The sequence below is a fragment of the Carcharodon carcharias genome, chromosome 7 (assembly GCF_017639515.1).
Source record: "Carcharodon carcharias isolate sCarCar2 chromosome 7, sCarCar2.pri, whole genome shotgun sequence".
Taxonomy (NCBI): domain Eukaryota; kingdom Metazoa; phylum Chordata; class Chondrichthyes; order Lamniformes; family Lamnidae; genus Carcharodon; species Carcharodon carcharias.
In genome coordinates, this window is record NC_054473.1 from 175566177 (window position 1) to 175710355 (window position 144179).

The window sequence follows — 144179 nt, forward strand, 5'->3', positions numbered from 1 at the left end:
CCATTTCATTGGACAGCAGGCAGGTGTGCTCCTCTGACTCGTGTGCCACACTGTTGAGGGCTTCCAACATCTCTGCATGTTATTACCCCGCCTTGTGCTGACTCTCCAGGATGAGTTGGAAAGCTCAATCCAGAGGCTCATCATCTGACTCAGGCCTCACGGATACCTCTTCCCCAGCAGTCCTCTGAGTGCTGGAGAGCTTGGCTGCACCTGCCTCCTCCTGCGACCAGATTGTGAACCTGAGCCTGCTCTAGATCTAGGTCCCACTGAGGTGTGTGTCTTTGCTCTGGTGGAGGGTGTGGGTAAGCGCTGTGACTGGTATTCCAGGCTGCTTATTTCCAGCTCTTCCATAGAGGTGTCCTCTTGGCTGGAGGTGAGAACGTGGATGGAGCTGAGGGACTGGCTGGCTGAGGGTGTCAGTCACTTGGCAGAGCTCCCTGTGAACCAAAGTACAGATAATTAGTGCATGGCAGCAGAGTCAGAAGCAGGAGAGGGAACACACATTTGCCTTGAGAGAGAGATGATGTGGTGCAGGATCCTCGTGTGGGTGTTTGTTGCTGACCTCACTGTTGCCGCAGGCATGGTCCATGTCCTCAACAGCCAGCCTAATGGTGCGCTGCTCAGAGTGAGTGAGGGTCCTAATGTGGGCCATTACACCCCCCAGTCTGGGACCTCTCCCTGCTGCTGAGAGCCAGCTTCTCCTGCACGAAAGCAAATGGAGATAGTGTGAGTCAGATGCATGGAATATGTGGTGAGAGGAGCCATGGACTGGATGAGGGAGCAGGCTCGAAAGGATATGAGCCTGATGGAGGTGTGAGGGTGTGTGTAAGAGTTAGCGGTGTTGTCCCTTGAGGTGTGAGATCCCTGTGGACGTATGATGGGTTTGTGAGTGTGTGAGTTGAGAGTGATGAGAAGAGTGACTTATCCTGGCGGAATGGATGAGACCATTCATCCTCTTACGGTACTGCATGGTTCCTCTTTTGCAAGGCATTGGCGCTGACCACAGCTGCCACCGCCTCCCAAACCTTGCTTGCCAGCCTTCACCCAGAGCAGGGCTAGAGGACATCACGGTGAGCCCCCACGCCATCCAAAAGGCTCTCGGGGGACACGTCACCGAATTGGGGGTGGAGGGTGGGGGGGAGGGGCTGCAGTCTTCTTGCCTACCAGGACCATGTCTTCTATGCCGCAGTCCTGGGCTGGATGCACTGAAATGTGTGCACGCAGCTGCATTTTAAATATGGTGCCCAGCGTGAAGAAGCGGCGAGGTGACAGCGTGGTGGGCGAATGAGAACCTGTGCGCCATTGAAATTACGTGTTTCCTGGGATTAATAGGCAGGATTGGGATGATAAGGCATGAAAAGCCGCCATTGTGGCCGGTGGGTAAAATGTTCTTTCCCCCACTCGCTATTGCACTTAGTGCAAATCTGGGACAATTCTGTCCTGGCATACTGCCATGCTTTATTAACTGCACTCTCAATCTCTACTGCCACCATCAATGACTTATGCACATATACACCCAAGTCCCTCTACTCCTGCACCCCCTTTAGAGCTGTACCCTTTATTTGACATTGCCTCACCATGTCCTATACTGTCATGAACAAAAATCCTGGAACTCCCTCCCTGACAGCACTGTGGGTGTATCTACATAAGATGGACTCCAGTGGTTCAAGTAGGCAGCTCACCATCACCTTCTCAAGGGCAATTAGGGATGGGCAACAAATGCTGGCCGAGCCAGCAATGCTTACATCCCATGAAAGAATGGAAGAAAGATGGTCGGAAATGGACTGCCCGCAAGTGGTGGAGTGTGTTGCTTCAAAAGGAAACTGGATAAGCACATGAAGAGAAACTATTTGCAGGGATGTGGAGAAATGGGAGAGCAGTGGGACGAGCTGAGTTGCTCTGAGATGCATGTCAGGTGATTTCTTCAAGTGAGAACCAAGCCAAGTACAATAAGCTGAGAATGATATTGAAGAGAAAAATAAGGATTGGCAAAATAGAATATGAGAATAGGAACATATTCAAACAGCATAAAAACGAATCCAAAAATCTTTTACCGACATGTAAATAGTATGTGGCTTATTAGTGGTGGGGTGAGGCCTATTAGGGATAAAGAGAGTGATATATGCTTATTGGCATGGAGCAAGGCTAAAATATTTAATACTTTGAATCAGTGTTTACTAAGAGGATGACAAAATGCCAGTAGAAGTGGTGATGGTGGAAGTAATCTTGATTCTCTTCCCGTGCCTAAAGGCACATGAAGCATACCCTTACATCTGTTTACATAGCTACCATATTGGTTGCTGCAATAAGTGTGTACTGTCTAAGCACAGTACCTAATATACAATTCATTTTGACAACATTTTTATTCAGATGCAGATAGTTTATTGAAAATGTCAGTATAAATGGCACATGCAAGCAACTTTCCAATGTTATAGGCATAGGTTGCAGTGTCAAAACAGTGACCACACAAAATTATAAATGGTACATTTTTAATCCTACCAAAAGATTTGTCTCCTTGCCACTTGTCTTTCCTATTGTCTAAGCATAACTCTACACTGCTTTATTGTATAGTCAGCATAATCAGCCAAGTCATAATATGTGCTGCTCTCCATGTATCCTTTAAAATGACTGTTGCTCATGTTTTAAGGAACATGTGATGATGGCTTTGGCTTTTAGAAACTAGAGCATTAGTATTGTTAATTTCTTTCTCATTTAAGTACTAACCAATGGAAATGGTTGTTGCTTCTGTCACCTGCTGGGTAGGATCATTTGTGGAATTTTGTTTAATTTACTGGCAATCAGAACTGCCCTGCACCAACATTCATTTTCTGTCACTCAAGTGGCTATATAATCATTAACTAATCACATAATAGCCAAGGACATTAATCCAGCTCTGAGAAGCAGAGAACTGAAGGCAAATTAAGTGGAGTGACAAATTTGTGCACTTCTGTTCACTGAACTGGATATTTCTAAATTTTGAAGGATTGCTATATGGATCGATAGCATTGATCTGAGGTGTGTAATTACTTGGTGAGTTCCAACCTCTTATGTATTTGTAATGGTTTAATTCAACATCCAAATCTTGAAGTGGGGTGAAATGTATAGCTTAGCAACACATCACTGCTTACCTGTTGAAGTGCCCCCATGCTAAGTGTTGTTCACCTGAGTAAAGTGGTAGTGAACACAGAGCAGTATAATCACGGCTGATGTGGTGGTTGTTTTTATCTCCAGTGGAAGCTGTTCCATGCCGTCCCTCTCCCTTCACCAGAATGCACAAACGCTGAATATAACAGTCTTGTGGCAAAATTCATTTTGAGTAAAATTCATGCTTGGCAACAGCTCCTAAACTCACGGCCTCCTCCAGCTAGGAGGAGGAGGAGGGCATATGGTGCGTGGGAACATCATCACCTCCAAGTCGCACCGTCCCAACTCAGAGCAATGGATTTTCAAAGGTCCATGAAGCCAGGACCTGGTGGGGGCAGGATTTAACAATTCGGGTCCCAGAAGTCACCTCGGCATCCCGACACCTCCAGGGACACATTTGAATTTTCAAAGAGCTGGAGGGGAGGAGAGGGTTACTGCCAATTAATGACCTATGAAGGTCCATTAGGAGCTTGTTAAAGGGCCTGTGCGTCCACAATTGGAATCAACAGCACGTCTGCCAACAATTAAAAGGCCTGCTAAGGCCATTAAAGTCTTAATTAATGTACGTTTACGGTTGGTGGGCAGGCGAAAAGGCTGAGCGGCCTTTGTACTTTTTTAGGAAACCTCAACCACGGGCGGGATGAGGTTTCCAAAAGCAAATAAAAATAAAATTAAGATGTTAAAATTTAATTAATAACAGGTCCTTGCTCATGTGACAGAGTCACATGGGGGGGGACATGTTTTATAATATTTTTCAATTGTTTATTATTTTTCGGAAAAGTCTTCATCTTCCTGAGGCAACATTGCGCCTCAGGGAGATTCCCAAGCGCACCCTCGCATGTATGTGTGAAGTTCGGGCTCACCCCGCTTGCCCTCCTCCCCCGCCAGCACAGGCAGTGCTGGGCGCTGCCACTCATGTTTCACGCTGGGCAGGCCTTAATTGGCCCGTCAGCGTGAAATCGCCCCCTGGCCTCGATCACGGGCGACAGTCGGCTTCCCAACCTCCTCCTCCCACCCCTGCCAAGCCCGCCTGACAAGGGCTAAATTCTGACCTTAGAGACAGAAAATATAATAAAAAGTCAGCATGGATTCTAACTAGCTAATTCATTAGGTGAGCCAATAGAATTCTTTGAAGAAATAATGGAAAGAGTAGACGAGGGCAATATAGTTGATGTCATGTATTCAGAGTTTCAAAAGACCTTCAATAAGTAGGTAGGGCATGTGAAGTCAGGGAACAAATAGCTGAATTGACTACAAAATAGAAAGCAGAGAGTAGGGATAAAGGGAATTGTAGTAACTATGGTTTTATTTAGCGTGTAATGTACCTTTAAGAATAATATTTGTTAAGGAAGACCACATGATGTATAGTGACCAATTGGAGAGTAGCATGGGCTACCTCTGCAGTCAGTGCAGAGATGGAGTTGGAGTTGAAAGCACACGTGCGGTTGCTACTGAGTATATTGTAAATAAACTTAATGTTTCCACCCAAGAAGGGTCTGCAGATCAACTCTATCACTAATAGTACAACTCAGCCACCCTAGAACATTTATTAAGGCTGGAGGAAGATAGAAAGTGGTGTTCCACTAGCTTGGGTCCCTTGTTATTCATTATTTACATCAATGATTTAGATTTAGGTACAAGTAACTCAATTGCGAAATTTGCCAAATAGTGGGATATAGCTAACACCAAGGTGAATGCAACATAATACACAAAGACATTAGAAAATTTGCAGATTGAATATTTAGTGGGGCAAATGAATGTTAACAGAGATACCTGCAAGGCAATGGGCTTTGGTAGGAAAGTTATAAACATTACCCACACCTTAGAAAATAAGAAACTAAATGGGTAAAGAGCAAAGGTATCTAGGTGAACTGGTCATTAAGTGCAGCATCTCAAATCAACAAAGAAATTTAAAATGCTAACAATAAACTGGGACCTTTTTTCAGTATTATAACATTCAGAGGCAGTGAACTTGTGTTAAACAGGACCCTGGTCAGACTGCACTTAGAGATTGTGCTCAGTTCTAGTCTTCTTAGTATAAGAAGGTCATGCAAGCACTGAACAACATGCACAAAGGTTTTACAAGGATGGCAACAGAACTGAGAAATTACAGGTTCGGGTCAAATACCTTTTATCTGTACATCCAAAAACCGAACTTTTTTGAACAGCTATGCAGTTAATTTGTGTGTTAATAAAGCAATGTAATGTTATGTTACAGGTGTAATAAGTGTGAACAGGTAAGAAGTAGGATGTGTGAGAAATGGTAAATGGAGAAACCACCTAATATTTGTAGACTATAGCTAGCCTAAGCTTTGGCTATTGTAAGGTAAGTAGGCCGTGGCCGACCTGATATACAATAGATCCTAAAACCGACAATATTGGAATACTGAAAAATAATCAGTCCCAAGGATTTCAGATTAAGGATACTCGACCTGTATCGGGAAAGACTGAACAAGTTGGGCCTTTTTCCTATGGAAAAAAGAACATGTAGAGGAGACCTGATAGAGATCTTTAAAATTATGAATGTGTTTGTCAGATTAGATGTGGAGAAAATGTTTCCACTTATAGGAGAATCCAAAACCAGAGTCCATAAATACAAGATAGCTACTAACAAATCCAATAAGGAAATAAGGAGAGAATTCCTGAGTTAGAGAGTGGTTAGAATGTGGAATTCGCTACCACAGGAAGAGGTTGAGAAGGAATGAGAGGAGACTTGCTTGGATATAAAAACTAGTACAGTCTTATTGGGCTTAATGACCTGTCTCTGTGCTTCTATGTAATATAGATATATAAATACTTGTGAGAGAGGCAACATGAATGGTTTTATAGATGTTAAAAGCACAGAAGCTGCCATGATTGTAATAATATATATACTTTAATAGTTTTAGCTTAATTATCTGTTATTCATTGAGGTAGCTTTTCAATCTTACACTGAATACTTTGTTATGACACAGCTGATGGTAAATGCTGAGCCACTCAAATCCCAAAGGGAACCTTGAGACAACTGCCACAACTGTTTTGCAATTTGTATATAATTTGAAATGTGTACTTTGAATTCAGAAGTAATAAGATCACCCAGTCTTATAGGTTTCTTACAAAACTAAACTAAACCTTTGTTAAGTAGGCAAAAAGTGATTTTAAGCACATACCTAGGTTTACAAATTACTACCATAACTCCTAGCTCCCCTAGTTAATCTAACTCCCATTTACACTTCTGTTAAGTAAAAAAACATAGATTTAAAAGACCAGGCAAATTAACACGAAATCTTGAACAGTCAAATTTAAAGTGAGTGTTCTTAATTTAAGTTCTTGCAGACAGCAGTTTGATACTTTGGGATTAGGGCTTTTCTCACTTATTAGATCTTAGAATGCCCTCCCTTGCACTCAACCTTCTCTCCTTTATACATATTACCCTCTTTGAATGCAAATTCCCATTGTTTCACAATGTCTTTGGACTTTACCTCTCTAATAATAAAAATCTATTGTGGTACCAATTTTATCAGTAATCTTTGAAAAAATAAACACACTGAGCAGAATTTTGCACTTGGTGGGCGTATGGGCATCATCGACTCATCGGCGGGTGGGCAGCCGATCACCACCACCAAAATGGGCCCCACCGCCATTTTGAGTGGGCAGGCCAATTAAGGCCCACCCAGCGGGCTGCCCAATGGGAAACGCTATGCGTTTCCTGCGCGGGGGGAGGGATTCCCCAACTGTCAAAGTGCGCTCTTGCGCGCATGCATACGAAAGAGCACACATCTCTCTGAGACTAAGTCCTGTCTCAAGGAGATCGGTGAAAGGTTTATTAACTTCAATAATAGAAAAATAAAAAAATTATTAACATGTCCCCCTCATGTGACAATGTCACATGAAATGGATCATGTTAATAAATATGACAAAAACTTTATTAAAGATTTTTTAAACAGACATGAAACTTCATCCTGCCAGTGGATGAGGTTTCATGTATTATCAGAAGCCCGCTGGGGCTCCTGGCCCGCCCACCAGCCTTAAGGTTGGACGGGCAGGTCCTTTAATTGGCTTAATGATCCTGTCAATGGCCTCAATTGGCCATTGACAGGTCGGCAGGTGGACAGCTGATTTCGCTGTCCGCCCGCCTTCTTGAATATTTAAATGGGGCGAGATGACATTGGGGGTTCCCGCGTCATTTTCATGTCGGCGAGTGGGCCCCACCCCCAGCTCGCCGACAGAAAAATTCTGGCCACTGTTTCTTAAGTTCTCCTGGCTAGGTGAAACATTTCACCTTCTCTTTTGAATTCAAGCTAGTCTGGTTTATTTAAAAATGCAAATGTTCCCTTTATGCTTCACATTCTAAAACTTCACCCATGTTTACCTACTTAACATTTCAAACCTGTCGTATCTTCTGATACATCAAAGCCTTCAGACCAGCTACCTTTAATTCCATTAAGTCACACACACACAGGCCGATAGACACAGACCCCACTATTACTCTGTTGTTCTCTCAGGACAGGTCTGTATAATCCATGTAGGAATTTTCCAGAAAGTGGTCAATTTACATTATCAGCCATCTTTTTGCTCAGTGTCTTTGTTTGAATTTCTTTAAAAAAAAACACAGGTCCTCCTTTATAAGTTCAATATGCCCATAAGTAATTCATGGCTGTAATCTGCTTTCCATGATACTACCTGGGGACTCACTTTCACAAGCCAGCAGGAACACAGACTGCAGACGCATCCAACGAAGAGAAAAACCAAGTAATCATATTTCGGGTTCAGATTAACATAGAGTGAGATGAGAAAGGCAACCTATATGGTTAATTTCCAAAATAATTTTGCCAAGTAAATTAAAGTTTGAAGAAAGCACTCTTAGCTTTCTGTCAGTCAAGCTATCAGGTACTATCAAATGGGCATTTAAAATCATCTCCATTGGCAACCTGATTGACAAAGCACAGGTCTGACTCAAAGCTATCCTTTTTTTTCCTGGATTTATGTGTGATTCCAGAGTATATAATTTCCAACAGTAGTGTTAGCAAACCTTGAGCGGCACTCTGGAAGATGCATAAAAATCACATACTACTGTCTTAACATTCACAAATGAGAGGCCAACCCATGGCTATCATCAATAGTTCAACTGCAAAAAGTAACTGGATTAAGAAAATGGAGCAGTTCTGTTGAGTTCTCCTACATGTTTTAAAGTGAGAGAAATACAAATTCTGATATAGGAAAGACAATTTGAATTTATTTGCCTGAAGCTAAAGTATCTATGGCAGTGTGTAGAAATACTGCTCTACACTGTGACAGACTTTCTCCAGGGAGTCATTGGCAGACATCCAGATCCTTTTGAAAAGTCAATGTTGTCCAATGCTTTGAGATATCAATACAAATCTGTTCCTCTTGAGGCCTAGCTGTACCCTTGCATACAGTAAGTGGAACTGTCTTTTCCAATAGCATGCCAATATTAACTGACGAGCTAGCTCCACTTTTGGCACATAACGGATAATACTAACATTTCTGGGTAATGACAAACTCAGCATCATATTCATACTCTCTTGCTGTCCAATCAAGAATTTAAAGCTCATTGACAAAAAAAACCGTACCAAATGACACCCTCTGCGGTTTTAAAATTAGTCTTAATCTCAATTCTGTCTAAGGCAAGAGAAAACTTACTCCTGGAAGACAACCTATTGGAAAGCTCAATCAGATTGGAACCAATACTTCACAACTGAGTAACTTGGCAGAATGTGAAAACAATTTTCAACTCAGCCAAGCACGCAATTTGAAAACTCTCAGTTCTCTGCCAACTTTGCCTCCTGCCAGGGGTAAAAGGGGTAAAGGTCTTTTACAGCAACTGGAAGACCTTTTTTTTGTCTTGTTTTTCATGGTTCTCACAAAGGCCATAAACAATATACTGAATTGCGTTGGCCTGAAAACCTTCAGCAATGCCAACAACATGCGTTTACTCTTCAACGTCATCTTGCATTTACATAGCGCCATTCAGGTGGTAAAATGTCACAAACAGGAGCGTTATCAAAAAGAAAAATTAGGAGCAAGGGTGCAAGAATGGAAATCATTCCTTGTGGATGAGGGATGGAGGATTGCATTTTCCACTGCAGAGATCCTTCAGGTTTGCTGCTCCCAATTTTCATTTTCACAGATAGCTTTTAAATTATTTCAATCAACTTTCAACCATCATACAAACTAATGATTTCATAGGCCTGGATTTTCGCAACGATAGAGTGCCTCTCTGTTGTTGCGAAAATGGCAGAGGAGGCCAACATCTGGATGTCCCAACCCTGAACACAGCACCTATCATTTTCACTGGGGTAGGATTGGGGTTGGGTAAGGATTGACACATGCGTGTTTCACGGAGGCAGCTGCCCATGTAAAACAGCAGCTGCCTCCGGTCATCCCTGATTTTCATTGCAAGGAGCAGGAAACACGATGTGTACAGATTAGAGCTGGAGAAGCAGGTCTAAACTTTGTGGGGTCCTTGGGGACATGGGGTACCCTTTTGGAGAGGTAAGGTACCCCTTTGGATATGGCCACGGGACACCTTTGGGAGAGATATGGTGATCTTTAGAATTGTTAAAAGAGGACATGAATCCAGGTAAAAAGTGCATAAACTCATTGGAACTGACAAGAGAGCTGCCAAAAGGAACTATCAAAAGCAACTATCAAGCTGGCAAGCATTTAAAACTCCTGCCCCTTAAATCTTTAAAAACACTGTGTGAAAAGTGTCAAAAACATCATTGCTTGCTATTTTATTCTGTCTGTTGACATAAGCCTTGGATTATTGGATTAGTGCTGCATGACTGATTTCACAACCTCCCTTTATCACAGTGGGTTCCTGCCATTTCACAGTTTGATTGTCAGCTACAAGTGGTTATAGACTCTTTGCAGTGGGACTATGAATTTGAATATTTGTTTTATAATGGATTAAGCACTTGAATGAAATGTTTATTTTTATAAAGGATTATGTAGTTGAAGGAATATAAATGTAGTGAATGGGTGTTTAATGAACGAGAGTGATTTTAAAAATACAGATTGCAATAGATACTTAGAACCTTGTTTAATTTAATCTCAGCATGGGTCCAGATGTCTGCTCATGGTAGATACTGGGTGAGTTGGCATGGAGGGTATGAGGGGCCATGGGAGTGGGTAGAGGCACATGCATTGGCATTGAGAATATGAGGGGCCATGGGGGTGGGTAAAAAGCATGAAGTGACATGGATTGGCATGCAAGGGGCATGAGAAGTGTAAGGGTGCGAGGGAATGTGAGGAGGGAGTGTGAGGGGTGAGAGCTGGAGGGATGATTTATGTATTGTATTGTTTTATTATTCTATGTATGTATTATGTATGTATTTTTAAAAATCTTGGACAAGATGCTGGTGCACCAAAGCAAGCCTTTCAGCTAGCCCGCCTCTGCACACACGGCAGCCCTCATACTGTTTCAGGATTCACCTGTCACAACTCCCATTTTCACCCAGGCCAACACCCCCCCCAGAAAATCCAATGTTCCGGACACTTTCTTCCGGGTGGGGATTGCAGAGCCAGGAGGTCTCCTAATCCTGATGAAAATTCAAGCCATAGTGTTTTTAACACAATAAAACATCTCAAGGCAATTTACAAGAGTGTTAGAAACAAAACAAAGCAGGTCATTATTTTTATTCATTCACGGGATGTGGGCTTCACTGGCTGGGCCAGCATTTATTGCCCATACCGAGTTGCCCTTGAGAAGGCGGTGGTGAGCTGCCTTCTTGAAATACTGGAGTCCACTGCACTCACAGTGCTGTTAGGAAGGGAGTTCCAGGATTTTGACCCAGTGACCATGAAGGAACGGCGATGTATTTCCAAGTCAGGATGTGAGTTACTTGGAGAGGAATCTCTAGGTGATGGTGTTCCCAACCATCTGTTGTCCTTGTCCTTCTAGGTGGTAGTGGTCATAGGTTTGGAAGGTGCCTAAGGAGCCTTGGTGAATTCCTGCAGTGCATCTTGTAGATGGTACACACTGCTGCTACTGTGCATCAGTGGTGGAGGGAGTGAATGTTTGTGGTGCCAATCAAGCAACCTGCTATGTCCTGGATGGTAACAAAAACAGAATTACCTGGAAAAACTCAGCAGGTCTGGCAGCATCGGCGGAGAAGAAAAGTGTTGACGTTTCGAGTCCTCGTGACCCTTCAACAGAACTGATTTTTCTTTACAATGAGAGGGGTGAAATATAAGCTGGTTTAAGGTTGCGGGGTGGGGGGGGGCTGTTGGGGAGAGAAGTGGAGGGGGGTGATGTTGTAGGGACAAGCAAGCAGTGATAGGAGCAGATCATCAAAAGATGTCACAGACAAAGGAACAAAAGAACACAGAGGTGTTGAAGTTGGTGATATTATCTAAACGAATGTGCTAATTAAGAATGGATGGTAGGGCACTCCAGGTGTAGCTCCAGTGGGGGTGGGGGGGCATAAAAGATTTAAAGATTTCTTCTCCGCTGATGCTGCCAGACCTGCTGAGTTTTTCCAGGTAATTCTGTTTTTGTTTTGGATTTCCAGCATCTGCAGTTTTTTTGTTTTTATCTCCGTGTTTAATTGACTGCCACTGCTCTTCAAGAAATGCCTACCTTGAAGAAGTTCTGTTCATTTCTGCGACAAGATTTCCATATTTCTCTTTTGACTTGTTCACCTCCATTGCTTTCCATTTCTCTCCTGGTGTTTGACAAGGTGTTTACTAAAACCCGCTTTCACAGCCATATCTCCTTTCTCAGTGACTGTCTCCGTCTCCGACTTACCCCACGTGGATTTCAACTGAAATTCCACCCCTCACGTTTCGAACCCACCCAGGATTACAGATGTCTCCGGGACATAAAACGTTTCTCGGACTGCTGTTCCTGTCACATTCTAAGATCCACACTCAGTGCCATGCGTCGCCATATGAACACACTCGACCTCTCCCTCCAGCAGCACCGCCGCACCCTTTCTCAAAGCTGCGCGTGCCCCCAGTTTCATTTTATTCTTCGACTCATCCGACGCCTCAACAAGAAAATTTTTCTCTTTCTCTCAAGGGCCAAGGAACGCAAGCTCCAACAACTCATCAACACCAACACCCATCTAGGACCCTCCACCCCTGCCTGTCCCTCCATCCCCACCCCATCTTCCAATCCCAGCCCCAGCCATGTATTCACTATACCCCCTGATCTTCCCCTCTCCGACGCTGAACGTTCAGTGCTTAGCAAAGGACTTAGTTTCATACCCTTACGCCCTCATCTCAATGAATTTCGGGCTTGGCACGATGCTGAACTCTTCTTCCGCCGTCTTTGTCTCTGGGCTCACTTCTTAGGGCAGGAGTCCTCTCCCCGTTCAACGGATCCTTTTACCCACTTCCAATATTCTCCCTCCACCTGGACCCCTCCCTCTGGATTCTTACCTTCTCTTGATCTTTTCATTGAGGACTTTCGGTGCGACATTAGTCGTCTCAATTTCTCTGCTCCTCTCACCCATTCTAATCTCTCTCTCTCTGAACTTACTGCACTCCGTTCTCTCAGGTCCAACCCTGACATTGTCATCAAACCCGCTGACAAGTGTGGTGCTGTTGTTGTCTGGTGTACTGACCTCTACCTCGCGGAGGCTGAGCATCAACTCGCAGACACTTCCTCCTACCTCTCCCTGGACCATGACCCCACCACTGAACATCAAGCCATTGTTTCCAGGACTGTCACTGACATCATCTCCTCTGGGGATCTTCCTCCCACAGCTTCCAACCTGATAGCCGCCCAACCTTGGACGGCCCACTTCTACTTCCTACGCAAAATCCACAAACAGAACTGTCCAGGTAGACCGATCATGTCAGCTTGTTCCTGCCCCACGGAACTCATTTCTCGTTATCTTGACTCCCTTCTCTCTCCCCTTGTCCAGTCCCTTCCCACCTACATCTGTGATTCCTCTGACACCTTACGTCACATCAACAATTTCCAGTTCCCTGGCCCCAACTGCTTCCTCTTCACCATGGACGTTCAATCCCTCTACACCTCCATCCCCCACCAGGATGGTCTGAGGGTCCTTAGCTTCTTCCTCGAACAGAGGCCCAAACAATCCCCATCCACCACTACTCTCCTCCGTCTGGCTGAACTTGTTCTCACACTAAACAATTTCTCCTTCAACTCCTCTCACTTCCTCCAAATAAAAGGTGTGGCTATGGGTACCTGCATGGACCCTAGCTATGCCTGTCTCTTTATGGGGTATGTGGAACATTCCTTGTTCCAGTCCTACTCCGGCCCCCTTCCACAACTCTTTTTCCGGTACTTCGATGATTACTTCGGTGCTGCTTCATGCTCTTGTCGGGGCTTGGAAAAATTTATTAATTTTGCTTCCAATCTCCACCCCTCCATCATTTTCAAGTGGTCAATCTCTGGCACTTCCCTTCCCTTCCTTGACCTCTCTGTCTCAATTTCTGGTGATAGACTGTCCACCAATATCCATTACAAACCCACCGACTCCCACAGCTACCTCGACTACAGCTCCTCACACCCCGCTTCCTGTAAGGACTCCATCCCATTCTCTCAGTTCCTCCACCTCCATCGCATCTGTTCCGATGATGCTACCTTCAAAAACAGTTCCTCTGACATGTCCTCCTTCTTCCTTAACCGAGGTTTTCCACCCACGGTCGTTGACAGGGCCCTCAACCGTGTCCGGCCCATCTCCCGCGCATCTGCCCTCACGCCTTCTCCTCCCTCCCAGAAACATGATAGGGTCCCCCTTGTCCTCACTTATCACGCCACCAGCCTCCGCATTCAAAGGATCATCCTCCACCGTTTCCGCCAACTCCAGCATGATGCCACCACCAAACACATCTTCCCTTCACCCCCCCTGTCGGCATTCCATAGGGATCGTTCCCTCCGGAACACTCTGGTCCACTCCTCCATCACCCCCTACTCCTCAACCCCCACCTATGGCACCTCCCCATGCCCACGCAAAAGATGTAACACCTGCCCCTTCACTTCCTCTCTCCTCACCGTCCAAGGACCCAAACACTCCTTTCAAGTGAAGCAGCATTTCACTAGCATTTCCCCCAACTTAGTCTACTGCATTCGTTGCTCCCAATGCGGTCTCCTCTACATTGGAGAGACCAAATGTAAACTGGGCTATCGCTTTGCAGAACACCTGCGGTCTGTCCGCAAGAATGACCCAAACCTCCTTGTCGCTTGCCATTTTAACACTCCACCCTGCTGTCTTGCCCACATTTCTGTCCTTGGCCTGCTGCATTGTTCCAGTGAAGCCCAACGCAACCTGGAGGAACAACACCTCATCTTCCGACTAGGCACTTTACAGCCTTCCGGACTGAATATTGAATTCAACAACTTTAGGTCTTGAGCTCCCTCCTCCATCCACCGCCCCTTTCTGTTTCTTCCCCCTTCCTTTTGTTTTTTTTTCCAATAATTTATATAGATTTTTCTTTTCCCAGCTATTTCCATTATTTTTAAATCTTTTATGCCCCCCTACCCCCACTAGAGCTATACCTTGAGTGCCCTACCATCCATTCTTAATTAGCACATTCGTTTAGATAATATCACCAACTTCAACACCTCTGTGTTCTTTTATTCCTTTGTCTGTGACATCTTTTGATGATCTGCTCCTATCACTGCTTGTTTGTTCCTACAACAACAACACCCCCTCCACTTCTCTCCCCCCCGCCTCCCCCACCCCCCCCCCACCCCCCCCTCCACCTTAAACCAACTTATATTTCACCCCTCTCATTGTAAAGAAAAATCAGTTCTGTTGAAGGGTCATGAGGATTCGAAACGTCAACTCCTTTCTTCTCTGCCGATGCTGCCAGACCTGCTGAGTTTTTCCAGGTAATTCTGTTTTTGTTTTGGATTTCCAGCATCCGCAGTTTTTTGTTTTTACTTTTATGTCCTGGACGGTGTCCAGCTTCTTAAGTGTTCCGGGAGCTGCACTCATCCAGGCAAGTAGGGAGTATTCCATCACACTCCTGACTTGTGCCTTGTAGGTGGTGGACAGGCTTTGGGGAGTCAGGAGGTGAGTTACTCGTTGTACGATTCCTAGCCTCTGAACTGCTCTTGTAACCACAGTATTTATATGGCTAGTCCAGTTCAGTTTCTGGTTAATGGAAACCCCCAGGATGTTGATAGTAGGGCATGCAATGATGGTAATACCATTGAACATTAAGCAGTGATGGTTGGATTCCTTCTTGTTGCAGATGGTCATTGCCTGACACTTGTGTGGTGTAAATCCTAGGTTTGCAGTCTGACACAATTGTAAAATGGCAGCCGTGTTTGCACCGATGAAATTTCTTGACATCAAAGATGTTGGACAGGCCTTCTATTTCTATCTGCAAGTATCCCTTTTCCGCTGTGGTGAGTGTTCTTGATAGATAACCTATTGGCCGTTCCATGCCATCATCTGTCCAATGAGTGAATGCTGCTCCCGCTCCATAGGGAACTGTGTCACATGTCAGCACCAATTCTTTCGCCTGATCATAATGCACTAATAGATTGGATGAGTGCAACAATTGTTTCACCTTTATGAAAGCTTCTTCCTGGGGCACCTCCTAAGGCCAATATTGGTTCTTTTTGAGTAGACAATGCAGGGGGCCAGCACTGTAGACAAATTGGGTAGGAACTGCCCATAATAGTTGATCATTCCTAGCAACGATTTAAGCTCTGAGGCGCTCATTGGCGCAAGTACCTCTCTTATGGTTCTCATTTTCTCCGCAGCCAGGTGGAGGCCCTGTGAATCTACCCGGTGACCCAGATAGACTACCTCCCTTGCTTGGAATGTGCACTTTTCTTTTTTTAAACACACTCCAGCTTGCAGGAAATGTTTTAAGGCATCTTCTAAGTTTGCCAAATGCTCTTTTTCAGTGAATGCTGTCACCAATACATCATTTAAATAGACTACAACCTGGGGCAATCCCTGCAGTAAGCTTTCCATTGTTCTCTAAAAGATGGCACAAACTGAGGAGACATTGAAAGGCAATAATGTATGTTGGTACAACCCTTTATGGGTATTAATTGTGACAAATTCCCGGGAGGCATTATCCGACTCTAGTTGTTGATAACCATGACTCATGTCAAGCTTTGTGTACGTTATCCCTCCTGCCAGCTTGGCATACAGGTCTTCGATTTTGGGAATGGGCTGCCTGTCTAGCTTAGCTACTTTATTAACTGTCAGTTTGTAGTCTCCACAAATTCGGACACTTTGATCAGATTTAAGGACGGGGTCTATGGGTACTGCCCATTCTGAAAACTGAACAGGTTGTATAACGCCCAGTTTCTCTAGTCTGTTCTGTTCAATGTTGACTTTTTCTCGCAGGGCACTGGCCTCGCCTTCATGAAGCGAGGGGTTGCTTCCGGATTGACATGAATCTTGGCCTGCAAGCTCTGGATTTTCCCCAGTTCATCCTTGAAGATGGTGGCGTACTTTCTAAGTAATTCTGGTAGCCCACTTGCTCTCAACTGGAAAATTTCAGCCCATTCTAACTTAATGAGGAGGAGGCAGTGGCATAGTGGTATTGTCACTGGACTGGTAATCCACGAGACCCAGGGAAATGCTCTGGGGCCCTGGGTTTGAATCGCACCACGACATATGGTAGAATTTGAATTCAATAAATATCTGGAATTAAGGTCTAATGATGACTATGAAACCATTGTTGATTGTCATAAAAAACCATCAGGTTCACTACTGTCCTTTAGGGAAGGAAATCTGCCATCCTTACCTGGCCTGGTCTACATGTGACTCCAGACTCACAGCAATGTGGTTGACTTTGAAAAATACCCTCTGAACAAGGGCAATTAGGGATGGGCAATAAATGCTGGCCCAGCGACACCCACATCCCACAAGTGAATAATAAAAAAAACTCCTTTAACCAATTCCTCCCAGGAGGCTTGGCCCTTTGCCTGCTACCACCACAAAGGGTAACTTTGCCAATTGACTTCCATAATGGACTCTCCTTATGCCTTTTACTTGAATATTTTTAGCTTTGCACTATTTCTTCTAAACTTAATTGACATTCATCATTATTCAAATATCTGAAAGTATGTTCCTCTAATTACTGTTGTGGAAGCCCCTGTGTCCACTTCCATTCTAACAGGTTTGCCATTTACTTTCACTGTGACAAATACTGGTTCTGTATTTCCAACTTTCAAATTAAACAAGTAAGTGTCTGAATTTGTTGATTCAGGCTCTTCTACATTCTACTTCATTGGGGTTCTTCTTATGTTTACAAGTCTGCCTGAATCTTTCCTAGCGCTGCCTCATCATCTGTCCATTTCTGTGACAATAGTAGCATTCGATTTTTTTTTTTAAACTGTCAATCGCTAAAAGACTGATTGTTTCCACCTATATTAAAATTATTCTGTGGTTTCGCTGCTAAGTTATTTTTCTTTATTCTTCGGCTAGTGGGGGCTGTTTCCCGCTTCTTGGCAGAGTCTTGTATTTTCGCATCACTTTCAGCTGGAGTTTCCTGCCCAATGTGGAGGATGGTGCCATTTTGTGCACCCTGCATTGCTTTTGAACCTCTTGCTGCGCTTTCCATGGCTGACGCTATCTCAGCGCCTTCTTGAAATCCAGATTTACTTCGGACAATAATCTTTTCTGAATAGTGTCCTCTTTCACACCACACACTAAACAATCTCTGGACATGTCATTCAGAGTTGCACTGAACTCATTATGTTCCATTAGCTGCTCCTAATTTGCCACATAACATGCAATTGTCTCACCCGGGGCTCTATTTCACGAATTAAACCTGAACCTCTGCATCGGGACTGAGGGCTTGGGTTGAAAGTGACCCTTCACGAGGTCCATTCTTCAAATCTGGGGCACTGGGTGCTGTCAAACTTCAAATCCAGACTGTAGGTTTTGCTCCCACAAATACTCAAGAGGATCACTCGACCATAATCTTGTTCGCTTGAAAAAAGAACGTGAGGCGTTCTATGTGTTGAGACCAATCATCTGTGGCTGCTTCAAAAGGGTCAATTCTCTCAAACTGAGGTATTTTGAGAGGAAGTAATGTCTTCAATTCTAACGGAGATTGCTACTTACAATCACTGGGCGAGGAACGGTACCGATTTCTTTTTAATCTGATTTCTTGTGTTCAGTAATGTTTTATCCCATTGTCAGTTTCTTCTGGCGTGGCCGAATTGTACTATTAGTGATTGAATTGATCTGCAGACACTTCTTGGGTGGAAACATTAAGTTCATTTACAATATACTCAGCATCAACTACACGTGTGCTTTCAACTCCAACTCTATCTCTACACTGACTGCTGAGGAAGGCCACACTATTCTCCTCTTGGTTACCACAGATCTTGTGATCTTGCTTAACAAGTATTATTCTTAAATGTACATTGCACACTAAATAAAACCATAATTACTACAAAAACAAATAAAGATTTGCATTTATATAGCAACTTTCACAACTGCAGGACATGCCAAAGCACTGTACAACCAATAAAGTACTTCTTTCTTGAAGTGTAGTTAGTGTTGTAATGTCAGAAATGCAGCAGTCAATTTGTGCACAGAAAGCTCCACCAAACAGCAATGACCAAGTAATCTACTTTAATAATATTGCTTGAGTGATAAATGTGGGCCAGAATTGAGGCCTCCCCTGCTCTTCTGCAAAGTAGTGACATTGAATCTTTAACATAGTGATTATTTTACTGAACTAATGACCTAGAGGCCTGGAGTAATGATCCAGTGTTATGGGCCGGTGCTCTAAAGCTCCAGCCAGTGCCTGGAAAGCAGACCATGGGGGGGCCTTAAAAACAGCCATGGCACCATGCCCTCTGACTACCCACCCTTGCTTGTCCCTGCTGTGGTAGAGAAGGTGTCAGGTGACCCACTTGCCCATGGATCAATAGTAGCCCTTCAATGAACAGTCCATGCTCATTTAGGGCCTCCTTCTGCTGCTGCTGGGATTTTAGCCCAAAGCTAGGGGAGGCCGGCACTATGTGTCCAGGTGAAACCAGGTGGACATGTGGCTGGGTAAAAGGGGGTTTGCCTCCTTTCTGGTCCCTGCGCAAGCTAATTCCTTCCCAATAGGTTTCCCCTACCCCACAGCCCTGGCGATCCCGGCACCCCCCCACCGCACCCCTCATCGAAGCCTGCCAACCTGGCCCTGGAAGACCCTGGATTTACCTTTAAGTCCAGGCTCCATCAACGTATCCTCTTCGGGACTGCCTGCAGTCCCAGCAGTGGCCACCGCTCCTGGTGGCATTACTGGGACAAGAGGGCTTCCAACCCTCTGATTCAGCACGAGTTCAAATCCACCACTGTAGCTGGGCATTTTAAATGCAATTAATTAATTAAAATAAATCTGCAATTAAAAATCTAGTATCATTAATGGGGATCATGAAACTACTGCATTGTCAAAGAAACCCATATGGTTCACTACGTCCTTTATGGAAGGAAATCTGACATCCTTACCTGGCCTAGCCTGTTTGTGACCCACAACAATGTGGTTGACTCTTAACTTGCCTCTGAAATGGCCCAGCAAGCACTCAAGCAGTCCCCATCCACAAACATTCACTCCCTCCGCCACCGACGAACAGTGGCAGCAGTGTGTACCATCTACATGATGAACTTCAGGAACTCATGAAGTCTCCTTGGACAGCACCTTCCAAACCCACAACCACTGCCATCTAGAAGGACAAGGGCATCAAGCCCATGGGAACACCAACACCTGGAAGTTCCCCTCCAAGCCGCACACCATCCTGACTTGGAAATGTATTGCTGGTCCCTCACTGTTGCTGGGTCAAATCCTGAAACTCCTTCCCTAACAGCATAGTGGCTGTACTTACACTGCAGCAGTTCAAGGAGGCAGCTCACCATCACGTTCTCAAGGGTAATTAGGGATGGGCTATAATTGCTGGTTTAGCCAGCGACGCCCACATCCCATGAATGAGTAGCAAAAAAAGAATTTGTACTCAAAAAGATGGTTCACCACCACCTTTTCAAGAGCAATTAGGCAAGCAGGTATGTTCACACCCGATGAATGAATTTCTTAAAAATCCAGCCAAGAAGGCAGATAGAGTTTGATTTAATATTTCACCCAACATAGAGATAGCACCTCTGACAATGCAGCCCTACCTCAGTACTGCACTGGGAATGCCAACCTAGATTTTATGCTCAAGTCTCTGGAGCAGGGCTCGAATCCACAACATTCTGACTCAGTGGCCAAATGCTACCCACTGAGCCATGGCTGACATTCATGAGGTAGCTGTGAAGGCTTCTCTCACTCAAGAATGTATTGTCTATCAAACCCCAGTTACTGCTGTGAACATTTGATTAATAAAAGACTGAGGTTATGACAGATGCAAAATAATCTGAACCCTAGCACTCTTGTGAAAATGATATGAAAATTGGCACAAGTCAAAGTTAAAAGAAATTTGGCAATGCTCCAGGGAAAAGGAAACTGGGATTCTTTACATAGGTCATATTGGATTGGATAAAGAGAAAGGGGGAGGCTTATGGCAGATACCGAGGGTCCAAAATAGCGGAAGGCCTAGAGGAGTATAGAATGTGTAGGGGGGGAACTTAAAAAGGAAATTAGGAGAGCAAAAAGGGTGCAGGGAAAAATATTGGCAGGTAAAATAAAGGAAAATCCAAAGTTATTTTGCAAGTACATTAAGAGTAAGAGGATAGCTAGGGAACAAGTAGGGCCCATTAAGGACCATAGTGGTAATTTGTGTGTGGAGCCAGAAAATGTAGGTAGGGTTCGAAATGAATACTTTGTGCCGGTGTTCACAAATGAGAGGCACAACGTGGGCATAGAAATCAGGCAGAAGGACTGTGATATAATTGAAGAAATTAGCATAGAAAGGGAGGAGGTTCTAAGTGGTCTGGCAGGCTTAAAAGTAGATAAATCTCTAGGCCCGGATGAAATGTATCCCAGACTGTTGAGTGAGGCAAGGGAGGAGATAGCAGGGGCACTGGCAATAATTTTCAATACCTCTCTGGCCACAGGAGAGGTGCCAGAGGACTGGAGGACAGCCAATGTGGTACTGGTATTCAAGAAGGGAGGAAGGGATAAACCAGGGAACTACAGGCCAGTCAGTCTAACCTCAGTAGTGGGGAACCTATTGGAAGCAATTCTGAGGGACAGAATTAATCTACACTTTGAGAGGCAGGGATTAATCATGGACATTCAGCATGGTTTTGTTAAGGAGAGGTCATGTCTCACCAATTCGATTGAATTTTTCAAAGAGGTGACCAGGGGTGTAGATGAGGGCAATGTATTTGATGTAGCCTACCTGGACTTCAGCAAGGCTTTTGATGAGGTCCCACATGGGAGACTGATAACAAAGGTAAGAGCCCATGGGATCCAAGGCAATTTGGCAAATTGGATCCAGAATTGGCTGAGTGGCAGGAAGCAGAGGGTGATGGTTAAGGGGTGTTTCTGTGACTGGATGCCTGTGTCCAGGGGCGTTCCACAGGGATCGGTGTTGGGTCCCTTGCTGTTTGTGGTATATATAAACGGGTTAGACTTGAATGTAGGAGGGTTGATCAGTAAGTTCGCAGATGACATGAAAATTGGTGGGGTGGTAAATAGTGAGGAGGATAACTTTAGATTACAGGAGGATATAAATGGGCTGATCAGTGGCAAATGGAATTTAATCCAGATAAGTGTGAGGTGATGCCCTTGGGCAGGAAAAACAAGGCATGGGAATACACAATGAATGGTAGGAACCTGGGAATTACCAAGGATCAGAGAGAACTTGGTGTGCATGTCCACTGGCCCCTTAAGGTAATGGGACAGGTAGAGAAGTAGTTAAGAAGACATGTGGGATACTTGCCTTTATTAGCTGAGGCATAGAATATAAGAGCAGGGAGGTTATGCTGGAACTGTATAAAACGCTGGTTAGGCCACAGCTAGAGTATTGCGTGCCATTCTGGAACCCGCTTTATAGGAAAGATGTGATTGCACTAGAGAGAGTGCAAAGGAGATTTACCAGGATGTTGCCTGGGCTAGAGAGTTTTAGTTATGAAGAGAGATTGGATAGACTGGGGTTATTCTGCCTGGAGCAGAGGAGATTGAAGGGGGACATGATTGAGGTGTGTAAAATTATGAGGGGCATAGATAGGGTGGACAGGAAGGAACTTTTTCCCTTGGTGGAGAGATCAATAACTAGGGGGCATGGATTTAAGGTAAGGAGCAGGGGGTTTAGAGGGAGTGTGAGGAAGAATTGTTTCACCAAGAGGGTGGTGGGAATCTGGAACTCACTGCCTGAAAGGGTGGTAGAGGCAGAAACCCTCCTAACACTTAAGAAGCCATTGCGATGCCATGGCATACGAGGCTATGGGCCTCGTGCTGGAAAATGGGATTAGAATAGTTAGGTACTTGTTTGACCAGTGCAGACTTGATGGGCCAAAGGGCCTTTTTCTGTGCTGTAGACCTCTATGACTCGATATTGGGGAGGCGGTGGCTTAGTGGCATTGTCACTAGACTAGCAATCCAGAGACCCAGGGTAATACTCTGGGGACCTGGGTTTGAATCCTACCATAGTAAGTGGTGAAATTTGAATTCAGTAAAAAAATCTGGAATTGAAGGTCTAATGATGACCATGAAACCATTGTCATAAAAACCCATCTGGTTCACTAGTGCCCTTTACCTGGTCTGGCCTACAAGTGACCCCAGACCCATAGCAATGCGGTTGACTCTTAAATGCCCTTGAAATGGCCTAGCAAGCCATTCAGTTCTCAATTAGGGCCTGGCAACAAATGCCAAGTGATTCCCCCAACCTATGAACAAATTTTAAAAAAGGCACAGAAATGGGCCATTCGGCCCAATCAGTTGCTGGTGTGTATGCTTCACTTCAGCATTCCCCCATCTATCATCATAACCCTCTATCCCATTCTCCCTAACATGCTTGTCTAGCTTCGCTTTACATGCTGTTCACTTCAACCACTCCACGTGATCGCGAGTTCCACATTCTCACCACTCTTTGGTAAAGAACTTGCTTCTTTAGTGAAGAGCTTCAACATTGTGATCTTCATAAAGAAACCTAATGTGTGAAGATTGCGAAATGGCATTAAATTACTGGATCGACTGAGGCAGATTAGTGGTTGGACACGGCCATCTCTGTCAGTAGTAGTTAGCGTTATTACAGATTTTACCCAAATCATCCAGCTTTCCCCAACCCAATCATGTTTCAGAAGCCGAATGGAATGAGTAACATTCAACTGTATCTGATGCTCAGAAGCAATGTTCAATAAAGGATTCATAAAAGGTGACCTGGTTCTGATATTCTAGTTGGAATTCTTACAAATGCAAAATATTAATAGTTAGTGCTGTCAAATCAGAATGTTTGTGCTTCTCTCTGTTTGAGAAGGTAGTTGATGAAGACCATAACAAAGAAGAAGATGAAATCATCTTTTACTACAGAAGGCTAATGTTTTGACAGTACATTCTCTCTACTCTATATGTCATTTTATTACAGTTCTAATTAATCCAAATTCTTACATGGTTTCCCTTTGTAAACTAAGGGATCGCTGTAAAGGTAACTCTACAAAAATTTATGCCCTTTCATGCATAACTGTCTCTGACCTTGTCCATATTATGGACTGATGAGGAAAAAGAAACATACACTGGACTAATGTTAGGATATACAATGGTTTGACCACAATACTGATTTAATATTGCTGCACAGAGCTTGTTGTCATAAGGTGTTATTTTTGAATAAATAAGAAGAGGTAAACTTTTAATACTTTAATGTTAAAGTTTATCTGCTTGAGAAATGGTTTCCTGCTTCAGATAACCTGATGAATAATTCTGAATTATTGGAAAAGGTAGTCTACTACTTCAACATTTTACACAGGTGCCAATTTGTCACTTAACTAGATTTTCAGGTAGGTCTGGATGCTGTTCTAACTCAAGAACATAGCAGACTATTTTCCGGCTTGAAAATCAGGGAAACAAAGACTGTGAGGACAGCTGATACAGACAAATGCAGCTTTATTCCGTTACAGAAAATGACTAATATACAGAGCCTCCCGAAGGCTGGGACCTCACCTTACTGGTGAAGTTAATTTGTCACTATATATATTTATATATAAAGAGAGGGCTAATATTTTGACAGACTAGAATAGGAATATGGGGAAGAGCTGCGGTCGAAGACACCGTGCACATTTCCTGGCAATCTGTTAAAAACTGTGTCAGTGGTCATTTCCTGGGTTGGGCTATTAAGCCCTGTAGCAGCTGTTGACACGGATATTTCCTTTGCAAAAATAACACTTTGTGATGAGGGGCCAGATTCTAATAACCATTGAGCAGGGTTGTAAGTGTTATACACTGATCTGCTGATTTACACCGAGTAGAGCAAGCTATTCATTGAGGCAAACTGATGTGCTGAAAATTAGTTCCAACAATGATTTAGATCACATACAAACCACACATGGTGCATAATTCAATGAGGTGTAGCAGGAAAATGATGGATGCCCTGATAAGAATCTGGTCTAAATTCTTTAGTTAGCAGAGGCATTTTCAGCCTGCAAAATACTCATGGCTTTTTACAACATAAACACTTAGCCTCAAACAGATGTCTTAGTGTAACTTTATACTAGTAGAAACTGGCTTTGGCTCATTTTCAGACCCAAAATAGGCGATGCACAATGAACACAAGCACCAGAATCCAGAAGCTATTCCAAAATTGGGTCTTGTGCTTCAAGTTTGAACCCGTTGCCTTGCCAACACTGCCTCTCAGGTATGCCCAGGAAGGGCAGTGGGGTGAGGGGTTGAGCGGGACAGCCTGCAGTAAGGTTCTGGAGTCAGAAGAAGCAATTTCCTCCCGGTTTCACAGGAGGGCAATTAAAAAAATCCTTTCCTCACCCGTTCACTACTTCAGGCGTCTGGAGAACAGGGAAAGCTACTTGGGGCAAACTTTGACTGGATTTTCACAGAATTTGCAGAGGGCTACTGAACCATTTGCATTTTTAAGTTGATCCATTGCTGCTGCCGGGGATGCCTAAAAACAATGCAATGCAATATGGTGGCAGCCAGCGCAGATCAGGCACAAGAACATACTCCCAAAATTCCTAAACATCGGACCTTTTTTATGCTGAGAAATGGATGAAATGCATACCATTTTTTTACCCCCATTTTTGAATTGGACTGTAAACCAAGTGTCAGCTCAATTCATAGCTGAAGGATCTCTTGTTAGCTCAGAGATAATTGACACTGTTTATCACTCACAGTTGTATATTTATTGGCTTGCAACAAGTCTCACAATGGGATAAGGTGATTGTTGAGTGTAGAATTAACGATGGTCTGGAGGAAAGTACAGGACGCAAAGCTGATAGGATGAATTGATCGGAGAAAGCCTGAATGCTTCATTCTCTTGCTCCAACAGGTAACACAATCATATGACAAAAAATCCTTTTTAAATATAGGTTCCAGACTTGCTTGATTCAAGTTCTGCGGAAAACACCAGTGTTCAATGAATTCTTTCATATTGCTGTCTGATACATCAAAATGTCTTCCATTATTTCCCAAGGAATTTGCTATCTTCTCCAGCTGATTTGTTGGGGTCAATCCCAATACCTTATCAAGTGCCTGTTTATTGAGTGTATTGTAAAAATGAACAGCTTGTTATGATTATATTTTTAGCCCCCCCCCCACTGCCCCCACTTAAAATTGGTCCTTTAGCTTCAAACAACAGACTGTCTTAGGAGACAAACATTACATATTATGAAGGACAGAAGGGAAGTGAAGTGTTGCACCTGCCTGTACTGAGCCATTTGCAATGAAGCATCTCAGAAACAGATGGAATAGGAATTGAAACAGTTACATTTGCACATGTGTTCAAAATCATGAGGGGCCTGGGCAGAGTAGATAGGGAGAAATTGTTCCCAATGGAAGATTGAGAACCAGAGGGCACCGATTTAGGGTAATTGGCAAAAGAAGCAACAGCAATATGAGAATTTTTTTTTGCACAGTGAGTGGTTAGGATCTGGAATTCATTGCCTGAGAGTGTGGTGGAGGCAGATTCAATTGTGGCTTTAAAAAGGGAATTAGATAATTATCCAAAGAGAAAAAAATTGCACGACTATGGGGGAAAGGCAAGGGCGTGGGACTAGGTGAGTTGCTCTTGCAGAGAGCCAGCAGAGACACATTGGGCTGAATAGCCTCCTTCTGCGCTGTAACCATTCTATGATTCCATGTTTGGGGGACACGTGTTGGGGCTGGCCGCTTGATTGGGTGCTTCTGGTGAGGAGTGATGATCAAGAAGGGAGACCATAGGCTACATGTCTACAGTTTCCTAAGAAGCCAAGACTGTCTGTTTGAGGAGTCGCTCTTACCACACACATTTTTTGATTAAAACAGGAAATAATAGTCTAATGCTTTTTTAATAAGCCTTTCTTTTCAAAATGTGAACTGATGGAATGGCGTCAACCTGAATCTCTGTTTACAAATGCTGCCTGGCCTGCTGAGCTTTTCCAGCATTTTCTGTTATTAAGTTATCATATAGTGGCCTGTATAATTGTCATAAAAATTATTTATTCTTATACGCCAACCCCTTTGGAACAAAAACTATCATACCATTCCTAATTGCTTGCTAACTGCTTGCTGAACCTGCATGTTAACATGCTGTGATCTTTCACATAATCTGATCTTTAAAATGATCAAAGGTATGATAGGCACAGAGAAAGTGTTTTCTCTTGTGGGGAGGAACAAAACTCCAGGCCATCAACATGAGATAGTGGCCAAGAAATCAAATAGGGAATTGCGAAGAAGTCTCTTTATCAGAGAAAGTGGTGAGAATGTGGAACTTGCTTGAGGAAGTGGCAAGCGGTTGAGGTGAATAGCAGATATGCATTTCAGTGGAAGCTGGATAATCACGAGGGAGAAGGGAATAAAGGGACATGCTGACAGAGTTAGATGGGGAAGGATAGGAGGAGGTTTGAGTGGAGCATGAACTTGGTTGGGCCAAATGGCCTATTTCTGTGGGGTATATTCTACGGAATCTTCTGTATGATTCTTGTTGGCACATAATTCTTAAATTTTTCCATTATCTTCTTGAAACTCCTTTGCACTGTTGCCCTTAGAATGCTAATTTCCTCTTTAACTGTTCAGCTTTTATGTTGCTTTAGCACCACATGACACTCAGCGTATTTCTTCTCTGCTGGGATATAAAGGTTGTGCAAAGGCATCTTCATGTAGACTCAACCTCTGAGGAGCCAACCTTCCTTCATTAATTCCTGCTTTCTTCATGCCAATAAGTGTTGAGACCCAGACCTGCTTCCAAAAGCCCGTTGGCTGGTTTTATGTTTTTGTCTATCTGGTTCGCTTTGTCCGGCGAACACTAGCTGCGCCCTTGAAATTAACACATTAGCTGGTGCTTGAAGCAATATAGGCAGAGAGACCGATTAGCTGTACAAACACTGGTGGTTTATTAGAACTAAGAACAGGGCGCTAACACCACGGCCAGGACTTTACCCTCATCGGGTGTGCTCGACGCGGGTGAGCGGGAGCGGTCGGGAAGCTGACCCCCGCCCGCTATCGGGTCCCATCCGTGATTTCACGCTGCGGACCAATTAAGCCCCGCCCCGCGTGAAACGTGAGCTGTAGCTCTCAGCGCTGCCTATGTTGGTTGGGGGGTGGTGGAGGAGGAGGTCGAGTGGGGAACATCATGCATGTGCACGGGTGCGCGCAGGAAAAGCTCCCTGAGGTACAGAGCTGCCTCAAGGAGATGAAGAATTTTGAAAATTAAAAATAAAGAATTTTAAAACGTTTAAAAAAACATGCCCCCTCATGTGACCCTGTCACATGAACAGGGACGTGTTATGAATGAAATTTAAACTTTGTTATTTAATTTTTATTTGATGTTGGAAACCTCATCCCGCCCGTGGATGAGGTTTCTTAAAAAATCCAAAGGCTGCTATGCCTTTTTGCCTGCCTGCCAACCGCAAGGGCAGCGCAAAATGGAACTTAATTATTACTCTAATGTCCTCAATAGGCCTTTTAATTGTCAGCACGCACACCCGCTGACCAAAGTATCGTGCGAGTACGAGGTGCTTGCCCGACGTCATCGTGCATCATTTGACCCCTCGCCTGGCGAGCAAAAAATTCTGGCCCATGTGTGCTTCTCCAATCACCTCCAGCTCTAGACTTACAGTCACCCAAGGAGCCCACGCTGTGTAGCCATTGGTCAATACAGTCACATGGTCAACTAACTACATTCTCTTAAAGGCACATAGCACTCCACTTTACCACAGGTGGCTGGGAATTTAGGGCTGCCAGCCTTCCAGAATTGGTCTGGAGACTCCAGGAGCTGAAGAGCAATTTCCATGACATGGTTGTGTGCAATCCTGGAGAAAAACACCGGGACATTAAAAAAGATTTTTTTTGTCATTTTCTTTGAACGTTTCTCTTTATCAGCTATACAAACACTGAAAGTGGGAAATAAAAGCTATTTAGCTGACAGACAAGCATCTTCCAATTGGGTAATGTCTTCTTGCTCTCCAATTGGTGTAGGAAGGCAGTGCATCGCAAGGATGAATGTGTTGGCCAACTAATGGCTGGAGCTTGGGAGGAAGTCATCTGATGAAACCTCCAGGAATACCTTTAATCACAGTTGGCAACCCTAACTACCATGTAGGTGAGAACCTGAAAAGAATGCATAACAACAACTTACATTTGTATAGAACCTTTAACGGAGTAAAACATCCAGTGCTGCTTCACAGGGGTTTGATAGGTCAAAGTTTGATACCAAGGCTGGGACTTTCTGGCCTCATCGTGGGCGGAACCCATCGGGAAATTCGGCGGACCAGCCAAAAGTCCATTGACTTTATTCTGGCATTGACTTTTGGTGGGACCAGACAATCCTGGTGGCAGGCGGGGGCCAGAAAATCCTGCCCCAAGCCACATAAGAAGACATTGGAACACGTGAACAAAAACGTAATGGAACTGGTAGGTAAAAAAATGTAATTTAAAGGAGGAGAGAAGCAGCAAGGTTTAAGTGTTATTGTTGCAATCATGTCACATTAATTGGGAATTTGGGCATTATTCTTAAGTTTATATAAAAATAGGTTTCCATCTGTAAGGGAGGAAGGAAAAGGAAGTCTGTGACTGTGTTTTGTCAAAAAGCACATGTTAAGGAAAGACTGAATCCAGCTTCCTCTTTTTCTCAATGAATGAGCAACGAGTTATTACGTAAGGAGGGCCTTCCAGAGCTTAGTGTCTAGAAAACTGAATGCAGGGCTGACAGTGGTAGGGGACAGAGAATTAGATATGTACAGGATGCCAGAACTGGAGGAACGCAGAGTTCTCGGAGGACTGCAGGGCAGGAGGAGGTTATAAAAATAGAAAAAGTGAGGCCATGGGGAAATTTGAACACAAGTGTTGAGAATTTTAAAACCAAGGCAATATTGGTCAGCGAGGGATGAAAGGGGAACTGGACTTGGTATGAGTTAGGGCATGGGCAGCAGAGGTTCGAATGTTCTCAAGTGGAGGGTGAAAGATGGGAGGACCAAGAGAACATGTGAATTGTCAATTCTGGAAATGGCAAAAATATGGTTCAGGTTTTCAGTAGCAGATAAGCTGAGGCAGGAATGAAACAGGCAATATTATGGAGGTGAGAGTGGGTAGTCCTGGTGATGCATGATACATATGTTTAATAAACAGCAAAAAGCAAGATCCTGCCATTTCCTTCAGCCTATGTCATGACTCATCAGCACCAATGCATTACTCAACAGCTGTTTCATCCCAAGTGAACACTCACGACCGATTAGAAGATCAAAGGTGGAGCCACTTCTGGACTGAGTCCCTCTGATTCCTTAAAACTGGGTGAGGGATGATTTAGTGGAGATCTTGGAGGAAGTTTGCCCAGGTGGTACCATAGCAACATGTGGCACAGGGAGCAGGAAATGAGGAGAGAAAATCAAGGAGGGGGAGGGAAAAAATAATTGATAAATTCCCCTCAAGAATTAATTAAAACAGGTCTATTGGACTTGTAGGAATAATCAAATATTTGAAATGCATGTCTTCATCTTCTGGAATATTCTGGCATTGATATTCTTCAGAGAAGAATAGATATTAAAATAAGTTCAATAGCTTTCAAAGAAAACTAATTATATATCTCATTTATCATTTTTACCATCTGTCATTTAGTTGCTCTACATAGCTCAAGAGATCCTAAATAATATTTCGTAAATAATATTTATAGAGGTTCCATTAGACATTTAATAATGGCCTCACTAATTGACTGCAATAACTCATTGGTACAAAGCATTTCCTCATAGTTAAGCCTGAGGAAAATAGCGCCTTTTATAGAATAAAACAGTGCTGGTGACATTTGAACCATGAAATAAACTGTGGAGAGAACAGTTTCAGTTGGACGCTGAATGGGCATGAAATCGCCAATATGCCAGCAATGCCCAGCCAATGTAGTTCAGGTCTCTTTCCTGTTTTGTTGGTGAGATGCGAGCAGCCAATGGGCACCCTGTGGTATAGCTCTCTAATTTCCTGTGGTGGTATATCACCCATTGCAACATATCACCAGCTAACAGGTAATGCCTGATGGGCTGGGTGGGTGATGGGGGTGGGGTCAGATACTGGTAGAGGTTGGGGCAGGGAGGGTGATGGGGAGAGGGGGTTAGTCTAGGATGGGTCAGAAGACTTCAATGAGAATCAGAAAAATATTCCTGCTCCTGCAGGCCTCAGAAAAATCTTTCAAAAAAACACCTAAAACCTTCTCTTTTTGGAGAGGCCTCCAACAATCCCATTAAGAATTAGTTCTTCAGCCTCTCAATACTTGGAAAAATGGGAATGGTATGTGCTGAGTAAGCAATTGGTGCTCACAACAGATATAGGGATCTAATTTGCATACCTCAGAAACCCATTTTAAAGGCTTATCCAACAGTTGATTCGAATGGGCCAATGGATGCATAAGATCATAAGAAATAGGAGCAGGAAAAGTCCATTCGACCCATTGCAACTGTTCCACCATTTGATAAGATCACGGCTGATTTGATGATGGCCTTAACACCAATTTCCTGCCTGTGCCCACAACCCTTGTCAATCAAAAATTTATCCACACTCCATATAAACATTCTGCCTTATCCTGCTTAAACCAAATATGTGGTGGCCTTTTTTGGATATTAAAAAATATGTTTAGTGATATACGGAGTTTTTAAGGTTGATAGACATCATTTGCCAAATCTGTCCCTCTCCATACTTTCCAGTTGTCATTTGTCAGATGAGAATCGGGTGGTCAGCAATTGAAAATCTCCCCAAGTTTTATTCTTTTTCTTTAGCTTTCTTCTTTAGGGAATGCAATAAGCAAAAAGCCTTTGAGCATTATCCTTTCATCTTCAGAGTTCGATTCCATCATGAACAAGATGTACAAAAAGCTTCCCTGTCTTCTCTTGTCAGCCTTGGCTCTTTTTTCTAAGCCAGGTGTTCAAGAGTTCAAGAGCCTCTCCAGAGACTTGAAACTAGGTCGAATTTTTAGGCTCCAGTGGACGCAGGCACAATGGCAGATGCAATGGAATTTTGAGCCATCGGTAGGTATTCTACTTGCTTTACTTGCTTCAACAAAAGCAATAGTTTTCATTCATGCAGTATATTTAATGTAGCACGTCGCGGGAGTATTATCAATCATTTGACCCGGAGCTACGAGGACATATTTGAAGACAGATGACCAAAATGTTGGTCAAAGAGCTAGATTTTAAAGAGCATCTTAAAGGAAAGGAGGTAAGAGATAGATGGAGAGGTTTAGGAAGGAAATTCCAGAGTTTAGAGCACCCACAGCTGAACTGGATCACCAATAGTGGAACGATTAAAATTGGGGATATGCAAGTTGCCAGAACTGAAGGAGCGCAGAGATCTTGGAGGGTTGTGGGGCTGGAGGTGGGTACAGAGCTAGGGTGGGTCGAGGTCAGGCAGGGATTTGGAAACAGGGACCTGGATTTTCACCGCAAGTTGGGATGACTCCCGAGCCCTTTTAAAACGTCGGACAGATCCCAGTTCTGGGATTCCCAACCCCATTCCTGGGCTGTCTGAATTTCAGGATTAAAGGATGTGGGCTGGTTCCTGTCAAAAGCCAGCACCAGGCAGTCCCAACCTAGTGGCTCCATTGCAGAGATAGGCATGTCCTACTGCTCCACAATTTCCATGGAGTCGGGCCAGGTTTTTAAAGAGTCATGATTCATGGTCCTCCAGAGGAGTTGTGAATGATAGTCTGCATGAGGGGACCTTTTAAAAGGTAGTTTCAAAAGGTTCTCCTCATGCCCCCTATGCTAAGGTAGCCCCCCACCCACACACCATGGCCTCTCATAATCCTATGCCAAGCTACACCCTTCCACCCACTCCCCATGGCCCCTCATACCCTAAATGCCAAGCTATGGTGCTTCCATGCCTATTGACCTACTATACGCTGTATAGAACCAATGAATCCTATAGTGACAGTCTCTCACTCTTCAGATACCAGGCTCTAAGAGGGCATTGGCGACCATGGACCTCCATATTAATCTTGCTCTGGAGGCGTGGATCATCTTCTTTGACAGTACATTCATTCAGTTTGTGAGGCTCTTTAAAAAAGATTGCTCTTTGTCTACCTCGATCTCATTTACCATTGATCTTTCCCAACAGCATCGGACTTTCTAAAATGTGATTTCTTATTACAGGTCCCAACAATTCATTTTGGTCAGCAGGGTTCTTTTGGCCTCAGATTTTGCTAGCATCTCTTCATTGGTAGTGACTTGTCCAAGATATCTTCATCATTCACCTCAAAAACCATAACTCTGCAGCCTTAATTGTTTTCATTGCTACACTGATCATCCAACACTCGCTTCTGTATGTCAAAATTGGTGTAACGTAGCATTTCAGGATTCTCAGCTTTGTTTTCATGGCTAATTTTGAGTTCACTATAATATCTTTCATTTTCTGAAATGCACCTTTGATCATTCCAATCCTTCATCTTATTTCTTGATCACACTTTCCTTTTGATGTTAACATACTTCCTAGGTAACAAAATTTATTTACCTGTGTGATCTTTTCATTCTTCACTGTGATCTTACATTCTGTATGGTTTTCCTTCCCGACATCCCTAGACATTGTTTTCTTACAATTTATGCTCAGTCATTTCCTCTCGCTTTCACTTAGCTACTCTATCCAAAACTTTTTGCAGTTTCTCTTCAGAGTCAAAAATAAGAATGGTGTGCTTGGTGTATCTGACATTATTAAAGTTGTAACCTCCAACTAATAATCCAGGGAAGTCTTCAATCTCTCTAATAATATTTTCACTATAAAAATTGAATAAATCTGGAGAGAAAACACACCCCTGTCTGACCCCTCTTTTAATCTTCACAAAATTGCTTAGATCATTCTCAACTTTTACAGCTGCAGTTTGTTCCCAATAAAGACTTCTTATCACTCTAACATCCTTGCCATCAAGGTCAAGCGACTCGGACATGCTCATCAGCTTTTCATGTTTTGCCTTATCAAATGCCTTACTATAGTCAATACATAAATACAACTATTTTCATCTCTATGGCTCTTTCTGACAACATGCATACCATAAAGACAGCATCTCTCCTTCCTCTATCTTCTACAAAACTACATTGAAGAGCTGAAATTTCTGGCTTTATCTTGCTCCTGGCCCTACTCATCAGCACTCAAAGAAGGATCTTGGTATTGACTCATCAGACTGATAGTGCAATGGAGATCACATTGAATTGCTCCGGGCTTTTTAGGGAGTGCAATAGTTATTGATCTATTTAAGTCTTCTGGGGTTTCTCCAATGTCATAGACTTCATTAAAGATGAGTCAGTTTGTCTATTCCAAAATCTTCTAAACTTTTAATTTTTGGTGACTATTTTATCTGGGACATTGGCTTTATTGTTTTTCATCTTGCTTTGCCTTTCATGATCTTTGGACCATCCTTGTTGGCTTTTCTTCTTGTCTGCTATCTTCAAATAAGCCTTGTGTGCATTCAGCCCATCTTGCGAGCACTTAGTCCCTTTCCTTGACAACTTGCCATGTTTTCCTTTGATGCATCAGCACACCCAACTTTCCCTGTGATTTCCCTCATGTCTTATTGCATTATTCTTGAGTGTCTATTTTTACATTTTTCAACTCCTTTTTTGTTCAGCCGTTTTTCCCTCTCTTCAACACATTTTTGTTTGATCCTTTCGTCCATTTCCTGATATCTCCATCGATCTATTTGCTTTACCTTCCTTTTCTGTTCCTTCAGGTCCAATATTTCATCTGCCATCTGTTTTTGTTTCCCTTATCTTTAATTGGAATGGTGCTTTTTGATGATTCCAACACTGATGCTTTGAACATTTCCCATGTTGAGTGGTTTCCTTGGTCTTGCAGCTGTCCAAAACGGTTTTGAACTTACACCTCAAATTTTTCTTTAATTGAGCTCTATGCATTGAGTAGTTCACAATCTAGTCTCTTTAATGCCACTGTTTCCTTTCAAGTTCCTCAGCTTTATTTTTACATGCCAAGACCTACCTGGGAACTAACTTCAGAAGCAACCATGCTCCTGTAGTTGGCATCTTCAAAATATAGCTGAGGAATTGGGAAAAAAACGACATTAAGGAGACTAGACCATGGACAGAATTTTTTGCTCCGTGAAATAGCGCGTGTTGACGTCAGCCAAGCATCCTGACATCAACACGCACCTCTCACGCTATTTCGCTTGGCGGGCACGCCTCCGTCTCCTCTGCACGCGCTTGCCATTAAGTAAGAGTCCTGTTAAGGCCTTTGACACACCAATTGCCGACGACCTTAATTAGCACATGCAATTTTTTGGCCGGCGCACAGACAAAAGGGTCAAGCCACAATTTGCAAAAGCTTATCCATGGGCAGGATAAGAAGAGTCAGCAGCATTGTCAATGTGAACAATGAGGAGTTTTGGAGACCGTGTGCTGCTGGTTGCTTATGTGAACTGGACAGCTTCATCTCACTTCAGAGCTTAATTCTGAGCATTTCTAGGCTTCATTTCAGGACTTATTGTTGTCTTCCAGGCCCCTGGAGGATTTAGACTGTGTGGACCCTTCCAGATATCAGACAGCCTTGCATAACCCTGGTGCAGATAGTGTGTGATCACAAGGTGCAGATTCAGCAAGTACTCTGGCAGCTCCCATGACGCTTTCAGCCTGAGACACTCCCAGGTGCCGAGGCTCTCCGGTGCTCCAGTCCGACTGGATGGATGGCTGCTGGGTGACAAGGGCTATCCCCTCAAAAGGTGGATCATGACACCTCTCCACCACCCAAGAACGGAGACCAAGCAGTGGTATAGCAGGAGCCATGCCTCCACAAGGGCAGTGGTAGGGAGGACCATTGGTCTTCTCAGGATGCTCTTCCGATGCCTGGTCAATTCAGGGGGGGCACTACAGTACCCCCCAGAGCAGGTACCACTCACAGTGGTGGCATGTTGTGCTCTCCACAATCAGGCACTGGCAAGGGGGGACCCAGTGGAGGAAAAGGATGTTGACACATCTGTACAGGCAACAGATGATGAGTCCAGTAGTGAGTCCGAGTATGAGCATGGTGAGGAGAATGCTGAGGGCGTGGAGGCTGACCTGGGTAACCTCCAGGGAGGCAGGGACAGCCGGGGCACATTGATCCAATGCTGTGTCAGCTAGGCTACCAAATAAGAACCACCAGCACATGCCAGGGCTGCGGCCTCCACACTCAATCCCAGAGAGGACCATTTCCTTGGCCACCAATATACACTCAGTGCCTGTGTAATAAAGTTTCAAGAGACACACATCCATCATGACATAATGGCCTAACTTGCACCAGAGAACAAATGAAGCAAAACAAAAATAAAAATACCTGGAAAACCTCAACAGGTCTGACAGCATCTGCGGAGAGGAGCACAGTTAACATTTCGAGTCCGTATGACTCTTCAGCAGAACTAAGGGAAAATAGAAAAGAAGTGAAATATAAGCTGGTTTAAGGGGGGGTTGGGAAAGGTAGAGCTGGATAGAGGGCCAGTGATAGGTGGAGATTGCCAAAAGATGTCATAGACAAAAGGACAAAGAGGTGTTGAAGGCCACGTTGCATGTGACAGATTGCTGAACGAAATATTAACTGGTGTTGTTTGCCATGCCTTTAAAACACTCAAAGCAAAATAGGGGAACAAAATATCAGCCGTGATAAGCCCGTGTTGTGCTTAACGTTCTTTAAATTTACATTTGTGGGTGCTACGTCTAGGTTCTCCTCCCTCTCTGGCACTGGCATTGGAGACAGCCTGCTGACTCTGCTGTCTTGTTGGCCTTGATGACCTTGGCGATCGTCCTCTGGCCTGTGGAACCTGTGCTGACCCCGCCTGGGAGGGAGCAGCCAGTTCCACAGCTGGCATCTCTCCAGTCACTGCAGCCTCATTAGATGCCACAGTCACTGGCAGAGGGGCGGAGGAGCTGCTGCCATCATCCGGAGCACCCTGAGAGGACCCCACAGAGATGAAAGGTAGCTCGTGCACCAATGTGAGGTTGTTCTGGACCTCCCTGCTCATCATTGATGGATGGGCACCTAGCTGGGACACTGGGCACCCCATCCATCTCCCACATGGACACTGACCACCTGAGCTCAGTGCCTGTGTGAGGGTTTGCAGGTCTAAGTGCATCCCCAGGGACCCCAGATTCTGTCCCTGGAGCAGCCTCTCCATGACAGTCGCCAATCTCTCAATGGAGGAGGCATTGTCCTCGGCCATGAGGGTCAATGCAGTGGTCATTCTCCGCAGGGACTCCTCCAAAATGGAGACCATGGCACGCATATCCTCATGTATCTCCATCAGATCCTCCTGCACACCACACTGGACTTCCAGCATCTGCTGCCTAATGGATGAATCCAGAGGCCCATCATCAGCCTTCGACTGAGCATTGTCCTGATCTCCAGCAGTCTCCCAATTGCCGACACCATGGGCACTCTCTGCCTCCGCCTACACCTCAAGCGAGCGTGAAGTGCCCTCACCAATGTGCACCGAGATACTAGACAGCAATCTAATGCCCACTGAGGTGTTGGTATCTGCGCTGGTGCCTGCATGACAGAGCGGGTGTGACGCAGGTACATGGGGAGCCTGGTGGTCTTCCAGGGTCAGGAGTGGCCCTTCAGGGTCCTCAGTGCGAATGCCTGCTGGTGAACCTAAAAGGGAGAAGAACATGTCATTAGCTAAAGTCATCACACTGTCTCTTTTGATTAACAATGAGGACTCCAGGTTCGAGGCTCACATCAATGAAAAGACTACAGTAGAGTCATAGAGTCATAGACATATACAGCACAAAAACAGACCCTTCATCCCATCATATCCATGCCAGCCATCAAGCACCTATCTATTCTAATCCCATTTTCCAGCACTTGACCCGTAGCACTGTATGCTATAGTGTTTCAAGTGCTCATCTAAATACTTCTTAAATGTTATGAGTGTTCCTGCCTCTACCACCCCCTCAGGCAGTGTGTTCCAGATTCCAACCATCCTCTGGCTGAAAAAACTTTTCCTCAAATACCCTCTAAACCTCCTGCCCCTTGTCTTAAATCTATGCCTCTTGGTTATTGACACCACCACTAAGAGGAAAAGTTTCTTCCTATCTACCCTCTCTATGCCCCTCATAATTTTGTATACCTTTATCAGGTTGCCCCCTCAGCCTTCTCTGCGCTAAGGAAAACAACCCTAGCCTATCCAGTTTCTCTTCATAGCTGAAATGCTCCAGCCCAGGCAACATCCTGGTGAATTTCCTCTACACCCTCTCCAGTGTTATCACATCCTTCCTATAGTGTGGTGACCAGAACTTCACACAGTGTACCAGCTGTGGCCTAACTAGCGTCTTATACAGCTCCAACATAACCTCCCTGCATTTGTATTCTATACCTCAGCTAATAAATGTAACCATCCCACGTGCCTTCTTAACCACCTTATCTACCTGTGCTGCTGCCTTCAGGGATCTAAGGACATATACAACAAAGTACCTCTGATCCTCTGTACTTCCTAGGGTCCTACCATTCATTCTGTATTCCCTTGCTGTGTTATTCATCCCAAAATGCATCACCTCACACTTCTCAGGATTAAATTCCATTTGTCACAGCTCTACCCATCTTACCAGCCCATCTATAACGCCCTGTAATCTAAGACTTTCCTCCTCACTATTTACGACACCACCAATTTTTGTATCATCTGCAAACTTACTGATCATACCTTCTACATTCACAACTAAATCATTAATATACACTACAAACAACAATGGGCCCAGCACTGATCCCTGCAGTACACCACTGGTCACAGGCTTCTAAGTGCAAAAACAACCTTTGACCATCACCCTCTGCCTCCTGCCACTAAGCCAATTTTGGATCCAATTTTGCCAAATTGCCCTGGATCCACCCACCAAAGGCAAAATTCTGCCCTATGAACTACTCAATAGTGACAGTAGGACATGTTTAAAAAAAGCAATTCATTCATAATTCTCTACTATGTCAAAAAAAAAATTTCATTGAAAAGTCAATGAAATTGTCAATCATCCAACCCTTCAAATTATCTATAACAGAAACCTCAAGTCCTTGAAACCACTTCACCTTTTGTAAGTAAACATTGTGAAATTGACCACAGGGATCAGAGAGCCTGAGCTGTCAATTAAGCAGTATAACCTCATTATGCTTGCTTGGCTGACAGCCAAGATAACCATTACTCTTGTTGAAACAGCTGAACCCAAGAAAAGATATTGCTTGATTGACAGTTCAGGCTGTCTGATCTCTGCCATCAATTTCTCAATGTTTATTTACAGAAGGTTAAGTGGCTTCATGAGATCCTGGTTTCTATTATTGATACTTTAAAGAGTCTGGACAATTGACACTTTTATTGCCTTCTAGTGAAATTACATTTTTTAACCTAGTAGGAAGTTATGAATGAATTAATTTTTAAAGGCTTTTATTTACATATGCTACAGTTACTATAGGGTTCTTGGGCTCCATACAGTACACAGTGGGTCAATGGGCATAGAAGAGCCATAGCTTGACATTGAGGGTATGAGGGATTGTGGAGTTGTAGATGGAAGTCCAGAGCTTGGCACTGATGGTATGAGGGTCAAAGGGGATGGGTGGAAGAGCAGAGCTTGGCACTGGGGATGTGAGGGCCCATAGGGGATGGGTGGGGAGCATGACGTGACAGGGAAGAGGTATGGGGAGTGTGCGGAGGGTGAGGGAATGTGAGGTATGAGGGTTGGAGGGCCTTTGTGTTTTTATTTTAACTGGCTCTGGTTATTCTATGCCCATTGACCCACTGTACACAGTACAGAGCCAATGAACCCTAAAGTCCCACAGCACTGAGGTGAGCCATTTAAACAAACCACCTCCTCACCTGGCAGCCCCTGTGGCTGCCTCCAAACTTCTTCCTTGGTCAGCTGGCCTGAGTCCAGCCCACACCTATCCCCTGGTAATGACTCCCGAGGCAGGCAGCTGAGCCAGGAATTTCCTTGACTCCTGCTACCTGCCTCAATGGTGAAAATTCAGGCCAAGGATGAAAATTTTAAAATTGAAGTGTTGCTCGTCCAGAAGCTAATATAGGTCAGCAAGCACAAGAGTGATGGGTGAATGGTACTCGGCGCGAGTTAGGATACAGGCAGCAGAGTTTTGGGTGTAGGGTGGAAGACTTACGGACGGCCAGGAGACCATTAGAATAGCCCTGTCTCGACGTGACAAAGGCTTGAATGAGCAGATGAACTGAGACAGGATTGGAGACGATGTTACGGAGATTAAAGTAGGCAGTACTCATGTTAGGAGTAGATATGTGGTTGAAAATTCACTTTGAGGTCAAACGCAACACCAAGGTAGTAAATATTCTGCTTCACTTCAGACAGCTGCCAGCTAGGAAGAGGGCTGGAATTGGTAGATTATGAATTCACCACATAACCAGAGAGAAAAGGATAAAATTCAGCTGCCCAGCTTTTATACAACAGTGGGGAGTAAAAGATACAACCTCCAAAGCTTGAAGCCTCTACATAATTTTCTTTATCAACGTCGCTATAAAAAGATACATGACTGAAAAACTTCGTTAAATTAAACCCGCAGAAATCACAGCAGGATTTTTAGAAGTCAATTTATTGCCTCATGGCTCTGAGATTATTCCTACCAATTTTAATATACTCTTTAATGCAAACAAAAAACTTATATTTGTTTATTCATTGCAAAACAAACCTATATATGCGACTATGCAATTCCTAATTATGCCAAGAATTATTAATGCCAATTCCATTTATTCCACCCTCTGACATATGTGACATGCGATAACCCAGTTCAAAATAAAATGGACTCCCAGTCTCAGGCTGAGCATACACTTGCTGATGATGCAATATTTAATAGTTTCACAAGTTTATAAAAGTCAAAGGCCTTGTGCTTGTTTGTCAATAAGCATTTGCGTGTAAAAAAAAGTTAGAGTCAGTGGTTGAAGAGGTGTAAATGTAAAACTAATCAGCAGGAACAATGGGAGTTATTTTTACTTAACTCTCCTGCTGGGAAGCAGATGGGGTTAGGTGGAATGCCAGTTTTACACCCCTCTAAATATGACTTTCCATTGATTGCAATGGAAAATAAAATCAGGTGGGGTTTAAAACCAAGGTTTCCCCAATCCAGTCAGCTTCCTGATGTGTAGGTTAAGTTAAACATGCCCTCAGTATTTCAGCGAGTGAATGGTCAATCTATGGAACAGGCTCTCCAGTGAGATGGTGGAAGTAGTTAATTTCTATTCATTTAAATGGAAAGATAGATTTCTTTCTATTTTGGGATATAGTATATGAGTAATTTTAGACATGACATGTGTAAGTATAGGGCGCTTGGCAGGAATTTGTGTTGTTCTGGGTCTGTTGTGGACTAACAGATAGGGATTGACTGGTACCTTAGTCAACAACTACATTATTGCTGTATCATTGCTGAACTGGTAGATGGTGAATGACATGGACCTTAAGGCCTGAATTTTCACTCCCAGGTTGAGTACACAGAGGTGAGACAATTGCTGGCTCTGCAAACCTGACCCGGAAGGAGATGGTGGTGAATCAGGTGAAAATGGGAATCGTGGCAGGTGACCCTGGAAAGAGGCTGGAAATCACTGCGTTCGGAGGCTGGCTGGGTGAAAGGCCAGTCTCGGTGCACTGGCTCTTTGTCAAGGCTATGAAAATAAAATATATTTTAAAAAGCAGTCCTGCACCCTCACATCACTCCATCCGCCCCCCCGCCCCCCTCCCCCCAACACACACTCCCCATGCCCTATCCATGCCAATACATGCCACCTCATGCCTCCCCACCCACATCCTGTTGACCCTCATAAACTCCATGCAAACTTATGCCCCTCCATCCACCGCCATGCCCTCTCATATCCTCCATACCAATTCATGTTCCCCCCACCCACCCTTACGGTCCTGTATTACTCCTGTGCCAACTTAGTGTGAACTCATGCCATCCCATGCCTGCCACTCTTTTCCCTTTCTCCTTCCATGCCAACTCACCCAGTTTCCACCATCAGCAAACCTCAGGACCATGCTGCGATTAAGTAAAGTTCTTAACTGTCTATTGATGAATTCCCTATTCCAAATATAAACATTCTCATTGATAAAAGAAACTATTCACTACATTTAAATTCCTTTCAACTCTTATGAGAACAAGCGTTTGTATTCATTGTCCCACTTCAAAGAGTATATAACCACTTGAAGCTGTCAACGAAACTGAACTGACAGGTGCTCTACTGTGATAATAAAAGGCTGTGAAGTCAGCCATGTAGCATTAATTCTGTAATGATATCTCTCAAGCTTATGTCAACAGACAGAGCGAAATAGCAAGCACTGATTTTTTTCAACATGGTAGACTTTTAAAAAAATTTAAGGGGCAGGAGATTTACAGCTTGATAGCTATCCTGGCAGTTCTTTTGACAGTTCTCTTAACAGTTCTCTTGACAGCTATCTTGACAGTTCTAAGGAGCTTGACAGTTCCAAAGAGTTTACGCACTTTGTACACACATTCATGTCTAATTTTAACAATCCCAATGGGCACCATACCTCTCCCAAAGGCTACCTTAGCACTTCCAAAGGCATCCTGGGACCACATCAACTCTCCAAAGGGGTACCTTTAACTCTCCAAAGAACTCTGGCAGCTTTAGTTCTCCTCTAAAGTGCACACATCATGTTCTGAACATACCACTAGCCAAAATCAGATCTGACTGAAGCAGCTGCACTTTAACATGTGCAGTTACCCCCGTGAACCATGGATGTGCTATTTAGAACTTGGCCCCATTACCCGCTGTCCTGCGAAAAATAGTGGGGGACAGGTTCGGGGTCGAGACTTTCAGATCTGGGTCTCTGTCACCATTTTCACAAAGATGAAGAGATTCTCCACTTGCACAAAAATTCAGACTGAAGTCTTTTTTTTGTCCCGCAATTCCTTTGTTCCAGTGAAAGTGTTACAACTGGGATGGGAGAAGTGCACAAATTATCAAGCCCTGCCATTCTGCAGCTGTACCATTAATTTAAATGTTTAATGTTCTCACCAAAATGGCCAGTTGTGTACCTATACCTTTAGTACCCAGAAGAAAAGAGACTCTGACCAGGCTTCTTTTAAAAACTCAATATGATTAATTTATTTTAAAACAAAACTTCTTTTAACAAGTTGCAAGTATTGGTTAACACACAACTGTAATTGGGAAATATAACTACCTATCTCTTCCTAAAGAATTGCCCCAACGCACACACAGACAAACAAAGGACAAACAGAGAGAGCCTCTCTGAAGAGATGGGCTTTGGAGGATGGGCATTATAAAATAAACGATAAAGTCTGCACGGTCTCGATGCTGTTGACCTGGAGTTCTCTCATGTGCAGACGGGTCACTGGTCCCAGTGGATGTCTGGAAGTTCTTACCACTGGTCTCAGCTTTGCAGGTCAAAATGCAGACTGGTTACACTCAGATGAGGGTTCTCTGGCTACAGGTTGATAGCCATACACAATTTTTGGCAAGGTAGAGAGAGGGAGCCAGTCAAGGTAGCCTTCTTTCCTCAGCTTTCCCTCCAACAAGACTACCTTCCAAACTCTGCCATGTGATTGCCTTTTTGTCTGCCAGCTTCACTAAGTAAAGAGCTTTGCAATGCAACACAAACAAACAACTCCTTCTCAAGTATCATATAGATCAGGTGATTTCTTGGAAGAGGCCTGTTTGTTTATGGTTCCAAGATGAGCTTATGACCTTTTAAAAGAAATCCCAGGCTACCATCCAGATGACCAGATCATGCCAGGTGCATCCATTTTGTAAAATAAACCTTCAGCCTTGAGAGGTATGATTCTAACAAAAGTAAAAACAGAAAGAGATCAAGATGAGACACCAGAATGATTTTTGGAAAGAAATCATCAATTCCATGCCCACCATGCAGGAATACTTGGAGGAGTGTGGAAAGTGTTATGATACAGCACTTTGTAAAGGCTGAGTTGTTTAAATCCTAGAGGGAAGCTTGAACAACTGTCATAACTTATATTTTCAATTGGTATGTTTAAGATGCAGCTCTGAATTCAGGAATAAAACCTTCAATCCTCAAGAAGTTTTTTTATATAAAACTAACTTAAGCATATATTGATTTAACAACTAATTAAGCATATACACATGTCTACAAATTACTACCATAATAACTTTTAAACAAATCCCCAAATTACTCACTCCCAGGTAAAATCTTCACCAAGGCAACAACGACCCATCGACTTTAAACAGACACCAGGCAAAGCACATTTGATCTTACAAATTCAAAATGAGGTTTCTTTCAGTTTGGTTCCTTTGCAGGCACAGTTGTAGGGTTTACAGGCTACTTAGATCTTACATGCCTCTGACTTGCACATACAAAAATATTTCCTGTTATACCTAGCCTTCCCATTGAATGTAAATTCTCATTGTATCATTAGGTCTTTGAACTCCACCTTTTCTAACAATAAAACCACTTTCATAGCACCAATTTTATTAGTAATATAAACACATTGCTTGGTGTCTCCCAGCTAGGTGCAAGATTTTAATCCCTTCTTTGAATGGTTCACTCAACAAATGCAAATCTACTCTTTACCTTAACTTCCTTACTGTTTAACATATCAAAACTACTATACATCAAAGCACCCAGACTATCTGGCTTTAATCCAATTAAGCCACACAGACCCTACTACAAGTCGAATTTAAAAATAATTTCCAGCAATATTATATACATTAATATCTTCATGACATAAGAAAATTAACAATCCACTGTTGGAGCCCTGCCTCCAATTGTAGAAACTAGGGTTTAACCTGGTTAAGGGATTTCTGCAGTTCCTGGGCTCAGGCAGCAGCAGTGGGTTTGAGATCCAGCAGAGGACGGGGACAGGAAAACTACTCTTGTATGCTTTTTAAAATGCACAGGTTTTATATCAGCAGACATGCAATAATTACCACATTGCTGGTTATTTAGTTTCATAGCCTTATGAGGAACTAAATTCATCTCATACTTCTCTTCATTATGAGCCTTGCGAAGTTTCCTTATGAAAGAGCGTTTTGCAGATAAGGACCAGTTGTAATGCTGAAAAACATCTGCAAGTCATGGCAAATTAACCAATTTTGTTATGGTTTGTTTATTCAGTTTTCTACTTCAATGAACCTTGCTGGCATAGTTAAGGAACAAAATAAAATTTACCTATTATAAATGATTTACCTAAATTGAGCTGAGAGTATTGTCACCAACAGCAGCTCCTTAATAAATCCATTTTCTGCAACTAAAAGCTGAGAGCAATGAACTGAAATTGAGGAAATACGGTGGAGGGAAAAGTACCTTTTGGACAGCTGTGAAATGAGGGCATGTCTGCCTCCATTACACGTCATTTAACACTTGCGGCACAACTATAGGTTATTGGTCACAAAATACTTTCAAAATAATTATTTTTGTTTTAATAGATTTTTGCTTGGTGATTTGGGGGCCTTTGATTATTCATTAATCTTTAGTTATATAATGTTCAGTATCAATATATCAAGCATGCATAGTTGGCAAAGGCCACCACTAAAATTACAAGCTGGATGGACTTTGACAACTCAGTGTTTGGAGTCCAACATCCCCAGAGAATTTAAACTGAGGCCGTGTCTGCCCTTTAATTTGGACATAAAAGATTCCATTGCGTTATTTTAAGAAGAGCAGGGGTGTTTTTCCCACTTTCCTGACCAATATTAATCCCCCAATAAACATCACTAAAACAGACTATCTGGTCATAATCACAATGTACGCAAGCCGGCTTGTTTCCCACATTACAACAGCGCTTGCTTTTGTGGAAACTGGGAGTCCTCTACAATGTTCGAACAGCCTGTCAGTTCTCCAGGTTGCCCCTGTGATGCCATTCTCGTTGTGATCATGTAGAGTGCTGACAGCACAGCTTCACCTCTGCAACACAGCCGTTACTGCAGCTGTGCCTCTGTATCCTGTGGCAAAGCTTTGCACAATGCTTCTCCGGCAAGGAGTGTCGCTGCTGGGAACCTGCAGAGTTAACGTCTGTTAGCTGATGAAGCGTGCAATGGGTTGCAGGAAGTTCTGAGTTAGTCCCTTGATACTTCAGCACAAATTCTCGACGCCTGTCTGAGCTCTTGGCAACATCAGGGTGCATTTCGTAAGACATTTGCCCCTGTAACAGCTGTGATCGGTTACACTACCTGATACGCAAAAAAACACATTCAGTTGAATACCTTGAAAGCAGTTGATCTGCTTCGTGTCCAACTCTAGTTCCCCCACATGCTTGACTTAACTGTAAAATATTGTTTGAAAAATAGTTCATCTTTTTCAAGGATCATATATATCTATTTGAATAGAATTATTTCAAACCATTTAAAATTTTGAGTGTAAGATCACAGACTAATCTGGTTAATGGTGTTGAGAACTTAGTATCATGAAGCACAGAGGGAAGTCATTTGACCCATTGTACCTGTGCCAGTTCTTTGAAAGAGCTACCCAATTAGTCCTGTTCATTCCCATTTGCCTTGTTCGTTTTTCCTTTCCGACTCCCTCTTTAAAGTTACTGTTGAATCTGCTTCTGGCAGCGCATTCCAGATCATAACAACTTGCTGTATAAAGAACTTCAGGTTCTTTTACCACTTGTTTTTCTGCTGATGATTCAGAGGAAGAATTGACATTCGTGCACTTGAGTTTTTGCAGTGTGTGAAAGAAAAAAGGCTAGAAGAGCGTTTTTCAGTTTGCTCTGAATAAAGATGTCACTGTGCTGTGTGACATATCCCTGCAGAAGCCCTGTCATTTGCAATTTTATATTAAGGATGTGAGTGCAGTCACCAAGCAAACAAACACTTTACATCAATCTTTATACTGGAAGATGATGCTTAACTCACAGATTTGTGTGGGGCTGTTAACAGAAAAAAATTGAAAATGCAGTCTTAAACAGCCCACATTTAAATCAGGCAAATAGCGGAATCCATCTTCCACTATCATTATTGTCAACTCCAAGGTCGCCACTTACAGCGGGTTAAGGATGCTAGCTTTTTCAGGAGGAAACTGATATCCAGAGAACAGTTCATACCTTAACATACAATTTTCTTATATGTTTAATTTCCTCTAACTGGTATCTGGTTACAGCTTAACACTGACTGCCATCACAAACGTGGCCATTGAGTAGCTTACACTTCGTTAAGGCACAATTACTTCATATACTTAATCCCTTCCAATTGAAGGCGGATTTATTGAAGCCCTCAAGCTTACTTTGGAGTAGAATTTGTAAGTACTATGGAATCTTCTTACATTTAATAGTTGAACACAACAAAATCATCCAACATGGGCAAAATGCATTGGCACAAATGGACCTGTGGCTTTGTTAAAATAGATGAAGAATATCATTTTGGACAGAATAAGGAACCTTAAAGTTGACCAGTGTGCCAACACAGATAATATCCACCCAAAAGTCATTATGGAAATGGGATGGTGCTATATACCTGTATCTCTAAAAGCTTTCCGGAGTCAAAGACTATTCCCCAAGATTGGAAGCATGCTTATGTAGTTCTCATTTTTATGAATGGTGATAAGAACCAGGGTGTTACAGGTTCAGTAACTTCAATAAATGATAGGATGCTTGAAGAAATCATTAGGGATGTCCTACATGTCACTTAGAGAAGAACCTATCAGGAACACCTGAAACAACTGGAAAAGAAGGTCCTGAACTATGAATTTGATTGAATTTTATTAAGTCACTAGGTTAAAGGATGAGGCATTGTTTACCTGGGCTTTCAGAAAGCTTTTGATAAAAGGTGAATCACAAGAGGCTTCTCCACAAAATGGAAAGTTGCAGACCTGCATGAATTTGCTTGAAGAGTGTTCACCGGCATGCTTCTGCATGGATCAATGTTAGTATTACAGTATTTCCATTAATGATTCAGACTTAGGTGTTGTGGGAATGAACAGCTTGCAGATGACACCAAACTATGTGCAATGTTAAGATTGTAGAAGATGCTTGACAGTTGCAAACACATCTTGACATGTTGGAAGAATGGGCCCATGTTTGGCCCCGAGTAAAATTTAACTTCAAAGATCATTGTGTTGTGTTCATGAACAGACTAACTATCACATAAACTTAGAACCTACAGGGAAGAGAATTAAAGCTAGTTTTACAATAGGTTTGGGTGTTTTCATGCATGGTTCTCCAGATTCATGACAAATCCCATAACACTTCAGCTAATGCAAGTGATTTAAGCTTTTATCTCCTTCACAACGAAACAGACCAAACAATTTTGTCCTAATACAAGGCCTTGATTAGAATGTTGGCTTCAGTTTTGGCTTCCTCACATAGTGGAGATATTGAGGCAGAGGAAGGTCATTAAATTAATAATTTAGTTACTCAGGTAGACTCAATAAACTGTCTTTTTTTTAACCTTAAATGACCTAAACTCTGGAATTCCCTCCCTACTCCTCTTGGCCTCTCTACCTCTGCTTTCTTCCATTAGGCACTCCTTAAAACCTACCTCTTTGAAAATCTTTTGGTCATCAGCCTTTGATTATGTCCTGTTGTGCACTACTTTTAGGCACTCGCTTAAAATAAACAGGGTAGCACACAAAGTAATGTAGTGCATTTGCTTGTACCTGAATTTTCTCAATCTAAAGTGTGCCCTTATGACAGAAGATAAGATAAAATGAGAAGTAGCTGTTAAGTAATGTAGAGTTTGAAAAGCTGGAGAATAGCTTTTAGCTGGAGAATAGCTGGAGAATAGAGCAAGTGAGATTGAGTAAAGAATCCCACTGCCTTAGGTTTCTGGAAGGAAATAAAAGTTTATGAAAAAAGCTTATAAACACATCTTCATCTATTTATTAGGATGCTTATACAGTATTCTGTTCTCCTTTAAGTGCTGATAATGTTTTTAAGAGTACAATCCAAACACAGATCCATCACCAAGATGAGACATTAAACTAAGACTGTCAGATATGGATGAGGTTAAAGATCACTTCTAAATAGTTGAATAAGAATCATGTTGTTACCAAAAGAGACAACTTCTCAAATCGCTTACAAATCTCATCCATGACTTAGACTTATTTAATTTCACTATATTGATGGGTGCTAATATTGCAACTCCTTTGGCATTCAATTGCAAATGATGTCTTCCCAACATAGGGCAGAAACTTCCAGTCCTGCCAGCAGGGGGGAAAGTTTAGTGGACGGCGGGACTTAATTTGGCGGGAGGCAAAAAAATTCAAATTCCTGATGGTGGGACAAACTTTAGGAAGTCTGTTCTCGGGACTTTAAAGGCGAGCTAAAGGCAGGTCGATGAACAATGAACAATGTCGAGAAGCCCTTTTACATGCATTGACATGTCATGTATGCTCATTAAATGGCCACCTCACTGGAATTAAGATCCTCCTCCAAATTAAGTTCCCCGCCAATCATAAATTAGACCGTTCACATTCTTGTCTGCATATAAGTGGCTTGCGCCTGGTAAGCTGCACTTCTTCCTGACTTTGAGGTTAGTAGATGCTGCTTTCAACTCCCTGGGGACTGCTTACAAATCTCAGCCTCTTGACTCATATCGGGTGTCGATAGGCCAAGCTGTGCGAAGGCTGGACTTGGGAGGCAGGCTAAGGAGGAAAGAGAGGGAGGCTATCTAGGAGAGGAAGACAGACTATCTGGGGCGGGGAGGGAAGCAGTGAGAGAATGCAAGTGTGCAGTGATATGGGATGGTGGGGAGGGCCTTGCTTTTGGGTCTGGGGTTCTGGAGCTGCGTACACAGAAACGGTTAAAACAATTGGTTCAGAAAACAGGAGGGGTAAGGGTGGGCATGAGAATGGTAATGGGTATCAGCTCAGAGGGGATGGAAGAAATGTGGAGGTGGATCAAAATTGGGCCAGGATAATGGAACGGGTGAGGCTCAAGGATGACAGAGGGGAGAGGTGTAGTTACATTGGGTGTGTCAAGAATGATGGGGTAAATTGGTGGGTGACAGGGGAAGGGTACAAGCCTGTGGAGCGAATCTCAAATGTCATGTGTTCCATCCTGATCGTCTCACCTATGTTACATGATCACTGTAAAACTGCAATACCTCAAAGTGGGAGGAGGGTCTTTTCAGATGGGTATGAAGTGAATTATAATCCTAGCCCATTTTTGGGACAATTCCAGATTATAACAACCCAGATATTTCAAGGGTCCAGGCATCTCTCCTTAACAATGTACCTCTCCACTGAAGAATGCATGGAGTTGGGTTCTTGAGTTTGGATACAGAAGACAATATGAGATAATATACTTTCTAAATGATATAAACATTTATTAAAGAACTGAACATGCAATTCACTTTTGATGGTAATTGCAACGTTGATAGCTCTAGGAAAAGTAAGTATAATCTTGTTTCTACTGGAGAATCCAAGTCTTATTAATGTTACAGGGAGATATTTAAGATATCCATCAATACTTAAAGTGGTATTTACCTTAAATTCCCAAGTAGAAAGCTACTGAGCATAGCTAGATACTTCTAGTCAAATTAAGGGGAGAACTATCCTCCCTGAACTATAGCAGCTATGCCTTTACTTTGAGAGACGCTGGTGTGAATCCAATAAATCTAAAAATCCTACTGTGTGGTTCCAATATTTATATCATAAAAGAACTGAGCAAGCAGGAAGCATGTTGAACACTTGTGCTGGACAATATCCTTTGTTTTCATCAACATCCTTTATTTTAGTCAACATCCTTCTAGCTAACAGGATACTGGGAGATGCAGGTAGTAGACATTACACTTAGATTCCAAGATTCAGTTGATAATTTATTTAGGGTCATACTTGAGGGTTATCCATTGTCAGATTGTTGTACCTTACAATTTATCAGTACCCTGCTGAGCTGATGTATAGGCCAGTTCCAGTTTCTTTCAGAACTGCCTTGTGTTAGAGAATATACCATATTCTATGCTGCAGGATGTTGTTGTCCTTGAGCACACAATTATGCCCAGGCATGTTCATAAACTTCTTGAACCTTTGTCCAGCAAAGGCACTCTGCTTTTAATTTTTAATCCTTATTTAATAGGAGAGTCACTATTTTAATCTCCTTATTTACAGCTGGATTCTCTTATAACTCTGTATTTATAGCTGCGTTCCTTCACAGGCGGAAATCAAAGTCAGCACAGCTGGAAAAGGGGCACCTTAATAATCACGAGGTAACTAGATAAGAACCATGCTCAGTTATGTCCTCCTCTCTATGGTGAAGCCCACACAGCATCTGGCTTGCTCCGACTCCTGGGTCTCATAATATCGAGATCCCAGCAAGGTGTGGGGCTGCCGTTCATTCTGTGCAGTTTGCCATCTGCTGCTGTCAGAGGTAGGGATGACAGGAGGGAGGGAGGGATGGAGGGAGGTGGATGCCTCAAAAGTGCATGGGTGGTGGATGGCAGCAAACTCTCAACTCCAAACCTCCATCCTCCTGGCTGAATGGTCATGGTCGACAAGAGCTCATGTGGCAAGTCTTTCTATGCTGCCTGGATACTCCCTTGAGGGTAATGGAGGCAAGTGGAATGGTGTCAGAGGGAGGCTTCTTGCACATGGCTGTCAGCACCCTGGTCAAAGAGCAATGTGTCCATGTGCAGTCATGTATAAATGGGAGAAACATGCATTCCTCTAGGATGTCCTTCACCTGGAAGGGATGGGGTGGGGGTCCCATGTCTAGCTAGAAGCCAAGCACAGGGCTTAGCACTGAATTGATGATTCTGAGGTGGAAGCAGACCTATAAAGAATATGCTCACTCGATTCATCCCTTCCATTCACTCACAGATCCGCTGAGGCCTAGATGATGCAGGCTCCAGGCAACCCCGCCTTTCTACTGGCTCTCATCCAGATGAGGAGGAGGAGGGCCCATCACAGGTTGGCCCAGGGCCAGGAGGAGCAATGGGCTGAGCCGCAAGAGGCAGCGGGCCTCAAGAAGGTCAGAATGCTGGCGACCAGGGGCCAGTGCAGCAGTCAGCACTGGCCTGCGGACATATCGCAGGCAGTGCAGCTATCAACAGATGACCAAAAGGCAATTCCGAAGCACCTCAGAATGTTCCGTAATGTCCACATTCCCACATCTGCTAGCTTCTCCACGATGACCTGCAGCCACAAGAACTAGGACGCAATCGCATGCCGGCGGCCTTAAAGGTCACTGCCGCCTTACACTTTTTTTTGCCAGAGGCTCCTTCCAGAGTTCCACTGAGGACCTGTGCAGCATCTCCCATGCCCTATTCAGAAGAGCGCACCGATTTGTACCAGTCCCGAAGCTCAGGCTGTAAGAATGCTGGGTTTTGCAGCAATCGCGGTTTTCCCACAAGTGCAAGGGACGATTGACTGCACACATGTGCCTTTGAGACCTTCCTGGCAATAGCCAGTCACATTCATCAATAGGTAAGGATTCCATTCTTTGAAGGTGCAGCTAATATGCGATCACAGAAGGCAAATCCTGCGTGCATCTGCCCAGTTCCCAGGAAGATCTACAGTCACCTACAACCTGACCCATTCCCAGTTGCCACAGGTTTTTGAAGGACCTCAGCGATTGCAGGGCTGGCTCCTTGGGGACAAGGGATACCCCCAAAAGACCTGGCTGAGGACACCAGTTCACTGACTGCACAGTGCTGCTGAGGAGAGTTACAATGCTGCACATGCCTCCTCAAGGTCTACGATTGAGCGGAAGATAGGCCTCCTAAAGATGAGGTTCAGATGTTTGTGCTGCTCAGGTGGGGCTCTCCAATACTCACCACAGAGAGTGTCCTGGATCATCATCGTCTGTTGTACCCTGCACGACCTCGCAGTACAAAGGAGGGATGTCTTGGCTGAGGGAGACGTGGAAGACTGAGATGTCTCGTCTGACAATGAGGACTGTGAAGGAGTTGGAGCTGATGAGGGCCAGGATGTCACTGAGCCACATACAGAGGACATTTCAGAGGTACGTGACAGCAAAGACACCTGTGACAATCTGAAAGCTAACAGATTCCAGGCAGAGTAAGCTGCCAAGACGTTTCCTTTACTATTTGGTTTCCTATCCTCTGCTGGCTGGCAGATCCCTGCTCCTTTTTGGTTACAGACATTATACTTTTCTCTAATGCACCTTGATTTTTTATAACTGAATTAAATTGCATTACTTAACATCTGCCCTGCTGGTGGTTTGATCCTTTGCATGCACCAAACTGCACTAATACATAGAGTCCTGGCACTAAATGTGCACATTAGAACTTGCACAGCACTCCATTCTCCCGTGACCTTGGGCACCTGTAAGTAAAATCAAGACTACCGATGCCTTCACAAAGTCCATGTGCATGGCAACTTAGAAGCAATATCAAAACTAATCTCGGCTGGGATGCACACCCCCTGCTCCAAAAGGGGGGCAGACCTTGCAGAGAGCTCTTTCAAACAGAACTCGATGGATAAATCCTCAGGGATGAGCAGCTTGAGAACATCATTTGGTTGCTCGAGATCACTTCTCCATGCAGATCATTCAGGGAAGATATGTGTCTGCCCCCACCCTCCCCCCAACTGATCCCTCTGATCACCACTCACCCATAGTAAACCCATATCCTTTAACATCTTTATCATGCCGGAAGGTTTCTTTGGAGTTTTTTTTTATTCATTCATAGGATGTGGGTGTCGCTGGCTGGGCCATCATTTATTGCCCATCCCTAATTGCCCTTGAGAATGCAGTGGTGAGCTGCCTTCTTCAACCGCTGCAGTCCATGCGGTGTAGATACATCCACAGTGCTATTAGGGAGAGAGTTCCAGGATTTTGACCCAGTGACAGTGAAGGAACGGCGATATAGTTCAAAGTCAGGATGGTGTGTGTCTTGGATGGGAACATCCGGGTGGTGGTGTTCCCATGTATCTGCTGCCCTTGTCCTTCTAGGTGGTAGTAGTCATTGATTTGGAAGGTGCAGTTTAAGGAGTCTTGGAGATCTTTTAGATGGTACACACTGCTGCTACTGTCTGTTGGTGTTAGAGGGACTAAATGTTTGTAGATGGGGTGCCAATCAGGTGGGCTACTTTGTCCTGGATGTTGTCATGCTTCTTGAGTGTTGTTGGAGCAGCACTGATCCAAGGAAGTGCAGAGTATTCCATCAGACTCCTGCCTTGTACCTTGTAGATGGTCGACAGGCTTTGGGGAGTCAGGAGGTGAGTTACTCACCACAGGATTCCTAGCCTCTGACCTGCTCTTGTAGCCACAGTATTTATATGACTATTCCAGTTCAGCTTCTGGTCAATAGTAGCCCATAGTAGTTGATAGTGGGGGATTCAGCGATGGCAATGCCATTGAATGTCAAGGGGCAACAGTTAGATTGTCTCTTGTTGGAGATGGCCATTGCCTGACTCTTGTGTGGTGTGAATGTTACTTGTCACTTGTCAACCCAATCCTGGGTATTGTTTTGCTACATTTGGACAAGGACTGCTTCAGTATCTGAGGAGTCATGAATGGCACTGAACATTGTGCAATCATCAGCGAACATCCCCACTCCTGACCTTATGATGGAAAGAAAGTCATTGATGAAGCAGCTGAAGTTGGTTGGGCCTAGGACACTACCCTGAGCAACACGGTGAGAATGCCTCACCTGAACTATGTGTCCTGGAGTAGCAACCACTCTGGACCCTCCAATCACAGAGGTTCCTAATCGGAGGCAGAGACTGAAAGTGATTGGTAGAAGGATTAGAGGGGAGATGAGGACATTTTTTTCATCCAGAGGGTGGTAGGAGTCAGGAACTCACAGCCTGAAAGGGCAGTCAAGGCAGAAACCCTCAATTCATTTAAAAGGTGTCTGGATATGCACCTGAAGTGCCGTAACCTCCAGGGCTATGGACCAAGTGCTGGAAAATGGGATCAATTGAGTGGCTCATGTTTCAGCCGGCACAGGCACAAAGGCAGAGTGGCCTCCTTCTGTGTAGTAAATTGTTCTACCTTTTCTAAATTTTCTGAATATCTGAAAAAGATGAATGTGCAGGGATGTGGGGAGAAGGCGAATGTGTGGCAGTGCACATATTCCTCCTTAGGAGAGCAGCACGGACACTATGGACCAAACAGCCTTCTTCTGTGCTGTAACAATCCTATGTTTCTATAATTCTAATTCTCATACCTAGATGGCCTGAGTATTATTGCGAGCCTGTGATCTGTCATTATGGACACCCCAGCCAAGGTAAATATCTTGCCTCTGTGGTCTCTGCTGGGCCGTGATGTTTCCCATGGACTGTCCTCGCCACGATCCAGTACACAGCCCCTTCTACTCTTTCTCTCTGTCTCATCTCATGGGCTAAGACCCTTGTCCTTCAATGATTCCGATGCACTTTGGTTGCAAACCCTTTATGCAAGGTCTACTGCCAACCCTGATAAGAAGACGAGCAGGCCAAACAAATCTCCAAGTGAGGGCTGACAAATGTTTCAGTCAACTGCACACATACCTCTTTAATCCTACACTCAAATCCCTTTTGCAGTCAAGACTAACTTACCTGTAGCCTCCTTATTTTCAGCCTTCACCTGCATGTTAGCTCAAAATGACAAATCACCAAGGAAGTCCATCAACAATTGGCCGTGCCCACCACAGATTTCTCCAGGCTTGTCAGGAAGCCTCTGGTTTTCTACTGTTAAGAAGATAGTGTAGAGCTTCAGTCTCTCAGCCCTGAAACTGCATCCACTGTGTTCCTTACCACTCACAATAGCAGGTTTAACTCCCCTTGAGTACTCGTGACATCCACCTACATCTCACATCAGGGCAACAGCAGCAGGAGCTGCAGTGACCTCGCCAAACACATTTTCAGAGGTCAGAACATGGTGAGCTGCAAGTAATGGCTTACATGATGCATGATCACACAGCGTACTCACAAGTGATGGCCAATGCTTAACCATGCACGTATGGGATTATTGGGTATTCACTACGTTGATAATGTGAGAGAAGTGAATCTGTAGGAGTTCATTATCGGACTCTGCTCGGGGCCCAAATTCCACACCCTTAAACATCTACAACCATTGAAGCAACTAGCAGCTAGATAGAATCCAGGAAACTCCCAAACAGTGCAAGTGAACAAGTAACAAAACCATAAACAATGGTTGTATACCAATGCTGCCTGTGTACCTTCAAAACTTCTTAATCTTCTTTTGCCTGCCACTACATCTAGGTGCAGCCTCTAACATTAGCACACACTGTTTACAGGCTGTGTGGGTTCTCTAACATTAACACGCAGTGATCACAGGGTGTGTGAACTCTATAACATTAACACACAGTGCTTACAGGGTGTGTGAGTTCTCTGACATGAACACAGTGTGTACAGCCTGCAGTGAATGAACGGCTGTCCAGGTGCCCTTTCGATATGGCGGCCGGACCTTCAACCCCATGAGGTAATGGTGGGCATGGCATCTTCTTGCCTGCCTCACCACGAGATTCAGCGAGCTCCTCGCGGATGCTTGGTAATGAGCTAACAACGCAAATCACACATGGTCAGCCCCCCAGCGGAATCACTCCGACTTCCTCACCTGCCAACCAACTTAGACTCCGCATCAGAAAGTTCCGTCCATAATAACTAATCCTCCGCCCCTCCAGCACATAATGAAAATAAAATGAATGGCATTAATTGGGTTTTCAATTAATCACATATAAAGAGACGCTCACTGATACTTTGAGTTAGGAGGTGTATGCTTGTAATGTTTCAATCTGTAAGTACATGGAGGACTGAGTAAAGATTGGCTCCCGTATCATACTTCAACAACTGGCTTTCTGGAATTAACACCTAACTCTGTAATCTCTTCCAGCCCTAGAATCCTCTGAAATACCTGTATGTCTCAAATTTTGACCTTTTAGTCATTCCACCAACTGCCCTGAGCCTAAACCCTGGAATTACCTCACTAACCTCCCCAAATTGTTGTTGTTATTGATATTCATCTGAAAATTGTTTCCACTCCAAAAAATATATTGCCCCAGAACTTCCTTTCCTAGTGGGGGGGTTGTACCCCACAGGTACCCCAGAAGATGTGCCAAGGTACCCCCCCTGGAAGTCCTCAAGCAAGGACTGCACTGAAATTGCCCGGAAAGGTTAAACTTCTGATGGATACTTCCCCCGCACCTGGAACCATACAATACTCTGATTTATATCGGAGACTTTGATGGTTCTGGATGTCTTAGCAGAATAGTTACCCAGGAAAAGTTAAGAGAATTAAAATCACATGGTACTGACCCAATGCCCAGCCCCCATGATTAACCCCTACCCCCTTGATTGCCCCATACCCCCCAACCACCCTCCCTACTCCCCCGAACACCGACCATTGCCCTGACTATACCCTACCCTGTAACTATCCTCCCAAATCCCCAATTAACACCCACCGCCAATACTACCCTCTGGACCCACCGAATATGCCCCCACCCTCTGACTAACTCCCCTGACCACCCTCCTCACTCCCCTCCAACTAATCCTCAGTGCCCCAACTACACTTCTGACTTCTCAACTACCCTCCCGAACCCCCAGCTATCCCCCACACGCCTTGAATTTCCTCCTGACGCCCCCACCACCACACTGGACAAATCCCCCACCCACTTGACCAGCACCTTCAACCCACAACTAGTCTCCCATCCCCTAAATTATCTTCCCGACCCCCGAATACCTTGACTAACCTCCGAAGCCCCCAACTACCCTCAACTACCCTCCAAAACCCCGACTAATCCTCTCCCAACTACCCACCTGACCTCCCCCTCAAACACCTCCCCACACCCAACTACCCTCCCAACCCCCCCCCGACTACCCCTCCACACCCCTGACTACCCCTCCAACTACCACCAAACCCCCCCAAATATCACATCACTTCTGACTAACCACCCAACCACCCCCTCTCCCTGACCACCTGACTCCCCCACACCTCCAACTACCCTCCCAATCCCCCACCTGACCCCACCCCCACGTCCCCACCCCCAACCACCCAACCCCAATGCCCTCCCCCTGACCACCCTACCCCACTCACCCACTTACCTCACACACTTACATTCTCCCTGGCTTCTCAAAGTGACAAAGACGTTTAAACCTACCTGCTTTTCAGCAGCTCGTGCCATAAAAAGGGGCCATGGCTTTACTTCCCCACTGCCCTGCAGTGGAAGGACTCCAGGAGCTCCGGGACTGCACATTTCTCTTTCATTTGGAAGTCCGGGCGAGAACTGTGCACCTCCACACTTGGATAAGTGAAAAGGAGCGGAGTGGCAATCTGACGGTGATTGATACTCCACAGAGGTTCTCGGCCAATGGGGGCCCATCTATCTGAAAATTGCTGGCTGTTTCCGTCTTTACACAATGAACAATACAAATTGTGTGTAAAGGAATGCTCTTGGGATAAAACAGTACAATGGCCTCATTGTTTTGTGTTAAGTCAGAAGTAGTCTGCTGTGTCATATGCTACTGATTAAAAAAAGCTAAACTGATTTTCTTTGGGGGAAATAATGTTCCTGTCTTTTTATTTTTTCCAAAGTTCTGATACGCTCGTTCCCAACTACCTTTCCATCAAAACCAATCAGAATTTAAAGTTCACTTGTTTGAAAATAGCATGAAAGTCAGATCAAGAAGCCAGATACAGCGCTGAAATTAAAAAAAAAATACACACATTTAAATTATGCTCAAAGTAGCAACTCACTGCAATGTTTTTGAAACAGTTCAAGAATTTTTGGTCATTTTTCAACAGAAAAAATTTGAAAATTGAATTGCTTCAAATATTTTTAGTCACATACCGTTGTAGTGTCTGTACATATCTGTAAAGAGCTAGGAACAAATTAGCTAGGAACTAATTGTCATGTGCCAGTGTTCCACTTTTCACGGCTGCGCTATAGAGTCATGTGATGTGTAACAGAACAAGTTCAAACCAGTCCTTCCTTCACCTTTCCGATGAAGAGTCATGAGGACTCAAAACGTTAACTGTGTTCCTCTCCACAGATGCTGTCAGACCTGCTGAGCTTTTCCAGCAGTTTTTGTTTTTGTTTCAGATTTCCAGCATCCGCAGTTTGTTGCTTTTATCTTCCTTTGTACAAGGCAGCACGGCAAATATTAAACATAAAGAGCTCTCACCTTTCCAAGCTCGAAGTGTGACTGTCACCAACATCAGGAATCCAAAAGACAACAAGAAGACGTAGCATGGTGGCAGCGAGGGTCTGTTAGTAAACCTAAACCACTTTAAACTAAGTCAGTGCTGATTTGGAAAATTGACCCACAATAGTGCCAGAGTGAATCATATGGAAACCAAAAGCAAAGGGCCTGAACTTCCTCAGAGTAGCAATCAGAGTCAGGTTGCCACTCCGCTCCCTAATTTTTTCGCCAAAATGTTTTTCAATCGTGTCTTTCCCGACCTTCCGACTCAGGCCAGGCGAGATCCAGGCAGTGCAGCACATCACCAGCTCCAAGCGTCGAGGGCGGCTCTGTCCAATGCAAGGCGGTTATGTCTCCTTTTTTACAGTACTAGCTGCCATAAACCAGGTCCATGAAGGTCCAGCCAATTTTAAAGGTCCTTGACAGGCCAGAGAGAAGGTAAATGCATAAGTTAAGTGGACAGGATTTGGCGGGGCAGGGGGAGGAGGGGGTGGATTTGGGAGGAGGGGATTTAAGGCAGGGGTTGGATCGGGTCAGGTCTCAGGTGGGGTGGGGGGGTTGGTGGTAGTGGTGATTGGGCCAGGCCTTGGGGGGGAGAGGCCAGGCCTTGTGGTGGTGGGGTGGGTTGGGGGGGGGGGGTGGGGTTTGGGTCGGGTCGGGTCTGGGGAGGAGGGGGGGATCTGGTTAGGTCAGGTCTTGGTTGGGGGGTTGGGTTAGCAATATCAAAGCAGCTTTGGTGAGTTGCTGCAGTGCAACTTGTTCATGGCACACACACTGCTGCCACCCTGCAAAAGGTGCTGGAAGGACTGAACATTGAATGCGGTGGATGGGGTGCCAGTCAAACAGCTGCCTTGACCTCGATGCTGTCCAACTTGTTCAGACGTTTTGGAGGTGCATTTATGCAGCTGACCGGAGAGTACTCCATCACACTCCTGACTTGTGCTTTGTACATGGTGGTCAGGCTTTGTGGAGCCAGGAGGACAGTAAGTAGGAGCCCACGACCTGCTCTTTCATCCAGCTTGCTCATAATCCAGCCATCTGTCTTTCTGCAGGAGAAGGCAGCCCACTATAGGAGGGAGACAGAGAAGACGGAAGGTGGGATGCCAGTGCTATGAACCCCAACTCACTTTGAGCAGCAGGCTGCAGAACCCACAGGGGGGGAGACAGAGATCGTCCCTGTGCTGAGGGCAAGATCGGCATCTCCCAACATCCCAATGAGGAGTCATGAATTATTCCACAAATTTCTGAAGGTGATTGATGCGTGCAATGTTTGAGACAGGCCAGGCAGCCACTCGTTCTCTCTTTTCTCCATTCCAAGTGCCAGCAGGAAGAGGGGGAGGCCAACATCTTCCTCAGACGAAAGCCCCAGGCCACCTCGGAGTAAGAGGATGACGTTGTAGAGCTGTAGAGCTGTCACAGCATTCACCCTCACTCTCCGCGAGGACAGAGAACACACACCTCAGTGGGTCATAATTATAGTGCAGGCTCAGGCTCACAATCTGGTGGTCACCTCACACATGCGTGTCTGCAGCAGGTGGAGGAATGAAAGCCAAGGTCCCTGACCCTTAGAGGACAGCTGGAGAAGAGGAGCCTGTTAAGTCTGAGTCTGATGACGAGCCTCTGGAATCAGCCATAGAAAATACACTGCAAGTGAATCATGGGAACATTAGTCAGAGGTGGCTGAAGCCCTCAACAGAGTGGCACGAGAAATGGGGGACAACGTCCATGTGCTCTCTGATGTCATGGCTTCAGCATGTGAGTGCATGGAAGCATCCCTGGGAGGATGTAGGATGCCATGGAAATCCAGGTCCAGGAGAACGCACAGTTTCTGGAGGATAAGCGCTCGGACCCGCACACCATTGCTAAGGCCATGGCTGCGTTCCAGCGGTGCCTAGGCTAGAGGGGTCAGGGCACCTCAACCTCCCTCCAGCTGCCCCCTCTCCTCGAAGAGTCAGGGAGGGGCCCTCGGCACCCAAAGGGAGGAGGAGTGTCACCCAGTCACCCTGGGGGTATCCGCCCAGGAAACTCCAAAGGTGTCCAGGCATTCCAAAACCCCTCTGTCTGTGACCTCATTAACTCCAGCTGGTCAGGCTGAGGAGGGAAATCCAAGTAGGCTAGAGCCCTCCAGGCCTCAGACTTACAGAGGATGCCTGCTAAAGTCTTCACAGACAAGAGGGCATAGTAGTCAACAGGTTGCCTCCAACTATGTTGCAGATGTTGGGAATGCACTGAGACAAAGTGGTAGAGTTAGAAAAGTTAACAAGTCCTGAATGCACACTGGTGGCGCAGGTGTACAATCATTGTGTATAATTTTGGCACTTGTAAATATACGTCCACTTGCACCATTTGGAAGTTTCCTAAGTTTTCTGTTGCTGCTAGTTGCTTTAGGGTGCACGTGCGCTCCACCCTGTCCAGACAAAGGGCTTCCTGGGGAACCAAGGATGGGTCTCCCTCCTCGTAATACACGCCAGCACATGGATTCTTGGGTTTTTGGCAAGGGTGGTGAGAGCCTTGTGTGAGAAGTCCACTCTCACGTTAGTCCGATTACCTTCACAACCCTGTAGAGTCTACAGACAGACCCTTTGCCTTGTTATAATGGAAAGACTATCCACATGAGGCCTTGTTTGGTCTGACATGTACCTGGGGAGGATGGAGGTTTGCAGCCCTGAGCTGGCAGCCATTCACTAGCATGCCGCTTGTGGCCATCCACCTCCCTCTCTCCCTTCAGCCTCAACTGACTGCATCTGAGGGCTTATGGCTCAACACCTTGCTGGGATCCCCTAGCTCTCAGAATTCCCTGGGCCAGACCTGCTGCCTTGTGGGCTTCACCATACTGTTAGGATTTCAAATGACCACCGCAATCATAGTTCTTATTATCAGTAGGGTGTTCCTTTAATTGTCCAGTTGTGCAGACCTTGAGCTTGACCCACCCAATACGACCCTCCTCCTACCTGGCTTTTTTGTTTTTGAACATCGAGAGGGTCACCTTTCTACCCAGCTGCCTTTGTGAGGATGGTGTGCATCAGGTTTCATACCCGCTCTACTACCTTTTACCCTCCCCTTGTCACCCACAAACTTCCCCCATTACCGGTGATTTCTCCCCAGTGTCACATTCAACCACCTCACTGTAACCCTTGAGACCCCCCCATCACCCTGGACCCAACAATAACCCTTCAGATGCCTTCCCTCCTCACACAGCCCACACCAATCACCATTTCTATGCTCACCTGACCTTTCCCATTCCCCTTACCTGTGCAACATTTCTTGTTCCCCTCTATGATCCTCCCGACCAATACTATACCCGAGACACCCAAACCTTCACCCTCCCATCCTACCACATACCGCTTCCTCCTGTAACCATGACTATCCCCTCTGAATATTTGCACCCTCAGTTTGCCCCCCAGGACTCCATTGTCGACACCATCCAACCCACTCTATAACCCAATATGTCCCCCTGCCCCCTACTTCCCCCCCAATCCCCTCCCCCAACTTTGCAGAATTGCCCCTACCTGGACCCCATCGCACCCCCCCTTGCAGAGTTGTCCTTCCCCAGACAAATGCCCCTTGCAGTGTTGCCCTTATTCAGACACACCCCACCCCCCACCCCTTGCGGAGTTTCCCTTACCCGGACAACCCCCATTGCAGAGTTTCTCTTACCCGGACAACCCCCATCGCAGAGTTTCCCTTACCCGGACAACCCCCATTGCAGAGTTTCCCTTACCCGGACAACCCCCATTGCAGAGTTTCCCTTACCCGGACAACCCCCATTGCAGAGTTTCCCTTACCCGGACAACCCCCATTGCAGAGTTTCTCTTACTCGAACAACCCCCATTGCAGAGTTTCCCTTACCCAGACAACGCCCATTTCAGAGGTTCCCTTACCCGGACAACCCCCGTTTCTGTTCTTACTATCAAAGTGAATAACCTCACACATATTTTACAGTTGCAGCTTCATAATGTTTTCATTGATATTAAGCCATATCACAATGCAATAGTCCCCTGCAATTAGTTACACTTTACTTAGAGTTCAAGGACAATCATTCTTTTAACTTTAAGCATAATTCATCCTCCATCCTGGGTCAGCAATATCCCATAAATAATAATCAGAAGCATGGCCAGTTAAACTGTTTGTGATGGCATTGGTTAAGAGTGGAATATTGATCAGGGCAACAGTAAGATTCCTATAAAAACAAAAAAACTGCGGATGCTGGAAATCCAAAACAAAAACAGAATTACCTGGAAAAACTCAGCAGGTCTGGCAGCATCGGCGGAGAAGAAAAGAGTTGACGTTTCGAGTCCTCATGACCCTTCGACAGAACTTGCGTTCGAGTCCAAGAAAGAGTTGAAATATAAGCTGGTTTAAGGTGTGTGTGTGGGGGGCGGAGAGATAGAGAGACAAAGAGGTGGGGGGGGGGTGTGGTTGTAGGGACAAACAAGCAGTGATAGAAGCAGATCATCAAAAGATGTCAACGACAATAGTACAATAGAACACATAGGTGTTAAAATTAAAGTTGGTGATATTATCTAAACGAATGTGCTAATTAAGAATGGATGGTAGGGCACTCAAGGTATAGCTCTAGTGGGGTTTTTTTTTAATATATAATGGAAATAGGTGGGAAAAGGAAAATCTTTATAATTTATTGGAAAAAAAAAAGGGAAGGGGGAAACAGAAAGGGGGTGGGGATGGGGTAGGGAGCTTACGACCTAAAGTTGTTGAATTCAATATTCAGTCCGGAAGGCTGTAAAGTCCCTAGTCGGAAGATGAGGTGTTGTTCCTCCAGTTTGCGTTGGGCTTCACTGGAACAATGCAGCAAGCCAAGGACAGACATGTGGGCAAGAGAGCAGGGTGGAGTGTTGAAATGGCAAGCGACAGGGAGGTTTGGGTCATTCTTGCGGACAGACCGCAGGTGTTCTGCAAAGCGGTCGCCCAGTTTACGTTTGGTCTCTCCAATGTAGAGGAGACCACATTGGGAGCAACGAATGCAGTAGACTAAGTTGGGGGAAATGCAAGTGAAATGCTGCTTCACTTGAAAGGAGTGTTTGGGTCCTTGGACGGTGAGGAGAGAGGAAGTGAAGGGGCAGGTGTTGCATCTTTTGCGTGGGCATGGCGTGGTGCCATAGGAGGGGGTTGAGGAGTAGGGGATGATGGAGGAGAGGACCAGGGTGTCCCGGAGGGAGCGATCCCTACGGAATGCCGATAAGGGGGGTGAAGGGAAGATGTGTTTGGTGGTGGCATCATGCTGGAGTTGGCGGAAATGACGGAGGATGATCCTTTGAATGCGGAGGCTGGTGGGGTGATAAGTGAGGACAAGGGGGACCCTATCATGTTTCTGGGAGGGAGGAGAAGGCGTGAGGGCGGATGCGCGGGAGATGGGCCGGACACGGTTGAGGGCCCTGTCAACGACCGTGGGTGGAAAACCTCGGTTAAGGAAGAAGGAGGACATGTCAGAGGAACTGTTTTTGAATGTAGCATCATCGGAACAGATGCGACGGAGGCGAAGGAACTGAGAGAATGGGATGGAGTCCTTACAGGAAGCGGGGTGTGAGGAGCTGTAGTCGAGATAGCTGTGGGAGTCGGTGGGTTTGTAATGGATATTGGTGGACAGTCTATCACCAGAGATTGAGACAGAGAGGTCAAGGAAGGGAAGGGAAGTGTCAGAGATGGACCACATGAAAACGATAGAGGGGTGGAGATTGGAAGCAAAATTAATAAATTTTTCCAAGTCCTGACGAGAGCATGAAGCGGCACTGAAGTAATCATCGATGTACCGGAGAAAGAGTTTTGGAAGGGGGCCGGAGTAGGACTGCAACAAGGAATGTTCCACATACCCCATAAAGAGACAGGCATAGCTGGGGCCCATGCGGGTACCCATAGCCACACCTTTTATTTGGAGGAAGTGAGAGGAGTTGAAGGAGAAATTGTTCAGTGTGAGAACAAGTTCAGCCAGACGGAGGAGAGTAGTGGTGGATGGGGATTGTTCGGGCCTCTGTTCGAGGAAGAAGCTAAGGGCCCTCAGACCATCCTGGTGGGGGATGGAGGTGTAGAGGGATTGGACGTCCATGGTGAAGAGTAAGCGGTTGGGGCCAGGGAACTGGAAATTGTTGATGTGACGTAAGGTGTCAGAGGAATCACGGTCCCCCTTGTCCTCACTTATCACCCCACCAGCCTCCGCATTCAAAGGGTCATCTTCCGCCAACTCCAGCATGATGCCACTACCAAACACATCTTCCCTTCACCCCCCTTATCGGCATTCCGTAGGGATCGCTCCCTCCGGGACACCCTGGTCCACTCCTCCATCACCCCCTACTCCTCAACCCCCTCCTATGGCACCACCCCATGCCCACGCAAAAGATGCAACACCTGCCCCGTCACTTCCTCTCTCCTCACCGTCCAAGGACCCAAACACTCCTTTCAAGTGAAGCTGCATTTCACTTGCATTTCCCCCAACTTAGTCTACTGCATTCGTTGCTCCCAATGTGGTCTCCTCTACATTGGAGAGACCAAACGTAAACTGGGCGGCCGCTTTGCAGAACACCTGCGGTCTGTCCGCAAGAATGACCCAAACCTCCCTGTCGCTTGCCATTTCAACACTCCACCCTGCTCTCTTGCCCACATGTCTGTCCTTGGCTTGCTGCATTGTTCCAGTGAAGCCCAACGCAAACTGGAGGAACAACACCTCATCTTCCGACTAGGGACTTTACAGCCTTCCGGACTGAATATTGAATTCAACAACTTTAGGTCGTAAGCTCCCTACCCCATCCCCACCCCCTTTCTGTTTTCCCCTTCCCTTTTTTTTTTCCAATAAATTATAAAGATTTTCCTTTTCCCACCTATTTCCATTATATAAAAAAAAAACCCCACTAGAGCTATACCTTGAGTGCCCTACCATCCATTCTTAATTAGCACATTCGTTTAGATAATATCACCAACTTTAATTTTAACACCTATGTGTTCTATTGTACTATTGTCGTTGACATCTTTTGATGATCTGCTTCTATCACTGCTTGTTTGTCCCTACAACCACACCCCCCCCCACCTCTTTGTCTCTCTATCTCTCCGCCCCCCACACACACACCTTAAACCAGCTTATATTTCAACTCTTTCTTGGACTCGAACGCAAGTTCTGTCGAAGGGTCATGAGGACTCGAAACGTCAACTCTTTTCTTCTCCGCCGATGCTGCCAGACCTGCTGAGTTTTTCCAGGTAATTCTGTTTTTGAGTAAGATTCCTACTTTGCTTTAAATATTGCCATGGGATCTTTATTATCTACTTGAATCGCAAGCAAATTAGAACTCCGATTTAGCATCACTTCCAGAGGATAGCACTACTACAGCTCAAGAACTCAGCCTATTACTACAACCCTCCCTTGTTCCCAATAAAAGGGAATATATCATTATGCATGCAATAATGTAGGATAAGGGTGACCCAGGTGAACAATGAACCACTGGAATTCTACTACCCCTCACATCACTTGAAGCACAATCATGCCCGACATGTTCCACAACAGGCTCAGCTGTTAAATGGCTTTATACATGTATAGAATTACTTGTAGCAGTTATCAATATAAGCACAATGAACTGGAGATCCAGTTCACAACCGGTTGATTAGACATATCAATCAAATTAGATTCCTTTGCGATTGACTTTTCAGCATCTTGAATGCAATCTTTCTCAGAAATCAACCGACAATCTTGTTCCCTCAACAAACAAATGCGTAATCATTTCTGCAGCATTTACGTTAATGCTTACTGTCTCCTGTGCCAGACAAAACCAACTTCTGGCAATTGAAAAGGCACTTGTTCTTTATATTCATAAAGTTCTTTGAAAAATAGGCCCTGCCTTCAAGATCAGTCTGTAAAACAAATACTCCATTTAAAGAATGTCAACAAACTGCACAACGTATAAACTTCTAACCCCTGATGATGATAACCTGTGTTGTTTGGTACGAACTGTTTGAGTTTGGGCAGTTTCAAATGTAAACTGCTCATGCTTGTTTAAAACCTATTTAAGTAAATTCACTCTCTTTGGATCAGGATAGGAGCCTCTGTCATTGGATCATAACAGTTATTTCTTTAGTATATTCACATTTAATAACTTTGGAGTCAAAATATTTATGAATTCAGAATACTTTGTTCACAGCAGTGGCTCATTTGGGAGCACTCTTGCCCCTGTGTCACAAGATTTAGGGTTCAAGTCCCACTCTCAGGGCTTAAGCACAAAGTTAGGGCTCGCACAGTGCTGATGGGAGGACAGCACTGTCAGAGGTGTCGCCTATCGGATGAGACCCAACCTGCCTGCTCAGGTTGATGTAAAAGACTGACACCATTTCAGTTATCCCAGTGTCTTGGTCAATGTATATCCCTCAATAAAGATCATAAAAACAGATCATCTGTTCATTATCACATTCCTATTCGTGGGAGGTTTTGTGCACAACTAGGCTGCCATGTTTCCTACGTAACAACAGTGACTACACTTCAAAAGTACTTCATCAGTGTAAAGGGCTTTGAGGTGTCCAGTGGTCATGAAAATGCTATATAAATGCAAATCTTTCTTTCTTTTCTCAGACTGTCATAGTCAGCTTATCTCAAATGTGTTAACTTTTGAATTAATCTTTCATTTTGTGTGTGATATTTTAAGACTAACTTAAACTTTAAGGCACACAGTAATGAAAAAGCATAAAAACATAGATGAACTATTCCATTTCTTGTCACATTCCTCTGATAATGCATCACTTCCTCAGGACAACATGTAAGTGTCAGCCTCAATGATGAGTCTAAAACTTCTGAACTGGTGGTGAAAGTGTTGTTGAACAAAACTGGCAACTTCTTTAACATGGAAATCAAATAGATTTATTGGTCACAGCTGTGTCTACAAAGGAAAAGAAAATACAACTTTAAGTTAGATTTTACAATAGATAAATATTCTTATTGAAAAACTATACTCAATAAGTAAAGGAAAATACATGTGGGCTCCTCAACAATTGAGCCCGGGTAAGACTCAATTCCTCAACTAGGTATTCTCATCTTCTTCACCAGGTCCCTTTCCCTTACTGAGGGTTGGATACAACGTTCTCCTGTAGGCAGCAGCATTTTTGCGACTAGGTGTCATTGCTAACCCTGGGATGGTATTCAGTAAGGTTCAAATCTTTTATGAGGTGATTTTTGACAAGACAGCCTTGTCAGGAGAGTGCCCTGGATGTGTCAATCATCTTGCTGGTATCGACCTTCAGGGCCATCTTCGTCTTGCTAGGATTAAAAATAAAATCTGGAATTAAAAATTAATCTCAGTAATGGTGGCCGTGCAACTATCATTGATCATCATAAAAACCCATCCGGTTCACTAATGTCATTTAGGGAAGGAAATCTGCCATCCTTCACTGATCTGGCCTACATGTGACTCCATACCCACAGCAATGTGGTTGACTCTTAGCTGCTCACTGAAATTGCCTAGCAAGCCACTCAGTTGTCAAGGGCAATTAGGAATAGGCAACAAATGTTGCCGTTGCCCACATCCCATGAAAGAATAAAACAAAATCATCTGCCTCTTCCATCATTCCAGACTTCATGTACTCAGAGGATTGATATCCCTTGCCTACACCAGGCAAAGCTGATGACCCTCACTTAGTTCAGCTTGTCAGCCAAGGTGAGGTACCAAGATAGTGTGAGCCTGCTGGTGTGCATGATCAACTGCTTGGAGGCAAAAGTGGGAACTGAGGACACGGTGGGACACTAATGACCCTTACCCACTTTCAAAACTGGAGTGTGCGGCTGGCAATGATTCAGAGGTACTAGTCCTGTCACAGAAATCCCCCCATATATCCCCATATATTCTCAATTAAGGCTGCTGCAGATAGAAAATGACTAGCCTCAGTGACCCTAGTATAGGGAGGAGGAGATCAACTGGGGAAACCAGGCAGCAATCTCAATGCAGTGTCTCATTCTGGAAATGTGGGCTTGTAGATATAAACTAAAATCAGGCCCAGCTGCAATTGCTTTTGTGACCAAATCTCTTACCAACACTCAACATCAAGGCTTATGCATTAATAAATGTTACTTCGATATGGGGACCAGAGGATATCTAATTCCAATGGAACCCTAACCCAGCAAGAAGATAACTCCTTCAAGTCCGGAGGAGCAAAGAAAATTATCAGAATAAAATAACAAGACTAATAGTTATTACAGCAATGATTTAAGATTTTTTTTAAAAATACTAAATGACCATCAGAATATTCTCTGAATAAAATATCGATAACCCCACATAAGAATTTGGCTTTTAATATAACACACACAGAAATGGAATAAGTAAATAAAGTGTTCAGATCGATGGATAATGATTTGTAAAGATACACTCTGCTGACTTGCACCAAACTTCAAAATCCATGAGCATGTAAGATTTTTCTCATCTCTTTGCCAGTGGGCTGCTGCACTTCACTGACTTCGTTACCAGAATGTTCAAGGTTCAATATCAGAGGCACTTCAGAACTCACTTGTCAGAAAAAGGGATCATTCCCTGCATTCCCATGCCCTACCCACCAACTAATTTTCCCTCCTATTTTTTTTCTCTAGGCCATGCTCTTATCATTGCACAAACCAGCAACATTGTCATTTTTGTAAACATCAGCATCCCTTCAGTCCAGGGCAATGTTCCAGCTTTTGATTTTCACAATGGAATTGAAGGCAAATTATTGACCTGGTTAAACAATTGACTGAGTGGTAGGAGACAGAGATTAGGGACAATGGGCAAGTAGTTTAATTGGCAGAATACGACTAGCGGTGTACCACAAGGATCTGTGTTGGCGCCTCATCTATCCAGCATTGTTATTAACGATTCAGATAATGGAATAGAAGGCCGCATATCCAATTTTGCTGATGACATGAAGATAGTCAGTGTTATAAGGAGCGTAGATGACAGTGTAAAATTACAAAGTGATATTGATAGATTAAGTGAATGGGCAAAACCGTAGCCAATGAATTTCATTGTCAGCAAATGTGAGGTCATCCATTTTGGACCTAAAAAGGAATAAAGCAGTGTACTTTCTAAATAGAGAAAGGCTAGAAACAGAGGAGGTCCAAAGAGACTTGGGAGTCCATGTACATACATCATTAAAATGTCATGAACAGTTACAGAAAATAATCAGCAAGGGTAATGGAATGCTGGCCTTTATATCTAAAGGAATAGAATACAGTGGGTTAGAAGTTGTGCCACAGCCATACTAAACCCTGGTTAGACCACACTGGGAGTACAATGAGCAGTTCTGTGCAGGGTGTCTTTTTTCATTCAATCATGGGATATGAGCTTCGCTGGCTAGGCCAGCATTTATTGCCAATCCGAAACTGCCCTTGAGAAGGAAGTCTTAGGAAGGATACAATGACCTTGGAGGGGCTGCAGTACAAATTTACTAGAATGGGCTTCAAGGAATAAATTACAAGGAGAGATAATACAAACGATGGTGTATTCCCTTCATTTTGGAAGATTAAAGGTAATTAGATTGATATTTTCAAGGCACTAAGGGAACAGATAAGGAACATAGAGAAAACATCTAAAAATCAGGAGTGAAATTAGGAAAAACCTCTCCGTACAAAGGGTGGCAGAAGTTTGAACTCTTTGTGCAAATGACAATTTATGCAACTGTTAATTTTAAATCTGAGTTTAATGCATATTTGTTAACCTAATAGGGGCAGAGCAAAGGTTATGAAGTTAGGTTGCATAATCTTATTGGATGGCAGCAGGGCCAGGGAGAGAAATCATGGCTCCCGATGCCTTTCCTGTCTCCGAGCCCTCAGGTGTCTCTGTACAACAGAACTTTTAAGGGGCCAGGGAACAAAGACTGAATGGTTCATAATTGTACCTGTCACGAAAGTATAATAATCCTCACGATATTATTGTGATTTATTGTAAAAGTAGGTTAACAGTGGAGTTTGGATAGTTTGTGTGTGTGTATGTGGGGAAATTAATTGAATGGGAGACAGCTGGTCTGGAGGCTTTGATTCATCAAAAGAAGCTAGGCTTGAAATGCTAAATACATAAATATGGCTTAAGTCTTAGAATGTGAGATTAGGAGAATTTACATTTTTAGATAAATCAGGGTAGTCTGAATTTCAATGAGATGGTAGGATGTTACACCTAGCCAGAGAAGCTAGGCCAAGCCAGCTTCTAGCTGGCTTCTAGCCATCGGTTATTTTTCCCAAAGGTTCCTGATAATATTAGCATCATGAAATTATTTATATTATGAGAAAGGTAAAGTTCCAAAGACATATGGGAACAATGGAATTTACATTAAAAGGGAGAAACATGTATAAAAGAGAATGAGGCTCCTAGGGAAGGCATTGTAAGATCTACCAGAAGAGTTAAAAACCTCCAGTATTTTGTGCATTAAGCCTACTATCTACAGAAACTGAAGCTGGGAAAGCCACTTTGAATTCTACTGCCAGGTTATTGTGTTAACTTGCTGGCATCTGTTTAAAATTGTTTAATTTTTTTCTTACCATTGCCTTAATAGGAGTGTAACTGGAAGCCAGATTAATTAGGGGTTTTAGGAGTTATTATAGTAGTAATTTGTAGACCTATGTATGTGCTTGAAATCTTTCCTTTTGTTAATAAATGTTTAATTTAGTTTTCCAAAAAATCTCTAAAGTCTTGGTGGACTTATTACTATTGAATTCTGGACACACATCTCAAAATGAAATGTTAATTGCAAAATCGTTGTGACTGTGTGATCAAGTTTCCCTCGTAGATTTGATCTGCCTGGCACACATGATCTGCCACATCATAACAAATTGGGGGCTTTTTGTAGGACGTTTGAAATTCCTTGATTGGTTTGGAGTTGGTAAATCTTAAGGTTATGAGTACGAGAAGCACTTTGAATTCGGGAGTTGGTGTGAGGGATTTTTTAAGTGGTGAGACTGCAAAAATGGCTGTATCCATGGCTAAAACCTTTATGGAAGTAGAAGATATAACTCTGATTGGGTTACAAAATGTATCTAAGGGTAAGTTCACAGAGTTTGCGGATAAGTTACAGTTGAGGTTTCCTGTCGGGGCAAAGAAAGCAGACATAATTGAAGTGATAGCACAGCATTTGAAGGTGGAAGTGATACCTGACATGCGTGAGTCACAGCTGGAGGTAGTGAGACTTCAGTTAGAAATGAAGAGGCTTGGATTTGAACAAGCCAACAAACTGAGAATTGGAGGTAAAAGAAAAAAAGAAATTATTCCAAAAAGAAATGGAAATGCCAAAACTTGATCTCCAGAGGGGAAAAGTTAGCAATGGAGGAAAGAGAGAAGGAAAGAGACAGAGAGTACCGACTTAAAAAGCTGGACTTTAAAAAAGAGACATCAGTTGCTGAGGAAAGTTCTGATGCTGAAAAAAACCATTAATTTAAAACCCAGTAGGGAGAAGCTTAAGTTTGTGCAAGCTCTTCTGAAGTTTGAAGAAAGAGATGTGGAAGCGTTCTTTATTTCATTTGAGAAGATAGCTAAACAGATGAAATGGCCACAAGAAAACTGGGCATTGTTGTTACACTCTAGGTTAGTGGGTAGAGCACATGAGATTTATGCTTCACCGTCAGAAGAAGTGTCAGTGGACTATGATGTGGTAAAAAAAAAAGGCTACTTCGAGTGCATATGAGTTGGTCCTTGAGGCATACAGGCAGAAATTTAGGAATATAAGAAAACAGCCTGGGCAAACTTATATTGAGTTTGAGAGAGTAAAACAAAGTAAATTTGACCGGTGGATACGCGCACTAAAGATAGAGACAACATATTCGAGAAGTAATCCTTTTGGAAGAATTTAAAGATTCAATTTCTTCGGTGGTGAGAGCTCAGGTGGAGGAAAAAGGGTTAAAACGGTAAGACAAGCAGCAGAGGTAGCTGATTGTTAATTGTTCTAAACTTTTTTTGACACCCTTTTAAATCAGAGAAGGATAGAAAGTGGGAAGGTGAAAGGGAGGTGGGTAGTCAGGGAAGAGAAGGAGTAGGTGGAAATTCCCAGGAAGCTTTTTCTCAAACTAAAAAGGAAGGTGCTGAGGGTAGGAGTGACACTCAAAAATTGATGTGTTGTCATTGTTATAAAGTTGGGCACGTGAAGTCAGTGTGTTGGAAATTACAGGGAAAATCTGCTGAAATTATTGGGAGGCAGAAAAGTTCTGGAAGTATAAGTACTGTGGGTTCTGAGGTTCAGGCACAGGAAAAACCTGTGGTTTGCGTACAGGTAAAACAAGAGGAATCGGTGATAAGTAAATAAGTGGGAATGTGTTCACAATTTACCCAAGGGTGTTCTGAGGAGCAGGTTGCAGAAATGTTTAAACATTTTGTATGTGAAGGGGAGGTTAACAGAGTGGAGTAGGTAAAGATATTAAAATTTTAAGAGACACAGGGTTGAGTCAATCCTTAATGATGAGGGATAGTGATATTTATTGATCAGAGGGAGTATTGTGGGAACAGGTGATAATAAGTGGGGTTCATGGAGATGTTAAACCTATTCCATTGTGGAAGGTAAATCTAAAGAATAAGCCGAAAACAGGTGAAGTGATTATTGGGGTTCTGGAAAAAGTGCCCTTTGCAGGGGTTCAATTTATTTTAGGTAATGATATAGCTGGGTCACAGATGTGGATGATGCCTATGGTAGTTGAGCAGCCTGTAGAGGTGCTTTCAGCAGAAAGGTTGCAGAAAGAGCACCCTGGATTGTTTCCAGATTGTGTGGCAACAAGGTCACAAGCTCACAGGTTGAAATAGGAATGAGAGGAAGTTAAAAAGCAGAGAAAAGGTGTTGAAGATCAATTAGCTGATACTGCCTTTAATAAGATTGTTTGATAGAAAGAATGGAGGAAAATGCAGCTGAGGTATTTAGCTTAAGGCAGTTGGTAGAGTTACAGAAAAGGTTTCCACAAATAAGACAGTTACATCAGATAGCTTATTAAGATACAGAGGCAGAATGTATTCCAGAATGTTATTCCCTTAAGGGTAATGTGTTAATGAGAAGGTGGTGGCCATATAAGGTTTCAGCAGATGAAAACTGGAGGGAAGTACATCAGATTGTTATACCATTTGGATTTAGAAACAAGATCCTGAGAATAACTCATGAAATTCCAATTTGGGGGGGCGGGTGGTGGGACATTTAGGAATTAGAAAGAGATAGGCAAAAATGCAAAAACATTGATATTGGCCTGGATCGCAAATAGATGTAATTAAATTCTATAGAACATGTCACACATGTCAGGTGATAGGGAAACCACAAGCAGTGATTAAGCCAGCACTTTAATTTCAATTCGAGCATTTGAAGAATCTTTAACTAGGGTTGTGTTGTACCCCTCACTAAGACTAAAAGTGGAAATCAGTACTTACTGAAAGTAATGGATGTGTCTACAAGGTATCCTGAAATATTGTAATATTGAGAAATATTACAATAAAGAGAACTGTGGAAGAGTTGACTAATATTTTTTACAAGCTATGGTTTACCAAAAGAAATACAATCAGATCAGGTTTCAAATTTCATGTCATAGCTATTTAAAGAAGTAATGAACAGTTTGGGGATAAAGCAGTTTAAGTCAACAGCTTACCATCCTGAATCACGAGGTATGGGAAAGATGGCATCAAACTTTAAAAAGTATGAAGATGGCATATAGTCAGAACTATCCACAGGATTGGGATCGGGGAATTCCATTCTTGTTATTTGCTATTAGGGATGGTTCTAATGCATCAGTTGGATTTAGTCCTTTTGAATTAGTCTATGATCATGAGGTAAGGGGAGCAATGAAATTGATTCATGAGAAATTGGTGGGTCAAAATTTGGAAACTACTATCCTGGATTATGTATCAAACTCCAGGGAAAGATTGGACAAACCATGCGAGTTAGCTAGGGAACATATAAAGATATCAAAACAAGTGATGAAAGTGAAGGCAGATAGGAAAGCTACAGCTTATGGTTTTGTTGCTGGGGAAAAAGTGTTAGTTTTGTTACCAGTACTGGGTGACTCGTTAAAGGCAAGGCTTAGTGGGCCTTACAGGATTGAAAAGAAACTGAGTGAAGTAAATTATTTAATATAAAATTCAGATTGAAGAAAGAAGCAGAGGGTGTGTCATGTAAATATGCTTAAAAAGCACTTTGACAAGGAAGACAAGCTAAAGGAGGTGGTAAGATAAGGAAACTGAGGTAGAAATGAAGGATTCTGAAATTAGTTTCCTCTAATCAAGCTGGATAATGAGGGGGTACTTGAAATTTTAAATGTAATATTGAGTTACCTTCCAGACAAGTGTCAAAGTGATTTGGAGAAGCTATTGCAGTCGCACAAACCTAGTTGTGGGAATAAGCCATGGAGGATTTAGCTACACATGATGTGAGTATAGAAGTTTCATCTTCGGTAAGACAACATCCTTATGGATTAAATCCAACAAAGTTATCACAAATACAGAAAGAAATTGAATTCATGCTTCAAAATGACATCATTGAGTCTAGTTGTAGTAACTGGAGTTCACCTATTATGATGGTACAGAAACCAAGTAGAACACAAAGACTGTGTGTGGACTATCGATAGGTGAACGCAATGACATAAGCTGATTAATATCCTACACCAGGGTTGGAAGATTGCATTCAGAAAGTGGTACAATCAAAGTTTATCACAAAGATTGACTTGCCGAGAGGATATTGGCAAGCACCATTATCAGAGAGAGCAAAGGAGATAACACCAAATGGACTATATCAGTTTAAAGTCATGCCATTTGGTATTGAAAATGCACCTGCAACATTTCAAAAACAGACAAATAAAGTAATTTCAGGACTGAGCAATTGTGCTGTTTATTTTGATGACTTGATAGTTTTCAGTCAAACGTGGGAGGAGAATTTACAACATCTGAGAGAATTATTTAGTCGAATACAAGGAGCTAATTTGGTGATGAACTTGGCTAAAAGTGAATTTGCAAATGCACAAGTTATATATATTTACATTGGACCTGATAAGGTGGCTCCGAGAGATGTGAAAGTCAAAGCCATCGTGGATTTCCCAGTGCGTACAACAAAATGAGAAGTTTTGAGATTTCTGGGCATGAGTGAGTTTTACAGGAAACTCGTACCAAATTTTAGCAGTACGGTTAATCCATTGACTGAATTATTAAAGAAAGAACAAGACTTTACAATGGAAACAGAGGCATCTGACAGCTTGAAAACTGTATTGACTACGACACCAGTTTTGGCAGTACCCAATTATGCCAAGAGATTTAAGTTAGCCATTGATGCAAGCAATATAGGCATTGGGGCCATACTGTTGCAAGAAGATTAAACTGGAATTGAGAAACCGATAGGGTATTTTTCATGTATCCACGTATTTAATGATTGAAAAGGAGGCTCTGGGTCTGGTGTTAATGTTGCAGCATTTCAAAATTTACACTGCAAACAATTCATCAGAAACAATTGTTTATACAGACCACAACGCTTTAAAGTTTCTGGATAAATTTCGAGACTGAAATGCAAGGCTGTTCAGATGGAATTGTTTTACAGCAACCATTTAATCTACAGATTTTACATGTGGCTGGATGAGAAAATCAAATTGCAGATGCATTGTCAAGAGTTTAAAGCTCAAAGGAAAATGGACATTTAAAACCTGGACACTGTTCTGGGTTGATTTCAGCTGATACCAAGGATTTGTATATATTGTTATGTTAATGCGTGCATCTGGTAATGTAATAGTGTGAGTTATGTATAGGAGGTAATGGTGTAAGATGGGTTAGGAAAATGAACAAATTATGACAGTTCATTTTCCCATAAGGAGGGGGAAGTCACAAAAGTATAATAATTATCAGAATATTATTGTGATTTATTGGTAAAAGTAGGTTAATAGTGGAGTTTGGATAATTTCTCTCTGTGTGGGAAGGGGGATTTAATTGAATGGGAGACAGCTAGTCTGGAGGCTTTGACTCAGCAAAAGAAGCCAGGTTTGAAATGCTAAATATGTAAACATGGCTGAAATCTTAGAATGTGAGATGAGGAGGATTTGCATTTTTAGATAAATCAGGGTAGCTTGAATTTCAAAGAGATGGTAGGATGTTACACCTAGCCAGAAAAGATAGGCCACTGACAATATTAGCACCATGAAATGATTTATATTATGAGAAAGGTAAAGTTCCAAAGATATTTGGGAACAATGGAATTTACTTTAAAAGGGAGAATCATGTACAAAGGAGAATGAGGCTATGTGTTTGTGAAGACATTGTAAGATCTACCAGAAGTGTGAAAAGCCTCCAGTATTTGTGCATTAAGCCTGCTGTCCATAGAAACTGAAGCTAGGGAAAGCCACTTTGAATTCTACTGTCCAGGGTATTGTGTTAACTTGTTGGCATCTGTTTAATATTTTTTACCGTTACCTTAACAGGGGTATAACTGGAAGCCAGATTAATTAGGGGTTTTAGGAGTTACTATAGTAGTAATTTGTAGACTTATGTATGTGCTTGAAATCTTTTCTTTTGTTAATAAATGTTTAATTTAGTTTTCTGAAAAATCTCTAAAGTCTTATTACTGCTGAATTCAGGGCATACATCTCGAAATAAAATACAAATTCCAAAATGGTTATGACCGTGTGATCCTCATGGATTTGATCTGCCTGGCACATATTATCTGCTGCATCATAACATAGCTGTTTCATATCTGAAGACTCTGCTGATGGCTGCTTCTTGCTGCAATATATTTTCAATATTACCATGAAACACAACTTTATCACGATACTTCAATACCTCAAAAAACTCATAAAAAGCATCCAAGATAGAGTTGGAGAATAGGTAAGCAGACAAAAGAACAAGAATGAAGTCAATAGAAAAAGACTCTTGTGAATCATGTGCAGAATAAAACAAGTTACTGAGTCACTATGAGCCCATTACGCACTACTGTCCTGGCAATCTCATCCCACAAAGCCTGCACACAGTAAACTTCTATTAGCAACAAAATAAACAGAACTCCAGCCTCTGTTGACATGATAATTTTGGATGGCAAAGGCCATTTAACCCAGCTCATCTCATCCATCCCAGGATGACATTCGCACATACGAATTATGAACAGACATAGGCAATGCGACCCTCTGAGCCTATTTGATAACATTGCCTACATTATACCGGTGACTACAACGTAGCAGTATTTAATTGGTTGTAAAGTGATTTGGGGCATAGTGAAAGTTGTTGTATAAAAGTAGGTTTTGTCTTTCTTTCATTACACCTGCATGCAGAAAGCAGAATGACTGCAGCAATGGTGAAATTAGAGGGCCCAATGCTGATTCTCTCAGGATAATTAATCACAGAGCAATCAACTGATGTTAGGAAAGTTGCTACAAAGAAATCACTACATTGATAAAGCAATTCAACTCTCTAGCCCAAAGGTCAGAAGCAGCAACAGCAACTAGTGAAAGTGACATGACACTGACAGACCCGCTTAAAAAATATTGGAACTCTCAGCCTGACGGATCCGCTTTTTTTAAGCCGGACTTTCAGGTCTGGAGCTCGGGTTGCTCAGTGTGGCAACGAGAAACTGTTTGAAATACCAAGTCCATGCTTCTCCCAGACCCCAGCCCCTGGTGTTTGGCACCATCTGCATCGGTCTCTACTAGGCCCTGGGTAGCAGAGCAAACTTGGGGGGTGGGGGGGGGAATAGGCTAAATGTCCTACTTGTGTTTCTATGTTCCTATAAGAGCCATTTTGTGAATGATAGATTTTATTTGCTTTAATTGGCATGTAAATTTACAGAGAAAGTAAATGTTGTAAAGCGGTTTATGTTTATGTGTATGTATCGTGTATATATAAAAAATATTATATATATATTTATGTATATTATTCTGAAAAAAGAGACATGTCAAACCTTTTCATCTTGCACTCATCAGGACACTTTGCAAGAATACCAATATAAGGGGAAAACAACAATTTATACTGTATGTGAAGAGACAGCTGATTGGTTGGCAAGTGAACTCTGATTGGTAGAGGCATTGCCATGGAGAATACACCAGTGATGGTGACTGTTGTTTGAAATTTAAACCAGACAGCTTGACTCTGATTGGCCAAGGCATTGCTCTGTGGAATGAGTCAGCGAATGGCTATCACTTATTTTGTTTTGCTGAAACAGGCACAATAGGTGTACATACAAACAAAAACAGAAAATGCTGGAAAAACCCAGCAGGTCTAGCAGCATCTGTGGAGAGAGGAACAGAATTAACATTTCAAGTCCTTATTACCCTTCTTCAGAACAATGTGTGTACATGATCTTTCTGTCTGCAAAGAACAGGGCCCTGTGTATTAATATATGTAGCTTCCAGTACATGCAAATGTGCCACACTGTGAGTCCAACTAACAATCTTAAATTGGTGGTCAGCATAATTCTTAGCACACTGAGGATTATTTAGCAAATGTTGTGGAATTGAGGAATCACATCTAATGTTGAACACTGTGTTTTGAGTTTTGCAAGCATGGGCTGGTTGGGGAGGCAGTGACATTGTAGTATTGTCACTGGGCTAGAGACCCAGCGTAATGCTCTGGGTACCCGGGTTTGAACTCCACCATGGCAGATGGCAAAATTTGAATTAAATAAAAATCTATAATTATAAGTCTGATGGTGACCGCCCATCACGACAAGGCTAGGAAGTCCTGACCATAATTACACTGACGGAAAAGAAACACAGCCAATGATCAGAAGTATATAGCCTGACTTACACAAGTTAAAATTTCTCAAAGATAACAGTCTACAAAAATTTTAAGCCCTTTTCAGAATCTTTTCAGTGAAACTTTGATGAATCTAATATGGGAACTCAATTACTCCATAATGTCTCATCACACTGCTGTACCACTTGGAATAAATGGCTGAGGCAAATGAACTGAAGAATAAAATAAGATAGTATTTATAGTATTCCAAGCAAACTCCTCGCACTCAAAGCATCCCTTTCATATAAACACATAAACATGTTATTATCAATTTCACCTTGCAGGCAGCTAGAGTGTGATTCCCAGGCTTCTAGATCATTCAATGGATTTTGAGTGTTTTTGACATCTGACTGACACTCTGGATAGCTCAGCTGTCGTTGACATCAATGTGGACTGCAAGCTTGAATGCACTAACATCTGAAAAACAGGAGAGAATTGGAGATGCAATTAACTTGTGAGCTTTAGCAATTGGCAGCACCATGGGGCACGAGCTGCCCCCTCCCTCCATCCCTCCCAATCTAATAACCATCACAAGGGAGTTTTGTGCATTGCCTCAATTTGTTTCAGAACACAATAAACTGAAATCATTCACTGCAGCCATGTGACCACCTGAGCAACATGCCCTCGCTCTTGCACCACCATCTGCTATTTCTCACTTGTGCTCCATGATTCACTTCTTACTACAATCTCAACAATGTGATTCAGTGTCAGCCGTGGCTCACTGAGTAGCACTCTTGCCCCCTCAATCAGAAGATTATGTGTTCAGGTTCTACTCCAGACACTTAAAAATCTAGGCTGGTGCCCAAGTGAAGTACTGAGAGAGTACTGCACTGTCAGGTTTTTGAATGAGACATTGAACTCAAGTCCTGTCTCAGGTGAATGTAAAAAGATCACATTTTGAAGAAGAGCAGTGGATTTGTAACTTGATGTCCTAGTTAATATTTATCCCCCAATCAACATCACAAAACAGATTGTCTGGCTACTGGTGCATTGTTATTTGTGGGAGCTTGTTGTGCTTAATTTGTTTGCTGCATTTCCTACATTACAACAATTTGAAAGTTGGTCCTCACTGGCAGTAAGCGCTCTGTGACATACTGAGATCATGAAAGGCACTATATGAATGCAAATGTTTCTTTCTCAAATGCAGGCATACAGCAGATAATCGTGAAACAGAGAAAATCCATTCTCCACAGAATGCAGGCCACCCCATAAGTTGTGGTTTGAAAAAAAAATCAAACGTCTAATATTAGTTTGCAATGCCTGCTGTCTAATTTTAATTCAAATGTTAAGACTTAAGCGTCCATTTCTTCCATTCCTCATGATTCAACTTCATTTTGTCCACTCATATATGAAATGGATGTGAACCACTTCTTACCATAGGACTGACTGCCATATCTCACTACTTATCTGTTCATGTGCATCTGTTGGTATAAGTGAAGGATTTACATTTTTTATGGTGGCTGCTAGATTTGGGTCTCTGTCTCTGCTGTGGTTTCACTGAGCGTTTGATATTAATCAAGCATCAGGCAGGCTTGGCTGCTGAGCTTTTGGCAGGCTTTGATAATGTGCAAACTTTGCAACAAGTCATGGTGCAAATTCAAGAAATGTGTACTGCTCAGAGTCTCAGATGAGGAACAGTACAGCGAGTAAAGTCAGCACTGATAAGCAAGCCTCATTTTTTTTTAACGTCTAGAAATGGCTGTTATCATCTCTATGTTGAAGGTTCCATTCCAACTGTGGTCATCACAGGCAGCACCTATGTTTGAATTTGCACCAGATTTGCACTGGGATGGGATGTTCTGACCTTATCCATTCCATGCCATTCAACATAATGAGGTCTCGAGTATCGCTGAAAAAAAAATTTTGTCTTGCACTGATCAGGACAATCGCAAGAATAACAATGTCAGGTGAAACAACTGGCGGATCATATCAAGCAGCATATCCCTTCCTCTGTTCACAATGGGGAAGGTACTGACCGTGCCCAAGCAGCCCATGCTTGCAAAACTCAAAACACAGCAGTGTCCAACATCAGATGCAATCCTGTGATTGGACAACATCTGCTAAATAATCCTCAGTGTGCTAAAAATTACGTTGATAACTAATTTAAGGTTATCATTCAGGCTTGCAATGTGGCACATTTGCGTGTACTGGAAGCTACATATATTAATACACAAAGCCCTGTTCTTTGCACAAACATTGCGCCAGTTTCAGCTAAACAAAATAAGTGATAGCCATTCACTGGTTCATTCCTCAGGATAATGCATTGGTCAATCAGAGTCAAGCTGCCTGGTTTAAATATAAAACAATGTTTGGCAGTTAACTGTCAGTCACAATTAACTGATGCATTCTCCATGGCAATGCCTCTAGCAATCAGAGCCTACTTGCCAACCAATCCGCACTCTCTTCTCAAACAGTATAACGCTGTTGCTTCCCCTGACATTGGTATTCTTGCGATTGTCCTGATGAGTGCAAGATGAAAAGCTTCGACAAAATGTATTTTTTCAGCAATACTCAAGTTCTGTGCTACCAAATGACTGAAATGAGATATTACTCCTTCTGCACACCATGACCTCCCTCTCACACTGTGCCCTCCCATTAATCACACAGTTCATGATGAGAAGGACTGCTTAAGGACAAGTTAGAAAAAATTCTGGGAAATTCCTTTCCAACAGTACACCAGTTGCTGCTCTTGACATAATCTTCATTAAACAAAGGTCTTTGCCTGGTTTGTTGGTAATGGCAGAGTGAGGGATATGTTGGGTCATAAGGTTACAGATTATTGTGGAATGGAATTTTTCTGCTGCTGATGGGCAACAATGCCTCATGGATGCCCAGTTTCGAGCTTCTAGATTTGTTCTGAATGTATCCCATCTAACATGGCTGTCCTATGGAACACAATAGACAATGACCTCAGTGTTGATGTGCAACTTCTTCTCCGCAAGTACTGTGTGGTGGTCACTCTTATCAATGTTGTCATGGAGAGATACATCTGAAGCATCTGAAAGTAGATTGGTGAGGTCAAGCTTGGGTAGGGTTTCCCTTCTGTTGGTTCTATCGCGGCCTTTTGCAGACCCCATCTAGCAACTAGACTCAACCAACTCAGTCATTCCATTTTTTAAATACTGATTAATATCTTTCACAATTGAAATTCTTTCTGTTCTCTAAAGGGCAAGTCCATAAATTACTGTTATCGATAATAAGGTATGGAGATGGCCACAGCAATCGCCTGAACTATAAGTTAAAAGAACATAAGAAATAGGAGCTGGAGTATTTGGTCCTTTGAGCCTGCTCTACTATTCTACAAAAGCATGGCTGATTTTCTGCTTGCACAATCCCCATGTCCCTCAATTCCCTTAGTTACCAAAAGACTATCAACTTCTGCCTTGAACATACTAAATGACTGAGCATTCACAGCTCCCTGTGGTAGAAAACTATAAAGATTCATAACTCTTTGAGTGAGAAATTTCACCTCATACCAGTCCTAAATAGTTTTAGTGTACAAGGTAGCGAGGGAGAAAAATTCTTAAGTTGCATCCAGGAGAACGTTTTCAGTCAGTAAGTAGAAAGCCCAACAAGGGAAGTGGCAGTTCTGGTCCTAATGAGCCCAGGCAGGTGGAAGGCGTATCAGTATGGGAGTATTTTGGAGATAGTGACCATAACTCAGGTAGATTTAGAATAGTTATGGGAAAAGATGAGGTTGGGCCAGGAATAAAAGTTCTAAACTGGGGAAAGGCTAATTTTACTAAGATGAGATGTGATTTGATCCAAGTGGACTGGGAGCAGCTACTCGCAGATAAAACTATGTGTCATGAAGTTATTAATGTATATAATATTATTGGAATTTTTTTTTAAACAGATGTTTAGTCTGTGGGTGTGTCTTAATTGGATTAAAGCCAGCTAGTCTGGGTGCTTTGATGTATATTAGTTTTGAAATGTAAGAGAGGTAGAGTTCATTAGCATTTTGTTGAATAGAGCATTCAATGAGGGGAGTGAATTCTGGCACTTAGCTAGCAAAGGCCAAACACTGTTTATATTACTAATAAAATTGGTACTATGAATGGGGTTTTATTGTTAGAAGAGGTGGAGTTCAAAGCAGCTGGTGATACAATGAGAATTTACATTCAGTGAGGTGTGCTGGGTACAACTGATAGCAGTTTTGTGTATGCAGAGCAAAGGCAATGTAAGATCAAAGCCTGTGTTTGCAAAGGAACCAAAGTGAAAGGAACCTCATTTTTAATTTGTAAGGTGAAAAAGCTTTGCCTGGTGCCTGCTTAAAGTCTCTGGGTTGCTGTTGCCTTAATGGAGGTTAGTCTGGGAATTTGTTAAAAGGTATGATAGTAGTAATTTGTAGCCAAGTGTGTGTGCTTAATGTGTTGTAACTTAATAAAACATTTCAATTAGTTTAATATAAAAGCATCTCAAAAACTGATGGTCTGATTTCTGAATTTAGAGCTTCATCTCAAACATACCACTTAAAAATATAGATTATGACAGTTGTTTAAAGTTTCCCTCTGGGATTTTTAAATAACTCAGCTTTATCAACTGCTGGGTCATAACACTGTGTCAGAGCAATGGGAGACATTCAAGGAAGAAATAGCAAGAGTACAGGGCAACTATGTTCCCGTAAAGACAAAGTGGGGGACCAAGTCTGGAGAACCCTGGATGTTCACGGACATAAAGGTTAGGATTAAGAGAAAAAAAAGAAGCTTATGGCAGATACCGAGGGCTCAATACGGCAGAGTCCCTAGAGGAGAATAAACAGTGCAGAGGGGAACTTAAAAAAGAAATTAGGAAAGCTAAGAGAGTGCATGAGAAAGCAATGGTGGGAAGAATAAAGGAAAACCCAAAGGGTTTTTTCAATATATAAAGAGTAAGAGAATAACTAGGGAAAGAGTAGGGCCAATTATGGACCATAGAGATAATCTGTGTGTGGACTCGGATTACGTGGGTGCAGTCCTCAATGAAAACTTTGCATCAGTCTTCACAATGGAAAAGGACCATGCAGGTATAGACATCAGGGTGGAGGATTATGAAACATTAGAGGAAGTTAAGAAAGAGAGAGAGGAGATACTAGCGGTTTAGCAGCCTTAAAAGTGGATAAATCCACAGGCCCAGATGAGATGTATCCCAGGCTGTTGAGGGAGGCAAGGGAAGAGATATCAGGGGCCCAGGCAGTAATTTTCAAATCCTCTCTGGCCACAGGTGAGGTGCCAGAGGATTGTGGGACTGCTAACGTTGTCCCATTATTAAAAAAGGGAGGAAGGGTTAGTCCAGGAAATTATAGGCCAGTCAGTCTAATCTCAGTGGTGGAGAAGTTACTAGAAAGAATTCTGAGGGACAGAATATTTGCACTTGGAGAGACACGGATTAATCAGCGATAGCATGGATTTGTTAAGAGAAGGTTGTGTTTGACAAACTTGATCGCATTTTTGGAGGAGGTGACCAGGAGTGTTGATGAGGATAATGCATTTGATGTGGTCTACATGGACTTTAGCAAGGCTTTTGATAAGGTCCCTCATAACTGGTCAAGACTGGCAGGCTGGTCAAGAAAGTAAGAGCCCATGGAATCCAAGGCAAAGTGGCACGTTGGATCCAAAATTGGCTGAGAGGTAGGAAGCAGAAGGTGATGGTAGATGGGTGTTTCTGTGACTGGAAGTCTGTTTCCAGTAGGGTTCCACAGGGCTCAGTGCTGAGGCCCTTGCTGTTTGTGGTGTACATAAATGATTTGGACTTAAGTGTAGGGGGTACGATCAAGAAGTTTGCAGATGACATGAAAATTGGTAGGGTGGTAAATAATGAGGAGTATAGCCGTAAACTGGAGGAGGATATCAATGGATTGGTCAGGTGGACAGAGCAGTGGCAAATGGAATTCAACCCAGAAGTGTGAGGTAATGCTCTTGGAGAGGGCTAACAAGGTAAGGGATTACACTATGAATGGTAGGACCCTGGAAAGTACTGAAGATCAAAAGGACCTTGGTGTGCATATCCACAGATCCCTGAAGGTAGCAGGGCATGTAGATAAGGTGGTCAAGAAGGCATATAGGATACTTGCCTTTATTAGCCGAGGCATAGAATACAAGAGCAGGGAGGTTATGCTGAAACTGTATAAAACACTGGCTAGCCCACAGCTGGAGTACTGCGTACAGTTCTGGTCACTACATTATAGGAAGGATGTGATTGCACTGGAGAGGGTGCAGAGGGGATTTACCAGGATGCTGCCTGGGCTGGAGGGTCTGAGCTATGAGATTGGATAGGCTGGGGTTGTTTTCCTTCGAGCAATGAAGGCTCAGAGGGGACCGGATATAGGTGTATAAGATTATGAGGGGCATAGATAGGGTGGATAGGAAGGCACTTTTTCCATCGGTAGAGGGGCCAATAACCAGGGAGCATAGATTTAAGGTAAAAGGTAGAAGGCTAAAAGGGGAATTGAGGAGAAATGTTTTCACCCAGAAGGTGGTGGGAGTCTGGAACTCACTGCCTGAAAGGCTGGTTGAGTCAGAAACTCTCATAAGAGCTGGCACAAACATGAATAGCCTCCTTCTCTACTGTAAACATCTTTTCATTCGACCATTCTAAAAACCAGCAGCCAGGAATGTTGCAGTGTGTTACAGGAGCAGAGGAGTAACATTAACTCATCACCAAGAGGATAGCAGAATGCAAAACCCAAACTGCGGGCCATCAGCTGAGTACACACAAGAGCACAAAGTTGATCTTACTGTCTGTGGCTCAGTGGTAGCTCTCTCAGCCCTCAGAGAGAAGGTTATGGATTCAAGTCCTACTCCAGAGGCTTGAGAACATAACCCAGGCTAAATCTCCAGTGGAGTACTGGGGAGTGCTGCACTGTCAGAGGTGCCGCATTTTGAATGAGAAATAAAACTGAAGCCCCATCTACCCTGATGGGTGAATGTAAAAGATCCCACATTCGAAGGAGAGTACAGAAGTTCTTCCTGGTGCCCTATCAAATATTTACCCCTCATTTAATGTCAGTAAACAGATTATCTGGTCATTATCTCATTGCTATTTGTGGGACTTTGCTGTACACAAATTGACTGGTTGCTTCCTGCATTGCAATAGTACTTCAAAAAGTACACCAAGGGCTGAATTTTCCCCCCGTCGGGGAGGAAGTTGATGGGTGGGCGCTTATGGGCGCACTTCCAATCGGCGCCCCCGATCGGAGGCGCGCCGCCATTTTACATGGGCGGGCCAATTAAGGCCCAGCATGATGTCCGCACATAAGCGCGGATGCGCTTGCTGTGCAGGTGGGGCGGGGGGGTATTCCAAAATCAAGAGTGAGCTCTTTAGCACATGCACATGAAAGAGCGCACTCATCTCCCCGAGGTTAAGTGCAGCCTCAGGGAGATCGGATGTACATGTAAAAAAAGACAAAAATAGAAAAATAACATTTCCCTTATATGTCCCCTCATGTGACAATGTCACATGAGTTGGGACATGTCCATAATTTTTAGCAAATCTTTATTAAAATTTTTTAAAGCCTACATGAAACCTCATCCCGCCCATGGAAGAGGTTTCATGTTTTTTCTAGTTCCCACTGGGGCTCCTGTCCTGCCCACTAACCTTAAGGTTAGATGGGCAGGTCCTTTAATTACTTAATTGACCCTGTCACTGGCCGCAAGTGGCCATTGACAGGTCGGCGGGCGCACAGCTGATTTGGCTGCACTCCTGCCTTCCTGAAAATTTAAATTGGGTGTGGTGATGTCGGGAGTTTCCCCCGACAACACCGCGCATCATTTTACACGTCGGTGAGCGGGCCCCATCCCCGCTTGCCGACTCGTAAAATTCTGCCTAAGATAAAAGCAAAATACTGCAGATGCTGAAAATATGAGTCAAAAACAGTAAATGCTGGAAAAACTCAGCAGGTCAACAGCATCTGTGGAGAGGGAACCAAAGTTAATGTTTTGAGTCCGTATGACTCATCCGCTCTGAAGAAGGGTCATACGGACTCGAAATGTTAACTCTGATTCTCTCTCCACAGATGCTGCTGGACCTGCTGAGTTTTTCCAGCATTTTCTGTTTTTGTTTCAAAAAATACACCTTTAGCTACAAAGGGCAGAATGTTCCCAGCCAGCTGGAGGCGAGTTCTGATGCATACAGGATGGGAAAGTGCTGGAAAATTACACGGAGTCAGGATCCCAAAGTCACCCTGCCCTCTTCCTGCTTCCCCTGGGGTGGGTTCCGAGTCCTGCAGGGATTCTCCTGTGAGTTTGTTGGGAAAGCAGTTGAGGTAATTGAAAATGGGACTAAGAGCTTTTTAACTATTGAATTTCTTCTTTGCCAACAGCACACAGGTTCCACAGTGTGACTGAGGCGAGTGCACAGCGGGAAAAGCTTCGTCAGTGTAACTGACAAGGTGGGAAGGCTTTGATCAGTTACATTGAAGAGCTCCAGTTATGGCCAGGTGACAGGCTGCTGTTCGAGGCATTTGTTCTCTCGGAGAGTGCAATCACTGCTGACAGGTGACTTGCAACTTCATGGAAGGCACCTCACCTGACTAGCACTTCACTCACCTTCAGCTGCACTTTCCTGCTGCCAGCTTTCATCAAAGCCTTGGAGCAGCTTATGCAGCTCCGCCTTCCATCTCTGCTGAGAGGCAGGAGAGGACATCACACCATCACCAACTGCTCCAGCAGCAACACCAGCAACAGCACCAGCTGCCCGCTCCTCAGCCACACACCCACTCCACAGGGCAGATGGGATGGACACTGAGATCCCGCAGGAAGGAGCCGAGACCAACCACACAGGGCCCATAGGTGGGGGATCGACTCTCTGATATGTCTGAACACCAGTGCCTCAGGAGGCTCAGGCTGTCATGGCAGGTAGCCTCCAGGAACTCGACATCCTTCCCAGTGGGCTATGTGGGTCTACACGCAGCCAATGTAACGCCTGTCACTGGAGGGCCACCTGCCCAGCCCCTCATTCTGGCCTGGGTCTCTGCCTCTCGCCAAGTAGTGTGCTCTCTTCTCTTGCATGGGGAGAAAGCAGAGAAGTGTGAGTGTTCATAATAACATGTGTGTGGAGGAGGGAAGGGCATCGTTTGTGGAGTGTGACTATGAGGCAAGAGTGCAAGAGGACAATAGTGTGTGTGAGCCTTGGCTTTTCAGATGGGGATGTATGGTGTCTGCAGGGAGAGGAATGGACAGGAGCTGCAAGGCGTGTTGTGCAGGTGAATGAAAATTATCAACATCAAAAACTGCCAAACTAATTGGGAAGTGGGATTAAAGCCTGTCAGAACTAATCAGAAAGAAATATTTATTAAATCGTATTGATATAGTACTTTTCATAACTTTCAGAATATGCTTCAGAAGGCTGGTAAAGTCAGGGTGTGAGGATTGGCACCTGAAAGTCTTATGCCACTTGCCTATCATGCCCAATCTCTTGGGGCACTGTCTCCAGGTTGGAGGGACCACACTTCTGCTGCCGACTTCCTAGGCTACTTCCATCCAGGTCTACTTGGTTGGAGAGTTTGTTCCTCCCACTCTTGGGAAAGCTGACTCTTTGCAGCCTCTCCGATTCCACAGCAGAACTTCCAGGTTAGAGTGAGGGATCCATGGGGCATGCTGCCTGTAGGTCTCATCCTTATTCCTGTGGTTGCTCCAGCCTCAAAAATCCCAGTGTTGGTGAGCCCTCGTAACCTATGTCAAAGTCCCTTTATGGGAAACTCTTCCTTTGGCAGGATGGACGTATCATCCCACACGCCGTCCCCGATTGGTCGAGGAAAGAGCAACCACAAGTTGTTGAAATCAGCTGGATTCCAGAAATTGTCCTGTCGATCTGGTAGGGGCTATGTGGACAGGATTCTGCCCAAAGTGTGCTGGGAATATTCCGAAGTTATGAAAGGTGCTATATAAATGTGATTAAATAAGCCTTTCTTTCTGCTTGGTCCTGACAGGCTTTAATCACACTTTCCAATTAGTTTGACAGTTTTTGACATTGATCATTTTCAGCCTGGTGGAAGTGTGATTAATCACTGACAGCTAGCTTTCAACACTTCACGTTTGGCATGTTCACTTTCAGCACAAACGACTGTGAAATAAACAAAGGTCAAATAGGTACATTCCAAAACCAAAATAATTGGTGCATGCAACATTTCAGCATGTAACCCAAAATAGAGAAAACAACCACTCAATTCTCAAGAGGCTATCCTACAATGAATAAAGAAGCCCAGGCATTGAATTTTTTGCAAGCAAATTATAGATTTCTCAAGGCACGAAAGTGGCACCAAAAACATATAGCGGAGGCAGCTATTGCGTTGTGAACTACAGAAATGTCATCCCATGTTTGAAATTAATTAGCAAAGTAAATCAAACCTATGTGTCATGATTTTGGAAACCTATCATGTTTCTCAAGTTTATATCAAAGTGTTACTAAAAGGCGTTGTGATAGAAGCAGTTGCCTTGAATTCAAGGTATAATGTCATGTTGAGCAGGATTGCATGCAGTCAATAGTTCCTTAAATTTATTGAATTTCGCGAAAATATGTTGAAGCTGTCCGAGTTTATTGAATCATCGCTAAAGAAACATTCATTTAATCAGAGACATCAGTCTTGGCTTTCAGCAAAGAGTCCTTTTTTGAATCACTTTGCCAAAAAATGACATTGAAGAATTGGGTAGTGCAATGGATTCACAGGGTGGCCTGTCGCCTCAGGGGGCCTGTGTTCGAATCCACACCAAGCTGGCGGGATGGAAGTCTCTCCACTGAGCTCAATGGTAAGAAGCAGAGGTGAAGTTTGTTTTGGAAAGTCTCTGTTCATGTCAAACAGATGTGCACCGTCACTCAGAACTGCCATCAGGATGGCTCATGGGAGAAAGACTTGGAAATATATCACCGTTCCTTCACTGCTGCTGGGTCAAAATCCTGGAACTCCCTCCCTAACAGCACAGGGACTGCAGTGGTTCAAGAAGGCAGCTCAGCACCACCTTCTCAAGGGCAATTAGGGATGGGCAATAAATGCTGACCTAGCCAGCGATACCCACATCCTGTAAATCAATAAAAAAATTCCTTGTTGAACAATCTTATTTTAGCATTGACTATATGATTCCTAGGGATTTAAGAGTGGCAGCCCTGTCACTGTCTCAAAGTTCACAACAAATTGTAATTGTTTTCCTTTGAAACTATTTTACAACTCATTGCAGCTGGTGACAACATTGAGATAGATCTTCCTCCTTTTTTGATGATGTCCTTAAATAGTTCAATAAAGCAGGTTTCCAAACATGTTTTCCTATAACATTAATAAATAGATGAAAATATACCTAATTATATTTAACTTCATCATCCTTTGGCATTGATTTTTTTGAAATATCTGTGTAAATGTAACATTCTTCTTGTGTTTGAGGCTGGATCTCATTACTAATTATCAAAGAAGGGCAATACCAGCATTCTGAAAGCACTATCCATTTAGTCCCATTCGCCTGCCTTTCCCAATAGTCTTTTGAACTAATCTTTCTCAAATATTTATCTAATTTCGTTTTAAAGGCTGTTATGGTTTCTTCTTCCATCACTGTTTCTGGTCAGGCATCCCATAACAATCCTTTGAGTATAAAAATCTCCTAAGCGCCCCTTTCATTCTTTTGATGTTGATCTCAGGTAAATTAGATTTTTTCTACTAATGCACAAAGTAATCAAATATATGGGAAGCCAGTCTCATATCAGAATCAGTTAAACACCTATCATCTTCACAATTTATTTTCAATGTGGTTCATTTTAATTATGTTTTTATTTTGCCTTTCTGGGAAGGTTGAATGGATTGCGCAAATGTTATAGCAGGTCAAATTGTTTATTTTCCCTTTGATTAAGCGGAACTATAAAAACTCTATATTTAATAGATTTTCTTTCAAATACATTTAAGAGTGGTCGAGAGTAAGTTAAAGCAGCACCATCTATATATATATAAAACTATATATCTATGTGAGGGCTAGTAATCATCATGGCCTGAATTTTACCTTTGGTGAGCATGCACGATAGGTGGGCCTGGGAGTGGCCAGGAAACGGACCACTGAACGCGATTGGCCCCAACCACAATTTTACACTGGCTGGCCAATTAACAGCCAGCCAGCGTGAAACGTGCACTGAAAAGCTCAGCGCTGCTGAGGTGGGGGCAGGAAGAGGACAGGTGATGATGTCACCGCAGGCAGGGGCGAGCGCTGCGAGAGAGAGCTCCCTGAAGGTAGTCGGTTGCCTCAGGGAGCTGCTGACCTTCAAATGATGGAATAAAGGTTTAAAAAGCTGCAACAAAAAAAAAATGTCCATGCATCACAATCCAGCACCTGAAAATGTACCTCATAAAAATGCTGTCCACAGATATTTATTTTTATTTTATTTCACAACGGAGGTTTCTTCCACCCTTAGAAGAGCTTTGATGAAAAATATAAAGGCCGCCCGGCCGATTCACCCATCCGCCTGCCTTAAGATTGGACAGGCCATGCAAAATTGGAGACAATTGCGCCATTAATGGGCTTAATTGCCCTCTTAATTGTCAGCAGGCGCGCTTCTTACTTAGGCGCGCACCCGCCGAGCGAAACATCACGCGAGTGAGCGATGACGTCTGGGCGCACGCCAGGCGTCATCTCACGCAATTTTCGGGTTGTAAAATTCTGCCCCATATCTCCCAAGGAGAGTCTGCTCTAATTGTACCAGGAATTCACCTCTGTCTTTGAAATGCTGTTTACATACAAAGCTTGAAGAAATATAACAATCAACATGAGGTGCTCCGAAGAACAGTTGTTTGACAGGCACTAGCTGATTATGGTACGTGACCCTTCCAAACATCAGAGATTGAAGGAGTCACAGGCTCCACATCTGCCTGAAACCTTAAAATTAACGAAATAATGTTTACATGCCTAAAGTGAAAGGAGTCCTTTGATCTAGAGTATTGAAGCCTGAGTGGCAAATACAAGTGTCCAAATTTCCTATTCTGCGGTTCCACATGTGGGGCATGGAGCTGTCAACTGGCACAAGATAAAATTGGGAATTGTGACGATTGACAGGGGAAAGGTTACCCGGGCCCAATAAACTTTTTTTCCATGTGTCAATTATTCTCCTATGTCCCCCATTGCAGTGACTACACTTCAACTGTATTTCACTGGCCCTAAAACATTTTAGGATGTCCTGAGTTTGTGAAAGATGCTGGCCAGAATTCTTCCGTCAGCGAGCTGGGGGCGGGGCCCGCTCGCCGACGCGAAAATGACGCGGGATGACATCGGGGGGGAACCCGTCACCATCCCGCCCCATTTAAATATTCAGGAAGGTGGGCGGACAATGAAATCAGCCCACCACCCGCCGACCTGTCAATGGCCAATTGAGGCCATTGACAAGGTAATTAAGCCAATTAAAGGCCCTGCCCGTCCAACCTTAAGGCTAGCGGGCAGGCCAGGAGCCCCAGCAGGCTTCTGAAAAAACATGAAACCTCATCCACTGGCGGGATGAGATTTTATATCAGATTTTAAAAAGCTTAATAAAGTTTCAGTCATATTTATTTACATGTCCCATCTTGTGTGACATTGTCACATGAGTGGGACATGCTAATAATTTTTTTGTTATTCTATTTTTGATGTTAAAAACAGTCAAGCCTCTTCCTGAGATAGCACTAAGTCTCAGCGAGCAGTGTGCACTTTGAAGGATGGGGAATTCCTATCACCACCCACCCCCCAACCCCGCAGAGGAAGCGCATAGTGCTTCCTGTTGGACAGGCCGCTGGGCGGGTCTTAATTGGCCCGCCTACTCAAAATTGCAGTAGGGCCCATTTCGGTGGCCGCAATCGGTTACCCACCCACCGGCGAGCAAGTGGGGCCTGCCTGCCCAACAAGGGCAAAACTCTGCCCGCTATATAAATGAAGTTAAAAAAGTGAAGGGTGACTTGATAGAGGTCTTTAAGTTTATGAGAGGGTTTGACATAGAGAAGATGTTCCACTTGTAGAGGAAACCAAAACTAGGAGTCATAGCTATAAGATAATTACTAATAATTACAATAATTACAAGAAGGAATATCTATACCCAGGGAGCTTTTAGAGTTGTCGCTGTTGGAGGTCAATCATCTCACTCCCAGGACATCGCTGCAGGAGTTCCTCAGATTAGTGTCGTAGGCTCAAACATGTTCAGCTGCTTCATCAATGACCTTCAGTCCAACATAAGGTCAGAAGTGGGGATGTTCCCAACTACTTTTAAATTTATTTCGATCTATCGTTTTATCTCCACCTTTTAGTCCATTTCGATCCCTTCCCCCCACCCCACCCCCAATAGGCCATCTGTCACTTGTTTGCCCTTGTCACTTGCTTTCTCCCCTAAATGTCACCATTAGCACATTCCTTAGCTAATATCACCACCGTCAACACCCCTTTGTCCTTTTGTCTATGACATCTTTGGCAATCTCTTCTTTGCCTCCACCTATCACTGGCCCTCTGTCCAGCTCTACCTGTCCCACCCCCCTCAACCAGCTTATATTTCACCACATTTCTATATTTCCTTAGTTCTGATGAAGAGTCATATGGACTCGAAACATTAACTGTATTCCTCTCTGCAGATGCTGTCAAGACCTGCTGAGTTTTTCCAGCTATTTTTGTCTTTGTTTCAGATTTCCAGCATCCACAGTATTTTGCTTTTATCAGAAGTGGGGATAATCGCTAATGATTGCACAATGTTCAGCACCATTTATGACTCCTCAGAAATTGAAACAGTCCATGTCCAAACGCAGCAAGACTGGATAATATCCAGTCTTGGGCTGACAAGTGGCAAGTAACATTCATGCCACAGAAGCGCCAGGCAATGACCATCTGCAACAAGAAAAAATCTAACCATTGCCCCTTGACATTCAATGGCATTACCATCGCTGAATCTCCCACTATTAACATCTTTGGATTACCATTGACCAGAAGCTGAACTGGACTAGCCATATAAATACTGTGGCTACAGGAGCAGGTTAGAGGCTAGAAATTCTGCGCCCAGTCACTCACCTCCCGACTCCCCAAAGCCTGTTCACCATCTACAAGGCAGGAGTCAGGAGTGCGATGGAATACTCCCTGCTTGCCTGGATGAGTGCAGCTCCAACAACACTCAAGAAGCTTGACATCAACCAGGACAAAGCAGCCCGTTGATTGGCACCCCTTCCACAAATATTCACTCCCTCCACCACCGACATACAGTAACAGCAGTGTGTACCATCTAAAAGATGCACTGCAGGAATTCACCAGGGCTCCCTAGGCAGCACCTCCAAATCCACAACTGCTAAAATCTAGAAGGACAAGGGCAGCAGATACATGGGAACACCACCACCTGGGTTCCCCTTCAAGCCACTCACCATCCTGACTTGGAACTATATCGCCGTTCCTTCACTGTTGCTGGGTCAAAATCCTGGAACATCCTCCCTAACAGCATTGTAGATGTACCTACACCACAGGGACTGCAGCGCTTCAAGAAGGCACCACCACCTTCTCAAAAGAAATTCGAGATGGGAAATAAATGCTGGCCTAGCCAGCAATGCCCACATCTCATAAATTAATAGAAATTATTCAACAAGGCCAAGACAACATTCAGGCTTGGGCTGATAAGTGACACCTGATATTCGCACCACACAGGTGCCAGGTGTCACGGACAGAATTTATATGTGTTCTTACTGCCGGCAATCAGTGTGTTTTGTATGTGAGGCGTATGTGTTTTCTTACCCTCAGAGCAATTGTCCCAATTTTAAAAATTCCAGCAGCAAGATTTTGTGAATATAAATAAGAAAGATTATTTATTAACACAATCTTACCCCAGAATTTGAAAAAAAGCAATGTCTCACTCATTCAGTTTACCCACACTATCACTGACAAAAAATTAGATGCAGGTGAGAACTAAAAACAATAAATTACAAATTATGATTGTCTCAGTCTCTTTTGTGGCAGGCCTGTAGGTTTTTTTTTAGATGGATTGATGCTTTGGTTGAAGCAAAGTCTTGTAAAGCAGAGGATCTTCAGTAAGCTACGAAGCATCTTGGAGGTTGGTTCTCAGGTGAACTTGAAGCTGAAAGAGATTGGGGGAAATCCTTCTCCACTTTCAAGGTATGGTTGATTATTGCCTTGGCTGTATAATTGACTTGCAGACGTCAGTCTGATGGATTTCTGTCTTTGAGCAGCTTCTTGCTGAATTTTAAAGTAGTCCACAAAATGCCTTCCTCACTATGTGACTTGCACAAGTCCAAAGTTCTTTCTTTCCAAAAATGGGTGGTGTGTTGATTAGAGTGTTATCGGTTGACACTTTTAGATTTGTCCTAGTTTGGATAAGACCATCATAATACAATGGAAGGTCAAAGGCAATCCATTCATATTCGCTAACACGTCTTGAGTTTCAATGCTTCTTCTGCCCATGGTAAAACAGAAGGATGAGCCGGCTGGAATGCTATAGCTCTTTTGTTGATGGTCCATCCTTAAACAAAGGGATGTGTGAATTCTCCAGATAGCTGTGAATGGCCATATTTAATTAAGTATTTACTCAAGACTCAGGGTTGTCTGTAACTGCCACATGAATTGCAGTAGCCATTTGAATGGGCTGTTTGTGTTCAAAAGTTTTAATGTATTGACTGAAAATTCATAAAATACTGGAACATGACACAGGCACTGACCACTTCCAGCAAGAAAGAATCTAACTATCTCCCCATGACATTCAATGGCTTTACCATCGCTGAATCCCCCACTGCCAACATTCTCAGGGATACCATTGACCTGGAACTGAACTGAACCAGCTATGTAAATACTGTGGCTACCAGAGCAGGTCAGAGGCTGGGAATTCTGATAAAAACAAAAAAACTGCGGATGCTGGAAATCCAAAACAAAAACAAAAACAGAATTACCTGGAAAAACTCAGCAGGTCTGGCAGCATCAGCGGAGAAGAAAAGAGTTGACGTTTCGAGTCCTCATGACCCTTCGACAGAACTGGGAATTCTGAGGTGAGTAACTCACTTTCTGACTCCCCAAAATCTGTACACCATCTATAAGCCACAAGTCAGGACTGTGATGGAATACTTTCCACATGCCTGGATGAGTGCAGCTCCAACAACACTTAAGAAATCAAATCCATCCAGGACAAAGCAGCCTCCTTGATAGGCAGCACCCCACCATCCTAACACTCATTCCCTCCACTAGCGACGCACAGTGGCAGCAATGTGCACTATATACAAGACGCAGTGCCGCAACTCACCAAGGCTCATTTGACAGCACCTTCAAAGCACTCTACCATCTAGAAGGACAAGGGCAGCAGGTGCATGGGAATACCACCACCTGCAAGTCCCCCTCCAAGCCACGTGCCATCCTGACTTGGAATTGTGTAGTCATTCCTTCACTGTCACTGCATCAAAATCCTGGAACTCCCTCCCTAACAGCACTGCCGGATGGGCAACAAATGCTGGCCTTGCCAGCAACGCCCCCATCCCATGAAAAAATATAAAGAAATATTGTGGAACTTGCCAGCACTAGGAGTGATTGGGGTGAATAGCATCTAAGGGGAATCTGGATATGCTCAAGAGGGAGAAAGGAATAGAAGGATATACTGTTGAAGGGGATTGGCTGAGACTCAAGAGCATAAATACCAGCATGGACCAGTTAGGCTAAATGGCCTGCTTCTCTGCTGTATATTTAATGTAGTGATTCATTTCTTTCTATTTGGTGAATACTGATGACTTCACCTGAGAAGCTCTCTCAGAGTTACTGATTTTTATAATAGATATGCCAGCTCTCAAAAAATTATTGAAAGATACAATTTGTAAATTAAATTAAGCCTCTTCCCCAATCTCATGATAGGACTCTGAAATCTCAGGACTTTTCACATATGTTCCAAAAATGGAGTGTTTTCTTATACCAGTGCTTCTGCACTTGCACCTCAGATTTTTAAAAAGCACCATTACAACAGAGAAGCCATTGGCAAACTTTGGGTGACTTGGATTGTATTACCAACTGTCAGAGAGTAGAACACAGCCATGTAATACATAAAATAAACCTCCCTCCCATTCTCCACCCCAACCCTGCAGCTGCCCCTCTCTCGGATCACTCTTTTGTGCCCAAGTTACTGCTCATCCCTTTATTCTCTATAAAGCCCAACTCCATTCTATATTTGATCATAGTCCTGCATTTTGAAAACCTTTCCAGCACCACTCTCGGGCACTGCTTACAGGGTACAAGACAAAGTTAGTTGTCTGATAGCCAATCACTCACCTCTGGTTTTCTGTTTTTATTTGTGGCCTGCTGTCTCTGTTCGTGTGTCTGTCTCTCTGCCTCTATCACTGAGCATGTGTCTCCATCTCTGATATAGTTGCTAGAGCTAACAAGATAACTCTTTCCCTTAACTGGGAGAAGGTCATCTCGCTAACCTTATAGTCTTTACTCAGTGTCTAAGATAAATGCTATTTTAATAATTGATGAATATGCTTAAAATATTTTACTGTAACAATAATTGAATTTAAAAACTAGATTCTCTGCTCGAAATAAGATTGTATACTCTATCTTGTCCTAGAACTATTTAACATTACATCTGACTGTTTTCATCAACTGTTAATTGCATGCTTGGTTCTTTAATAAACATCTATATATATTTTAGATTTTACATAGGCTTCTGTAGGGCTAACTCATGAACACGATCTTTGATTGGGCCTACATTACTGAGGCATTACACCCGGACCCTATTAATATCTGGGATATTATAATCTGGAAGAAACTTGTTAAAGGGGCTATCTAGAGGATGATAACAATCCCAGGGGGATCCTTTCCTTTGGGGAGAGCTAGATCAGTCCTTCAGACACATTTAGCACCTTCAGGATCTGTCTTTCTCAACCTAAAGTTGAGAGGAACTAACTGAGAGGTATGCTTAATTTGGGATTGTACCAAAAAGGGGCTAGGATTATAATCTACCACAATTTAATGTATCTTTCTTCATATCTACACTTCAAAAAATACTGGCACTATTAATATGATGTCCACAAGTAATCATAAAAGCATCCAGCACAAATAGAGACCTGTCTATGATTGCTGTTTGAATGAGTGATCAAATTAGTTCCATACCTCTGCTATTTACCCATAACCCTGCAATTTTGTTGCTTTCAAATGTATTTGGCACAAACACAATGGACTAAATGGCTTCTCTCTGTAATGTATTGTTCAACTCCTCAATTCAATTCCTATATTCAATTCCTTTTTGAGGATCTCTATTGAATCTGATTCCACCACCTTTTCAGGCAGAGCAATTCAAGTCAGGACAACTCGTTAGCTGTCACTTCTGAGCTTCCCAGCATCGGATTTGGTCGGGGGAGGGGGGGGGGCACCTCAAGGATGTGTTGGGCAGCCCCCCTCAGAACTTCAAAGGCCAGGGTTTGCAGAGCAATTGCCCAAAAGTGCAAACTTCCTTTGGGCAATGCCCTGCTCTGGGAACCATCTGAAAATGTGATTTAAATCGCAAATTTTGGATGATTCCAGCTGTGTTACATGCATAGTTATTCAGAGTAAGTTAGAAGAATTAAAATCTCTTCCAATTTCTGGGTAAATATTGTAATGACGCGGACTGGCTGCCCCCATGGGACTCCCCCACAACTCCGACCCAGGAGGGGACTATCCCCACCCCTGCACTGCCCACCCCACATAGTATTCCCCACCTCCCCTTCCAACTTCCCATGGGACTCCCCCAACCCGACTCAACTCGTTCCGCCCCCAACCCAACCCAATTACCTGCCCACCCCAACCTAACTCGCCCCCTGCTGCCCCAACAGCTCCCCCCACCCCCACCTCCACCAATCCAACCCGAACCCTACTCGCAGGACTGCAACCCCCTGCCCTCAGTTCTGACCCACCTAACCCCCGCCCCCAACGCCAGGCCCAACTGGACACCCACCTCCCCTGCCCACCCACAAGCACTACCTCGCTCCCGAGCCGACCAGACCTCCCTCCTGACTTCTGACACCCCTTCCCCGACGTCTGACCCCACCTCCCAAAACCCCGCACCCCACCGATGTCCGATCCACCCCCCAACTCCCATTGATGTCCGACATTCCCCCACTCCCCCAGTGTCCAACCCCTCCACACAGCTGATGTCGGCCCCGTCCCACCTGCTCCCATGTCAGAAACACCCCCCCCAACCCCTGCACCGATGTCCTATACCCCCATTCCCCTCCGATGCAGGCACCCCCACATAACACCCCCCCCTCAATGTCTGAGCCCCTCCAATGTCTGCCCCCCCCAGTGCCCAACCCCACTCCAGCACTCCCCAGATGTTTGACCCCCCCCACACCCTCACCCCCACCCCCACCCAACCTCCGATTTCCCCCACAGCCCAAAGCCTCTCCACTTACCTTAGGTACTTACCTGTTCTCTGGCCTTTCAACCTCCATCGGACCTTTAAACTTTGTTGGTTTCTGGTAACTAATGCTGTAAAAAAGGGGTTGTGTCCTTCTTCAATCCGACGGAGCTGGACTGCAGCGCTGGGCTTCGGAGATAGCTGCACTGGCCTGAGTCAGAAGGTTGGGCAAGACAGTCACGGAAGAAATCGTGTAAACGATTGGGCACGGAGCAGCAATCCGATGCTGATTGCCACTCCAAGGAAGTTATAGCCCATTGTGTTAAAAAAATCTCATCTTTTCTCTGGTTCTGTTGCCAATCAACACCTGGAGTATGGTCTCTGGTGCTTAAAGATCCACCGATGGTGAGTATAGAATAAAATAAACTGTTTGGTCATGCCTGAGTAGTAGCTTTTATGAATTGTCAATGCATAATGGCTGATTTTGCACAATCAATTGTAAAACTGAATTGGCAAAATGTTGTTTAGGTGCACTGGAAGGCGAATTAGGTTTGCCTAATGTCTTTTGACCTCTAGGTTTCTAGGTCCAAATCAAGAGTAAAAATGCCTCAAGCATCCTACTTCTCCCACCCCGATTAGCACAAGTCCAAAATTTGGCAGCAACTTAGTCACATCACTCAAAGCACCATGGCGATAGCTGGTGTAAAGATCAGAGCCAAAACAAATCACACTGGTGTATAAGATCTGTGTGAGGTTGGAATTAAGTCACAATATTAGAGGCAAATTTGGAGAGAGCATGTGGAACGCAAGGTCTTATTCTGGATGCCCCAAAATGGAAAAGGGACAATGATTAATATTGACATCACTTATTCGGATGAATGAAAGATTTTAACTCATCAAAGGGTGCAGGGGAGGGGGAGAGGAGGTGCGGAGAAGTAGATTAGAAATATATTGTATTTTTAAAATAGTTAGGCAAGCTTGGGCAAAAGTGGTGAATGGTTTACGATGCATCTGAAGGAGAGAAAATTAAATAGCAACAAAAAAGAAAGGAAACACAAAAATAATTATAATCCTGGAACAGTAATTCTTTTGTAATGGCACATTATTCTGCACTGCACTCTAGACCCACATATGCATTTCCCTTTAGAAAATTACAGGGTTGTTAGAAAAACTGAGTTATAACTATAAATTATGAAAACACTTTCCAATTACCCATGATTTTTTTAAAGGGAACCAGACCCCTAAGGAAAGTAAACTTGCACCAATTTTGTTTTTTTTTTAAAGTTATTCACTCCATTATTTTGAGCACGAGGCATAATTTTCAACTCATGTACCTTATTGTCAGGGATTAATTCACTACTTTAGCTAGGTTAAACAGAAACAACTTAAATAATATATATTCATCTGGCGACTTTAATGTTTTAAGGGAATAAAACGTCCCAAGGTGCTTCACAGGAGCATTATAAAACAAGATATGACACTGTGTTATATAATGAGGTATTGGGTCAAAAGACCAAAAGCCTGGTGAAATAGATAGTTTTTAAGAAGCATTTTAAAAGAAGAGATAGAGTCAGAGAGATTTAGGAATGGAAAGTCAGCTTTGGTGGGGGAGTCGTGGAGGTTGGGGTGGGAAGCATTTGTGTTTGGTCAGTCTGAATCTGCGCCCAGCAAACAGGGACCGTACCCCATAAAACCATCTTCAAGTCAGCACGAGAATGTTCATCCCATTCAAAGACCACAGAATGGCTGGTGCAAAACAGCAGAGTCACACTGGTGCAGGACCAAGTATTCTTCTGAGGTTAGGACAAAAGTCCAGTGAGGGTGCTTTACTCCTCCTCCAACCAAAGCTCCCTCTCAGCTGCAAATGCTTTGTGGTGACAGACAGGATGCCTGAAATAGAAAGCACACGGGTCTGAATTCAAAATTTATGCTTTGGATGTGGAACACACAACCCCCTACATCCTCCCCTATTGCAGGGAAATGAGATGTGGTGTAGAAATATTTGGGCATTCCCTTGAGGCATTTGTTAGTGGACAAGAACTTGTCCCTTGGATAGAGAATCTTCTTTAAACTTGGAAGGCACTACAAGGTCAGAGCTCTTTCTCTCTCTTGTGCTCTCCAAGTTCCCCAATAAAGGGTCAGCCAGCTGTACCTCCTGTAATCCCATTTGTTTTATACAGCCTGGGTTCCTTTGCAGCCAAACAGGCTAATTCTATCTCTCAGAGTTTTGTGAAAACCTTGTATTCATTTTGTAACACATTGCTCTTTGCTGCTATTCAATTTAAAATAATCCGATAAATAATCTAACAATAGCAATAATGCTTAATTTTTTGTCGCATGAAGTATTTTTGCTTTAAGTGCTTACCTCATAAAAAGAAAGAAGCCTTGCATTTATAAAAGACCTTTTACATCCTCAGGACAACCAGCACGCTTTACAATGAATTAAGTCCTTATGAAGTGTAGTCACTGTTGTAATACAGGCAAAACAGCACGCAATTTGGGCACAATAAACTGCCACAAGGAGTAAAATATTATCAGTGCTGGAAATCTAAAGTAAAGACAGAAAATGTTGGAACCACTCAGTAGGTGAAAGAGTAATTGATAAAAGTTAAGACATGTAAAATCTTAAACATTCATTCCCTCCACCACCGACACATAGTGGCAGCAGTGTTTATCATCTACAAGATGCACCACAGCAACTCACCAAGATTCTTTTGACAGCACCTTTCAGACCCTAGACCTCTACCACCTAGAAGGACAAGGACATGGGAACACAACCAACTGCAAGTTCCCCTCCAAGCCACACACCATCCTGATCTGGAATTGTATTGCGTTCCTTCATGGTCACTAGATCAAAATCTCTGGAACTCCTTTCCTAACAGCACTGGGTGTACCTACACCAGATAGACTGCAGCGGTTCAAGATGGCGGCTCACCCTTACCCTAACAAGGGCAATAGGGATGGGCAACAAATGGTGGTCCTTTAAATACTGGCCAGGTTCTTTCTTAGTTTCATAAATATTTTCCTGCATGCTTTAGGAATTAAATCATAAGCCTCGCGAATACAACATTTTACAACATTATGTTTTATACATTCTAATGGGCAGAAAATTATGAGCTGGGAAAGCACAGAAGCAGAAAACTCCGGTCTATTTCTCTCTGTGAGAAAAAGGAAAACAAAAGAAAGAAAATGAACAAATAAATTTTTTAAGCACCTTATCAAATCTTTCAAGCGCCAAAAATCGCTTCATGTAAATTGAACTGCTTTAAGAACAATGACGCTGGCTCTATCGTGTACTGGACAAAATCCAGCTTCGCTAAACCACTCCCACCATGATTGCTTTTAATTATTTCCTTCACACAGGTTCAAAGGGCATCCCTGTGAACTTAAAGCTGTCACAAAAAAATACCCATCAGTTGCAGCGGCCTGCACTCCCAGGACATGGTGTCCTGCAGCTTATTGTTGTTGGAATTGTTCTAGGAAACTGGGAGCTCATTTCTGTTTATTTTTCACCTCAATGCAGGATAAGTATTAACACCCATTAAAGAAATTCCCTTTTGGTTTTAATGACTAGTAAAAACCTGTTTTGTGACATAGCTAATTATAAAGGCTTCCTGTGTTGCCATTTAACCTGCCTCTTTGTGTTTTTTGCCTGCAGTAACACGCAGCATGGCATCATCTGGTAACAAAAGGTTGCTTAATGATCTCACCAGAGCAGTAAATAACTGCTCTTTAGCCAGTTGAAAGCAGTCAGTCCGAAGCTGGATTTTCCTGTTGAGATGACACAATGCAAAAACAAATTTGATGCTGTAGGGAGAGAGACTAGTGAATGCCAATGATTTAATTCTAGGGATCTGTTCCTCTTCCTCCCAAGACTCCATTTTTCCTTGGTTCTGATGAAGAGTCATTCGGATTTGAAACGTTAATTCTCCGCAGATGCTGTCAGACTTGCTGAATTTTTCCAGGTATTTTTGTTTTTGTTCCATTTCCTCACCTTTCCTTTTTGCCTCCTCTGAAAGTGCCAGCTGAGACTGTGGTTTGACTCCATGGGCACCAGTAGCCCTCAGTTATCTCAAACTAGTTTCATCTACAGGTACAGGCATAAACATGGCTTGTGCCTCCTTGTGCTACAAGATTGAGGAGTGATCTAATCAAGCGGTATAAAATGATAAGATAGGGTGGATACGCAGAAACAACGGTGGGGCAATCAAAAGCACATATTCATCAGAGGCCATCCAGAGGTGAAATCGAAAGACACTTTTTCACACAATCTAATAGTAGAATCCTGAAACCCTCTCTCCTCCAAATATTTGTGGCTGCTGTTACAATTGAAGCCATCAACATGGATAGGCTGGGAATGGATCAAGAGATATGGAGCAAAAGCAGTGGCATAGTGGTACTGTCACTGAACTAATATTCCAGAGACACAGGGGACCCAGGTTCAAATGGCACCATGAAATTTGAATTCAATAAAACCACTAAACCATTGTCGTAAAAACTCACTTGGTTCACTGCTGCTCTTTAGGAAGGAAATCTGATGTTTTTACCTGGTCTGGCCTACATTTGATTCCAGACCCACAGCAATGGAACTGACTCTTAAAATGCCCTTGGAACAAGGGCAATTAGGGATAGACAATGCTGGCATAGCATGAACGAATAAAAAAAATGGAGTTGAGGTGCAGATCGGCCATGATCTAATTGAATGGAGCTAACCTGAGGGACTGAATAGCCCCTAATGTTCATAGGACACCAAATATTGGCAGACTACACAGCTGTCTTTATCCAATGCTCACAGGTGCACTCTTTGCAGCTGGAATCACTGGATAGTGATCAGGGACTGCCATCAATTTGTTGGCTGATCTTATTTGTCCCCACCTACCCCAGCCCCCCCCCCCCCATTATCCCTGCCTCCCTCTGCCTAGCCTGTGGCACTGCAGCAATTGGTGCTGCCTCTATTGCTGCCCCAACTGAGGTCATTTTCCCTGGTGCAAACTGAGAATCAAAACAGGGGTCTTTCTGATTCGGTACTACAATGTGTGGTGTATTTACTCATTGAGCTATCAATCGGAGCACATTGGGGTTCAAATGATTTCATAAGCTGTAGAATCATAGGAAGTAATTTTCCCCAGATACTTTCGGTGCTAAAGCATTTAGGGTAGCCAGGGTGGGGTCTTAAGTTGAAACACTGGTTCAGTTCAAGTTTAGATCAAGGCATCAGCTTAGAAAATTTGAAATCTAGCAAAGAACGGCCACATGGAGGATCAGTAAGTGGCTGAAAGGCTCTTAAATTGTCTGTGAGCCCTCATTAATGAGGCTACATGGCATTTTGGTGGATGGGACTTGACCCAACACTCTCTCCTAACATCCACCAAATGATTAGGAGCAAACAAGTCATTGCTAAGGATTTTGAATGCTACTTAAAAGTTATATCACATTTTACTGTTCACTTGCTGCCGGGGAGGGTGGGGGGGTTGAAGAGGACTTTTGAAACACATCAGAGACTTTCTGGAACAGTTTGTAAAGATTTTGCCAACATTCTATCAGCATTTATTCTGGAAATTCTATGAAGACCTCACCTAAGAGAGTATGTGCTGTGTTAGTCTACTTGAAGGGGTCACCAGGAGAAAGGAAATGCTTGATCATCAGCATCTTGCTAAGCATCCCCTTTGTCTTTGCCAGAGGAATGGGAGGAGCATATGAGGCCAGGTAGAGCAGCATCAGCCCTTGCATGGGAAAGAGACAGGGAGCCAAGGTGGATTCCTTCCCCACAGGACTTCCCTCCTCCACAAGGGCTCTGTTTGAGAATCTGTGCTCCCTTTCCCTCAGTCCCTGAGCCACCCTAAAACATGCTGCTATGACTGAGTCAGCCCATTCCAAACCTTTTGGTAGCAGTGGTACATGGAACCCATATATGCTACTCTTTGAAAATTGTATCTGATTAGCATTAAAGGTGAATGCGCCTTCAGTTGCCTAAGCCCTAAGCTCTGGAATTCCCTCCCTACACCTCTCCTCTCTCTAGCTTGCTTTCCTCCTTTAAGACACTCCTTAAAAATCTACATTTCTGACCAAGTATTCAGTCATCTGACCAATGAAGATGTTACAAAGTTGACGGATTACTGCAGCACATGGCATCTCACGGTGAATCCCTCTAAAACCATGTCAAGTGTATTCCGCCTCCACAGTGCCAATGCCAAAAGAGAACTGCATATCCACATGGAGACTAAAGTATGATCCCAACCCAACATACTTGGGAGTCACTCTAGATAGGTCTCTGCCCTTCAGGGAACATCTGAAGAAAACAGCAGCTAAGTTCAAAACCAGAAACAATCTACTAAGCAAACTTGCTAGGTCTATGTGGGGTGCTACTGCCATAACACTCAGGACCTCAGCAGTTGCCCTATCATACTCCACAGCAGAGTATCATGCATTTTCTGACAAATCACACACATATTGTTGACACTCGATTGAATGCAACAATGCGCAATATATAACTGGAACCCTCCGCTTAACACCCTGCCTATGGTTTTCTGTCCTCACAAACATCACTCCCCCACACATCCACCAACTGATGAAAACCTACAAGCTGGTTGAAATCATCCATACTGTAACTCACTTACCACTCCACGATGACCTGTTCAACCCACCAATGCCCACCTTCCATCTCAGTGCCCCATATGGAGCACTGTTCCTGAGCAAGTTCTACCAGCAAACATCCTTTGGAACAAAGAATGGGAAACATGGGGAATCAACAATAAGTTTCTTGTGACAAACCCCACCTGTAAAAGGCCAGGCTTGGATCTACCATGGCGAAAGTTGTCCTTGCTAAACAGCGTCAGGACAGGCTAGAGCCCTGTGTAGTCAACCCCCACTACTGGGGCCTCAGTACATACCCCTTTGGATTTGTGAAAAGACACGAATAATGCACATAATTGAGGAATGTCTCCTCTACAGACTAAGTGGTGGTCTAATCGCCTTAAACTCAGCAGATAGGAGACTGGCATTTGGCTTTGGGGATTTTCATTCGCTAAATAATAATAATCTGACCTAATAACTCCTTAAGTGGTTCGGTGCTATGTTTTATGATTTAATGGTTCGATGAAATGACTTGGGACATAGTATTATGTCAAAGGTGCTATATAATAGTAAGTTGTTGTTGTTAAGTACCAAACCTGCAAGTGCGTCTGTTTTAGCACCTCTGGGCAAATTCACATTATTGGAATCAGCAATTAGGGTCAAAATTGCATGTTACAACCAGACTTACAAACTCGCAACTTATTGGCGCATCAACAATTTAGCACCTGTTTTCGCCCTTTCACCAAAATAATCCCCACAGAATCATTGCGGTGTTCATTTGTAACACAAGTGCATTTGGACCATGTTACTGACTGCCCCCCTTAGAGGACAAGATAAACCTAACAGTTTATAAAAGCAAAGGACTGCGGATGCTGGAAATCTGAATTATAAACAGAATATGTGGAAAGAAAAGAACAGAGTTAATGTCTCAGGTCTGTAATCTTTCATCAGAAACCTGGAATGTGTCATATGATCCTGTGTGCTGTGGAGAAATTCCTTGTTCTCTGCAATGTCTACTGTAATTTATTCCAGTCATTGTCAGACAGGCAAGTAGCTTCAGATCTCATAGTGCAGATGCGATTGAACAATATGGCTAAGGAAGGTAGAAGCCCTGTAAGAATGGTGAAAGGTTACAATGAACAAAGTGGAGCTTTAGTTAGCTTTGTGAAGACTTTCTGTTATCTAATGTTCTGCAAGTGTAATTATAGTTGTCCTTGGCTGGTAAAATAAAAGTATACCCTAATTAATGAGTTAGGTACTTCATTGGAGCTTTTCTTTTCCCTTCAGAAGTGATGAAAATTATTTAATTCAGAATGAAGGGATCAAAACCAAGGTTACATCTAAGGCAGAACCATCCATCGTAATAAGGAAAATAAGAATTGCAAGTATTCATTGGCCTCTGAACCTCACCAGTATGAAAGAAGTAGGAAACCAGTCAATAAATTAATGGGTAAGTGTGTGTGTGTGTATGTATGTGTGTCTCTTAGTGTTTGTGTGTGTGTGTTGTGTGTGTGGAGTGGGTGTGCATGTGCATGTGTTGGATGTGTGTGTGTGTACACATGGACATGAATGGGACTCATTTGCAGGATTATGGGGGGGGGAAAGCTGGGTTGTGGGATTGAATTGGACAGCTATTTGAAAGAGCTGGCATAGGTGTGATGGACTGAATGGCCTCTTGCCATGCTGTGAGATTCTATGGCCTGAATTTTTTTCGTTCATCGGGCACGCGCAATCGGTGGGCCCGGAAGCAGATGGGAAGCGGGCCCCTGACTGCGATCGGCTCTGACAATGATTTCACGCTGGCTGGTCAATTACCGGCTGGCCAGTGGGTAAGGCACACTGAGAATGGCTCAACACTGCTGGTGGGAGCGGGAAGAGGGCAGGTGCCAACGTCACCGCAGATGCTGGTGAGCACTTGCATTGAGGGAACCAAACGTAATATTTCCAAGTTTGATAATGACACAAAACTAGGTGGGAACATGAGTGGTGATGAGAATGTTAAGGCGATTTAGACAAGTTGAGTGGGAAAACACATGACAGACGGAGCATAACGTGGATAAGTGTGAAATTATCCACTTTGGTAGGAAAAACAGAATGGCTGATTATTATTTAAGTGGTGGTAGATTGGGAAATGTTGATGTACAAAAGGACCTGGGTGTCCTTGTACATCAATCACTGAAAGCAAGCATGCAGGTGCAGCAAGCAGTTAAGAAGGCAAATGGTATGTTTGCCTTCATTGCAAGAGGACTTGAGTACTGGAGCTATACAGGGTCTTGGTGAGACCACACCTGGAGCAGTCTGTACAGTTTTGGTCTCTTAACCTAAGAAAGGATATACTTGCCATAGAGGGAGTGCAGCGCAGGTTCACCAGGCTGATTCCTGGGATGGCAGGATTGTTGTATGAGGAGAGATTGAGCCAATTAGACCTGTATTCACTGGAGTTTAGAAGAATGAGAGGGGATCTCATTGAAACGTATAAAATTCTGATGGGGCTGGACAGAATGGATGCAGGAATGATGTTTCCTTTGGCTGGGAGGTCTAGAACAAGGGGTCACAATCTTAGGATACTGGGGAGGCCATTTAGGACTGAGATGAGAAAAGTCTTCACTCAGAGGGTGGTGAACCTGTGGAATTCTCTATCACAGACAGCTGTGGAGGCTAAGTTACTGAATATATTTAAGAAGGAAATAGATAGATTTCTAGACTTTTAAGCCATTAAGGGGTATGGGGAGGGAGTGGGAGTATGGCATTGAGATAGACGATCAGCCATGATCATATTGAATTGTGGAGCAGGCTCGAAAGGCAGAATGACCTACTCCTTCTATTTTCTATGTTTTCTTTGTAAGCAGACATTTTAAATCAGTTCAATAAAGACTTACAATGAGAAAGCACTACAGTTTTTAAGCACGAAACAGAGTCATTCAGCACAGCACAATTCCTTGCGTGGTCCTGGGGATTCATATAGCAACACCAGGTTGGATCCATTCTCACTCTGATGCCTTGCTGTCAGCTATGATCGACTGCCCTGTTCTCCCACTGTCTGGAGGGCATCTTCCTCAGCAGGGGTGAGGACCTTGAGATTGGGCACCCCATTACCCATCTTCGCCCTTTCCTTCATGTTATGGGTCCACTTGTTCTGCAAGAGGAAATGGAGTTTTATTGACTTGACAAATGCCAACTGACCCCCTTGCCTGCATATATCCCCATCACACAAAACAGACTGACGTTGTTAGTCTGTATTCAATCAGTCACTTAAGCCTACACACTTTGGCCTCAATTGCCATGCAGCCATCAGACTGATCACACATTCAACCTAGCCGAGCTGCACACTCGCACAAATACGCCCGATGCCAACATGAGAGACAATCCCATGCCCCCTTGAATATTACCCAGGCGGCTCGAAGGAGGTCACTGACCCTTTTCCAGCAATACATCCTTTGGTGGATCACATGGTTGCTAAACTCCTCTGTGACCTCAGTCCAGGATGCCTTGCTGAGGAGGGAGGGTCTCCTGTTACCATCACTCAGAAAGGGGACCTCCTGCCATTCCTTGACAACCCAGAGGAAAATCCGCAGGAAGGCATCGCTGAGTCATTGTACGTCTTTGCTCTGACATCTTCAAAGTAAGGGGCATAGACATGATTGGGAGGGGTGGTGGGACAATAAAGATTAATTTTTTTTTACTCGTTCACGGGATGTGGGCTTCACTGGCTGGGCCAGCATTTATTCCCTATTCCTAGTTGCCCTTGAGAAGGTGGTGGTGAGCTGCCTTCTTGAACCGCTGCAGTTCATGTGGTGTAGGTACACCCACAGTGCTGTTAGGGAGGGTGTTCCAGGATTTTGACCCAGCAACAGTGAAGGAACGGCAATATGTTTCCAAGTCAGGGTGGTGAGTGACTTGGAGGAGAACCTCCAGGTGGTGGTGTTCCCAACTATCTGCTGCCCTTATCCTTCTAGATGGTAGTGGTCATGGGTTTGGAAGGTGCTGTCTAAGGAGCCTTGGTGAATTCCTGCAGTGCATCTTGTAGATGGTACACACTGCTGCTACTGTGCATCGGCAGTGGAGGGAGTGAATGTTTGTAGATGTGGTGCCAATCAAGCAGACTGCTTTGTCCTGGATGGTGTCCAGCTTCTTCAGTGTTGTGGGAACTGCACTCATCCAGGCAAATGATGAGTATTCCATCACATTCCTGACTTGTGCCTTGTAAAAGGTGGACAGGCTTTGGGAGTCAGGAAGTGAGTTACTCGTCGCACGATCCCTAGCCTCTGACCTGGCTCTTATAGCCACAGTTTTTATATGGCTAGCCCAGTTCAATTTCTGGCCAATGGTTACCCACAGGATGTTGATAGTGGGGTATTCAGTGATGGTAATGCCATTGAACAACAAGGGGCAATAGTTGTATCCTCTCTTGTTGGAGATGGTCATTGCCTGGCACTTGTGTGGCACAAATGTTTCTTGCCCAAGCCTGGATATTGTCCAGGTCTTGCTGCCTTTGGACATGGACTGTTTCAGTACATGAGGAGTCATGAATCGTGCTGAACATTGTGCAATCATCAGCGAACATCCCCCACTTCTGACCTTATGATGGAAGGAAGGTCATTGATGAAGCAGCTGAAGATGGTTGGACCTAGGACAGTACCCTGAAGAACTCCTGCAGTGATATCCTGGAGCTGAGGTGACTGACCTCCAATATTCACAACTATCTTCCTTTGTCCTAGGTATGGCTCCAACCAGTGGAGAGTTTTCTCCCTGATTTCCATTCACTCCAATTTTGCTAGGGCTCCTTGATGCTACACTCGGTCAAATGTTGCCTTGATGTCAAGGGCAGTCACTCTCAGCTCACCTCGGGAGTTCAGCTCTTTTCTCCATGTTTAAACCAAGGCTGTAATGAGGTCAGGAGCTGAGTGGCCCTGGCGGAACCCAAACTGGGCACCAGTGAGCAGGTTACTGCTAAGCAAGTGCCGCTTGATAGCACTGTTGATGACCCCGTCCATTACTTTACTGATGATGGAGAGTGGACTGATGGGGCGGTAATTGGCCAAGTTGGATTTGTCCTGCTTTTTGTGTATAGGACATACTTAGGCAATTTTCCACATAGCCAGGTAGATGCCAGTGTTGTAGCTATACTAGGACAGCTTGGCTAGGGGCACGGCAAGTTCTGGAGCACAAGTCTCCAGTAATATTGCTGGAATATTGTCAGGGCCCATAGCCTTTGCAGTATCCAGTGCCTTCAGCCGTTTCTTGATATCACGCGGAGTGAATTGAATTGGCTGAAGACTAGCATCTGTGATGTTGGGGACTTCCAGAGGAGGCCGAGATGGATTATCCATTCAGAACTTCTGGCTAAAGATTGTTGTGAATGCTTCAGCCTTATCTTTTGCACTGATGTGCTGGGCTGCTCCATCATTGAGGATGGGGATATTTGTGGAGCCTCCTCCTCCAGTCAGTTGCTTAATTGTCCACCACCATTCACGACTGAACGTGGCTGGACTGCAGAGCTTAGATCTCATCCGTTGGTTGTGGGATTGCTTAGCTTTGACTATCACTTGCTGCGTATGCTGTTTGGCACACAAGTAGTCCTGTGTTATATCTTCACCAGGTTGACACCTCATTTTTAGGTATGCCTGGTGCTGTTCCTGGCATTCCCTCCTGCACTCTTCATTGATCCAGGATTGATCCCCAGGCTTGATGGTAATGGTAGAATGGGGGATATGCTGGGCCATGAAGTTACAGATTGTGTTCAAGTACAATTCTGCTGCTGATAAAGGTCCACAGCACCTCATAGATGCCCAGTCTTGAGTGGCTAGATCTGTTCAAAATCTAACCCATTTAGCATGGTGGTAGTGCACACAATAGTGTGTGTGAGGTTGTGGGGGGGGGCGGGGAGGAGCTGAGAGGGATGAAGGGGTGCACCAATAAAATGGCTCAGACTTCTGACAAAATGGAAGTGGACAAGAAAGTTGGGGCCTTGATGCAGAGCCTGCCTGCTTTCTCAGGCAGCTCTTTTATAGCCTGTCCAGACCTCCTGAGCTAGAACCTAATGGTGGGATCCTCCAATTGAAAACTTCCCTTTCCATGCAATTGCACGTTGTTCATGATCCTGCCACTGGCCTTTAAATTTTCCGACGAATCATGTAGGCACCAGCTCCCAACACAAAAGTGGAAGTGGTGCCCACTTCCGGTTCCACCATCAGGCACGGCGCGCCACAGAGTAAATTCCACCCAAGGTGACTGAACACAGTGAATATTTTCAACTGCTCAGACAGAGCCAGCCTGGATTTGTAACAAGTAGATCGTGCCTGAAGAATTTGGTGGAATATTTGAAGAGTTGACTGAAGTAATGAACAGGGAAATGTCTATGGATGTTATTTATGCGAACTTCCGGGGGCACTTGATCAAGGCCCTTGTAATGACCATGAGCAAAAGTTGAAGCTCGTGGAATTGAAGGCAATTTATTGACCAGGTTAGAAAACTGGTTGAGCAGCAAGAGACAGGGAGTAGGGATAATGGGCAGGGACTCTAATTGGCAGGATTTGTTAGTGGTGTGGGAAGCCACATATCCAAATTTGGTAATGACTCAAAGATAGACAGAATTGTAAACAATGAATATGGAAGCATAAATTTACAAAGAGAACAGGCTCGATGGGCTAAGTAGCCACATGGACTGCAACAGCTCAAGAAGAAAGCCCAACCATCACCTTTTTGAGGGAAGCTATGGATGGACAATAAATGCCGGCATTGCCATGCCAGTATTCTGAGAAAGAAGTTTTACAACAAAGATGATGTAATGCCAGTACAGGCACGAAGATATTACAAACTTTAAAAATCTGTATTCCATTTAATATGGCTGATGCACTGTTAAGATGGCTGCCAAGAAAGTCAGGTGACCTTTTGCAATTTTAGCAGACTAACAAGCTTCTAGAAATTTCCAAATTGAATTGTGTTGATGGGGTTCTGGTCCCTTGAATGAACATGTCTAGACAAGCACACCTCTGTAGAATTTCATACCTGCTGTCGTTGAAGCTTGCTCCAAAACACAGAGACAATAGACTCCTAGATGCTGTGACTCCAGATTTGCAATGTAAGAAAGGAAGGCTATCCAATCCTGTTATCCACAGGTGAAGTGCGAAAGACAACCATTTACCTTCTGTTGACTATCATTGGCCTTTGACCATGTTACTGAAACTAATTCTTTACTTCTGAAAGACTACAGTTTGCCTTCTATTGTGTATGAGAGGCCATTAATCATGTGATTGGAAGTGTTCTCTGATACTGAAAATCTGGTATACGAAAACCCAGAAGAGACCTGGGCAGTCTGCAGACCAACATCAACAATACCACATACTAAGAGATAGGCTGTACTGTTTTGCCTTTCAAGAATTGTAAGGCTTAGAAGTCTTTTTTAAAAGCCTCCTCCAGCCTGTTTCTGAAAAGCTGCATGTCGACCTGTAAAAGAAACTGGACTACTGGTTACAACAGCCACTAATGCCTGTCGACATGACCTGCTGAACAGTCTTCCCTTTGAAGGAACCCTAAATTAATCCGGACCTGACCCCAGCCATCTGAATTTACCTGAACCACAATTCCAGAGTAGGAAAAGCTCCCTCCTTCACTGGACTCTCGAAGATACACGAACTGCTACCTATTCTAATTCTTTAATTGTATCTTTCTTGGATGTGTGGTGTATGATTGATGAAGGATTAGACTTTCCAGGGTGTGTGTGAATAAACAATCCGCCTTGTTTAAATCCATGAAAGTCTGCTGTTGGTGACTTGAAAATTGATCATATACTAACGCGCGTTTGGGAACTCACCCGTTAGCCTTTTCAAAAATAAGCTACGTTGATTATACACAGAAGGGAAGAGGAACTAGGGGCTTCAGCTTAACTCTCCAACATGTCTGTAACAATGAACGTGCAACATGTATTTTCAGCAGTAGCAGTTCAAGGCGTGAAGGAAGTAATTAAAACAAACATGGTAGATATGACGATGAGAATCTTGTTAAAGTTGTTCCGTTATGGGTGTGAGGGGTCAGAGTGGGCATACTGAGAGATTGACACCCAGGATTCTCCATGCTAAAGTACTCACTAGAATTAGTAATAACAATCTGAGAATTTTTATCCAGTTTACATTTCATTTTATCAAATTATAGCACAAAGTGAACTGTCAGGAAGTGGCAGTGTACCATACAGAATTAAATTTTAATTGGCACTTGTTATGACACCACCTTGCCCATAATTTTGATGGAAACATTAAGAATTTTATTTTGAACAAAGATGAACACATCTAACACTAGTACGCTGCTCTTGCAGATTTCTCGATTTTATTCACGGCAATGTTAACACCTTTCAGAATCACCGGATATCCCAAAGCACTCCACAGCCGAAGAAATGCTTTTGAAATATAGTCATGGCTGTAATGTAAGATCCACAGCAGCCAATTTGCACATAGCAAACTCCCACAATCAGCAATGTGTTAATGATCAGATAATCTGATCAGATCTAATCAGATAATCTGGATTAATATTGTTGATTAAGAGATAAATATTGGCCTGGATACCAGGGAGAATGGGTGCTCTTCATCAAAATAGTACCACAGGGCAGGACTTTACCATTGGAGAGCGGGGGGGGGGGGTGGCAGGGTGGGGCCCACTCGCCGATGCGGAACTCCTGACGTCACCACACCCCCATTTAAATTTTCCGGTAGGCAGGGGGGGGTGTGCAGCAAAATCAGTTGTGCGCCCGCCAACCTGTCAATGGCCAATTGAGGCCATTGCCTGAGTCATTTAGCTAATTAATGGACCTGCCGGTCCAACCTTAAGGTTGGCGGGCAGGCCAGGAGCCCCGGCGGGAATTAGAAAAAGCATCAAACCTCATCCACCGGCAGGATGAGGTTTCTTGTAGGTTTTAAAAAATTTTATTAAAGCTTTCGGCCAGGGTTTTCCCCTCGGCGATCTGGGGGCGGGGCCTGCTCGCCGAGGGGAAAATGACGCAGGATGACGTCGGGAGGAGCCCCCGACATCATCCCGGTCCCTTTAAATATTCACGAAGGCGGGCGGACAGCGAAATCAACTGTCCACCCGCCGACCTGTCAATGGCCAATTAAGGCCATTGACAGGCTAATTAACGTTATTAAACACCCTGCCCGGCCAAGCTTAAGGCTGGCGGGCAGGCCAGGAGCCCCAACGGGCTCCAGATTATTAATGCAACTTCATCCACTGTCAGGAAGAAGTTTCATGTCAGTTTTTTAAAACTTTAATAAATTTGATGTCTTTATTATTAACATGTACCATCTCGTGTGACATCGTCACATGAGGGGGAACATGTTAATAATTTTAATATTTATCTATTTTTAGAGTTTACTTACCCCTCACGAATCTCCCTGAGACAGGACTTTGACTCAGGGAGCAGTGCGCTCTTTGGCACGCATGCGTGAAAGAGCTCACTTTGACAGATGGGGTATCCCCCCCCCCCCCCACAGGAAGTGCAAAGTGCTTCCCATCGGGCAGGCTCCTGGGCAGGCCTTAATTGGCCCGCCCACTCAAAATGGCGGCAGGCCCCGTTTCGGCAGCGGGGTTCACTTGCCTGCCCACCGCCTAGCCGGTGGGGCCCGCCCGCCCATCGAGGTAAGAATTCAGCTCTTTGTAAAAATTATGGACATGTCCCAACTCAGGTGATAGCGTCACATGAGGGGACATGTCAGGGAATTTTTTTTTTCTACACAGGGAGGACCCCTCGGTGTGTTATTTCCAAATCTTACTCAGAGTTTAACAACCGGCTTCGAGAAATATTTGTACAGTATACTGCAAATACTACCCTTACATCCTGAGGTGAAAATACATATGAATGCGTAGGCCTAAATTTTCCACTTGCCACAGGAATCATCGTGGGCAGGACAGAAAATCTGGTGGACCAGCAAAAAGGCCATTGACTTCAGGCAGGAACTTCCGGTCCCATGGAAGGGGGGCTGGAAAATCCTGACCTCGTAGTTCCTTTCATGACAAACAATAATGACCCAAAATTTTTCTTTGCCCTGATGTTTTTTTGAACATTTGTTGCAGATTAATTTCAGATTTGGATAAACGATGTGGTTGAACTTGTGCCCCCATGTTGACACTAGGTAATGTTCTCCCAGAAATGCACAAGCAGCCTCATTAATTAACAAAGGTATTTCTCTGCGAAAGCGTCATCCAAACTGATGAAAGTTCATGTCAGTAATCATATTTATTTCAGCAATGGATAAACTATGACAGCTTCACAAAAATGCAGTGAACATCTGAGGGTCTGAAAGGCAGAAGTATTGAAATACTGAAGGAGGACTTTGATGGCACAATGTGGACTTTGATGATGCAATGTTTCCTGTAAGAGTAATCTACATACAGGAACAGGATGTTAATTCACAAATTTCCTCAAAAATGAACATTCCATATATGTCATAAGTAATAAATATTCCACCAGATAAATTTGTTATTGATCCAGAGGCATCAGATAGCTCCATATATCTGTAACATAGATTAAAGAAAAAGGCCCGTATTATCTACAGGGAAACAATAATTTATGTTCTAATATGATTAGGGCATGCCGTTCCCCATCACTTGCATTGAAACAAAACCTGACGCTGCAGTTCAAATCATGTGGTAGAATATCATGTGATTTAGTCACAGAAGTTTGCCATCTGCTGCTGTCCACTTCCACAGCTGCCACTTAAAGCAAAAAAAAATGGAAAAGGGCAACTGGCTAAAGAAGGATCCTACCTGTAAACATGATTTAGAATGGTTGAACTCGGAGACTATTTCAAGGACTGAAAGTGATGAGGGCCGAGGAGACGCTAACCTTTTCCTTTCTGCTTTATGGTGCCATGACAACCCCTTTAATGTGTTACTGAACACATTGCAGCTTCTACATGGGATCTGTTCAGAAAGCAGCATTTTCAATGCCTCAGGGACTTTGTATACAAAATTACAGTGATTGGGCAGTGAACTGTGCCACACAAATTGTGCATAATAATCGACTGCATCAAATCACAGAATATATAGCACTTTATCATTTCTCTCTGATACACCCTACTGTGCAACATCCACAATGAATTATGAGTATTGCTGAAAAAATACATTTTGTCAAAGCTTTTCGTCTTGCACTCATCAGGACAATTGCAAGAATACCAATGTCAGGGGAAGCAGCAACCCTACACTGTATGAGAAGAGAGTGCTGATTGGTTGGCAAATGGACTCTGATTGGTAGAGGTGTTGCCATGGAAAATGCACCAGTTAATTGTGCCTCATTATTGTACAAATGTCTGCCACCACGCTAATCATTAGGAAAATTGCCCAGGTATGCCCTGTACACAAAAAGCAGGACAAATTCAACCTGGCCAATTACCACCCCATCAGTCTACTCTCGATCATCAGTAAAGTGATGGAAGGGGTCATCAACAGTGCTATCAAGGGGCACAAGCTTAGCAATAACCTGCTCACTGATGCCAAGTTTGAGATCCCGCAGGGCCACTCAGTTCCTGACTTCATTACAGCCTTGGTTCAAACATGGACAAAAGAGCTGAACTCCAGAGGTAAGGCGAGTGTGACTGCCCTTGACATCAAGGCAGCATTTGACCAAACGTAACAACAAGGAGCCCCAGCAAAACTGAAGTCAATGGGAATCAGGGAAAAACTCATACCTAGCACACATGAAGACAGTTGTAATTGTTGGAGGTCAGTCATCTCAGCTCCAGGACACCAGTGCAGGAGTTCCTCAGGGTAGTGTCCTCGGTCCAGCCATCATCAACTGCTTCATCAATGACCTTCCAGAGATCAGAAGTGGGGATGTTGGCTGATGATTGCACAATGTTCAGCACCATTCAGAAACTGAAGCAGTTCATGTCCAAATGCAGCAAGACTGGATAATATCCAGGCTTGGGTTGACAAGTAGCAAGTAACATTCATGCCACACAAGTGCCAGGCAATGACCATCTCCAACAAGAGAGTATCTAACCATCTCCCCTTGACATTCAATGGTATTACCATCACTGAATCCCCCATGATCAACATCCTGGGATTACCATTGACCAGAAACTGAACTGGATTAGCCATATAAATATTGTGTTTACAAGAGCAAGTCAGAGGCTAGGAATCGTGCAGTGAGTAACTCACCTCCTGACTCCCCAAAGCCCCTCCACCAACTACAGGGCACAATTCAGGAGTGTGATGGAATATTCTGCACTTGCCTGGATCCCACAACACTCAAGGAACTTGACAACGTCTAGGACAAAGCAGCACGCTTGATTGGCACCCCATCCACAAACATTCACTCCCTCCACCACCGACGCACAATGACAGCAGTGTGCACCATCTCCAAGATGCACTTCAGGAACTCATCAAGGCTCCTTAGACAGCACCTTCCAAACCCACAGCCACTACCACCTAGAAGGACAATAGCAGCAGATACATGGGAACATCACCACCTGGAAGCTCCCCCCACAAGCCACTCATCAACCTGACTTGGAAATATGTTACCATTCCTTTACTGTCACTGGGTTAAAATCCTGGAACTCCCTCCCCAACAGCACTGTGGGAGTACTTACACCATATGGACTGCAGTGGTTCAAGAAGGCAGCTCACCACCAGCTTCTCAAGGGCAATTAGAGATGGGCAATAAATACTGGCCTAGCCAACAATGCCCTCATCCCATGAATTAATTTTTTTTAAAAAACCTCATTTTTAGGTGTGTTTGGTGCTGCTCCTGGCGTGCCCTCCTGCACTCTTCATTGAACGAGGGTCAATCTCTTGGCTTGGTGATAATGGTCCAGTGGTGTTATGCTGGTCCATGAAGTTCCAGGTTGTGGTTGAGTACAATTCTGCTGCTGCTGATGGCCCACAGCGCCTAATTGGTGCCCAGTCTTGAGTTGCTAGTTCTGTTCAAAATCTACCCCATTTAGCATGGTAGTAGTGCCACACAACACAATGGAGCATATTCTCAATGTGAAGACGGAACTTTGGCTTCACAAGGTGTATACGATGGTCACTCCTACTAATGCTGTCATGGACAGATGCATCTGCAGCAGGCAGGTTGGTAAGGATGAAGTCAAGTATGTTATTCTCTCTTGTTGGTTCCCTCACCACCTGCTGCAGATCCAGTCTAGCAGCTATGTCCTTTAGGTCTTGGCCAGCTTAGTCTGTAGTGATACTACCAAGCCACTCTTAGTGATGGACATTGAAGTCCCCCCTCAGAGTACATTCTGTGCCTTTGCCATCCTCAGTGCTTCCTCCAAGCAGTGTTCGACATGGAAGGGTACTGATTCATCAGCTGAGGGGTGGTGATGGGGGGTGGTGTGGGTTATGGGTGGGGTACATGGTAATCAGCAGGAGGTTTCCTTGCCCATGTTTGACCTGATGCCATGAGACTTCATGGGATCTGGAGTCAATGTTGAGGGCTGCCAGGGCAACTCCCTCCCAACTGTATACCACTGTGCCCCCATCTCTGCTGGGTCTGTCCTGCCAGTGGGACAGGACACACCCAGGGACAGTGATGGTGGTATCTGGGGCACTATCTGTAAGATATGATTCCGTGAGGATGGCTGTGCTGCTTAACTAGTCTGTGAGACAGCTCTCCCAATCTTGGCACTAGCCCCCAGACATTAGTAAGGAGGACTTTGCAGGGTCGACAGGGCTGTGACTGCTGTTGTCGCTATGCAGGGTTGACACAGCTGAGCTTGCCATTGTTGTTTCCGGTGCCTAGGTCGATGCCGGGTGGTCTGTCCAGTTTCATTCCTTATAGTTTCTAATGGTTTGATACAGCTGAGTAGCATTTCAAGCGGCATTTAAGAGTCAACCACATTGCTGTGGGTCTGGAGTCACATGTAGGCCAACTCCAGGTAAGATAAGGTCATCAGAATGCCCTAAAGGGCATTCGCGAACCAGATGGCTTCTTACAACAATTGATAACAGTTTCATGGTCGTCATTAGACTTATAATTCAAGATTTTTATTGGACCCTAACCCTTCTGCACTGTAAAGGTACTGTGATACTGTGAATTCAAATTCCACTATCTGCCATGATGGGATTTGAACTCAGGTACGATTACTAGTCCAGTGACAATACCACTATGCCATGGGGGAGGCGGTGGCATAATGGTATTGTGTTCTGGACTCATATTCCAGAGACCCAGAGTAACACTCTGGTAGACCCAGGTTCGAATCCCACCATGGCAGATGGTGAACTTTGAATTCAATAAAAAATATGGAGTTAAAAGTCTTGATGATGACACAAAACCATTGCTGATAGAAGTGAATAAGCCCCTTCAGTATAGGCAGGAGAAGAAAGCAAAGGAGAGCATTCCAGCCCAACAAATTGGCTAGCTGAATATCACTAACAATAATAACTCTACATTTACAGTTATTCAATCATTGCCAGTCAGTGCAATGAGTTGATTGAAACATTACAAAACACAAGAATGTCAATTCCTAATTCAAGAATAAGCAGAAGGTTACAGGGTTAGTGTTTGGAACAAATGCCCAGCTTCAGTTTAAAATGATTTTATTATATTCTGTATGCTGTCCAATCCATCAGTTTACCAATGCTTGTAATAGCTTGTCAGGTGAGCAGCTGGTGTTTAGGGGAAAAGGGGATGAAAAGACTTGTCCTCAAAGTAGAACTAAAAGCAAATGGTAGAATAAGCAATCTCTGGGCCCTGGCCAGGGAGTGTCTGATGATGAAGGCTTCCAAGACCCAAACAGCAAATTACTGTTCCATCAAGTAGATATTTTGATAATTTAATTAATAATTTATTTTAAATAGGAAACAGGATTATTTCAAAACATACTTTAAATCCAGGATTTAAAGGATTGGACTGCCTGCTCAGCCATGTCATTCAATGCTGGGTGGTAGGGTGAGGTTTAGATATGGGCAATGCCATCAAGGGTCATGAACCAGCAAGCCATGCACTGCAAAACTCTGCCGCAAACGGTCTATGGTGGCAGCCGACATGGACGACCGGACTTCATAGACGTCCAACCATTTGGCGTGGGAGTCAAACAGTAAAAGGAACATTGTGCCCAAGAAGGGTCCCATGTAATCGATATGGAGGCCGGGCATTCCCATGGGTGCAATGGAGCTAAGTGGGGGAGCTTTTGCACCTGCTGGCATTGAGGATGGATTTTAACCAGGGTTTCAATATCCAAGCCTATGCCTGGCCACCACAAATAGCTGCGTGCGAGCATCTTCATTCTGCTAATGCCAGAGTGAGCTCCATGTAGCTTGGCTAATAACAGCCTTCGCCCCCCCCCCCTCAGGGGTACGATAACCCTTGCTCCCCAAAGTAATATGCCACCCTGGCAGGAGAGTTCATATCTGAGATCAGAATAGGGCTTCATCTCCTCGGATTTAGATCCACCTGACCAACCATTCAAGACCTGCTCCTGGATGTTAGACAATAATGGGTCCCGGCTTGTCCACTCACAGATTTGTCTGGTCTGAACAGGGGAAGAATCCAGAAAATTTAGCACTAAGACCGGGGGAATTGGGGCCTTTCCGTTATTAGCTGGTAGAGGAAGGCAGCTTAGTGCGTCGGCATGTGCGATTTGAGTTCCTGAACGGTAAGAAAAGTGCGTTCGTAGGCGGCTAATGTTAGTGCCCATCTCTGGATGTGAGTCGATGCGATAGGTGGTATCACTTTATTTTCTCCATATCATCCCAGTAGCGGCTTGTGGTCAGTTATAATATGGAAATGGTGACCATGGAGATATTGATGAAACTTCCGGACACCGACCACAATAGATAAGCTCTCCTTTTCAATCTGGGAATATAGTCGCTCTGCGACACTGAGTGTGTGAGATGTGTAACCAATGGGTGGTTCAGAGCCATCCGCCATCTAATGTGAGAGGACAGCCCCTATTCCATAAAGAGACACATCACATGTTAAAATTGATTCCTTCTTGGGGTCAACGTGGACCAACAAGGCTGACGATCTTAACAATCACTTCACTTTCAGGAAGGCATCCTGGTGCGGGGCTTGCCAAACCCATTTCTGGTTCTTCTTAAGCAGGCTATACTTTGGGGCCAGCACAATCAAGAGATTTGAGAGGAATCGGCAGTAGTAGTTTACCATGCCTAAGGAGGCCTTAAACTCTGTGGTATTTCACGAGGCAATTGCCTCGCAAATGGCCTGGACTTTTTCTTCCACAGGATGAAGGCCCTGCTCATCAACCTTGTGGCCCAAATAAACTACCTCCTTAGCTTAGAACAGACACTTCTCTCATTTTAAACGTACCCCTGCTTGTGCGAAACATTTGCGCACCTCTCCTAGATTTGCTAAGTGTTCATCGTCTGTCAATCCCATGACTAATACATCATCCAAGTAAACAATAACATGGGGCAATCCTTGGAGCACATTTTTCATCGTTCTTTGGAAAATAACACACGCCGAGGAGATCCCAAAGGATAGACATATGTATTGATACAATCCTCGGTGCGTATTAATTAGTGACGAATTCCCTAGATTGGTTTTCCAACTCTACCTGCTGGTAGGCATGGCCCATGTCTAATTTCAAATATGTGGTGCAGTCTGCCAACTTCGAATACAATTCCTCAATCTTGGATATTGGATGTCCATCAGGTTTGGCCACCTTACTGACAGTTAGTTTATAGTCACCGCATAAACGCACGCCTTGGTCCGGCTTCAGTACAGGTACGACGACTGCCGCCCACTCAGAAAATTGCACTGGTTGTAGGATGCCCAATTTTTCAAGTCTGTCCAGTTCAGTTTCAGATTTCTCCCATAGAGCATAAGGGACTGGTCTGGCTCTTATAAATCCGGAGGTTGCGTTTGGGTCTACATGGATCCTGGCCTGTAGCCCTTGAATCCTTCCTAACTCATCATTGAAAACGGAAGCATACTTTTGCAACAATTCCTGTAAGCCTTTCGTTGTAATTTGAAAAATTATGGCCCATTTCAATTTAATCTTTTCGAGCCAGTTGCGGCCTATTAAGCTGGGATCCTCTCCAGCGACCACTAACAAGGGCAACCTATCAGATTGATCTCCATACGACACCAAGACTTGACATAACCCTTTCAGTCTTATTTCTTCACTCGTGTATGTCCTCAGCTTGGTGTCCGAAACTTCTAACTTCAGAGGATGGTTTCCTTTACTCAGATATCTAAATGCCCACCAATGACAGACAGTGATGCTCAGATATCAACTTCCATCTTAGTGGGTTGTCCATTAACTGTAATGACTACTTGGATTAGCTCGGTTCTACCACTTTGAGGTTATATAATGATGGATGTCATTCTATTTCTTCTGGCTCTCCCATGAGGCATATTTCACAATTTTTCCTTCTGCCTTGATAGTGTTGTTTTAGCCTTTCTCTGCAGTGCCGCCTTATATGGCCATAGCGGTGGCAGAAAAAGCACTCGACTTGTTTGAGGTGTCACTCGCTCACTGGAGGCCTGGATGTATTTCTCTCATTCATTTTGTGGATTTTCACTGCAGCATCGTTGTTTTTCAATGGTCTGGAGCTAGAGAGCACTTCCCACCTTTCCGTGGAGTCTGAAGTTTTCGCGCCTTTTGTTGCCGGATTGTCCCGCCCAACCAGATGGACGGGGCCATTTTGTGCCTCTTATAACTTTATAATTTCTAACAGCACTCTCCATCACGGTAGCTAATTCTAATGCCTTATTGAAGTCTAGACTGGGTTCAGCTAGCAAACACCTTTGAATAGTATCATCTCCAATCCCGCGTATCAGCCCGTCTGTCAACATATCACGAATGGACATTCTGAATTCGCAATGCTCAGTTAATGCCTTTAAAATGGCCACATAGTCAGCTATTGTCTCCTCTGGAAGCCTATTCCTTGAAGTGAACTTGAAACGCTGCATAGTGACTGAGGGCTTTGCATGAGGACAAAATAATCGTCCTCCTCTTCTCCTCCCCGACGATGTTGTTAGTGGCAAATTAAAATGCGAAGGATTCTGAGACCAGTCATCTGAAACGGGGCTGAATGGATCAACATGCCCAAACTGCGGCATCGTGAATGAGTGCAAGGGGGCTGCACTTCTGATAGGCTTTTCAGGTAATGACGAACTTAGGTGTTTGGCTTACCATGGAGTCACCCTCTCTCTGGGGTCTCTTATAATTTTCTGTCCACAGCCATTTTTCATGTATTTACCCTTTTAAATGTACGCCACTTTAAGAGCGGACAGCGTTTTTGTTTTAACTCTGTCTCTGCAGCTGTTGGCTTTTCTCTGCTGGGTTTCATGCTCTTTTTGAGTTTTGGTGAGATCACCACGATCGTGATTCCACAGGATTTTTTCCACATTTTAAACTGCAGCACTGCTTTCTGCTCTGATTGCTGGCTGTCGCCTATTTTATAAGATAAGTACAGATGCTCCTTCCAATACTTTGCTCACCCATCTTGAAATTTATTTTCTTTTGCTCTTTATCCTCATTGCCACTTTTATGTCTTGGATAAATGAGTCCATTGGTCAACTGAACTCCAACTGCACACCTTCCTATGTTCTCTTCAATTGCTGCGTGTAATCAACAATGGAGAGAGACTGATGTAAGAATAAACAGTGATGGTTTATTGAGACATAGGGCAGAGCACTGGATCATACATGCTCATTCAGAAAACTCCAGAACTAGACTTACAGTTCCCCGTTGCCCACGCTGTACAGTGATTCATCAGTGCTGTCACATGATCAGTACACTTTTGCATTCTCTTAAAGGGACAGGGTACCTCACTTTACCACAGTTTATAATTGTAATTGGCTTAACACAAGAAGATAAAAATGATAAACCGGGAGCAAATTAACAGTCACTTGGACTAAGGAATGCCAGCAGGGATTTGTTAAGGGAAAATCTTGTTTAACTAACTTTATTGAGATTTTAATGCAGTAACAGAGAGCGTATGATGGGGGAAATACAGTTGATGTGATGTACAAGGAGTTACAAAAGGCATTTGATAAAGTGCTACATAATAGGCTTGCCAGCAAAGCTGAAGCTTATGGAATGAAAGGGACAGTGGCAACATGGATATGAGGTTGGCTCAGTGACAGGAAATAGAGAGGAATGGTGAACAGTTGTTCTTCAGACCAGAGGATACCATGGGGTTTCCCAGCAATGGGTACTAGAACCATTGGGCGGAATCATCCCAGATTTGCACTAAGTGTGGTAGTGGGTGGGTAAAAAGACATTTATTCACTAGCCACAATGGCGACTTTTCATGCCGCATCATCCCAAACTTGCTGCATTAATTATGCATTCCTGGGAAGCATGCCATTTCCATGGCAGGCGGGCTCTCGTTCGCCTACCATGCTGTCATCTTGCCTCTTCATCATGATGGGCACAATATTTAAAGTGCAGCTGTGCGCACACCAGCCCACGACTGCTGCAAAGAAGACATGGCCCTGAAAGGCAAAAAGGCTGCAGCCCCCAGGTTCAATGACGCAACCCTTGAGCACCTTTTGGATGCAGTGGAGGCTCGCCGTGATGTCCTCTACCCCCACTCAGGCCGCAGGATGGGCAGTAACCTCACTAATCTGGCTTGGGTGGTGGTGGCAGCAGCGGTCAGCGCCAATGCCCTGCAAAAGAGGACAGCCACCCTGTGCCGCAAGAGGACGAATGATCTCCTCCGTTCCACCAGGGTAAGTCACCATTCTCATCTCTCTGAACTCACACACTCACAAATCCATCACACATACACCAGGACCTCACTCGCTGCTAGTTCAAGGGACATCACCATTCACTGTCTCATACACACCTTCATTGTCCTCATCCCATCCGTGGGACCACCCACACATTCTTCTTTCTGACCTTAATGCCACAATCAGCACCTCCTTTAGCCAGTACCACTACCATTAATACCCCTTTGTCCTTTTGTTCATGACATCCCTGCTAATCTCTCCTTTGCCTCCACCTATCACGAAACTTCTATCCAGCTTCACCTGCTCCACCCCCTTAAATAGTTTAAATTTCATCACATTTTTAGCTCTGAAGAAGAGTCATATGGACTCGAAATGTTGGGGAAATCTGTCTTTCTCTCCACTGATGTTGTTAGACCTGCTGAGATAGATAGGGTCATTTGAACTGTGCTTCTGCCAAGTCAATGTAAACTCTAATGGTGTCAACAGCAAGTGTGTTGTAGGTCAGGAATTACCGGCATTATATTGTAAGAATGCCTTGTTTAAAAAAACTGCCACGTAACCTTGAGAAAACCTATCCAAAAACCCCAGAAAGACAAGAGAATTACACATCTAATGCCAAAAGCTGGATTACTTTACATTCCCTGCTACTCCCTGACTGAGAAATGAAAACAGAAAGTGCTGGAAATGCTCAGCAGGTTGTTATGACACAGCAGATGATGTGTGCCAAGTGGATCAAATCCATGAGGGAAATTTAATCATGTGTTCACAATGATTTTGCAATCTGTATTTTGTTTTGAGATGCGTGCCTTGAATTCAATAGTAATAAGTCCACCAAGATATTTAGAGATTTTGTACAAAACTAAACATCTATTAACAAAAGAAAAGATTTCAAACACATACATAGGTCTACAAATTACTATGATAATAACTCCTAAAACCTCTAATTAATCTGGTTTCCAGTTACACCCCCGTTAAGGCAACAGTAAAAACAAATAGATTTAAACAGACCCAGGCAAAGCAATACAATACCCTGGATAGTGATATTCAAAGTGAGTTTTCTAAGGTTTGGTTCCTGTAAACAGCAACTTGATGCACAGAGGCTGGAGGCTTTTCACACTTGTGTTAGATCTTAGAATGCCTTCTCCTCTTACACATAGTCTCATCTCCTCCATACATGTTTCTCCCTTTTTAATACGAACTCCATTGTTCCAATATGTCTTTGGAACTTTATCTTTCTCATAATATAAATCTTTTCATAGTACTAATTCTATCAGTAAACTTTGAAAAAAATAAACACAGTTTGGCTTAGCTTCTTCTGGCTAGGTGTAACATCTTACCATCTCCTTGAAATTCAAACTACTCTGGCTTATATAAAAATGAAAATTTTCCTTACACCTCACATTCTAAATCTTCAGCTATGTTTACATATTTAGCATTTCAAATCCAGCTCCCTTTTTGATGACTCAAAGCCTCCAGACCAGCTGTCCCCAATTCAATTAATTCCCACACACACAAACATACACAGAGAGAAACTATCCAAATCCCACTATTAATCTATCTTTACAATAAATCACAATAATATGGGAATTGTTATATTTCCATGACAAGGTCTAGCAGCATCTGTGGAGAGAAACATAAGAGATAGTAACATCTCCTCAAACCTGCTCCATCATCCAATAAGATCATGGCTGATCTGCTTGTGTTTTGAATTCCAAGTTGCCATCTACTCCCGGTAACCTTTGATTCCCTGGCCTAACAAGAATCTATCTACCTCTGCCTTAAAAATATTCAATGACACTGCCTCCACTGCCTTCTGAGGCAGAGTTCCAATGTTGCACAACCCTCAGAGAAAAACATTCTCCTCATCTCTGACCTAAATTTTAAAACAGTGGTCTCTTAGTTCTGGACTCATCCACAAGAGGAAACATCCTTTCCACATCCACTTTGTCAAGACCATTCAGGATCTTGTATACTTCAACCAAATCACCCCTCACTCTTCTAAGCTCCAGTGGAAACAAGCCCAGTCTGTCCAACCTTTCCTCATAAGACAACCCACTCATTCCAGGTATCAATCTAGTAAACTTCCTTGGAACCGTATTTACATCCTTCCTTAAATAAAGAGACTAAAGCTGCACACAGTATTTGAGATGTAGCCTCACCATGCTCTGTACAACTGAAGCATAACATCCTTACTTTTATGTTCAATCCCTCACATAATAAAGGATAGCATTCCATTAGCCTTCGTGTACTAGAATAGCTAGGTCCCTCTATACCTCGGAATTATGCAACTGTTCTCCATTTAAATAATACTCTGCTTTTTTATTCTTCCTGCCAAAGTGAACAACTTCACATTTTCCCACATTAAACACCACTTTCCAGATCTTTGCCCACTCACTCAAGCTATCTATATCTGTCTGCAAGCTCCTTATGGCCTCTTCACAATATACTTTCCTACCTATAGTTGTGTCATCTGCAAATGTAGCTACCATGCAATGCTCCGCTCATCTAATCATTGATGTAAATTGTAAAAAGTTGAGGCTCCAGCACTGACCCCTGCAGGGCTCCACTTGTCTCATCCTGCCAATCTGAAAAAGACCCATTTATGCATACAGTCAAAATTTCAAGTGGAATATGACTCAATAGGACTTATTTAGACTCTGAAAGTGAGACTCTGCCATCCTGTTTCCGCTCATTCTACCCTGTTTGCTTTTAGTGCATGTACAGTACTGTTGTTTATCTAGGGAACAGCCTTTACAAGTACACATTCTGCTCACTGGAACAAAGCCAAAGAGTGGCTGCAACTTCAAGATTAAGGTACAGCAGCTGACTTCACTGAGACTGTAAGCAAACCTCTTCAAAATGACATTAAGTTCACCCTTGTTTTGGTACAGTAGTTTGCTTAAATACAGAGCAATGTGAGAAAACATGGGGCCCTTAATTCCTATTCCCTTTTTATGTTAAGCCAGAGCATCTACTGGGGAAAAAAATGAAGGTTGTGTACTTCAAACATCGCTTTCATGTACACTACATAGCACTTAGCAATGACAAAGGAATTTCAGATCAAGATAATGAAATACGTTTGTTTAAGTTGTGTGCTTTCTTCCATTCTTTTCAGCGAACTTTTCAAAATATTATTATACAATATTTAGACAAGGTATTTCAAAATATGACAAAAAGATTGATGCGGGCAGTTTGAGTCATCCTCACATTATCAATTTGAATTTTGCAGTGGAAGCTGTTGATGAAATGACCACAATGTAGGAACAGATTAGGAAGACCATTCAGCCTATTATAATTCATCTGTCCAGAGAGATCGTAAAGTGCTTCCACTGTAGCATCTAATCACTTCTTAAATGACTATAGAGCTTACATCTTCATTAATCTATCTGGAAATCCATTCTATAGATCAATCAGCGAATCACTTGCTGCAAGTTAAGACAAGGGCAGCAGAGTTGTGGATAACCTCACATTTACCAAGGGTAGAATATGGGACAGTAGCCAAGAATGGATTTAAATAGTCAAGTCTGGAGTTAACAAAGACATGAATTAGGATTTCAGTATTAAATGAGCTGAGATAGGGGTGAAGTCACAAGATGTTAGAGTGGTGATAATAGGCAGTCTTAGTGATGGCACGAATATGAGGCTGTTATCTCATCTTGGGATCCAATATGACACCAAGGTTGTGAACAGACTGGTTTAAACTCAGACTGTTGCCAAGAGAGAGGGATGGAGTTGGTTGCCACAGAACAGAGTTTGAGTGGGGACTGAAAACAATGGCTTCCGTCTTCTCTATATTTATTTAGAGGAAATTTCTGCTCATCCAATACTGGATGTCAGATAAGCAGTCTGATAACTTAGCAACAATGAAGGAGCTGAGAGAGGTAGTTGTGACATAGAGATGGGTGCCATCAGCACACATGTGAAAATTAACGTTGTGTCCTCAGATCATATCTCTGCAGGGTACAGATGAGAAATAGGAGGGAGCCAAGAATAGATTCTTGGGGATATACCAGATATAATATATACCAGATATAATGATACATGAGCAGGAAGAGAAGCCATTGTAAGTAACTTTCTGGCTACAATTAGATAAGGGAGCAGCCTAACCCATCTGGGTGACCATAGAGAGGCATTGGAGGATGATGGTGTGGTCAACTATGTCAAAGGCTGCAGATAGGTCAAGAAGGATGAGGAAGGAAACTTTACTCAGTTTTGCTCAGCTAACCTCAGAATAGAGCTTTCAAAAATGATTCTAGTCATGTGCTTTAGCGTGCGATTTCAGAATGGCACTTGGTCTGCTCTGTTGACCTATTTCTTTGCTCTAGCACTCTGGCACCTTCTCCTCCTTTGATTGTCTCACATTGTTCCACACCCCTCGCTTCTTATTCAAGATCCTGGGGTTGAATGATCAGGGCTCTTTGAGAATGGGCTGGGAGGGTCAGGGCTGGCATAATGGCAGGGGGAGGCATTGGAAGGGTAGTCCAACACCTTCCCACTGCCATGTCATATTAACAGCAAAGGGAAAGCTGGCAGCTCAAATGCCTGCCAGGAGGCCAACTGAGCCATTTAAGTGGCCAATTAAGGGCAACTTCCTGCCTCCATGGGCATTTCCACCCTGCCCACTTTTCATTTATTCAACACCTATTATATTTCTAACTTTCCTCAATTCTGTTTCATTGGGGTGGATTATACACTGAGGGCGGGATCCCTATACAAGCAAAAGTGTCGGTGGTGAATCTGCCTCCACTTGGTAGGCTTGCCCTACTTTAATCTTTCAATTGATGGACCATTAATTATTATGAGGTGAGACTTCCACCCCTCTTCAGGAGAAAGTCCCATCTCATAAAGCTGATGGCCAATTGGAGGCCAGCAGCTCTGCTGTACTGACTGTGCCACCAGGAGCACTGCCAGTACTGCACCAAGGACATCAAGGAGGTGTTCAGCGATGGACCCGGACCTCCAGTTATGTCTGGGATCTCAGGATGGCAGGCCCCAGCAAGGGGGTTGGGGGTGGTGATGGGACATGTTGGACAGGGCAGGACACCAGGGAGGGTGGGTGGACATGGGGTGGAAAAACTGTGGCAGGGGACTCCAACTGGCACTGGGTGCCCGAAAAGGAGACATGCCCTCCCTTTTACTGGCCAGTAGACAACAAGATCAAACCTGAAGGGTCATGAGGACTCGAAACGTCAACTCTTTTCTTCTCCGCCGATGCTGCCAGACCTGCTGAGTTTTTCCAGGTAATTCTGTTTTGTTTTGGATTTCCAGCATCCGCAGTTTTTTGTTTTTAACATGATCTAACCTGATGGGTTACACGTTGGGCATAGGCCCCTCCCAACCATCAGTTAAATCTGAGCAGCAGCAAGACGAGGTCCTTAAGTGGGCATTAATTGCCCACTTACGGCCATTAATTGGACCATGGGAGGGAGCAGGGGGGCAGCAGTGGGACCGCTGTTGATATCACAGTGACCTATTTTACTGGTCCGCCCACCAACTGTCTCACCCACGGGTGACATTTAAAATTCAGCCCATTAACTCTGTTTCAATCTCTCCACAGACGCTGCCTGACATGCTGAGTATTTTCCTGTTTTCATTTCCAGCATCTGCAGTATTTTATTTAGTATTCTGATTTTAAGGTTATGGCTTCTTGTCCCAGATGCTCCCCCAACCCCCATAACCCCCCATCCTGCCTAAGCCAGAAGCAGAAAATGTTCTATCTACTCCATCAGTTGCTTTTAAAATGCTCAATGAAATCACCCCTTAATCTTTTATATTCCAAAGAATACAAGTCTAACTTATATAATTCGAGTCCCAGTAACATTCTGGTCAAGATGCACTGCTCTCCTTCCAAGGGCATTTTGTGTTTTTCTAAGGCACAGTACCCAAAACAATATATGATACTCCAGATGTGGTCTAACGAGCGTTTTGAATATCTGCAGTAAAACCTCAATTGGCCTCCTGGCAGGCGTCTGAGCTGCCAGCTTTTCTTCCGCTGGCAATATAGCATGACAGTGGGAAGATGTTGAACTCCCCATCCTGCCATTATGCCAGCGCTGAAACTCCCAGACCTCTGGATATAAAGGCTAACATTTTATTAGCCTTTTGGATTATTATTTGTACCTGACCACCACATTTTAATGTTCTGTCTACATGGACACGCCAATTTTTTTGGAACTTCACTATTCCTAACTTTTCACCATTTAAAAAATGTGCCATCCTTTTTTTAGTCTAAAATGGATAATCTCACACTTACCCTGCGTTGAAATTCATCTGCCACAGTTTGCCCTCAAATTATTAAAGCCTAGTGTGGGCATCTACATTACTTACAATGCCAACAACTTTTATATCATTGGCCAACTTGGATATGTGGCTCTCTATTACATTACCTAAGTCATTAATAAATATAGTGAATAGTTGAGGCCCCAGCACATATCCTTGTGGTACACCATTGCTCATTTCCTTCCAATTTGAGTACCTGCCCATTATCGCTACTGTCTACCTTCTACCGCCTAACCAATCTCCTAACCATGCCAATAATGTGCTTCCAATTCTATGGGCTTTAATTTTAGGCATAAGTCACTCATGTGGAACCTTAACAAATACCTCCTGGAAGTCCATGTAGACAACATCCATAGACATTTCCCCGTCAATTACTTTAGTTACTTCCTCAGGTACTTGTTTAATTGTTTAAAAAATCTCAGCCTAGATGGCGCGAAAAGGCAAGACTTTGCCGAGAAGCGGGAAAGAGCCCCCACTAGCCAAACAATTAAGAAAAATAACTTGGCAGCAAAATCGAAGAATAATTTCTGTAGAGGTGGAAACAATCAGACTTTTAACAATTGGCAGTTTAAAAAAATTGAATGCTACTATTGTCACAGAAATGGACATATGGTGAGGCAATGCAAGGAAAGACTCAAGCAGACTTGTAAACAAGAGAAGAAGCCCAATGAAATCTACAACGTAGAAGAGCCTGAAACAACAACAGATTGAGATATTTACTCATTAATCTGAAGGAAGTACTTAATCAGACTTGTTGGACATAACCAACTCTTTACAAATGCATGTTGGCTCCCTTCAATCAACTCAAATTTTTCTCAGTCACTTTGTCTTAGAAGTTTCAATAAATGATAGACGAACAGATCCATAATTTCCTTGTTTTCTTTTGCTCTCTCCCACGTTTCTTCATTTACATAGATTATTTTTCTTCTTCAGTTCTCCTCCCTTCTCTCCTAGCAACACTGGTGGACACGAGAGTACAAGCTCATGGGTGCTGACTACCTGCCTGTACCTTAATTATCCTTCATGTGCTAGCCGGGAGTGAATCATGAAATCATAGAAATAGAAAAAAACATTTGGCTCATGTCTATCCTATCCAAAACACAGCTATCAAGTCTAATCCCACTTTCCAGCTCTTGGTCCGTAGTCTTGGAGATTATGACACTTCAATGCATATCCTTTTAAATACAATGAGTGTTCCAGACCTGCAACACCCACTGGGTGAAAAAATTTCCCCTTAACTCTCCTTTAATCCTACTGCAGAGAAGGTTTACTAGACTAATACCTGGAATGGGTGGGTTGTCTTATGATGAAAGGTTGGACAGGTTAGGCTTGTGTCTACTAGTGTTTAGAAGAGTAAGAGGTGACTTGACTGAAACCTTTAAGATCCTGAGGGGTCTAGACAGGGTGGATATGGAGAGGATGTTTCCTCTTGTGGGAGAATGTCACTGTTTAAAATAAGGGATCGCTTGAAGTAATTATGGTTATTCATTAGTGTATAAAGTATCTTTAAAAATAATGCTTATTCAGGAAGATCACATGATCTGTAGTAACCAATAGGAGAGTAGCACGGACTACCTTAGCAGTCAATGTAGAACTAGAGTTTGAGTTGAAAGCACACGTGTAGTTGCTGCTGAGTATATTGTAAATAAACTTAATGTTTCCACCCCAAGAAGTGTCTGCAGATCAACTCTATCACTAATAGTACAAATTGGCCACCCTACAACAAACAGCCGATGAGGATAAAACCGGATTGAACAGAAGAAATCAAGTTGTGGAGAAGTCAGCACTGTGCCTGACCTGGTGATTGTGGGTGGCAAGCTCCATTAGAATTGAAGAAGGTATCCCCTCTCAAAATGGCACAATTTGGGACAACTGATCCTTTTGAACCAGCCACAGATGATTGGTCTCAATACATAGAATGCCTCAAGCAAACGATGTTACGGGGGAAGAGAAGAAGTGAGCAATCCTCTTGGAAATCTCAGCCTAAAGTGGCGTGAAAAGGCAAGACTTTGTCGAGAAGCAGGAAAGAGCTCCCACTAGCCAAAGAATTAAGAAAAATAACTCGGCAGCAAAATCGAAGAATAGTTTCCGTAGAGGTGGAAACAATCAGACGTTTAACAAATGGCAGTTTAAAAAAATCGAATGCTACTATTGTCACAGAAATGGACATATGATGAGGCAGCGCAAGGAAAGACTCAAGCAGACTTGTAAACAAAAGAAGAAGCCCAATGAAATCTACAATGTAGAAGAGCCTGAAACAACAACAGATTACTCATTGTTTAATCTGAAAGTTGGAAAGACAGAACCAATATTTGTCACAGTGAAAGTAAACGGCAAACCTGTTAGAATGGAAGTGGACACGGGAGCTTCCACCACAGTAATTAGGGAACATACCTTCAGATATCTGAATAATGGTGAACGCCAATTAAGTTTAGAAGAAACAGCTTCCAAGCTCAAAACATATACGGGTGAAGACAATCAGGTAAAAGGCATAAGCAGAGTAACTGTCCATCATGGAAGCTAATCAGCAAAGCTTGATGGTGGTAGCAGGTGAAGGGCCAAGCCTCCTTGGGCAAAACTGGTTAAAGGAGATTAAGTTAGAATGGCTGAAATTTTCCGGCCACCAGAGCTACTTAGAAAGTACACCACCATCTTTAAGGATGAACTGGGGACAATCCTCGGCCTGCAGGCCAAGGTTCATGTCAATCCGGAAGCAACCGCTCGCTTCATGAAGGCACGTCCAGCCATATGGCCTGCGAGAAAAGGTCAACATTGAACTGAACAGACTAGAGAAACTGGGTGTTATACAATCTGTTCAGTTCTCAGGATGTGCAGCACCCATAGTCCCCGTCCATAAACCCGACCAAAGCGTCCGAATTTGTGGAGACTACAAACTGACAGTTAATAAAGTAGCTAAGCTAGACAGGCAGCCCAGTCCCAAAGTCAAAGACCTGTATGCCAAACTGGCAGGAGGGATAACGTACACAAAGCTTGACATGAGTCAAGCGTATCAACAACTAGAGTTGCATAATGCCTCCTGGGAATTTGTCATAATTAATATGCACAAAGGGTTGTACCAATATACACAATTGCCTTTCAATGTCTCCTCAGCTTGTGCCATCTTTCAGAGAACAATGGAAAGCTTACTGCAGGGACTGCCCCAGGCTGTAGTCTATTTAAATGATGCATTGGTGACAAGATTCACTGAAAAAGAGCATTTGGAAAACTTAAAAGAAGTCTTAAAATGTTTCTTGCAAGCTGGAGTGTGTTTAAGAAAAGCAAAGTGCACATTCCAAGCGAGGGAGGTAATCTATTTGGGTCACCAGGTAGATTCACAGGCCCCCTACCCAGTTGAGGAAAAAGTGAGAGCCATAAGAGTGGCACCTGCACCAAGGAACACCTCAGAGCTCAAATCATTCCTAGGAATGATCAACCATTATGAGTGGTTCTTACATAATTTGTCTACAGTGCTGGCACCCCTGCATTCTCTACTCAAAAAGAACCAAAGTTGGTCTTGGGAGGCGCCCCAGAAAGAAGCTTTCATAAAGGTGAAACAATTGTTGCACTCGTCCAATCTATTAGTGCATTGTGACCAGACGTAAGAATTGGTGCTTACATATGACACATCTCCCTACGGAGTGAGAGCAGTGCTCTCTCATCAGATGGACGATGGCACGAATGGCCAAAAGGTTGCATATCAAGAACACTCACCACAGTGGAAAAGGGATACTCGCAGATAGAAAAAGGTCTGTACATCATCTTTGATGTCAAGAAATATCACCAGCATGTACATGGCTACCATTTTACAATTGTTTCAGACCGCAAACCATTGCTAGCATTGTTTAGTGAGGACAAGGCTATACCACCCATAGCCTCAGCAAGAACACAATGATGGGCTTTAATTCTGGCAGCATACAAATACAGTTTCATACATAGGCCTGGCAATTAAATAGCAAATGCCTTAGTCTTTTGCCTTTACAAGAAAATGATGAGCATGTCCCAGTTCCACAAGAACTTGTTTTACTTTTTTAATTTTTTAGATTCCTCGCCGGTATGTTCTCGACAGATCAGAGACTGGACAAGCCAGGACCCAGGTAAGAGAACAAGTGCTGCATGGTTGGTCACAGGAGCCTGTATTTGATGAAATGAAACCTTACTTCAACAGATGACATGAAACGACCAGCCAGGATGGCATCTTATTGTGGGGAGCACAAGTGATGGTTCCTCCAAAGGGAATGGAGCCACTTTTAATTGAACTACACAGTGCCCATTCAGCAATTTCTCAAATGAAGACCATAACACGTAGCTATCTATGGCGGCCTGGGATGGATGGCGAAATAGAGAGTTTAGTAAAGCAGTGTGTGCAATGTCAGCAACTGCAAAAGTTGCTAGTGACAACTCCATTACACCCATGGGAGTGGCCAGGTAGACCCTGGGTGTGGTTACACATTGACTATGTTGGACATTTCCTGGGAACAATGTTTCTGCTCATTGTTGATGCCCATTCAAAATGGTGTCACACCTGCGGAACTATTGTTGAAACGTTGTCTCAGGACGAGATTGAACTTAATAATGCCAAATTTAGAGGGGAAGGTGGAAAGGAGTCAGGGAAGCCAGAAAATTGACACAATTGGCATAGCCGTGAGAGAAAATTTACCGTGGGAGAGCCAGAATATGTGAAAAACTTCGGAGAAGGACCAAAGTGGTTACCAGGTGAAATAAGTGCAGTGACTCGACCTCTATCTTACCACATAGAGGTGGAAGGCTGGATCATCCATAATCATGTAGACCATTTAAGGAAGAGAGAGACAAATCATCAAGATATGGTTCCAACAGTGACCATGACTGTGTCTGCGGTTCCTGATGAAGATACTCAACCCAGGACTGGCACATCCAATGTTCCTGTAAGAGTTGAGGATACAGAGCTGCAAGTGCCCATCGGAGCACCTGATGTTCAGCCAACTCTGGAAAAGAAGGTTCTTAACAGGTTTTCTGGAGTTGTGGAGGTGTGACATTCTGCACGTACCAGGAAACCACCTGAAAGACTGAACTTGTAAATTCCTTGCCCAGTGTAAATATTATGTTGCCTTGAAAAATATGTACTTGCAAATACAATACGGATAGCCGAGTTAAAGGGGGAAGGATTGTAGTTATTATGGTTTTATTTAGTGTGTAATGGACCTATAAGAATAATACTTGTTAAGGAAGATCACAGGACCTGTAGCAACCGATAGGAGAGTAGCGTGGGCTACCTCAGCAGCCAGTGTAGAGGTAGAGTTGGAGTTGAAAGCACACGTGTAGTTGCTGCTGAGTATATTGTAAATAAACTTAATGCTTCCACCCAAGAAGTGTCTGCAAGTCCACTAATAGTACAACTCAGGCACCCCCTACAACATCGCTAATTTAAGGCAGAGATGAGGAGAAATCTTTTCTCTCAGAGGGCTGTGAATCTTTGGAGCTCTCTTCCTCAAAAGCCGGTGGAAGCAGAATCTTTGAATATTTTTAAGACAGATTCTTGATAAGCAAGGGGGTGAAAGTTTTCATGGGTTGGCATATATGTGGGGTTGAGGTTACAATCAGATCAGCCATGATCTTATTGAATGGTGGAGTAGGCTTGAGGGACCGAGTGGCCTACTTTGCTCCTAATTCGTATGTTACAAGCTCAAACCTGTCCCCATCTGAACACATACATTTTACCTCCCAGCTGGAATCACCAAATACCAATCAATTACTAGTTTTTCATTGCTCAGGGGTGTCAACATTAAAGGCAGCATTCCTACTGTTGCTATGGTTGAAGGTAGCCAATTCAGTACAGACATGCGAATGATACTTGAGATCTTATGCCCTGTGTGATGCAGGTCTAACCTTCCCCATGCCTTCGTCAACTAGGCTACAGGGAAATTCCTTACATAAACTGCTGATTTTTCTGAGCCCATATAATTGATGGGAGCTCCACCCAGAGGTCACAATGCACTTGTTGGGAAATTATGGACAGTGCATCCAATGGATGGGACCACCTGACGGTAGTGCATTTGAAAATTGCTCCCTTGGCGGTAAAAATTCATCTTGATTGGGCCACCTGTAATTCTCTTTGCTATTGAAGTCAGTAGTATGGAACACTGAGTGGATAGGTGATGCAATACTGCCCATGTTGTTGAAGACAAATATCTACCCATTGTTACTTAGCACTGAATTTTGAAGCATCCTGACTCTAGAGGCTGTGCAATGCTTTGTGCTTTTATTCAAATAAAAATGAACCAAAGCTTCCCAACAGAGCTTACGATATTTGGTTGTTAAATAAAATGAGTTTTGTCATTTTTCAGAATATAGTTTGCACTGCCTCCAACTCACCCACCTCACCCAATCTGCAATCCTTCCTATTTCCTGCCTTTCTCTGCATTCACACTTGCTGAAATTTATTTTTCCAGCTACAAAAGCAGTGAATGTTTGAATGGGACTGAGAAGCCTGGTTCTCTACATCTGAGCCTCTCTGCCTCTTGGCAAAGTTAGCCCTGAGATAAAACAGATGGGACAGCACTTGTTCCCCTCGGTGAGATGTTCCAAATAGCAAGTCAACTGTAAATCACACTTGTAATATTTATCAGTCAGGAGATTCATGGGGTGGCCAGTTGCGCAGGCACAGTGCCTGGACTCATCGTTAGTTTGCAATTCTTCGAGAAGCGTGCAGTAATGTGTTCTGAAAGGAAGAATGAGAAGAGGTGGGGTTGCAGGAAAAAAGAGACCCGAAGGTATACTTACACAAATCATTGGCGGCAGGACAACTTGTAAAGTTTGTTTAAAAAGCATATGCAATTATTTATTAGCAAAGCATAAAAGCAAGGCGCTTATGCGAAATCTTATGAACCACTGGTTAGGCCCTAGCTGGAGTATCGTGGGCACCACACTTTAGGAAGGGTGTCACGACCTTAGAGAGGGTGCAGAAGAGATATACCATACTGGTACCGAGGATATGGAGCTTCAGTTACGTGAAGATATAGTACTAGGGGAGCTGGGGTTGTTCTATATCGAGCAGAGAAGGTTAAGGGGAGATCTGATAGTATTCAAAATCTGAAGAGATTTGGAAAGAGTAACTAAGAAAAAACTGTTTCCAGTGGCAGAAGGATCAGTAACCAGATTTAAGGTAATTGGCAGAAGTACCAGATGCGGTGAAATGAGGACATCATCATTATTTTATGGAGCGATTTCTTATTATTGGGAATGTGGTGCCTGAAAAGGTTGTTGTGGTAATCTGAGATGTATTCCACCTTTAAGAGACTGTGAGCAGATTGACCATGTGACTGCAAGACCCAACAGCTGTGTAGCGCAGGCTACCATGTAAATGTTAGTCTAAAGTGGGGTCTGGTTGGAGATGCACTCATCATGTTAATGCTCTGTTGTTTGTGTAAATAAATAATATGGGCTTCATTTCATATTGGTCTCTGCGTCTGCCTTATATTGTAATTGATTCGCCTACTGACAGATAAACGTGTAACTGGTTGACAAGCAAAACAACCCATAGTCAAAACATAACAACTGGCAACGAGGCAAAACACCACTAGTCAACAACGCCAAGGAAGGCCACAAAAATTCAATTGTACTGAAGTAGCCATGCCTGCAAGACGGTTGTAAGTACATTACAATTGTAAACCCTCACCGCAGTTATCGAAGCCATTGCCCTCCAAATGCCACAATTTGGCCCCCTCGAACCGTTTGATCAGATCACCGATGACTGGACACATTATATTCTTTTTGGCTAACGACATATCGGGGGAGGAGAAGAGGCGGGCAATCCTCTTGTTGACATGTGGCAGTAAAACATATGCCCTAATTCGTAGTCTATCAGCACGCAATGCCCCAGATTCCAAAAGCTTTGATGTGTTGGTGAATCTTGTGAAAAGCCATTTCCAACCGAAACCCTCGGTAACAATGTAGCATTTTAAATTCAATTCGAGGTGTTGTGCCCCTGGAGAGTGAGTTGCTTGCAATGTAGCAGCCTCAAAACAATTGACAGAGCACTGTGAGTTCAGGACGTCGATTAATGACATGTTAAGAGACCGATTAGTGTGTGGGATTAACTAAGATGCCATTCAAAAAAGGTTGCTGTCTGAGACAAATTTGGATTTCAGCAAAGGCCTGGAGTTAGAGCTCGCATTGCAAAGCGCGATCAGGGACTCAGAAAAAAATCAAGGGAGCACAAAATGGCGCCGTTCTTCACGTCGGGAGGGAGGCACTGACTAGAAATTGTGCAGAAACGCAGGGCTCCGCTGAAAGGCAGGAAACAGCTGCCATTAACAAACCGACAAAAAGCAATGGCTTAACGGATAAAAACCACATTCATAATAGCAGGATTGGAACCAGACAGCCTACAAACGAATGACAATTTGAAAGAACCAAGTGCTTCTACTGTCATCGCAATGGGCACATTGTGCAATATTGTAAAGAAAGATGGAGGCCAAAGTTCAAACAAAAAGGCAGAAGTCATGAAATTTATATAATGGAGAAGCCAGAAGAAACAGAGTCAGATGCACAATTTAAAAATAGGTAAAACAGAGCCAAGCTACGTGACAGTTGAAGTCAATGGAAAATCCATTGAAATGGAGGCAGATACAGGCACATCCACGGCACCAATAGGGAAACACATTTAAGTATCTGAATGGAGGAGGCCACTCACTAAAGCTGGATGCCAGATGAAAGACATATTCTGACGAAAACATACACGTAAGAGGTATATGTAAGGTTCCAGTACGATATGGAAGCCAGTCTACTAACCTAACCCTCATAGTGGTAGCAGAGAAGGGTCCAACTCTACTTGATTGGAACTGGCTTAAGGAAACAAAAATTGGAGTGGACTGAGATTTTCCAACTCAAAACGAAAGGCCGACAAAAATTGTTACAGAAATATGCCCCTACATTCAGGGAAGAGCTCGGGAAGATTCAGGGATAGTAAGTCAAAATCCACGTGGAGCCCGGTGCAACCCCAGATATTTGAAGGTGAGCCCCGTTCCCTGTGCATTACGAGAAAAGGTGGATATTGAATTAGACAGGCTGGAAAGGTTGGGAGTCTTACAAACTGTACAATTTTCCGAATAGTTCCAGTTCTAAAGCCTGACCAGAGTGTGTGAACATGCGGGGACTACAAGTTGACCATTAACAACGTAGCCAGACTTGTTAGGCACCCTATACCAAAAATTGATGAGTTGTACTCCAAGCTGGCAGGGGGAACCACATACAAAAAACATGACATGAGCCACGCTTACCAGCAAGTTGAGCTAGAAAAGGCCTCCCGGGATTTTGTGGCAATCAACACACACCTGTTTACCAGGTTACCCTTCAGAGGAGTCTCAATGGTTTCTGCCATTTTCCAATGGACTATGGAAAATTTGCTCCAAGGTCTACTCCATGTGGTGGCTTATCTCGATGATATCCTAGTAACAGGACTAACTGATGAAAAACACCTGGCTAACCTGGAAGAGGTATTGAAGCATTTCTCACAAGCCGGAGTACGCTTGAAAAAGGAAAAATATATCTTCCATTCCAAGCAAAAAAAGTGATTTACCTGGGTCATAGGGTTGACTCGCAGGGCCTTCACCCAGTGGAAGATAAGGTGAGAGCTATTCGTGAGGCGCCAGCCCTGAAAAATGCCACAGAACTCAAGTCCCTCTTGGGAATGGTTAACTACTACAGTCGTTTTCTCCCAAATTTGTCAAAAGTACTGGCTCCATTATACGGGTTACTCAAGAAAAACCACAAGTGGATTTGACAAGCCCCACAACAACAGGCTTTTACGGCAGTGAAGTAGTTACTGCATTCATCAGCCCTGTTGGTACATTTCAACCCCAAGAAACAATTGATTTTAACCTGCGATGCATCCTCTTACGAAGTAGGGCCAGTACTTTCCCACCAGATGACAGATGGCTCCAAACGGCCCATTGGCTACATTTCAAGAACACTCAGTGAGGCAGAACAAAGATACTCACAAATAGAAGAAGAAGGCTTATCTATCATATTTGGCATTAAGGAATTCTATCAATTCTTCCATGGTCGCCACTTCACCATAGTATTTGACTACAAGCCACTACTAGGCTTGTTTGGAGAAGATAAGGCAATACCCCCAATCGCACAGCACACATCCAAAGGTTGGCGCTGATTCTAGCTGCTTACGAATATACTTTCACCCACAGGCCGAGAAGCCAGATTGCCAATGCTGATGTGCTGAGCCGTTTACCTCAGAAGGACAGCAATATGAATGTCCCCATGCCTCATGAACTTGTCTTGTTATTAAATTTTCTGGATTCATCACCAGTGAATGTCAAACTGATCAGAGAATGGACCAACCGCGGTCCAGTTTTGTCTCACGTCAGGGAACAAGTCTTGCAGGGATGGCCCAGCGAGCCAAAGTCGGACAAAATGAAGCCCTACTTTAATAGGAGATATGAGCTTAACTGCCAGGATTGCATCTTACTGTGGGAAGCGAGAGCCATTGTGAGGAAGACAACCATTATTGATAGAATTGCGTAGCACTCACCCCGGCATTTCCATAATGAATATATTGGCATGCAGTTACTTATGGTCGCCAGGGATGGACACTGAGATCGAAAATATGGTCAACAGCTGCATGCAGTGCCAACAGGTGTAGAAATTGCCTCCTTCTGCTCCACTGCACCCTTGGAAACGGCCAGGAAGGCCATGGGTCTGCCTCCATGTTGACTACGTGAGGCCTTTTTTGGGCACAATGTTCCTCTTACTTATCGACTCCCACTCCAAGTGGATGGATGTATACAAGGTGCGATCATCCACAACTGCCGCCATCATAGATAGATTGCGTCAGAACTTTGCGATACACAGTTTACCAGAGGTATTAGTGTCTGACAATGGAACAGCATTCACTAGCGGGGAGAATGGAGTTTGCAGTCGCAAGATGGCTGCCATTCATCAACATGTCCCTTGTAGGCATCCACACCTCTCTCTCTCTTCATCCCTAACTCCGACTGCAGTCGATGACAAATGGCTCAGCCATTTGTGAACAGCAGTTCAACACCTTGCTGGGATCTCACTGTTATGAGAACCCTCTGGCCTAGACCTACTGCCGTGTGGACTTCACCATAGAGTGAGGATTTCAAATGATCATTCCTATAATAGAGTTTCCCTATGATTATTAGGGGTCTCTCTAGTTGTCCAGTTGTGCTGACCTTCAGCTCCACCACCCGAGAAGACCCTCCTGCCATCTCGATGTATCACAGTTGGACCGTTGCGGGCGTTGCTGTTGAGCTGCCTTGCTGCAGAGTTGGAGCATATTACTTTCCAAACCCACTCTACCACCTATTACCCTCCCCTGACACCCACCAACTTCCCCCCAACACCACTGATCTACCCAATGTTACCTTTACTCTCCTCTTGGTAACCCTTGAACCTTCTGCCATTGTCCTGGACCCTTTCACAATCAACCTGGACATGCCTTCCCTGGACACTCCACACCCCCAGTTGCAGCCTTCCACCCCTCTTTGTGCCTTCCACACCCCTTCCCATACACACCATCTCCTGTGTTGGCATCTACCAGTACCAGAGAGCAGTTTCGAGAATGGGGAAGACAGCATCGAATGCCAACTGGCAAGATTTGACCAGGGATGAAGATTCTGGTCTGATGGCCTGGTAATGAGCATTTATGTGATGCAAAATGGACTCCCACCATTCATTAGCGGGAAAGTCAACCCGCCATTAACCCAGCATGAATGTCGGGGGAACAAGATTCTGACCTCATTTCCCAATGTCAGGAATGATTTTTTGACTCTCGACAAATCTTCCGCCCCACTCGCCACAATTTCCGCCACTGGTGGGAGGGGTCCATTCCGCCCTGTGTGTTTATGTTCATTGGATGACTGAAAAATTAATGATGGTCAAGGTTCTTGTCATTGTGAATATTAATTCATTTTTAAATAGCTGTTTAGTAGTACTGAACTTTACTATTGCTGAAAGAAGAGACATGTCAAAGCTTTTCAACTTGCACTCATCAGGACATTTTGCAAGAATACCAATATAAAGGGAAAACAACAATTTATACGTATGTGAAGAGAGTGCTGATTGGTTGGCAAGTGGCATTGCCATGGAGAATGCAATACTGATGGTGACTGACAGTTAATTGACAAGCATTGTTTGAAATTT

General features: G+C 43.7%; 2 long non-coding RNA genes across 2 annotated transcripts; both read right to left on the reverse strand.

Annotated features, from left to right (window-relative positions):
• Positions 1 to 28520: 28520 nt before the first annotated feature.
• LOC121279581 lies at positions 28521 to 57758 on the reverse strand. Its single transcript, XR_005943439.1, has 3 exons — positions 57572 to 57758; positions 44557 to 44638; positions 28521 to 28725 (listed from the first exon to the last, which is right to left on the reverse strand). It is a non-coding gene; the product is annotated as an uncharacterized LOC121279581 (long non-coding RNA).
• Positions 57759 to 67584: 9826 nt separating this feature from the next.
• LOC121280517 lies at positions 67585 to 102796 on the reverse strand. Its single transcript, XR_005943629.1, has 3 exons — positions 102750 to 102796; positions 79551 to 79690; positions 67585 to 67857 (listed from the first exon to the last, which is right to left on the reverse strand). It is a non-coding gene; the product is annotated as an uncharacterized LOC121280517 (long non-coding RNA).
• Positions 102797 to 144179: the final 41383 nt, after the last annotated feature.